Source organism: Anolis sagrei, chromosome 2 (assembly GCF_037176765.1).
Source record: "Anolis sagrei isolate rAnoSag1 chromosome 2, rAnoSag1.mat, whole genome shotgun sequence".
NCBI classification, from domain to species: Eukaryota; Metazoa; Chordata; class Lepidosauria; order Squamata; family Dactyloidae; genus Anolis; species Anolis sagrei.
This window is the reverse complement of record NC_090022.1, coordinates 127,451,964-127,565,242: the sequence shown is the minus strand read 5'-3', so window position 1 is coordinate 127,565,242 and position 113,279 is coordinate 127,451,964. Positions and strand designations below refer to the sequence as shown.

At 43.5% G+C, this 113,279-nt stretch overlaps 1 protein-coding gene across 2 annotated transcripts; it reads right to left on the bottom strand.

Annotated features, from left to right (window-relative positions):
- Nucleotides 1–19,653: 19,653 nt before the first annotated feature.
- NOTCH3 (notch receptor 3) lies at nucleotides 19,654–100,051 on the bottom strand. 2 transcript variants are annotated; one of them, XM_060764418.2, is made up of 34 exons: nucleotides 99,748–100,051; nucleotides 82,385–82,466; nucleotides 57,433–57,575; nucleotides 56,894–57,229; nucleotides 55,832–55,954; nucleotides 55,219–55,452; nucleotides 54,246–54,401; nucleotides 53,579–53,764; nucleotides 48,955–49,068; nucleotides 47,461–47,574; nucleotides 46,457–46,690; nucleotides 46,039–46,149; nucleotides 45,611–45,803; nucleotides 45,356–45,501; nucleotides 44,880–44,993; nucleotides 43,974–44,093; nucleotides 43,561–43,713; nucleotides 42,311–42,539; nucleotides 40,285–40,486; nucleotides 39,580–39,733; nucleotides 36,345–36,529; nucleotides 33,232–33,364; nucleotides 32,523–32,774; nucleotides 29,820–29,932; nucleotides 28,688–29,229; nucleotides 27,230–27,550; nucleotides 26,284–26,432; nucleotides 25,961–26,177; nucleotides 24,759–24,843; nucleotides 24,366–24,555; nucleotides 23,755–24,059; nucleotides 23,310–23,457; nucleotides 22,500–22,597; nucleotides 19,654–22,232 (listed from the first exon to the last, which is right to left on the bottom strand). In XM_060764418.2, the coding sequence occupies exons 1-34, from the start codon at nucleotides 99,815–99,817 to the stop codon at nucleotides 20,988–20,990; spliced, it is 7,197 nt and encodes a 2,398-aa protein (XP_060620401.2). In that variant the 5' UTR covers nucleotides 99,818–100,051; the 3' UTR covers nucleotides 19,654–20,987. The 2 variants fall into 2 exon arrangements, with proteins under 2 accessions (XP_060620401.2, XP_060620402.2); XM_060764419.2 differs by having other exon boundaries at nucleotides 24,366–24,528; nucleotides 99,748–100,050.
- Between the last annotated feature and the right edge of the window lie 13,228 nt (nucleotides 100,052–113,279).

The following is a 113,279-nucleotide window of genomic DNA, read 5'->3' as shown; positions in this document are numbered from 1 at the left end:
TCAGTAATTTCCGACTCTTCGTGACTTCACGGACCAGCCCACACCAGAGCTCCCTGTCGGCCATCACCACCCCCAGCTCCTTCAAGGTCAATCCAGTCACTTCAGTCTGTTCTACATTCTAAAAAAAAGCACAATCTAAAAAAAGCTTTTGTAATGGGGGAGGACATGTTAATGTAGACACACCAGTAGCAGGCACTCGAAAGCAAAACAAGAGCACATTGAAAAGAATGTTTAAAATGGTCCGTTTTACTCACAAACATCTAAATTCATCCTAGGTCCAAAATGTTCCACAAGCCACAACCTCACAGTCCAAGCTTTCCACAAAACTGAACTGCAATTATGGTTTCCCAAAGTTTCACTAGAGCTCTCCACCCCCATCCCTATAGTTTCTCTATGATTCAACACATCTGCCAGCTATAATACAACTCAGAATGCATTGCGCTCCTTCCAAGGAAAACGTAACTGTGTTTGTTACAACCATATGCATAGCTAATCTGACTAGAGCCCTCAGCTTATATGTCTGTAGCTGCCTGTTTGCATTGAATGGTATTGGAATGGCAAACAGATGTGATTATTGCAGTGGCTTAAATGAGAGGGTAGGAAGGAGAAGTCTTTTGTTGTACTGTTTGCAAGTACGTAATGTGGAAACCATAGCTGCATTTCTGTTCTACTTGTGGTCTGGACTTGGATATACGGAACTATAAAAGTGTATCCATTTTGCACATCAAGAAGATGGAGCAGAACAGCACCAAATGGACCAAGGAGAAAAGGGGTGGTGTAACCATCTTGCATTATTTACTTCTTTATTCCCCTGATTTATCTCCCCAAAGGGGCTTAAAGCATGGGAGTCTTTACGAAATCCATCCACGAAGCATTTATGACATGCCTTTTATGCAATCCTTTATGTTTCTCAGACATGTTTCCCTCTCCCTCTGTTGTTGACTGTTGGTGTAATAATTTATTTTTTTATCACTGATAAAACAAACAACAACTATAAAACTTGCACCAGACATACGGAAATAATAATGAAACAATTTCGAAACAATTTCGAAACAATTACGAAATAAATTTTAAAAATTCGTTTCGATTTTTAGTTGCTCCTGAAGGGTTCAATATCGGATCGTAAGCCACTTTAAATACGAATTATTAACGAATTACGAAATTAACGAACGAAACCGCCCAGCCCTAGTTTCCATGTTTTGTGGCTAGAGAGCCAGGGCCCCTCTGCAAGACCCTTCCCTAAACTACAAACCCCAGATTTCTACAGGAAGCAGCCAGGGAATTGAAAGCAGGCACAAACTCTTTACTGACTCTTCGCTGGACTGACTGGTTGTCCGAATATGCAATCACCACTTCCCAAAGCAGTTATTTTACTCGCAGCTCAAGAATGTAAACAAAACATTGATGGACAGCCAAAGAGATGTAAAGATGTACTTGAAATGTGGAGTAAACACCAAGAACAGAGAGGCCCCGTACCTCGAGCATTTAACGTGAGGTCAGCTGTTACCAACAGTGCTGTGGATTTTGCAGAGGTACAAATAGAGGATGAAAGAAAGAAAGCAGTGTCTCAAGTAAACCCTTGTTGTGACCACCTTCCATCAGGGAATCTATGTCTACATCGCAAAATGCCATTAGGATCCAGAATAGATTTCTACAGTCACTTACAGACCCACTGTCCAGACTCTATCATTGGAAGACAATCATGCTCAGCTGTAAAGGATTGCCTATGTTGTGAAAACCTAAGTCTGAAAAGAATCAGAATCTGTTCTAGGTAATCATACTGTAGCTGGGTGTGACTGTCTACAACAACATCCCTTACTGAGCATGCATGAACAGCAAAACAGAGAAAGGGAGGATAGAGAAAATAAGCCTGAGGCACTAAATCTATCAAGCATGTAGAAAAAGCACAGAACTATACGTTTAAGAACAACAACAAAAACAGAAATCATAAGAAAAGTGGAGGTTGGTGAAGAAAAAAATCATCCTGGATAAATTTTGGTAGAAGCCTTCAAGTAGTCTCTAAAAGGTTCAGAGTAATTTTGATCCCATCTACCGTGACAATGCAATGCAGTTTCAAACCGGTATTGAAGAAAGTGGTTTTGCCATGCAGATGATTACATAGGAAATCTTGGAACCAGTTTGAAGCCCATATGATGATGACACAAACCACAGAATACTGGTGCACATTAGGGGCTTCCTTTCATGCACTTTTGTGGGTGTTTGTTGTGTGGCCACAGCAATTTGAAGCTAGCTGTAAGTGATCAGTATAGATGGAGCTCCGGTGAACTAATGCATTGCTTGTTTTAGTTGATCTGGTTATTTCATTTCACATGTGCATGTTGTAAATTTTTGAAAATGTGGACATGTTGAATCATTGACATATACAAAAAGAAAAAAGATGGCAGCCATTTGCTGAAAGCATGCCGTAATGTATGGGCCTAAATACCTCAAAGGCACCAGATCTGATCTTGTATGCTAAGCTGTATCAGCCCTGGTTGAATACCAGCTGATGTAGCCTATATTTCAGAAGAAGGAAGTAACCAAACTGCCTTGACTAAGAAAACCTATGGAAATTAATGGAGTTAGCACAGGTAGACACTAGGGACAGGTAGATAAGGACACACAGAGTACAAAGATTTTACTTTATTTCACTTTTCAAATTAAATGTATTAAATGTTACATTATTTTTCCATCTCCTAATTCCAGGAAGACTGTGAAAATACTGGCATGGAGACAGTTTACAATGGATCAGCTGTAGTGTGCACTGCAGTGTTGCTTGGGAGATTCATTAAGCATAATTGATGACCACTCAGTTTCTGTTGCTCTGGGTGATGAGTTATTTATTTATTTACTGTATTTGTATAATGCCCTTCTCAGCCTTTCGGGCGACTCAGGGCAGAGTTCCCTTTGTTTGGATTTATTAAGCATTGCTCACATTACACATCAATCTCAGCATGCCTCTTTCAAACACACTGGTATATATGAATGAAATAATAATTTTTAGGATACATCCTGGCTGCTCTCAGAATTATTTTTGTGTATGGTGCATAGCCATCCCAAACGTCTCCTCCAAATGAGATGAAATTCCATCGTGCTATTTATATGTAATGTGGGAACAAATAGAGAAACACATAATTTTATCTATTTATGGCAACATTTTTAATATATCTGGGCTCAACTTGCCAAAATCTTTGAAATCATGTACCACATTAGTGTGTACAGCTAAAAATAACCAGGGAAATTTCACCATCTCAATCTCCCTACATTTTCACTGGGACAATCTCCCACCACATAAGCCAGTAAGCAAGCTCCTGATCAGCATTTCAGGTTCTTCTTCTGAACTTTGCTGGGGCCCTTAGTTGAGAAGCATTTATTTCTTCATTTGCTTCATATAGTGTCTGTCTGTCTTTCTCTGTATGTATGTATGTATGTATGTATGTGCATGTCTATCTATCTATCTATCTATCTATCTATCTATCTATCTATCTATCTCACAGTGTCAGAAAATACCAGGACATGATTGCTGTAAGTGTTTTGGGCTGTATGGCCATGTTCCAGAAGCATTATCTCCTGACATTTTGCCTGCATCTATGGCAGGCATCCTCAGAGATTGTGAGGATGCCTGCCTTAGATGCAGGTGAAACGTCAGGAGACAATGCTTCTGGAACATAGTCATACAGCCCAAAAAACTTACAGCAACCCAGTGATTCCGGCCATGAAAGCCTTCAACAACACAATACCAGGACAGATGGTCTCCATGTGGCAACACCAAATCAGCCATTGAGAACTGCAGCCCACATCCACACGCATACTGTGGCTCCATTGCCCATTCCTTTTCCTTATTAAGAGCACACAATGGGCACTGTTTGTGAAACAGGAAGCTTTTTTTTGTCATCAATTTGCAGGCTGCTCTTGCCAACTATTCAAATTCAGCACTGAACAGTTACTTGTCTTCTCATTCTGGCTTGTTTTGTTTTGATTACAAGTCATGGTAAGCTTCGTCCATCCAAACATAATTGAACAAAGGCTGACCAGGCCTAGAAAGATGTTTTCATATGAATCCAGGCCTTTAGTTAAGGTGGTGGGGACGTCTATGGGCTTTTGACTTGCTCAGAGATACAGGCATACCTCAATTAACAAAAAAGCTCCTTTTCACTAAGCCTTATTGCGCTTCCCAACCCTCTCAGACATTAGTTGTTTTCAGACAAGTGCTTCCTTGTGCCATCAGTTAAAAAACTTCTTTACACAGCCACTCCACCTTTCCTTTTTAAAATCCATTTTCTTTGTTAAGAAAAATTAAGTATGGAAGAAGTAGTGGGAAAGAAATGAATGTTTAGTGGCAGAAGTTTATATTCTTGGGTTCTCTCTGCAAAATTCTGATTTTCAGATAAGGACAACACCAAAAAGATCTATTATCCTTTGGTACCAGTTGTTGTCATTTTAGGTAGGAAAAAAACAAACAATCTAAACTTCTCAGGACTACAGTTGCTTTCCTCCATGTTTGTAAAGTGGGGTGGTTATATCCTGAATGAGGGGTTCTATGACTGGGTGGAGGGCAGGGAAGAGAAGGTCACCTCTGCACTACAGGAGCAACGCTGACATCCTTCGCCTGCCATGTCCTCCCTCGCCTGCCATGCCCTCCCCTCCCCTGCTCACTCCCTCCTCTGACTACAGCCCTATCAAAGGTTGATCCTTTGAGGCAGCCACAGAGGGTAGAGGAAGTACAAATCAAAGGAGATTTTGCTGAGCCTCTCACATCCGGATTGTAGAGGAGGAGCTACAGTCTGGATCAAATCCTCTCATATTATCAGCTGCCTATGTAAATAATAATCAGAAGAGACCCTAAGGGCCAGCCACTCCAACCTCATTCTCCCATGGAAGAACACACAATCAAAGCACCCCCAACAGATGGCCATTCAGCATCCGCTTTTTAAAACCTCGAAACTCCATGGCACTCTGAGGAAGCATATTCCACTTACCATCAGAAGTTCTTCCTAATGTTTAGGTAGAATCCTTTTTACTGCAATTTGAATCCATTGCTCCTAGTCTCCAGAGCAGTAGAAAACAAGCTTGCCCACTCCTCAATGTGACATTTTTCAAGTATTTAAGCATGGCTATTATGTCTCCTCTCAGTCTTCTTGTCACGAAGCAAAATATACCTAGCTCCCTCAGCTGTTTCTATAGGGACTGGCTTCCAAACCTTTGATAATTTTAGTCACCCTTCTCTGGAGACCACTCACATTCTCCATTTCCCAGGGTCCTAAGCCAACATGTAAACCATACATCAAGATGGGTGGGACTCCCGGTGACACAATGGGTTAAACCCTTGTGCCAGCAAGACTGCTGACTGACAGGTTGGCGGTTCAAATTCAGGGAGAGTGGTGTACTCCTGTCTCAGCTTCCCATGCAGGAACATGAGAGAAGCTTAACACAGGATGGTAATACATCAAATATCTGGGCATCCCCTGGGCAATGTCCTTGCAAACAGCCAGTTCTCTCAAATCAGTAGCAACTTGCAGGTTTTCAAGTCGCTCCTGACACGGAAAAAAATCAAGATGGCTCTGACCACAAATAGTGGAATTTTAAAATATGGTTTAAAACCCACAGTCAGGTGAGAAAATATTTTAAGCCCATCATAGGAAAAGGACCTCTTTTACATTTGGTTAATACGTATAGTGGGAACTCTTTCACCACAATGAATAGTTGTTTTGGGTCTTTCTTGCAGGGATGGTTTGAGTATCCCTTTTCTGAAATGTTTTGGATTTCAGATTTTGGAGAATTTTGGAATACTGTATTTGCATATACCAGTATGTACATAAAGAGATAAAGATTCCAAAACTGTGGTGTTGGAGGAAAATTTTGAGAGTGCCTTCCACCACAAGAAGATCCAACCAGTCCATCCTCCAGGAAATAAAGCCTGACTGCTCACTGGAGGGAAGATAGAGGCAAATATGAAGAAGACAGGAAAGCTTGGATAAGGTAACAATGCTTGAGAAAATGTAAGGAAAAAGGAAGAGGGGCCGACCAAGGGCAAGTTGGATGGATGTTATCCTTGAAGTGACTGGCTTGAGCTTGAAGGAGCTGGGAGTGGCCACAGCTGACAGCGTGGGCTTGACCATGAGGTCACGGAGAGTCAGAAACAACTGAACAAATAAATAACAAAAACACATTATTAGGTACCTTGAAAAAGGGACCCAATTCTAAAGAAAATAATAAATCATGTATAAATATGTGAGAGAAAGCCACAGGGAGGAGGGAGCAAGCTTGTTTTCTGCTTCCCTGGAGACTAGGATGCGGAACAATGGCTTCAAACTGCAAGAGAGGAGATTCCATCTGAACATGAAGAAGAACTTCCTGACTGTGAGAGCCGTTCAGCAGTGGAACTCTCTGCCCCGGAGTGTGGTGGAGGCTCCTTCTTTGGAAGCTTTTAAACAGAGGCTGGATGGCCATCTGTCAGGGGTGATTTGAATGCAATATTCCTGCTTCTTGGCAGGGGTTGGACTGGATGGCCCATGAGGTCTCTTCCAACTCTTTGATTCTATGATTCTTATATATCTAATACACATAGTCTGCAGGAAATTTTATAAAATTGTTTTACTCATTTTGTGCATGAAATAAAGGCACTGAACCATCAGAAAGCAAAGGTGTCCCTATCTCGGCCACCTGGGTGGACAATTTTGAAGTTTAGAATATTTGGGATTTTGGAATGCCAGATAAGTGAGGGTCAACCTGTAGCCACAAGAAAATAATTTCTCTCATGCATGGCCATGTGGTTATCATTTTTCTGGAGCTGGGAAAGGCTGCCATTGCAGTATTTATTTTGTGTCTCTGCTGTTCTTGTTGCTGAAGGAGATTTCAGAAGAAGTGTTTCTCTTGAAAGAAAGACACCTGGCAGCACTACAGTGAGTTCAGGGATGTTTGTTACCAAATGACACACTTGCCAGCATGTGCTGCAGCCGGTGTTCCCACCCTGGTGCACATATCCAGACACATCCCCTCCTCGGGCTCTAGGGCTACACAGGCCCTAGCAGGTCCCAGCTGCCAGCATTTCTTCCACTTCTGAAACACATTGGCACACCCTTGGCGGTCTCCTTCATGGAGAATGACCTGTTTTTCTTCCCAGCAGACTCCATTGCCCTATCCATTGTCTTCAGATGATGCCACAGGAAAGAAGATTTATTTTGTGTCTGCTCAGCCCCAAACAGGAGCAATAGCAGCAATGTTGTAGAATTGCATAAATGTCATAGGTCTCAATCTGTTCCAGGTATTTATGCATCCATGGGCCAGTTTGGGGGGGAGGGGCAGTGAGGACTTTGAATATCCCCGTCCTTTGTATTTGCGTGGAGTCACTCTAGGCATGCAAACTGGCTCCTTCAAACTGCTGGGGCCAGTGAAGGTTAATCCCCTGGCATGGGGTTCACATTCCCCAGAGGCTCTGTACCAACCATGTGATGTACACACCCCAGTCTAGAAAGTAAGAGGATTAAATGCCCAATTAAAGCACTACAAACAGGCAAAACAAAGGGGGGGGGGTGTCCTCCGGTAGTACTGTATTGTTTCTCTGCCCTTCCATGCTCTTTCTCTCTCTCTCCTTCCAAAGAGAGAAGGGAGAGGCACCAAAGTGGAGACCCTGCATAGTGCAGTGCTTTGACCATCCGAGTATGATTGTTGTCAAATATGATCTCTCCCCCCCCCCTAAAAAAAAAGATAGCTTATAATCAGAGAATTAATAATTTTCCCAAGAACATCAGACTGGAATGATATGATAAGAACTAAGCGTAGGCCAATCTGCAGAAGGACTAATAACCACAACATGTTAGATGGTGTGTACATTTAATCAAGATTTATGCCTTATATTTCATACATTTATAATAAAAGGTAACTGCTATATTTATTGGAAACCCTGTCACAAAAGGCCAATCTTTCCCAACCCTGCATGCTCCCCTTTTCCTTTATGAACTCTGCATATGCCTCACATCCCCAATTATTATATGTATGTTTGTATAAAATATCAAGTACAGTGACCTCTTCATGAACTATGACCAGCATCTCAGGACTCAGGTATTGCAGAACTTCCTGGGTCTTCATCCTTAAACAATGGACTTTGCAAAAACTCTTAAGCATGGACAATAGACAAATGGCCCCTTTCCTTGGGCTTCGGAGGGTCTTTTGACTAGGCCACCTGAGTATTGGAGACACATGGACATGGTAATCATTTGACACAAAGGACATTTCCCCCAACTGCGAGGGGAAGGGGTTGTCGCCATTTCTTTCAACAAAGTCATTCCGCTTCCCAGACGAATAAATCCAAAGATCCTATCAAGGAAACCAGTATCACCGGACTTTTGACAATGTGCTGGCTCTACAGGGTCAGACAAAAATGTTATTTCAGACCTCTGTATCAATAGTCAGGTTGGGGCTTGAGGGCTTACAGCAATCGTCTTTGATCGCTTGGCATTTTGGGTCCGGAAAGGGCCATTCATAATCCTATCATTAAGCCACTTTTTCATTGATTTCTCTGCTGCCCGCCTCCTTCCACCTCATTGGCAGAGCGGCCGAAGCAGGGCTCGATCTCTCATTGGATGAGCCGCATCAGCCTCTGGCTGCTCCTCCCGGCTCGCTGACATCACAGCCAATCACAAAGAAACCAGCTCGGGGTGGGGGGTGGGCATGGCGAATTTGAATCTGAAAACTATTTATTCCATAATTCCCTGCTCAGGAGTATGTCGGCTCCTTTGCAGATTATTGCAATCGTCATCCTTTCCAGCTATAATAGAAAATAAACCTAAGTGGCCTTGCTTCATCCTGGTGAGATTTATTGGGAAATAGGGAAACTTTTATTTGTGCTTATTGTCTCGCCAGGCATAGCGAACTCTCCTTTGGCATCTTTGCCATCCTCTGCTCAGGCAGGGCCCCTAACATCGTGCTCTGCTTCATGATTATTGAGAATCCACATTCAGCTATAGAAATCCACTCAACCATGGAAATCTTGGGCAAGTCACACTCTCTCAGCCACAAAAGGAAGACAGGCCCTTCTAAACAAAACTTGCCCCCCAAAAAAGCTCCTTAGCATCACCATAATTTGGAGATGACTTGGAGACACACAACAACATGCCACAAAAAGAATACCAGTCACGTAATCTCTCCTACATTCTCCACTTCCTTTTTAAAGCAATACAGTACTAAATCAGTTAAATCAGTCATTCTTGCCACAAAATTGGAAAGTGTATCTCTCTCTCTCTCTCTCTCATCTCTCCCCCCCCCCCAACTAGCACATTTGGGGTGGGGATGGGAAGGGGGGAACAGACATTTGTCCTAGAGCAGTAAACTGATTTTTTTCCACCTCTTGTATAAGGACAAAAGGTATCTGAAGAGTTAAGCTATTGTCCCTGTTCTTGTGTTGCTTTGTTATCCTTCCAGGAGAGTCTGGCAAGGTATCTGAAAGGAGATACATTTACAGTCAGCAGGCTTTCACATGATATCATTTGCACAGTGGCTTGAGATCTGGATCTAATTCCATGCAATGTAGTGGCTTACCACTGGATGTCTCAATCAGCTTTTGAAGATCCACTAGGATAAGAAGCACAACATACTACAGCTGAGGTGTTGCTGGTACATAGATTTAAGAGGAAGAAGAGAAGAAAGAGAACTGGATTTAAGAGGAAAGATATCAACAATGGCCTGCTAAGTATTACCTGTGATTCATATGCAATAGCTTCAATGGTGAATTGTCTATATTTAGCACCCTAGACATTTTAAAAAGGAAATCTGCAGTGCAGCAATGTGAAGAAACTATCTGGTGATCAAAATATTTGGAAATAACTCGCTACAAAGAGAAAATTCAGATTTGGAAATATAAGCACCTTCTTCCCTAGAGGCCTTAATGTGTTTTGCAGCTGCATCATTATAATCCTTTACAACTCAAAAGTGAGTCCCCATTAAGATCAATACAACTTACCCCAAAGTACATAAGATAGGATTGCATTGTCCCAAGACTTTGTTTTGACCAGTCGGTATCATCCAGACTGACATGCTCTGATATGCTCTCTGCTTGGGATCTTGATCTACATTTTATTTTTTTATTTTCAAGAAAATAACCTGATGTTAAGCTGTACCATGCATTGTTGTGCATCATTTTCTCAATGCAGCTCTCCCTTCCCTTGCCAGAGAGATCATCACAGTTCCCAGCAGGGGCAGTTGAAGCATTAGGCGAATTATGCTTTTGCGTAGAGCGCCAATCCCCTAGGGGTGCTGTTGAGGCCAGCTGGGCATCAGAGTCACCATGGCCCCTGAGGAAAGAAGCAGGGGAAGACAGGCAGGTTCTCTTCTTCCTCTCCCTCTCCCTCTCTCTCTCTCTCTTGAAAATTACCTAGGGCTGGCCCTGGTTCCCAGTGCTTAGATCAGTGGTTCCCAATCTTTTTTTTTTTTTAACCAGGGCCCACTTGGCCAGAGACCACTCTCCAACATTAGTACCAAAAGGGTTACAAAACAGTTCTTGGTCAACTTTATTTATTTATTACATATACTTCTATCTCGCCCTTCTCCCCACAAGGGGACTCGAGGTGGCCTTACATAAGCATCCAATGATGCAGTCCGCATACACCAATAAAATACAATTAAAACAATAAAATCCATTTAAAACATTATCCAAATTCAACAATAAATTCATTAACATTAAATTAACTTGCCAATATACCAAGCCAAGCCGAGAAAGTCCAATATCAAGATGTCCATAAATTTTACTTTCATATTGCCATTCCCCTCTAGTCAAATGCCTGGTTCCAGAGCTAGGTCTTCAGTTGTCTTCTAAAGGACAGGAGGGAGGTGGCTGACCTGATGTCCTTAGGGAGGGAGCTCCACAGATGGGGGGCCACTGCCGAGAAGGCCCTGTCTCTCGTCTCCACCAACCGCATTTGCGAAAATGATGGGATCGAGAGCAGGGCTTCTCCTGATGATCTAAACTGCCTGATGGTTCATAGCAGGAGATACGTTCAGACAGGTAAACTGGGTCAGAACCGTTCAGGATTTGGTTTGTTTATTTGGGGTGCAGATTCAGAAAATTGCATTGAATAGACCACATCAGCTCTAGTGTCTGATATAGAACATATGCCATCCAGTAGTTGCCATCTGCTCGCCCACAGAAAACCATATTTAATAAGCCTTGGCACTATAAGAGGGTTTTTCCTAAACCAGTCACTCTTTGTTGCAATGATGTAGTAACGATGAGGCCACGGACCATATTTTAGTTCTTGCGGACCACTGGTAGTCCACAAAACACAGGTTGGGAACTACCGGGCTAGATTATTTTCTGGCCCAATAATTTCCTATCCTGCCTCTCATATAAGCAATTATGTGTCCAGTTCTTGCAGAAGTGGTACAAATCATCCAAATCATCCAAAACAGCTTCAAAGGAAAACATATGCAGGTTGAATGTCCCTTATCCAAAATGCTTGGGAACAGAAGTGTTCTGTATTTTGGATTTTTTCCCAAGTTTTGGAATACTTGCTTATACATGATGAGGTATCTTAAAGATAAACACAAGATTTATGTTTCATGTACACCTTATATAAATAGCCTAGAGGTAGTTTTATAAACAATATTTTTAATAATGTTATATATTTGATATTGGTGGCATACACTGAACTATCAGAAAACAAAAGGCATCACTCTCTCAGTCACTCATGTAGACAATTTTGAATTCTGGACGATTTTGAATTTTGGAATTCCAAATAAAATATGTTCAACCTGTATTAGCTGCAACACAGGATAATATAAAGAAACTGAGGAAGACTGGGCATCTCCACCAAGGTCATGGACTTTTTAAGCCAACTAATACAAAAACCACTAAGCAGACATATTCACCACAAGAGACAATCTCATTCAGTTATATGCTGCCAAGCGGCATGATAGCCACCACATTCTGACAAAGAAGTGATGTGAAGATTTCAATTGCAAGTCTATATTTTATTTATTTATTTATTTTGGAAATGTATATCCCATCCTATCTCGACTTCCGCAGAGGGACTCAGGGCGGCTGACAACAAAAGCATAAATATACATCTTAGATAAAAACAGTATAAAACATTATAAAAACATCATAAAACCAGTAAAACATTAGAACAATTGTCAGAATTAAATCGTCATCCTACACATAGTCCATTCAAGTCCATTAGAGTCCCTTAAACCATAGCTCTACCATCATGTTGGTCTAGTCCACAAAGGCCTGATCCCACAGCCAGGATTTCACCTATAATTTTTTCATATAACTACTCCACTCCCACATCTCAATAAACTGCCTGGAGAAGAAAGGAATGGCGCATGCACTGTACTCTTTCTTGGCTCACTGCAGCTTGACATGACCTGTGTGGTCAATTGGTTGGGACGAAGGTGAATTAATCAAGATTTGTGGGAGTGGCAAAGGGTTCATGTCCTCAAAGGTCCACATCCTCATTTAATTTGGTTAACATGCTTAACTTCAAAAGGTCTCAAGGCCTTTGAAGCAGAAGCATATCTATTGCTCCCTGGGGAACTGAGGCGGGTTGATAAAAGCCTTAATGGGGGAATTGCTTGTGGCTTGAAGTAATGTGTATAGACTCATTGTGCTGATGTACCAAAGGAAGCAGGTGGCACATTAAGGAACGGTTAAACTGAACTGGAAAGGATACAAGTCACATTACAGTATAACATAAGCAATGGATGGATGGATGAGATGGGAAAATTTGTCTAAAGGACAGCTAGTCGGATGATTTACAGAGGAAAATGGCACAACCCTGGGCTTGGCTGGACTGTTTGTTCCGGGTACCCTTGGGCAACATTTCCTTAGTCAGTCTATTTTTCCCCAAGGCCTCTTTGCTACCATCTGTGTTGTCCATTTGCAATCCCTATGTCTTTGGGTACAACTTCTCAAAGCTTGGAAAGGCAGCGCAAAAGGGTGGCAGCTCCTAATGTCACACCTCCTACTATCTGTTTGTTCAAAGAAGACTTGTTGGAAATTGCAACCTTCTTCAAGCCTTCTCTAGTAATGTTTATCTATGATCCTGTTACTTACTGTTTCCTGTAGGTATATTCTGGTATGCAGCTTATTTTAGTCTATGGTTCCTGAGACTACAAACTACTTCAGACTGATCTCAGAGGAGACCCCCCCCCCCCCCCCGCACTCTTATGGACTTTCTATGAACTTTTGGAAACCTTTAATACACTTTTCATGAACTTTGAAACTTTTAGGGGCCCTATACCAAATCCTTATGAACTTTTATGATATTTCACTGATCTATATGAACCTTTGGTGGACTGTGGAGGGAGGGAGGGCTGACAGGGCTCCCTTGACCTTGCATGATTTATCCCTTATGATTTCCTTCTATGTTCCCTTTTCCCATTATATGTATGTATGTCTATATTTATGAAATATGAAGGAAAAGCCACTGTTTTCAAAATCCAGCAACTCACCTGGCTCAGGAAGTCCCCTCATGTTTCCTGAGCTACTAATCCCCTAACAAAAGGTTTTACCAAGCTCATTTGCATGGACAATAAAACAAATGGTTCTTATCAGCCAGATCTCGGAGGGCACAAGGCTAGTCCATCTGGAGATAAGACCTCTGGGCATCTTGATCCACCAAGACAAAAGGTGTTTTCCTGTCTGCAAGGAATTAGGACTTCACTACAGCTTCTTCCATTATGTCAGCCCTGCTGGCCAAAACCAGTTCCAAAGTTCATCAACGCACCCCATATCTCCGGATGATAAAACAAAGGACCTGGCCATTTGGGCCAAACTATAGATGATGATTCCAAGGAACTTAAACAATAAACCCTGGCCAGCTCGAGGGCTTAAGCAATTGCTCAGCAATTTTGCAAACATTAGTAATTTAAACCAGTTAATTGGACATTTCTTAATTGTTTTCCTCTTGCCCACTTCCCTTCCACCCCATTGGCTGAGAGGCCAAAGCAGTGCTCATGCAGCCACTGGCTCTCCTGCTGGCTTGCCGATGTCACAGCCAATCACAACAAAGCTGGCTCAGGGGGTGGGCATGGAAACTTTTGAATCTGAAATCTATATATTCTGTATTTACCTGCCTAGCAGACATGTCAATTTGTTGGCAGATTACTACAATCGTCATCCTTTCCAGCTGGAATGAAATAAAAATCTCGGTGGCTTTAACTTCAACTTGGTGAGATTTATTCTGCAATATTGGCTTCCCTTTCTCACCAGGCAACCCACAATGGCTTGGGCCTATCCACAGCCATTCTAAAATGCTTGACAACAAGACCTCAGATCACACACTTGTTTGCTGTTTTTGTTATAAGAGATGTCCTGGCCTGATGGCACAGAGAATAATCTCAAATATATCTGAAAGTGGACTGATAAGTTTTGTACCTGCGTATGCTGAACACATGAAGGTTGTAATTAAACCAAATACATTTTTTTAAAACTCAGTCTACTTAATTTTTGTCTCTTGAGTGCATGATTTAAAACAAGTTGTTTTATGGGAGTGTGTGTGTGTGTGTGTGTGTGTATACACACACACACACATATATATAGGCACTGAAAAACACTTCTGTAGCACTGCTGTTTTTTAACGTACTAGCAAAATCTCTGTTTTCCTAACAGATCAGAGATAACAGGTCATTCAGTCTAACAACTGAAACCATTGCCTTGCATAATTATATCTGGTTGTATACCAGAAGAGAAGACTATACTCTAAAGTGTTTTTGGCTCTTCTCTGAAAATTAAAAAGTTATGATCTCCAAAAGATATTTTCCAAAAGGTTATAAATGTCATTTTCCAAAAAGGTTGGCCAGAGTTGGCCCTGCCATTAAGCAGAATTAATTTTCAGTGTCATTAAGGGCAGCCAAGTTGCTGTGGTTGGTGTTTACATTGGTATGTTTAATGTTGGGGGAAAGTACATGCAGAATTTTTAAAATTATGTTTTGTATATGAGCCAAAGTAATGTGTGTAACTTTGAAGTATTATACACCATAGTGTGTGTGAGTGGGGAAATTTGCTGCTGTCTCAGTAAACATGTTTTAAGTTAGCCGTAGCGCAAATTAACATTGTTGACAGCAGTAAAGTAGTAATGGCAGGACCAGTGGGCCTTATATATTGGCAATGAGACTCCTGCTGAGACATTGGCCTCAGGTGGCCCCCATTGATGCCAGCTCCTAATAGCAACTCATCAAGTGGAGGGAATGATTTCACTTTATCAACGTAGGACTATAAACACACAAACTCACAATGGCACAGTGAACATTGTTTAGTATTGGGCTGTATATCAAAATCTACTTGAAATTGGTTAAAGGAGCCTTTGGATACAAATGGTCTCCATAGCTCAAATTGCGACTGTCTTTTGTCCCCTTCTAATCTGGAGGCCTTGGTTCCTCCAGGAACTTCACTTTGAATAGTCTATTTAACATTTGATTCTACATGTTACAAATCTTTGCTTTTGGAGAGATGAAGTTCTGGTTGTGTGAGGCAGCTGCAACATTGGGGGCGGGGGGGGGGGGGGACAACAAAAAAATGTGGTACCTTAAAAACTAACACCTTTATTGGCACATAGATTGAACAGATGAATGAAGATTGATATACAAACCATAAAAGCCTCAGTTTTGAAACAGTTTCATATTTGATGAAATGTATTGTTGAAGGCCAGAATCACTGGGTTTCTGCAATGTTCCAGAAGCATTCTCTCCTGATGTTTCACCCACGTCTATGGCAGGCATCCCCAGAAGTTGAGAGACCTCTCAACCTCTGAGGATGCCTGGCACAGATGTGGGCAAAACGTCAGGAGAGAATGCTTCTGGAACATGGCTGTACAGCCCAGAAAACTCACAGCAACCTTTGATGAAATGGTTCTAAACTCTGAAAAACGTCTACCATAATAAATGTAACAGTCTCTTAAAGTGACAAGAAATGATACATTATTAAAATGTTCTAGTTTTTCCCCTTCATCAGACAGGTGAAATTGCCCGTCAGTCCTCTGTTTTCCTTTTACAGTATATATAATAGATCTGAGTTGGAGACTTTACTATCTCTACTGCCACACAGTGGTAAATAACTGCTGTATCAGGACTAGAAAACTAACAACAAAGGAGGAACTTAATAAAGTATGAATGAGGAAGCTGGATTAATAGGGGGCCAAAGGAGAAGGCAGAGTATTGTCAGCCCCATGGAGTATATTTCCAGATCTAGTGAGGACATTGGCTATTCCTGGGCATCTGTAGCATCAACAATACAGTCTCCTCTAAAAAACAGTCATTTGCATTTCCAGATCTCAAGTTTTCTCCCGTTCTCAGGTTGAGTCTTTCCCTTAAAAAATGTTTGCGTGTTCAGGCTTCCTGTTTATTGTTCCAATAGCTCTGCGAAGGTACCTAAAACATCTCCAGGGCTTCCTCTTGTAACAGGATACCAGGGCTCATCCTTTGATCCCAAGTTTTGGGCTTTGGATACTCTTGACCTGATAGCCCTTCGAGATCTATGTTGGAAGGCCCCAAATAAGACATGGAAATGACACTTTGAAATTTCCTTAACAAGTATGAAGATTATTTGCTCAACATTTAAAGGAACCATTTGTACAACATCTACAAAACAGTATGTGTGATTCAGTCCCAAGAAAGCTACCATGCCCATTTATTCCTGGAATCAGTCTTGTTCCTTTTCTGGTGAGATGGCTTCTTCAGAAGTGTCCAGTAAAGGTGGATGGAGAGTGTGGTGAGGCTTTATGATACCTTTGAACAGGCTAGCATTAGGGCTCTAGTAGCACAGTTAATGATATCTTCCTCAGCTTGGTCTTCCTGTCAGAAATAACACACTTTGGCCTAAATCTTATTGGCCGTAAGTCTATTGAATTAATGAGATTTATACAAACTGTGACTCAAAATTAGTTTAGTGTCTATCCTAGATAAGGCTACCAACATAATTTAGGTTTTTATGTGCTCTTCAAATGTTTTCCAAATTGCCAAGAAGGTCATGTAGGTGGAAAGGAGGGACTGGAGACACAAATGTAGAAGACTACTTTGAATTTGCTCGTTACTTTATGGGATCTTGCGTTATCCAGTTTTTTGACCATGCACTAGGCTTTATATCCCAACTTTATTCTGCAAAAAGTAATAGAGGTGTTCCTCCAAATTTACCTATGGTCTACAGACCTCCTTCCAATACTATACCTGTCAGTGAAGGGAAGGTTGAAGATCACTTCTGAAGAACGAACAGCTAGTTTATACAGAATAACAGAGTTTTTATAAAATTAGGTTTATAACACATAATCTACACACCTGTTTTTTCTGCAAAATCCAATGCCATCATGGAAATTGGAAATTGGGGTCTTTTTGTGCACAAACATATAAGCCCATACTTTTTTCATGTCAGGGGTGACTTGAGAAACTGCAAGTTGCTTCTGGTGTGAGAGAATTGGCCATTTGCAAGGACGTTGCCCAGGGGACGCCTGGATGTTTTGATGTTTTACCATCCTTGTGGGAGGATGCCCATACTACAGCTCTGGTAATGAGCTATATTTTAAAGGAATAGTAGGATCTCCTACATTTTCCTGGACAGCTATTTCTTAAATCTATTATTTAATATTTATGGCAGCAGAAGCTTCATCATCTCAACTAGAGAAAGCAAACTGTGGGGACAAAGTGGTGAGAGGCTTCTGCTGTGCGCTTTCTTACTGACTCAGAATTCAAAGAGCCATGACACATGAACAGGCAGGTGCACCTTGATTCTCGCTTGCTTCTCATTTTCTACTCTTGTTGCTTTTACTTTGCAGGTCTGCAGTGTGAATGATGAAGAAAGGTTAGGCGAGGGATACCAAAGCGCTGCAAAATGCTTACTACTAGCATTACTTCTTATGTTCCCAATCTCAGATAGTTGTTGTTTTTGTTCAATGCATGATTCCATTGCCCTTCTGGGTGATGCATGTTTGCCTAGCATTTTTTGTTAATTATATTTAAAAAGACCTCTCATCCTGAGATATCATCATAATTCTGGTAGCTATGGACTAGGGTTTAATTGTGCAATTAACCCACCTGAATCACATAACCACCACTTTTAAATAGGTAGTCACGCCTTCTATTCCCACTGCTGCTGCTTTTTTCTTTCCAGAAAAATCAGGTAAGTCAGAAAAGGCAGAGTTGCACAATGTCTTTTGATTGGAAAAGCTATGAATCCTTTCTCTGGAAGCTCCTTGTTGTTGTTTTTTTGTTTTGGTATCTTAACTGCCAATTGGCACAGGAAAGCAAATGGAAAATGGGCAAAAGTATGGGCAGGTTTTTCGGATGTGTGGGTTATCTTGTGAAGGATAAAACCAAGCAAGCAGATGTGGACACACAGCAAAATTGCCCCCAGCAACCCCCAATAAGAGGCATAATTCAAGCAAATCTAAAGTTAAAGCTTTCATATACTGAATCTGTTGAAGGAAGTCTATTTGATGAAAGAGATCCAGTCTACAAAAGTTTATGTCTTTATCTCTAAGGTGCTTTCCCTTTGCAGACATTCATTAACAGAAATCCAGCATAATCTGTGTTAAGTGGCAAGGGCAAACAGACTCCAATGTTGGGCTGAATTTTTCAGATAGAAAAGAAAAAACAAGATCATTTACTGTGCAATTTGGGAGTTGTGTTTAAAATGCCGTGGTTGGATGGGTCCAATGTTTTGTTAAAAGAGAACTCCAAGTGAAGGTGTCTCACACATATATAGAAAAACAAAGCAAAGGCTTTGCTAAAACAGGAGTTGTTGAGGGAACTATGAGTTTCTCTTCACCATGAAATCAAAGTAACTTTTATTGTGCCTAATCTTGTCATTTTCTTTAAACTGAGAATGATTAGGAGCATTATGAGGGATTCCTCAGTGCAGGGATCCACTGAACACAGATGTCCTCAGTCTAACACAGTGGTTCTTAACCTGTGGGCCACAGACCACCAGTGAGGTGCAAGGATGAAAATCTGGTCCGCGGGCCTCCTTCCTCTTCATTTTTAATTTATTTCTGCTCCTTTCATGCCACATGCCACTCTTTCCCTGTCGCTGACCATGGCATATGTTCTGTTTCAGAAACTAGAGTTGATTTGGTCCATCCAATGCAATTTTCTGAATCAGCACCCCAAACTGAATCCCTTCTGGTATTAATGTTGGAGATTGGTCCCTGGTCAAAAGAAAAGATTGGGAACCACTGATCTAACAGAAGCAATAATGAAGTTGCACATGGTTTTGTCACACAGAAAACAGCCTTAGTCTGACCATGATTTTGCAGGCAGAAGGGTCATTGGCAAAAAGATCCTCTTAAGGGTGAAAATCCAAAAGTTACTAAGGCTCTTGGGTATAATTTTTAACACATAAATCAATTATATTAGCCCATCTTTCAAAGTGTATTGATCTTAACACCCCTGTGTTGGAAACTCTTACAATCCAGGAGTCATCTTTCAAACGTTTCTCTCAAGGCTTTGTTGGTGGCATAGCAAAAGCCTTAAAGGTCATAAGGGAATAATGCTTTGTTAAGATTCAGCACTGATTGGGATGAGCGAATGAAAAATAAGGCATTGTCTATTGTATTATAATTATTGCTAGTGGGATCCTTTCAATGTTTTGTTTCACAACTTAAACCCCGAAGTATGAATAAACAATCAACAGAGAAAGGAAGAAATGACACACAAAGGAAGCGGAGGCGGTTTCCTTATTAGCTATATGTTTATTATGCCGCGGCTCAAGCCGCTCTGTACACAAAGCACCCAGCTGCTTTAAAGCTACTTAGTTTACACTGGATTTTTTTTTTAAAAAAAGGTTTTTTAAAAATGAGCTAGAAATGGCCCTTCTATGGCAGAGGGGAGACTGGCAGGGCCGTTCCCCCACTATGCTACATAGCACGGGAAGGGAGGGGAGAGCAGCAGCCACAATTGGACGGGGTCCTGTGTGGCCACTGCTCCCACTGGCAGTATTTACAGCCAGGAACAGCTGGAATGTACAGGGTGCAAAGAGACAGGGAGCAAAGAGGAAAGTAGGTAGTTGACTGCTGGACCAAAAGTCTTCAGGAGAAACGAGACAAGTATTTTAATACTATCTCAGTACCTTGTACGCACCCAAAAGGAAACCTATGGTGCCTGTGGCTGCCCCAAGGTCCCACAGTACCATATTCTGCCATCCGGAAAATGTGGGCTGAAGGCAGCTTCAGACAAGGCAGTAGAGGGGATGTCAGTAAGGGCCAGGCATAAAAACACAGAGTGGCTCAGAATACTCTGGAGATTGGGAACCCCCCAAGATCACGGCTAGAGTCAGCCAAAACAATGCAGGGATGTGGGGCAGGAGTAGGGAAGGAAATATGCTTCAGAATTTCAGATGAATAAATTAGCCTGGAATGTGATGAAGTGCCAAGTTTAAGGGTGGGGTGGTGGTGGGGCTTAATTACCTGTACAACACAGGCAGGAGCGGAATGCAACCCTCTGTGTGGCAATGCCAATCTGGGCTAATGCTGCGTACGCAGTACACAAATACAGTGAGCAAAATCCCACCCCAACACGGTGGGGAGGGAGATGGGTGCTCAACCCGACAAACAGTGCCACACAGAGGGGGAGAGAGGGCGCCAGGTTTCCTCTCCATCCCTCACATCTGAAGGCCCACAGGAAGAAGAAGAGCAACACAACAGGAACTGACAATGAATACACAGTAAAAAATAAAAGCATTTAGAGTAAAATGCTGGGTTTATACAAAAAGGGATCAATGTTGGGGTTTTTTTTAAAACCCTCCCCAGAAGTCAGGTTGACACAGCAACAAGGGAGGGCATAGGCCAGCCTGGGCTCTGTGGCAGTGAAGGAAAGAGGAGGCCATGCCTCAACTCTCCCAGACCAGGAAAGTTTTTAAAAAAACTTTTTTTACACTTGAGTTTTTTCTTATAAAAACACAATTAGGGGAAACAACCGGATCCCAGCGGCAAGCATAGGCCCCAATGGGGGCCACAGTGGGACACAGGCCTTTGGGATTTATTTATTTTTTTACACAGTTTAGCTCCTCATGCAAACACCTGCATTTTAGTAGATGGCTCTGCTGAGGGAAGCTGGGTGTGGCTTGGGCCCAGAACAGTGGGGCTGGGTGTGGATTCAGACCAGTCGGACAAGGAGTGTGGAGAGGGGCTGCTCCACTGCTCCGGGGACTCTGGGGAGGGGGTCAGGTAAGGGTGCTCACTTGGGGGATGGAGGAAGTGCTTGGGTGTCGCATCCTGACTCTGGGTGTAACTGTGTTGGGAGGGAGGTGTTGGGTAATCCTCCACTCCTGGCGGCTTTAAGTACTGCGGGGGCCCTGCACGCGGCACCCCTTGGCCCTGGCCCTCCTGGGGTGAGACCGGCTGATTGACGCGCATGGTGGTTGCTGGCGGGGGCATGGGTTGGGCCGCCTCCTTGGTCTGCGCCGGAGCTGGGTTGGGCAGCCCCTGTGAACTGTGACCCATGGCCATGTGGTTAGGCAGAAGCAGCCCAGGTGGGAAAGCTTGGCCAGGCTGGTGTAGGTTAGGATGGGAGGCAGCTGGGTGCACAACTCCTATGATTGGCTGGCACTGGGAAGTAGGGACACGGGCATGCCAATCAAAAGGCATGGCCACAGGGCTCACCATGCCCAGACTGAGCCCCATGCGGCCAGGTGGCACTGAGAGGCGGTTCATGGAGAGAAGGGTACCATCCCCTAGGTCACTGAGGCGTGCTAAGCTAACAGCAAAAGGGGCTTCCATCATGCCATGGACCATGGGAGTGGAGGGGACTGACAGTGAGGCACTAGCTGCATGAAAAACCCCTGGCGAAGCAGGGTTGGGCACATAGGGGGAGTCCAGCGAGTCAACAGGAGACAGGGTGACAGAACTTTCCAGGAGAGTACCCTGGCACTCCAGGTTGAGCTTCTTGGCACGCGCTTTGGCCTCTTTGCTCTCCCGGGCCAGGCTGGCACTGCTGCCTGCTGCCACGTTCTTGGCACTAGGCCGTCGGCTCTTCTTGCCCTGTGGAGTGGGCTTGAGGCTGGGTAAGTAGCTGTTAGGAGGGCACATGAGTGGGGAAAGGGAATGACCAGCAGGTAGCCCCCCTTGTGGGCTGCGCACTGTGTTGTAGTCATCCAAAAGCCGGACAATGTCATGGTGCAGACGCTCCTGAGCCACATCACGCGGCAGCCGATCCATGTGGTCTGTGATCTCACGGTTGGCAAAGTGGTCCAGCAGGATTTTGGCTGCCTCAAAACTGCCCTCCCGGGCTGCCAAAAACAGGGGCGTCTCCTCCTACCACAGAGAAGACACATTGATGGGCATATAGTACAATTTTTCTAGCACGGGAGCAGCCAGTAGCTGTGTAGAGCATCTATTTCCCCGAAAGCCTCCCCAACAAACACAAATGCACATAAAAGCAGAGAAGTCACCAGACCTACCTGGGCAACATCTAAAGGAGTGAAAAGAACTCCCTCTGTTAGGAGCTGCCCACTCTAACAATTATGCTTCCCCACATTTTGGTGAAGTTACCATGTGTTTAGGGAAAAACAAAGAACTTACCTTGCTATCCTGCATGTCCTTGTTAGCACCATTCTTCAGCAATGCAATTGTAGCCTCTACATTGTTGACAGCTGCTGCCCAATGCAGGGCAGATTTACCTGGTAGAAAATATAAAATGCAGATTAATATAATTTGCACACATGACAATGATGTTTCACGACTACCAGAAGCCTTCTTCTATACCAATGTTCTCCAGTCTTAAGACATTATCTTCTTCTCCATTATAGTTGCAGTCAGTACCTTCCTGCTCTAACACCAGACCTTCTACAGACGTAAGAACTTGGAAATGATCCCAGAGTAAACTGCTTGGTTATAGAAATGAATGCCCAGATCAGTTTAAGCCATGAAGATAAATGCCCTTTTTGCCAGGTCCATGCTGCACTCTTTGAAAATGCAAGGTCTGTTACTAGAGCTTTTCCCTCATAGATACTTTATTCTCAACACCACCCCAATCTCTTCAAGGGATCTGCAAAAAATCCATGCTACATAAAGCTCTAACCTTGGCAATATGCAGCAAGTGAGTTTTATGGAAGGGAAAGGAACAAAAGGTAGGAAAGCTGCCAAGTGAATTTCTGCTGGCTGAGGCATATTCAAAGTACCTGGATTGTGACTTGGATTGGTGAGGGTGGAGAATGTGTAAAATCAATATGGCACACAATTACAAAATACAAACTAGAATCTGCAAATATAGACATGACATGGCCTGCTGAAAACCGACAGATGCTCATGGTATCTAGATAGGTAATGGAGCCAGATTCCAGAGCCTTCCAGAGTGTAGGATAAGCCAGTTTTGCTCTGAGAGCTACCTACCCAACTCATCCACAGCGTTGACATCAGCATGACAGGCAATCAATTCCTCCACCATGCCCTCCACAGCCAGTCTGGCTGCCAGGATCAGTGCAGTCGAACCATCCCCCATTCGGGCATCCAAATCTGTAGATCGATTTCGGATCAGGATCTGTCAACAATAATGGGATGTTAGATGGGAGTGGAGCAAAGCACACCATAGAAAGTAGTATTGTGCAGTTCTCATGTTCTTAGTTCTGTCAATGAGAACTATATAAAGGCTATCTTGCATTGATAACACAGAAAAGATTACTGGTTGTAACAAGCACAGTGGCTCTTCACTGGAAATGCAGAACAGGTGTGCTGTTAATGTGGGCAAGGCTGAAGGTCACATTATCTCTCACAGGATTTTAAAAGTCTTCACAGGTGGACTGAGAGAAAAATATCACACGGTGAGGATAAGACTCACCTGAAAGACTCCCTGGGCATCAGCAGTCACAGCAGCATGAAGTGGTGTGCGCCCTGTGTTGTCTTGTGCATTGGTGTCTGCACCGGCATCCAGCAAACGCTTGGCAGCATCTGCCCTGGCATATCTGGCAGCCAAGTGCAATGCAGTCTCCCCCGTGCGGTCTGTCTGGGCACTTAGGTTAGCCCCCTGGCATATTAGGTCTGAGATGATGTTGGCTGAAGAATCATCTGCCTCCTCTTCCTCAGCCATGTCTGTCTCCATGCCTCCACCGCAGAAGGAGGCCAGCATAAGTGGCGTGAAACCATCTGAAAGGAGACACCAGCAAAGGTTTTAGAAAGAATGTCCTGTTTCTTCTCTCTCAATATACTATATCTCTCTACTTGAAAAAAGCTTGCTGGGTCACGACATATAATAATAATAATAATAATAATAATAATAATAATAATAATAGTCAACTTTATTTATACCTCGCCACCATCTCCCCGATGGGGACTCAGAGTGGCTTACATGAGCACATTACATATGAAAAGCAGTGGCAGACAATTCTGTTCTGCAGGTGCAGAGAAAGACTGCAGATGGGTTTAGATCCAATACTCCTTTTTCTCAATTACCTGGTCCACGGACGTTGACATCCATGCAGTCAGTGTCAAATTCACCCTGGGGTGGCGTAAGGGCCATAGAAGGAGGCATGCGGATGTCTGCTGCTACCAAATGGTGTTGTGTCCATTGGCGGCAATCCACAGGGTCTTCACAGTCGATAGCTGGCTCCTCCACCTGGCAGGAAAGAGCACAGGTCTGTAACTTAGGGGACATTTCCCCTATTCATCTGCTGAAACCAACAACATAATTGCTGATTGCAGTGTATTTTGCAAGGAAAAAAATCCAAAGAGACACACAACAGTCTTATGGATAAAAAGTCAGGAAGGGAGGCAGAGTGGAGAAAGAAGGAAAGATGGCCCCAAAGAAAGGAAAAGGAGGCAAGCCCCAAAAGGGATAGCCAATACCTTTAGTCTTTTGGCCTCCGGGCATTCTGCTTCCAACCAGTCTTCTGAGCTGTCTGGTATGAGGCTTTCCCCTTTGCCAATATTCCTGCACAGGGAACAAAACGTACAATGAAGCCAAATGGCAGTATAGGACAGGAATTCCAGGTGAACTGGTTTTCACTATATTGCTTACTTCTGTCCATACCCACATAAAAACACAATTAAAGGAAAAGTTCTCCATCAGCTACTGGAAGTATTGCTGGCAATGCTGCACAATCATGGCAAGTCAAATGTTGACTGTTCTCTGTAACAGCTGAAAATTTGGGGCAAAGGTCATGTACCTGAGAACTTCCCTGGCAGTCACAGAGACAATAAATTTTATGCAGGTGAGTAAACAGGCTAGAAGAGAAGAAACTAATTCCTTCCCCATAAGTCTGCCTGGCTGCAGAGGAAACCAGTATCTTCATCCACTGTCAGCATAGAAACAGAGCAGGAGATGTGAGCCATCTCTCTACCTGTAATATCCTTGGGAACGACTGTATTTCATCACATAATAGTCGCCATTGCATAATATTCACACCCCATTTTTGGAGACACGGTTTCATATTTGTTTCTCTAGCATAACAGTCACACACCCTTGACCACACACATGCCCCTTGAAGCAGCCCTCATAGCTCCAAAGGGCAGGCATACAGGTGAGTGAAAGGCTGAGAGCTGGGAGGCTTCCCTTGGCTGCTGGCAGATGAGGGAGACCTCCTCCTAGCTCAGTCCGGGATGCATGCAACAGGGTGAGCCAGCAGAAGGCGAAAGAGCCCCCATAGACCTTGTTTGTCTGTGTGTGGTTGCCAAAAGGCCTATGCGGTCCCCCTCAGCTGCCAGCCAGGGGAGGTCCCATAGGCCTCCCAGTTTTCACCACATAAAAGTTGAATCCCTCTTTTGTAAGGGGGAAAAATGGAAGACAAGTGTGACTATTATGTGGTAAAATACAGTATCTTTTCTTTCCTTCCACTAGCCTTGGTTTCCACACTGGATGCAGAGATATTGTTTCCTTTCTTCTGCAGCCAGCATGGAAAAAGTGGCTACTAACTTCATTGAGGACTAATATACTTTTCAGTAATTTCCTTTGGCTGGCAAGGACTTCTTGGAGGTTACTTGCAAGGTTCTCAATGACAGTGATGGTGTATTGATTCTAGACAGCAGCCAAGTGAGTGAGAGGCTCTTACTTCATGCCAAGGGCATCCTGGCCCACAGGCTCACGCCGGTTCTTATTGCTATTCTCCTTCTTCAAGCTGAAGCCTTCAGGAAACCAGAGGGTGCTGTGCTCTCTTTTGCGACGTGCTACCAGCACTCCCAACACCAGAATCACTAGGAGGATCAGCGCTGCTACCACAAGTAATGGCAGCAGCTTGAGTGGGACAGATGCACCTTCCACCTTTACACCTAGAGAAGCAATACAATTAATAAAATTGTCAGTCACATGCTATAACTTACAAACAGGCAAAAAAAGAAAAGAAAAACCAAATGCAGAAAAATTTGACTTCCTCACCTTTTACAGCCTTGAGGGGGTATGGGAACTCGAGGCGCTCTACAGCTGACAGAGCGGCAAGGTAGTCAGCAGCACTTTGGGCATCTGGGAAGCACTTGTCTGATGCTTGATAGCAGAGGCGGTTATCAATCTCCAGAGTAACCTCAGACCTGGAGGAAGGGGCGAGTATTACAAGGATTGAGTGCAAAACCACCATCTGCACCAGAAGCACTTCGCTTATTGTGTAAGAAGACTAGCTTCTCACATTTTGATTTAGGCAAGACATTTCTGAGTGTAAATTATGAAACCACTCTTGCCTCCAGATGTATGAACATCAGGAATGCCAACACAACTGTCATCATTCTGCCTTCATTAGTAAATATTATCCTATTTGTTTGCAATGGTGCATTAAGTGCACTTGCTTGACATTCATGCAGTGAGCCAGCAGCATCTTAGCAGTGTATTCTTTTTAAAAATAATAATATTTGAACTAACAGTCACTGTTTTTGTGTGTCTTCACAAATCATGAGATTTTCCGAGACTAAGAGTATGTGACTTGACCAAGGTTCTGGAAGATACTAATTTCCAGTATTATGGTAATGGGAGATGGAGGTAATACACATATTCCTTGGATCATGTACTGGAATTTCTTGAGAAGGCTTGCATTAATCTCCATCCAGTAATGGCATTTTATCCCTATGTGACCTATTATTTGACTCTAATCTCTTTTCTGTGATCACTGGGATTTATCAGACAGATAGTTTGGTGATGTACTTTTCAGGTATCTTCTTTGGTGAAGGTGTAGCTGGAAACAGTTTTCCTGAACTGCTCTCCTTCCATGTAACTGCTCTTCCTTCTCCCCCAATAGCCTCCACACCCAAATCCTCCCAACAGCCAAGGGCCATAGAAGCTCTATTCATCAGATCCCAAACCCCACTCTTTCCTTGGTTTCATCTGTATATCTTACCCAATGATCTCCTGACCCAGTTCCCTGCGATGTCGCCCACCAGAACCATAATATGGCTTGATCATGTAATTGCCATCTTCATCAAGGCGGAAACGTAGCGAAGTTCGCAAGATGGCACTCAGCTTCTGAAGGAAGACAGTGCTTGTGCGGATCAATTCGTCAGGATGGAGCAACACTGTGATGACCAGGACGCCATTGGCCAAGTGCTCCGGCACCTCTCGGGCACAATCAAGGCCATCCCAGCCACATTCTTCATTGTTACAACCCTGGTCACAGCGCCCATCAGCAAAATGGTCAGAGCAATATTTTTCATAAACAGGACTGTGGAGGAAAAGGAGCCAGAATTGGATCAAATCTATCAAGAGAAACCCTATGCTCATCCAGAACACTTCTGCATGGCTAGTCATCCTGCAGGGAAGAGCTCATAGCAATATGGATCTGTGGGAAAGATTCATTCTTCAGTACTTCAGTATAAGTATTGAGACTTGCACACATGAACGGAGGGAAAAAGGAAATGCTCATGCCTCTGTAGCTAATATGTAACGAGATTTGAGGGCTTGCGCACAGTACCCCCTTACCTCAAGTAGAATCATAGACTCATCGTTAGAAGAGATCTTGTGGGCCATCCAGTCCAACCCCCTTGCCCAAAAGCAGGAAAATTGCATTCAAAGCACCCTCAACATATGGCCATCTAGCCTCTGTTTAAAAGCCTCCAAAGAAGGGGCCTCCACCACACTCTGGGGCAGAGAGTTCCACTGCTGAACAGCTCTCACAGTCAGAAAGTTCTTCCTAATGTTCAGGTGGAATATCCTTTCCTGTAGTTTGAAGCTACTATTTCTCATCCTAGTCTCCAGGGCAGCAGAAAACAAGCTTTCTCCCTCCTCCTCATGACTTCCCCTCACATATTTATACATAGCCCTCGTGTCTCCTCTCAACTTTCTCTTCTGCAGGCTAAACATGCCCAGCTCTTTAAGCCACTCCTCATAGGGCTTGTTCTACAGACCTCTGATCATTTCAGTCACCCTCCTCTGGACATATTCCAGCTTGTCAACATCTCCCTTCAATTGTGTTGCCCAGAACTAGACACAGTATTCCAGGTGTGGTCTGACCAAGACAGAATAGAGGGGTAGCATGATTTCCCTGGATCTAGATACTGTATTTCTAATTATGAAGCCAAAATCTCATTGGCTTTTTTATCCACCGCATGACATTGTTGCCTCATGTTTAACTTGTTGTCCACGAGGACTCCAAGCCTTTTTTCACACGTACTAGTGTTGAGCCAGACATCGTCTCCCATTCTGTATCTTTGCATTTCATTTTTTTCTCCTAAGCTCTGCATTCCTATTTGTTAATCTGGGAGAAAATTTAACTCTTCATATTTTGGAAATCTGGAATATTGTATCCCACTTTGACCCCCCCCCCCCCACACACACACACACATGCAGCAGCAAGACTCACTTGCAGGTGCGCTCTCGACTTCTGCAGTCAAAGTTATCATAAAGGCACTCAACAGTGTTGCATAACTCATCACACTGGCTGTTGTTGAAGTACTCCCAACACTGTCGGTTTTCACACTGCTTCCAGGGGTCATCCACCAACAGGGAACAGTCACCCCCATCCCAGTGACAGATTGGGTTGTTGCACATCTTGTCACAATAGGAGTCTCCAGCCTTCTCAGCACACTCCTCCAGTGGACAACGGACTTCAGGGGCCTGAGGGGGACGCATGAGGCGTGGTGTCTGGCAACGTAGGCCTGAGAAGTCCCCAAGACAAAGGCACTGGAAATAAGGGGGAGTAGAAATCTCATGGCAGGCACCCCCATTGTGACAGGGCAGGTTTGCACAGCTACTATTGGCACGCAAGCGGCAGTCTGGTCCAGCCCACCCAGGAGGGCAGTAGCAGCGAGCACCCAGGACTGAGGTCCGGCAGGTGCCACCATTCAAGCAGAGGAGTTCCCGGCAGGACAGGAAGCTGCGCTCACAGTTAAAGCCCGCGTAGCCCTGGAAAGGGACAACAAAGTCACTTATTACAGGAAAGCTCATCAAACCTAGGATTCTCTCCAATAGCTAGGCTAAGAGCAGCAATAACCCTTCTTCAGCAGAGTCTCTCTCCCCCTCCCATGCTCACTGTGTTAAGAAAATCCTTCCCGCAAGAAACCCACTAAACTTAATACCCATATCCTGCTTTCAACTACCTTCTCATACTCCTCACTCTCTAGCACAGGCTCACAAACACAGTATTCCCTCCTGAAAACTCTCTTACTGGACTACTGTACCAATCCACTCTGGCTGGTACAGTACTCAAACTGTGCAATTCTGCTATAATGCAAGGCCTTGCAGGAACAAATCCTCAAATGGAAGCAGAGCTCCTTCCAACAGAAGGTTTTCATTGGTGAAGATGACATTCAGCCTAAAAGTTCTCTTTCTTAGTGGGTACTGATATTTATCATGTTGCAGCTTTAACATATTCACTTCACAATTCTTCCACTTAACCTATTGTCATCCTCTGCTTAAATCTAGTCCTTTCTATTATTTCTGTAGAGGAGCTGCATTCACCACTTCTTGGCATGGTGCTACAGGAGGGCACTTACCCGGGGGCAGTGGCAGGTATATCCTAGAGGCAGGTTTACTGCCAGCTTACACTGTCCACCATTTTGGCAAGGCTGAGACTCACAAGCATTCACAATATTCTTGCAATGACGGCCTGAGGAGAGAAACAGAGTGTTATTGGTGGAAACTTCTCCATAATACTGCACACACTTCAAGATAATAGCCCATCACTTTTTCGCCCATGTTCCAGCATTATTCTCAATTTTAATTCTACATTTGGCCTTCCCTTAGTTTTTAATTGTGTGTTGGTCTTATTGATATGTTTCGTTATTTTATTGTCCATGTTTTATTTTAATTGCTTGTATTGTTGTTATTATTGCTTGTATTGTTGTATTTGGGCTCGGCCTTATGTAAGCCGCACCGAGTCCCTTGGGTGATGGTAGCAGGGTACAAATAAAGTTTTATTATTATTATTATAAGAACAATATTACCCGACTATTCTGGGTCTGGGTCTCAGTGCTAATTCCTGCAGCTCCTTGCATATACATGTCAATCCTCTACCCATACACAGACCTATCCAATGATATTTGGTATCCCTCTTGAGGAAACCCTGAGCAGAGACCAGAAGATGAGCTGTGTTATGGGGGTCATCTTTAATTTATTGGCTATCCTTTTTAAGGCTTGTGAGCAAGAGCTTTCATTTGTTTCTGCAGACTCACAAAGATGGACTTCTGGCAAGTTATGGATTGCACCTCACAGCAATGGGCAGGGGTATTTTTGCTAAGGGTCCCAAAAACCCGATCAAGAGGGCTGTAAACTGGGTTATGTGGGAGAGGTAGACAGTATTCCTTAGGGCAGGCATTTATCCAGTGCTGGAGATAATAGCCTCATCATCATCATCATCATCATCACCATCATCTTTATTTATATCCTGCCACCATCTCCCAAAAGGGATTTGGGCTAGCTTACAAGACACTGCAGTGCAGTCTATAACATAAACGATACAGGAGTATAAAACAATATTACATAGAAATTATAAAACAACCACTTATCATCACATAAAATAAAATAACACAATTTAAAATGCAAAATGATCAGTAGTTAAAACTAGCTGCCATCAATTCCAACTAAAGTGCCAGAGTGTCAACCCCATATGGGCCCATTTCAGCATATTCGAGGCCAAAAACCTGCTTTAAAAACCATGCTTTTAGGCTGGATCGGAAAGATTCAAAGGTGGGGGCTAACCTAATCTCTTTTGGAAGAGTATTCCAGAGCTAGGTAGCCACTACAGAGAAGGCACACTCTCTCATCCCCATCAACTGAGACAGTGGTGGAAATGAGAGAAGGACTTCCCCTGCTGATCTCAAAGCCAACATCAGTTCATAGAAAGAGATGCAGTCTTGAAGATAGGTTGGACCTGAAGCGTATAGGGCTTTGTAGATAATAAACTTCACCTTGAATTGAGCCTGGAAAGTCGTCGTAAGCTAGTGGAGCTGTTTGAGTAGGGGCATAGCATGTTACCTATAGTTAGCTCCAGTTAGAAACTGCTGGCTGCAGTTTCCAAACAGTCTTCAAAGGCAGTCCCACATAGCGTGCATTACAGTAGCCCATTCTGGATGTAACTAAGATGTGGACCACCTTGGCCAAGTCAGTCTTTTCGAGATACGGTAGCAGCTGATGCACAAGTTTTAACTGTGCAAAGTCCCTCCCTGCCACCGCTGACATCCGAGCTTCAAGAGTCAACCAGAAGAGCACCCAGATTGTGGACCTATGTCTTCAGGGGGAGTGTACACTCGTCGAACACAGGTTGCCATCTGATACCCTGACTGACCCCACAACAGAACAGGAGGACTTCTGTCTCATCTGGATTAAGTCTCAGTATGCTGGCGCTCATCCAGCCCATCACTGCTGCCAATTACAGAAAGAATTGCAGAACAGCCTGTCTCAGAATGTGGTGGAGTTGCCTTAGATGGAAGATTCTAAAAAGAGGCTGAATGGCTATCTATTGGGAGTGTTTGACTGTGTATTCCTGCATGGCTGGAGATTGGACTGAATGGCCCTTGGGGTCTCATTCTACTTCACAATTCTATGATTCTTATATCTCCTTTTAGGCTTCAAAATGAACTCTAAGCTTCACATTCACCTTTTGTTTGCACCTGAGCCATGAACACCAGCACCACCCACCACCTACCATTTCCTCTAAACCGGGCTGCTAATGACTATGGAAAGTAATTGTATGCATTGTATATCCTTATTAGGAAATTACACTAGCCTCAATATGTAACAAGTGGATGTGTAAATATTTGTAACATCAGAAATAAAGTTAATATAACATAGTGCTGTGCAATTAGAAGATACATCAACTTAGATTCTAGATGGGAAGTGCTTCTGAATATGTACATAACCAACATGTATTGTGTCTCCCTCAATGGAAAGCTTGTTTGCGCATTTTGTGATTTTTTTGAAGTTGGATAGGCAATTTGGGGAGATCCAAGAGATCCCCAGGTTTAGACTCTGAAATGATAGTGCTGGTTGCTTAACCAGGCCTGTTTCTTTAAGAAGTAGTCTAAAATAAGTTATAATAGTTTTCAACTTCATCATATAGTTCCTCATTGATTAACCACATGTTGCCTACATCTTCCTACATACCATTTTTTTTCTGAAGCCTGGCTCCTCTACCCACCACCAGAAGTCTTTCCTGCTTTCGCAGGCACTGAATCAACCTAGCATGCATTTCTACTCACCAGTGTAGCCAGGCTTGCAAATACAGTGGTAGTCACTGGCTTCCTGAACGCAGTCCAGCGTGTTGCGCGGGTGGCAGTGGTTGGACTGGCACTCATTTATGTCCCCCTCACAACGCTCTCCCGTAAAGCCCGGTGGGCAGCTGCACCGGTAGCCACCCACTCTGTCCACACAGGTCCCATTATTGAGGCACTTGGGGATGCGACTGCCAGGATTCATGGCACAATCGTCCTCATTGATTTCACACAAGACACCTGGAGAAACAACACGAAGGCATCAGACCAAACATCTCACCACACTGAAGCCTAAACTTCTTCCCCACACCTTTCAAACTCTCAATAGGGAGGCAAGAACTAATTTTCTGCTCTCTGTGGTGCTTTTCCCAGTGCTTTTGGGCAGAGGACAACTAGGTGTTATTTTATTTACAACTATCATCTCTCTCTATCAAGGCTAATGAAGTATGAAGTACAACAACATCTGGAGGATCCGAGGTGGCTTATCTCTGCTTCAGAAGGTCAATTTCTGTGGCTATCCTGCTTCAAAACCATTCTGGGAGAATTCAGAGTTTATATCCTCCATCACGTGCCCCAAGGTGGAGGGGATCAAGCAGAAACTCAAACCTGAAGTTGCACAAACCTAAAGCCCTTTCCCTTCTATATTATTTTTCCCTGCTACTGCAAAAATCCCCCTACTACAATACTCAGCACTTACCCAGAGTTCCTGGTGGACAGGAACAAATGTAGTGACCCACAAGGTCAATGCAAGTCCCTCCATTCTGACAGGGGTGTGACTGACACTCATCAATGTTGTATTCACAGTTCTTCCCTTCAAAGCCTAGTGGACACTAGAGCAAGAGAAAGACAAATAAGCAGAGTGATAAGCAAGGAAGAACTGGGAGAGCTGAAACTTAGAACCTTGGAAATGTTTCTTGTTCTTGAAACTGTTGAAAAACGATTGTTCTCCTTATCCAAAAGTACCCTATATACTAAAAAAAAAAGCCAAGTTTTCAGCCCTTTGGTGGGGGGAGGGGGTTGAAAAATCCTCCCTTGGATTATAATGGGGTCAAGCCAGACAGCAGAGCCTGGAGGCAATTGCTTGCAATATATGCTATATTTCTCTCTCATCTTCCCCTCCCTTAACAGTATGTTTTATTTTCAAAAGCCTCCCTCGCTCTCTCTGCTTCTCCTTCCAGGCTGGAATGTTTCAAAAAGGGAAAGGAGAGGGGGAGAAGCCCTTGAAAGTCAGGAATAATCTATTAATTAAAAGCATTTCCCCTGAAATATTTGTTAATCTTTCCTACAGATATATCGGCATTTCCCCTGTAAGCCTTTGCAATCTCTATGTACCTATGGTATATATCTGTATCTATCTATCTATCTACATTAATTTCATATATGAATTTTCCCTTCACATGTTTGCAAGTTTCTGTAAATACAATATACATATAAATATCTAGAGATTTCTATGTACCTGTATATCTGTATCTATATGTATGAATTTTCCCCTCACATGTTTGAAAGTTTCTGCAAATTCGATATAGATATAATTATCTATATAGGGAGAGGTGTCTAGATAGATAGATATGAATATAGATATATAGGGCTTGCAAATATTACAGGGTGAAATGCACACACAAATATATAGACATGTCTAGATAGATATGAATATAGATATATAGGGCTTGTAAATATTGAAGGGAATTGCACACACACACACACACACACACAGATGTCTAGATAGATATAAATATAGATATATAGGGTTTGCAAATATTGCAGGAGGGAAATCCACATATATAGAGAGCGGATTTGCAAACATTTCAGGGGGAAATGCATATGTGCAATTAGTATATATAATTATAGATCTATATCTAGCTCTGCATTGCTTATATAGGCATTGAATGTTTGCTTGTTACTATGTTGAAAGCCAGCCTGAAGCCCCATGGGAAAATAGCATAGGATACAAATGAAGTTTATTATTATTATTATTATTATTATTATTATTATTATATTGTTGATACCATATTGTTTTTGTTGACCCTATTTTTCCACTTACAGAGCTAGTTTACTGTTTTTCTTTGAAATACAGTAAATATTCAAAAACATTTAACCTGCTGATGCCTCAATTAATGTAATTTTATTGGTATCTATTTTTATTTCGAAATTTACCAGCAGCTGCTGCATTGCCCACCCTCAGCTTATACTCGAGTCAATAAGTTTTCCCAGTTTCTTGTGGTAAAATTTGGTGCCTTGGCTTATATTCGGGTCGGCTTATACTCGAGTATATGTGGTAGGTAGAAATAATACAATGTCGTAAGTAAGGCAAATATTCTCTAAGGACTATTAATTTCTGTTCTTCTGTACTTTTACAATCCCTTTTTTGCTATATTAAAATTATTACATTTTAATATAGCAACAAAAGGGATTATAAAACTAAATTAAATTACAATGCAGAGAAATGTTAGAAAAAATAATAAAAACATTTGACAGCTATCAAAAAATATATGCCAAAACAAATTGGAAACAGAAGTCGATGCCTCAACTCAAGGAATAACTTCTTTAAATTATGCACAGATACAGGGAACTCTGGGAGTACTACAGTTTCCATCATTGTGAATGCTGTTCATTCTGGATAGGGGTAATGGAAACTGAAGAATATAAACACCATCCAACATTTAAACTCATATTAATTTGGATGATTTGGGGTTTCTGAAAAGGCAAGGTTGATTTTTTAAAATACTCAGGCTGAAATTTTATGTTGATTTGAATTTAATTGATACAATGCAAAACTATATTAGTTGCTTCATTAAGTGTGTAAACATCACTTCTGTTTTATTGGTTTGGTTTAGTCTACCAATGCAACAGAATCCGATCTAGGGAATCTATCGGTGCCAATGAAATAAAAATGGCCCACTAGCTCAGGCAGAGGGGAAAGGAGGAGGTGTGGCTGGTGCTATGGGCTGAGTGACACACAGCAACGAATCTTATGGGAAATGGGAGCTGTGCGGAGGTGGCCGACTAGCAGTCAACTGGGACATCAGCCAGCCCCATTGCACCACCTAATCTTTCTGCGACAGCCGGAAACCACTTGCTCAAGGCAGTCTGGGATGCTTCTTTGTGGGACTGAAGAAAATGTAGAGCCACTCGTGCAACTGGGAGTGGTGCAAACTTTGTGTCCCAATAGGATTCTGAGCAAGGTATTTTAATGATGTGGGGCAGACATAAACAACACATATACATTTTGTAATACGTTTTGAAAGTGCAAGCGATTCATCAATCACACAGCCATCACTGTTACTACAGCAAACTCAGGGGAAACAGCAGCAGTGGGAAAACAAATATTAGTTCATATTAATATAAGGATGCTATTCAGCTGAATAAAACTTTAGTGCAAAAGTATTTTCTGTTTACATTATTGAGATATTAATATGTAGATCATCACAATTCTTTATCTTTAAAAACTATGATAGTCTATTGGACTGGAAAATAAATCTCCTTCACCTTCTTCTGAACCATCACCCCCCTTTCTAGGAGCCCCGGTAGCGCAATGGGTTAAACCCTTTTGCCAGCAAGATTGAAGATTGACAGGTTGGAGGTTCGAATCCGGGGAGAGCATGGATGAGCTCCCTCTGTTAGCTTCAGCGGGGACATGAGAGAAGCCTCCCACAAAAATGGTAAAACATCAAAAAATCTGGGCATCCCCTAGGCCTTGCAGATGGCCAATTCTCTCATACCAGAAGCGACTTGCAGTTTCTCAAGTCGCTCTTGACACACACACACACAAACCCTTTCTGATGTTCTGAAGACACAGGAACACTTCCTCACCTCACAGATGTAACCTCCCACAAAACTGCGACAAGTGCCCCCATTTCGGCACAGGCTGTGCTGGCAGAGGTTGACTTCACTTTCACAGTAACTGCCTGTGTAGCTTTTCTTGCAAATGCAGTAGTGGGTATTTCCAGCATCCACACAACGGCCACCATAATGACACACTTGTTCCTTGGTTACACCTATCCCAACAGAAAGAAAATTGTACAATGTCAGTCATCTAGATATCCTCTACACTCCCTTCCCAAAGGAAAGGTAGCCATAGTCATCAAACATACAGAAGGTCAAAAATGGAAGAGTGCTGTACAAAGAGTAAAAGCCAAGAACAGAACCCAAGAGGTGCTATAACTTTTTGTTTTAAAGCACTAGCATTTATCCCTAACATACTCTGCACAACTCAAATTGATTTCACTAGAAAATAATAAACTAAGCCCAATGTTTTCAAGGTCAGATTCTACTTTTCATTTCACTATGAAAACCTGCTCATAATTTTGATGAGCTCCAAAAGAGAAATGGAAGGCACATGTCAATATGCTGGAAGTGAACCTTAATTAGATAAAAGTTGTTCGGCTTTTACTCACATACTTTCTTTTTGCCAGTAAATTGTTTTGAAGTTCCCTGTTCCCTGTTCAGAGCAGTTGAAATTGGCATATATATAGGGTAGACAATATGCAAATTATTACAGTGATTTTATATATTATGTGTCAAACACATTGCCCTTTCTAATTTTTTACACAGTCCTCTGAAAAAAACTTTATAAGTCTCCACAGGCTGAAATGTAGATCTTAGCCAATAAATTCCTTCAAGCATGTCTCTCCCCTTTCTCTTGTAGATTTCATTACATGCTCTCCCATTAGATACTATTTTAATTCTCTACTGTTATCATTTAAATATTGTTATAGGTGTGAATTTTATTTTGGGATCTGGGGGACTGTTTATTTCTTTTTGCTAGTGTATTCTGGCATTGAATGTTTGCCCTTTTTTTGAAAAACTGCAAGTCGCTACTAGTGTGAGAGAATTGGCCATCTGCAAGGACGTTGCCCAGGGAATGTCTGGATGTTTTGATGTTTTACCATCCTTGTGGGGGGCTTCTCTTATGTCCCTGCATGAGGAGCTGGAGCTGACAGAGAGAGCTCATTAGTGCTCTTCCTGGATTCAAACCTCCAACTTGTTGGTCTTCAGTCCTGCTGGTACAAGGGTTTAACCAATTGTGCCACTGGGGGCTCTGCCATTTTTTTGTTGAAAAATGCCCTGAGTCCCTTTGGGGAGACAGGGCAGTATATAAATACATAACAAGATTAGTATACAGCAAACAAGATCACAATGCTGGTTTTTGAATTTGTTCACACGTTGGACACTTCCCAAATGTCTAGGTCTATGTGATGTATCGGCGGATAATGCTTGCAGATCTGAGTAGTGTGGCCTTTTGAAGCTGACTGATGATAATTTTGTCAGTGCCGATTGTTTTTAAGTGCAGGCCAAGGTCTTTAGGCACTGTACCCAGTGTGCCAATCACCATAATAAGTTGTTTATTGTTGTTGTTGTTGTTGTTAGATTGAAAGTACACACTGATATGAAAAAGTCAATAAAATGTTAGCAGAAAGTTAAAAAAAATGAAAGAAGAGTGTGCTACTTCAGTTTGAAATGCCACAGTAGAATTTGGGAATTGTATTGTCTCAATCTATTGTCTGTCAAGCTCTCTTTCTGCTTCAATTCTCCTTAGTAGCATAAATTTTGAAATTAAACAGTGAGTCAAGAAATGTGTGTTGTTTCTGCTAACACTAAACCTAGCAGAGGATCATGTCATACTTCCAGTTTTTATTCTGCTCTAAGGAAGCATGGACTTTGTTGCAAATATTTAGTTTATGGATGTCTCTGGACACAGCTGTTGGAAGTATAAACTGCAGCATCAATGAATCTTAGAACATCATTCCAGCATCACTGAAAAGAAGTGACACATAGACTGAAATCCTATATTGTGTGAGAAAAGCAGTAAACAGTCTCACATCTGACGTTTCGCCTGCATCTATGGCAAGCATCCTCAGAGGTAGTGAGGTCTGTTGGAATTAGGACAATTGGTTTATATATCTGTGGAATGGCTGGGGTGGGGCAAAGAGCTCTTCTCTGCTGGGGCTAGGTATGAATGTTTCCACTGACCACCTTCATTAGCATTTGAAGGCCTGGCTGAGCCTGGGAAAATCTTTTGTTGAGAGGTGTTAAGATGTGCCTGGTTGTTTCCTCTCTGCTGTTTTGCTGTTGTAATTTTAGAGTTTTTTAATACTGGTAGCCAAATTTTGGTCATTTTCATGGTCTCTTCCTTTCTGTTTCTGTTTCAGTATTAAAAAACTCTAAAATTACAACAACAAAACAGCAGAGAGGAAACAACCAGGTACATCTTAACACCTCTCAACAAAAGATTTTCCCAGGCTCAGCCAGGCCTTCAAATGCTAATGAAGGTGGTCAGTGGAAACATTCACACCTAGCTCCAGCAGAGAAGAGCTCTTTGCCCCACCCCAGCCATTCCACAGATATATAAACCCATTGTCCTAATTCCAACAGACCTCACTACCTCTGAGGATGTTTGCCATAGATGCCGGCGAAACGTCAGGAGAAATGCCTCTAGAACATGGCCCTATAGCCCGAAAAAACCCACAAGAACCTAGTGATTCCAGCCATGAAAGCCTTCGACAATACAGTCTCACATCTCTTTCTCCATTGGAAGGCATCTTCCATAGGCATGATGACAATGCTAGTATTTCCTTGGCAGGGGTGTGGGTGGGTTGGCAGGAGGCGCCCAAGTTACACCACACTTCTGCCTCTGGGAGAAGAAAACTAACATCCTCCTGGATCTTCAGAAAGTGGAGCAAGCAGCTGGCTATCCTGGATGCTAATGGAATTTTTTTCTTTTCTTCAGGACACAAAATAGCAGCTGGCTATTGCGTATGTGACTTCTGCCATTCTTCCCCAGGCAGTAACTGGCAATGGCAACATGTCGTTGCATATGGAAGCTCTGAAGATGTGCAAGGATGTATTGAATATTTTCTTTACACGGTCCCCCCAAAAATATGCATAGACACATTCCAGCCTGACCGTGCCAACTGACTGTGAAATTGGATGTAAAAGAGCAAACCACCGAACTTCCTACTCGGACACTTTCAGTACAAATTTAAAAAAAGCACGGACTCCCACTTAAACTCTTAATTTCACTGGTCCTGGAGCAGGACATTCTTACCTCTGTTCCTGGCCACCACTTCACAAGAAACATTGGGGATGTCACAATAACGACCAGTCCAGCCTCCAGGACAATCACAAGATACAGTAGTCCCTGTCTGCACACAGCGGCCACCGTTCTGACATGGAGAGCGACTGCACAAATCCAGCAGGGTCTGGAAGGAGTGTAAGAAGACGAGGGTGCGATTATTCATGCCTCTCGGTGATGAAGCCCTTACCCACATTCCCAGTCAATACTGGGTTTAAATGTTTAGATATTTTATTTATTTATTTGCAATATTTGTATACTGCCCTTCTCAACGCCGAAAAGGACTTGGGCGGTTCACAGTATTGGCAACAATTCAATGCCATCAATAAAAACAGTATAAACATCAAAATTGACCCTCCCCTGATAAAACATTAAACATTATTAAATACATCACATAAAATAACATGACATATCATACAAAGGCACAGTCGTTGTCCGGAAACAGCCCATAATTTTGGTATGCTCACATCTAGAAAAACCACTTTAGAGTATTCCTTGCCAAAAAAAATTATATGCAAATTCATGGGATCGTCATGGGATCGCCATAAATCGATGAGCAACTTCAGGACACATATATACATACAATCTAACCACAAGGATTCAGCTTTGCTTGCAAAATTTGATGCTGGAGTTTTGAAAATTCTTTATCCTTTCCCACTAAACCATAGAGCAAATTACCTGGCACTGAGCCCCTGTGTAACCCTGTGGGCAGGTACAGCGATAGGACTGAACACCATCCTGACACACACCGCCATTGAGGCAGGGCTGTGACTGGCACTCATTAATCTCATGCTGGCAGTGGGAGCCCGTGAAGCCAGCCCGACAGTGGCACGTATAGGAATTCACTCCATCCAGGCAGGTTCCACCATTGAAGCAGGAGCTGTGAGAACACAAGCAGGAATGTTAAGGAGGGAACCTAAGGGTGCTTCCAGACAGGCTGTTATTCCAGTAGCATCTGTGTTTAAAAAACATGGATGTTCCCAGGGGCCCATGTACACATACCCCAGAAAGCACACAGATGTTCTCCTGGAACCTCCTGGATGTTATCCTAGAACCTCCTGGATGTCCTCCGCAAAAGCCCCAAAAAGCCATTTAAAAAACAAAAGTACTTACCCGGGATCCATTAGAAAGTGGCCAGAGGTCTCCTAGCGTGTAGAAATGACTCACCAGGAGAAAGTGGGGGAGGGGGGGTGGCAGGAGCAATTTTCCTCCCCCTCCTCTTTCTCCTGGCATGTCATTTCTACGTGCCAGGAGAGCTCCAGCAGCCCTCTAATGGAGGCCAGGTAAGTACTTTTGTTTTTTAAAGAGCTTTTGGGGAGAGGGTTGGTGGGCTTGCGGTTTTCCGGGCTAATTTAGCTCAGAAAACTACAGGATTATTGTCTGGACTGCCCCCTCAAAAGTCCAGGACTTTTGAGGGAGCATTCTAGACACCGGAAGTAGTGGGTTTATCCTGCGCCTCCCAAGAAGGTGCGGAATAAACCCACTATCAAATTAATTCACCACAAACCAGGGTTTTCCTAGTTTGTGGCAAATTAATTCAGATTTGTCCAAGATGTCATCTGGACAGCTCCCTTTTTATTGCGGTAAGTCCCACATTAAAGGAGCTGTCTAGATGTGCCCTGAGAAACTTTAGTGAGAATAGATCTGTCCCTCTAAGCCAAGCTATTGACCTACCAATCTGTTCACAAATAACATAACAGAGGTGTTTCCACCCTAGGTGAAGAGATACAACTGCAAAAAGATCTCTCTTTTACTAAATTTTATGAAGTTACAACCAAGAAAACAAAAAGAGAGAGAGAGAGAGAAGCATATAGCCAACAGAATAAGTCTGAATGACATGTAGCACAACATTTGTAAGTCCTTTCAGAATTTGGTTTAATACATCCTGTTTTTCTAGAGACTGGCCTGAAAGATTGGGGCACAAAAGTGATCCTGATAATTGCCAGTATATGAAATAAATGGATGCTATAATGAACAAAAGTTGTTGCTGTGTCTGTCTTCAGAAGTGAGGTTATGAGAAGAAATTTCCACTACTCCCACTCAGAAACTGTAGATCTGCCCTGTGATTAATCCTTCTTCTCACTGAACCTTTGGGGTATTATTTCTACTTTGATTGTGTTTGGTTGGAAATTGTAACGAGTGGAACTTTAGACCTAGCCCTTCGTATTCTTTAGCATTAAATGCTCCAGAATTCAACGAGAGCAGCAAACTTATTTATTTTCAATGATACAGGATTTAAAAGCAAAGAGCAGGAGAAGGATCATATCTACTCTTGAACCACTTCTCTATCTGTACTTTATCGATATACTCAGAATACTACAGCATCTCTTGCGTATAATAAAAACTTTCTGCCTTGTAAAAACAAACAAACAAACACCCTCTTAAGTAAGTATCTTCGTATGACTTCACTAAACAAAATACTCCATTCAATACTCTGGTGTGCAAAAGTAAATGCACTGTATAAAAGTAAAGGCTACCACTGTGCCACTTATAATCTTATGGACAGCAAAGGTATCATTATATCCAATCTACACTCTCTGCTTGCTAAAGTAAGCAATCTGAACTACTAATGGTTATTGTAAATTCACTTTAGGGCTTCTGAAAAATAAAAAGCTGTGTGAAATGTTTTGAATAGTGAAACAGATTCTGCCACAAACATCTGGCAATGTTCTGGGCAAGTCAGACAACTTCTTGGCCAGCTCACCTATCTGTGCATTCCTGCACATTATGCTCACAGTGAAGACCAGTCCATCCTGGTGCACAAGAGCAAGTGTAACTGTTGACGTAGTCTGTGCAGGTGGCCCCGTTGCGGCATGGATTGCTAAAGCATTCATTGGTCTCAGTTGCACAGCGAACACCTGTGAAGCCAGCCAGGCAGGTACATGTAAAAGAACTGATACCATCCTGACAGGAGCCACCATTCAGGCAAGGATCTGTTGATGTAAGAAGTAATAATTGAGTTTACAGCTACCACAGACATACAACGCAACACCACACAGTTCATGCTTAAGCAAAAAACATATTTATAGAAAATGATACTGCTCTACATTATTCAATTTGCCCCAGAATATTTATTTATTAGGCATAATGTAGATACAATAGATTAATACCCAACCTTTTGTATGCACAATTTATTTATTTCCATCAAATAAATTGTATGCACAATTTATTTATTTCCCTCAAATAAATTGTATGCACAATTTATTTATTTCCACCAAAAATAAATTTATTTATTTCCACCAAAAATAAATTTATTTATTTCCATCAATTTATTTATTTCCATAAGCATAAAAACAATAACATAAAATTATAGCAGCAACCACAATGAATGCACATAACATCATATAATAATAAAATTGTTAAAATTTATAAAACGCAGAAGTACCTGCAGATACAACTGGCTGTCATCAATTAACTAACTAAAGCGCAGGAGTGAATAACCAGTCCTCACATACACCCATTTCAGTCTACTCAAAGGCAAAGGACCATTTAAAAAGCCATGTTTTAGGAAAGATCAAAAGATTTGGAAAGTGGGGGCTAACCTAATCTTTCGGGGGGGGGGGCATTCCATAGCAGGGGAACCACCACTGAGAAGGCCCTCTCTCTCGTCCCCGCCAACCACACTTGAGATGGTAGTGTGACCAAGAGAAGGGCCTCCCCGACAGATCACAAAGCCCACACCAGTTCATAGAAGGAAATGCGGTCCCTGAAGCGTATAGCACTTTACCAAAAGGCAGGGTACAACCACCTGTACTGACGAGACTTGAAAAGCAAGTCACGTAGTCTCCACTTCTTGCCTAGCGTTCCCATTATCCATTGTGGCACAATGCTCTTCCTGGAAGTTCCACCCAGGTCCTTTTACCATACTACCCCAAATAAATCAGCCAACGGGCACTAAAACTGCTTGTTGCTCTATGCACCTCCCCTGTTGTTCTATTAGCTCAAGGAACTCACTGGGCGTGCAGTCATCAATATCCATTTCACAGTTGGTGCCGGTGTAGCCAGGGCGGCAGGCACATCGGTAGCTCCCAAGCATGTTGGTGCAGGTGCCCCTATTTCGACATGGGTTCTGATCACACTCATTAATGTCAATGTGGCATTGCTGTCCTATGAGGAACGGAAAAACAATGGTCATAGTTGGATTGTTTCCATTACACTTCTATTTTTTTTAAAATCACGGTTCTCTCTAAAGCATTCAAGACCATGAGCAATAGAAACTCAAATTACATACAGTCAAAATGACTCAATTGGAAAATAAATCCACTACCAAAATGATACAAAACAATAACATTATAAAACCAGTCTATATAGTCTTATATAATACTTAGAAGTAGATGGGAGAAAAAGGGATGCCTTGGTTTAAGTACCTTGCCAGCCCGGTGCACAGCCACAGGTAAACCCTTCATAGTCCGGTGTGTGGTCACAGACACCATTGTTCTCACATGGATTGGAAGAGCAGGGGGCCAACACAGTCTCACAGTTGCGGCCTATGAGGAAAAACTCATAGTACTTGCATTTCCTCTAGAGACCAATAGTCCAAATGTTCTGAGTTATACATGTATTTCAAAGTGAATACAAAGGAAGCTACAACAACAAACGTCAAGCCACAGAGTGATGTCAATGGGAGATCTGCTTCAAATATAAGGGGAATGTAATCAAGTTAATTCAAAAATTTCCTCTGCCAGTAAGTTCACAGAACGCTGAATGCTAGGTTGTCAATCAACTACGGCTAAAATCCAGATGTCTTCCTTTAAGGAAGCATTTCTGTTTATATTACATCTTCAAGCATCGATGTCACAATTGCAGGAAATTATTTTCTCCTTTCACAGACAGCAGATGTTGTTATAACTGAACTGAAATCTAGAATGCAGTTCCACAAATGTCACATTGGGGAAGAAGAAACTGAGTTCAACAGTTTGTGAAGATGCCATCTGAATATGGTCAAAGATGGGGTAAACAAGACACTTAAAGTAAGGGTTGCCTATTTTACTCATTCAGTCTATACAACTATCATATGGATATTGAAATGAAAAATATGAATATGAGTCATAACCCTCCAGCTTGTAACGTATGTAACTTGAACAAAATACTGTTCGTTAGTTCCTCCATTCCCATTTCCAATCACTTGATAGTTCTCCTTCACAACCGCAGAAACTTTGCTATGTTGGACAAGCTGGAAATGAATTTTCCAAACAAGAATTATACTTTCCGGTAGATTATAACCTTGACACCCACACAACAATACGCATACCCACAAGTAACTCTTTGCTCACCAGTGTAAGGCAAGTCGCAGAGGCAGTCATAGCTAGCAATCCCATCAATGCAGGTACCCTTATTGAGGCAGGGGCTGGAGGCACAGTCATTTACGTTGGTCTGGCAGTAGGTTCCTGCCAGGGCGAAAAGAACAAAAAGTCTCAAGATTATCCATGAGCAGAAGGAGCCCAAGGAGAAAGATCGAATGCCACCACTCATTACTAGCCACCATGTAAAATTAAACTGGAGTAAAAACTGCCATTCAGCAGATAGAATGTCTTACACAATTTCTAAATAATGGCCAGCTCTTCGTATAGCCTATAGGCCAAACAGACCAAATATCAAGGGGTTATGCAGAGGCCCTAAATACAGACAGAAATCAAACCCAAGGAAAGGGAAATAAGACCTTCTGCAACACAGAAAGTCTAAACTGAGATCAAGTTTAACATAAAACCTAGGGCAAAATACAAGTGAAGAAAGCAATTGGAAAGCATACCCTGGAAGCCTTCTTTGCACTTGCAGCGGTAGCCATTGACATAGTCCGTGCAGGTGCCCCCATGTTGACATGGATTGGATTCGCATTCATTGCGGTTCACATCACAGTTGGTGCCAGCCCAGCCTGGCTCACATTCACAGCGGTAACTGCAGGGGGAGAAGAATGAATGAATGATGTCAAGATTTCTTACCAAATCAGTCAGTAGAGATCAACGTAATCTACTCCTTTTTTCATAACCTGATGACCAGTTCTTACCCATTAATATCATCACGGCACGTGCCATGCACACAGGGACTGCTGCTGCACTCGTCCACCTCCGAATAGCAATGCGGATCATGGAAACCCTCAGGGCAAAGGCAAGAGAAACCATCTTCGCCATCCAGACATGTTCCACCATTCTTGCAGGGGTTGGATGCACATTCATTGATCTCTACATTGCACAGAGGACCTAAATGAGAAAAGGAGACTCAGCATTGGGATGGCAGCTTTTAAGCCTTCTGGATCAGCCCTGCCTTGTCTGTTGTACTAGGTGAGCAAAATATCCTCTTTTCAAGTAGAGTTCACAAAGCAAGAAAACAAAAGGCCATTTCCATATGACCTCAGTCATGGCACTATCTCTTTAAGTATTGCAACCCTTAATGCAACCCCTCCCTTCTTGTCCCCTTAGCACCTTCAAGCCATACCAGTAAAGCCAGGTTTGCAGATGCAGTCATAACGATTGATGCCATCTCGGCAGATGCCATAATCACAGGGGTTGCTGGCACAGTCATCAAAGTTTATCTCACAGTTGGCACCTGGGAGAGGGAAGGAAGGACATGATCACATGCTTGGGATATCACCCCCTACCTCAAAACCCCCCACGTAAATCGGGAAACTCCTTCTTGTCTTGTCTGAGTTATGTTTGCAAAGAGGACATAAATAGGAGGAGTATAATGAGCTATAATGGAGGCAAAGTTGTCACAGCTCTCTAGGCTGTTGGCTGACAGACTTGCAAAATGGTAACATGCCTTCTGCCTCAAAATGCTGCCAGTTGACAGAAACATAGTATGTGAAGTAATGGTGAAATAAAATTTCTCTGTGCAGGAAGGAGGGGTGACCTACCTGAGGTCCCTGGTTGGCAGTGGCACAGGTACTTGTTGACCAGGTCAATGCACTTGCCACCATGCTGGCAGGGATTGCTGTGGCACTCATTGATCTGGTTCTCACAACGGTACCCAGTATAGCCAGCGACACAAGTGCAAGTGAAGCTAGCAATACCATCCACACAACTACCATGATGGCATGGATCTGGATAGCAGTCATCAATGTTCTTCTCACACAGAGTCCCCTCAAAACCTGCGAGGGAGAAACGAAGACAGCATCAGCATGGCTCACAGGCATTCCCATGCACTCAGTGCATAGGCAAAAGCTACCTCCGCTGCCCCTCTAAACAACCAACTCTGGCGGACCAAACATTTATTTTTATTTGTTAACTTTCCCAATGGTTTCTTTTTCTTTACAACTTTTGTTTAAAGCTTTTCAGTCCTTGATTCTCACAGATATTTATCATTATCCATATCACAAAATCTATTGAATAGAGTAACACATAAGGAGTGCAACTTCATGCTTAGCAAACAAAACAATTTGGTTCTTCCCTCAGTCCTAAAAGCAGTTCTTTATAAGAGTTCCTTGTCATCTCTTGAAATGCCCAGATGCATTATTTGTTTATTGATGGGGAAGTCAGTAAAGATTGTGATAAAATGTTGACTTTCACTATATGTCACTTATGCTTTACATCGGGGATGGGAGCCCTTCAGATACTGCTAGTCTACAATGCCCCTCAGTGTCAATTCTTGCCCTCACCACTGGAGCCACAGTGGCTTTGACTAATAGGTACTGAGTTCAACAGTATCGGTATTTTAAATCCAGTAAATCTCCCTGGCACTGGAGATGTTGCAATCTAAACGTTTAGGGTTTTTTTGTCATCTTCAAATCACATTAATGTCTCTGATTCTAATAAACCTTATGTTAACATCATCAACAGTTTTCTCCTGGCTGGGAGAAAGCCTTTCAGGAGCACAGGAGCAGAGTAAACAAAAAAAGTAAATCACTGTGGGAAGCAACACCTTCTGTACAGCGGCACTCATAGGCATTGGGGCGGTCCACACACTTGGCACCATTCTGGCAGGGGGTGCTGGCACACTCATCAATGTCAATCTGACACATGGAGCCTGAGAAGCCTAGATCCAGAAAGAGAATGGGGTCACACATGTCCGAAGAAATATGTGCATACACTTCCCGTATTAAGCAGTACATGGAAGAGCATCCGATTGAACACACACATGCACACAGACATGCATGTTGTTATACACCCTAATGCATAGAGATTGAACATAACAGAAGTATTTATTTCTATGAAAAACCTAGCAAATGAGGAAAGACCTTAGGCTGCATTAGGAAGAATGGAAGTACTGCTTCTGATTCTCCAGAAGGAGGAATCCAAAAGAGGAATGAGGGAGCAAAGGCCTGTTTTACTAAGTAGCATGCTACTGTTAAGCTGGAATATAAAGCTTTACAAAATGGATAGTCTGGGAAAAGCACTAAACAAGCTGACAAAATGGACAGTCAAATATCAGATGGTCCAAAATTGACAAAATCTGGAAAAAAGCACTAAATAAGCTGACAAAAAGCATGTGAGATTGGTGTGACACTCGATCAAGGCAGTATAAATTGACAGTCTGGATGGACAATCTTGACAGAAGAGAGAAATCAGTTTGCATGGAGGGAAACTGACATGGGACCTACAACCATGCTCCAGCCTGCTCGTCCAGCACAGTCCTAGCACCAGAGGCCTATAGGAAAGACTCCCAATGTCTTTCCCCCTCCTCTCCGCAGGAGGCTTCGCAGTGTCTGCCCCACATGTAAATTGGGTTCAGGGGCCTGTGCAACAGACTGGGGGAACAAAGATGCCATTGTCCCAGCTCCCACACAGCAAGCTATAGGCCTGTCTGTCAATCAACCTGGGAAGCAACTGAATGGAGCCCAGGGCCCCCCACCCGCTTGGTAGTAGAAAAGCTGGGCCAGTCCTGGGGAATGAGCTGAACACGTCTTCCCTAGGGCTGCGGTTGCATCCCAGACGCTGAGAAGAGATTCCCCAAAGCAGGCGCCCAACTCAGCAAGGGCACCTATAGAAGTTCAGTACAGTGCAAGGGATGAGAGGAAGCACCAGGGGCAGTGTGAGCTCATGAAAAATTGCAGCACACAACGCTTCTTTGAGACTCACATTAAGTTCACACAGTTGAGTTCACACAAGTGAACGATATATCCTAACACTGGGAAAAGAAAAGCTGAAATCTAGGTCCCTGGCATGAAGGTCAGATCTTCCCCAGCTTCCTGAGACTGGGGACACCTCTGGTATATCCTCACAAAGTGAGCACTTCAAATGGCCAGGAAAAAAAATCATTCACAGGATGGGAACTACATTTCTAGTGCTTAGGAGCAAAGGGGCCAAGGTGGGGCTGAGGGGGAAGAATGACATAAGGAACGAAATCCATCTTCATTCCTCTACTGGTAGAAAGGTAAGAGAGAGAACACCTCATTGGCAAAAAGACTGGGCTTACCTGAGGGACAGGTACAGCTGAATCCATTGACAATATCCTTGCAGACACCACCATTGACACAGGGATTACTCTCACACTCATTGATGTTGATCTCACAGTAAGTACCACTGAAACCTACAACCAAGGGAAAGCACTTAAATTACAGAGCTTGGCCTCATCCTATTATTCATGCACATCCAAATTGCACACGGCAACAAAAAATACAAGGGATCCATCCCACCTCGCAGGTTCACGCCTGGGAACATAGACTTACTGCATCAACAAACGTGCAACATAAATTGCAGAAATTCATCTCCAATCACAGAATACTTATAAAATGCATTTTAAAGTGGCCTGATGTATCTCGTAGTTATAAATGCAACATTTAACAGGTCAAAACTGTTAGGTTAAAATTTAAGAGTTAGAAGCTTGTGAAAGGTATACCAAATAGGCTAAAAGAGGAGGTTTATCAGCAAAATCCAACCCCATTTTTTCTCATCACCATTTACATTCCAGTTCAATTGCCTTCCCTCTGCTACTTGCTCCCATTTTATACCAAAGCTTAATCCTACATTTTATCCCATAGTTTTACATATGTTTCTACTACTTCCATTGATGAAGATGGAACATGTATCTCGCGTATCACATCTGATCATGAGTTAGATTAACTAATCCAAAGCACCATTTGCATCTACTTAGTAACATGTCCAATCTTTGCTTAGTTTGGATTCTTATGTTTAGGATTTTAGGATTTTAGTTATCACAGTGTGCATGTGGGTGCTTTTGATAATTCCCCTTTAATGAAGTAGGCACCATTGACCAGCGATAGCAACTGCTTGCATGGAGAAGATTCCAGGTTTGACATCTCCAATTAAAAGCAAGCAGGTGATGTAAATGCTAATCAGAGCACTGGACTATTTGGAAAAATAGACTGACCTACTTCAAGGTAGTCTAATGAGAAAGCAACAGGAACACAATCAACAAACAGAGGAAAAAACAACTAAATAATATTAGTAATATTTCTTACCCGCCTCTCCTTGTGGGTTGAGGCAGGTCAAAGGGTAAAGGTAAAAATTTCCCCTTGACATTAAATCTAGTCATGTCCAACTCTGGGAGGTGGAGCTCATCTCCATTTCTAAACTGAAGAGCCAGCATTGTCCGTAGATGCCTCCAAGGTCATAGGGCCAGCATGACTGCATGGAATGCTGTTAACTTCTCGCCAGAGCGGTACCTATTGATATACTCATATTGGCATGTTTTCAAACTGTTCGGTTGGCAGAAGCTGTGGCTAACAGTGGGAGCTCACCCCGCTCCCCAGTTTTGAACCGCCGAGCTTTCAAGTCAAAAAATTCAGCAGATCAGCAGTTTAATTCACTGTGCCACTGGGGCGGCACTGGGGGGGGGGGGTTTACAACACTAGAAATAATTACTTAGGCAAGTACTGATGTAAGCACACACATATATGCATGTATTATGCAGGCATAAAGAAAGGCACACCAGGCAGTGATCTACTAGACCAATACTGTCTATACTTAGCAGTAGCCTTCCACACGCTTTAAGTCTGGCCCTGTTAAACCAGTTCTGATTTAAGCTAAATGTCGACACAGCACAGACTCTACTACTATTGGCTAATAGTGGAGAAGGCACCTGTTATCCAGACAGTGGAAGAAACTGGCCATGAGCTATGTTAGCAAGTTATAATGGAAGGGAGTTAAGACTATAACAGGCCAGCCATACTGAATGTCCAGAGCTTTAAGGCTTCAAGCCAGTTTAATTGCCAATTTGTCTGGCGACTTCTGTAAACACATTCAAGGGCCACTCCAGAGTGACAGGAAAGAAGACAGGAAATCCAGCTGTTATGAAGGGACAGCACTGCATGACTAAAGCTCTCAAATTTGTTCATCTCAGTCCTCCACTGAAATTAAAAAAATGAAGTCTGCTTCTCCTATGAATAGTCTGCTGGCAAGTAGCACTGAGGAAATCATTTTGAGGCCCACTCACCCCCACTCACTTGGCTACTCATCAAGGATCAGAGTTGCTACAGCCTTATACTATGCCTCGACTTTTGGCCGAGGAACCTCCTCCTGCTCCATGCAAATATCTTTCCTTGTACATGACTGCCAAAATAGAGAGATGGGGTGGGACAAGATTTCCTCGCTTCTAAGATGGAACTTACAAAGTTTTTGTGCAAACCACTGAAATGGGCAGGGCTTGCCCAATGTCAAAAGGAAAGCCACAAAAACTCTGTCTCCTACTGCTGTACCCTTAGACTAAGCTTCAAGCCAACTCCCATGTTTTTCCCTTTTGGAAGCAATCTTTATACAAATGAGGGAATGCATTGTGTTTATAATCCATCATTACCATGTTTCTCAAATGCTTAGACTTTTAAAAAAAGAATTGGTAATGATCCAATACCATACAACCCCCTTCACCTGACTATCTCTAATGCTGACATTTTTTCCAAAATGATTTCCTAATGTGAACAATCCTATTCAAATAATTGCTTCAAACTTTGCATAAATATATGCCCACCCACCACGTTTACTTTTTCAGTAGTACTAAGAAAAGGAAGTACTAAGAAAAAGGAAAGAAAGAAAAGAAACTTGGCACTGATGGTGAAATGGAGAACAGATTGGGGGGAGGGTCAAAAATCCTCAGATTGCAATTGCATCTGGACAGTGTAGTAACACAGCAAGATGGCAGGATATTAGTAAACCAGGTGTGTACCTTGCCCATTCTGGCAAGAAACACAGAAATAGATTTACACAAGTGAAAAAAAGAAGCAAGTAGAAGGCATGTGACAAAATCTGGGACACCTGCTTCTGGTACCACAGTTTGTCCAAGTGAGTAGCCCTGTGATTTGAGGCTCCCAGTAAGGAAAGAAACTGGAATTGCAAAGACTACAAGGGCAACACCAGTAGGGAACCCAAACAAGAGTGATAGTTAGAAGATGAAGCATCAATGCACCCATGAACTGGACTTTTAAGAATCACAGGTGCATGGAAAGAGACAGCTTTTTAGACTTATTTCTTAACCCCCTTAAGGGCTGCAAAAGGAAACCTAACTACCCGTGACATGGTGGAAATGTTTTTAAGCTTTTGTGTTTCTGCTGTGGGAAGAGGATTATGTAGGAAAGGAATGCAATTGCATTCTGGCTCCTAATTTCAAGAGTTCCTTGCCAAGGACCTAAGCTAGTTACATCAAACCGCTCACTGCATCTTGATCCCAAGAGGAGTAACTCCAGAATGCAGAGATATTGCCTCGGAACAGAACTGTAGTATGAAATCTATCCCTAGTCCAAAGACATTCCCAGCTAATAGGGCCCACCCCTCCCCCAAGTTTTTACAAAAAGCCGGCATTGACCAATGAGTGAGCAAGCAAGGAGAATGTTCCTCCCTATATGGGGTAAAGGAAGCACAAAGCACAGCCAATTCACATCACCCGCCAGGCCGGCCCCACCATTAATATTCCAAGCACAATGCTGCACTCCCACTGTCTGTATGAACATTGTACTGATTTCCCCAGCACCCCAGTCCTATAGCACTGCCACAATGGGAGGAGGGACAGCTGTATAGTTGTCCCTCAATTTCCAAGGATTCCTCCATATGTATACACTTGCCTCAGCCCCAGAGAAGCATCTCTAAGTATCTCAGCAGTGGTGTTTTGTGGATGAGTGGCTAAGTGGGAGGGGTTTTGCCACAAACTTACGCCACTGCAATGGAGTGGACATGGCTATACAGACATTCAGGGACCTCACTGAAGGCTCCTGCATTCTTAGTACTGGTTTGTGCCGCAAACAGCCCTTCTCAGTCTTTCTCCTAAGTTTGTATTGGCCAGCTATGCTGAAAGTACTACTCAGTTATGCTCCTGCTGTAAGAACACAGACTATACAGCCTGAAACTATACAAACCATCATGCAAGAGAGTGCAGGAAAGGCTCACACTTGACACCCATGCACCCGTACCAATCAAATCCTCCAATTCATTTCTCTCTGCATCCCTTACTTTGGAGAATAGGACCTACCCATGCTGAAACATCCAGACCTAGAAAGAACAGCCAATATGAATAAAATACTCTTAAAAGGAAAAAAAAAGCTGTGCAAGTGAAATACAGAAATATAAAAATGGAAGTGATACCTTCAAATTTCAGGTTGGAAACATGTTAGAATTACAAAAAAAAATTCATTCCTTCAAATAATCAGAAATACATTGTTATTGTTTCAGTGTAGATCAAAGGGATGTTTACATTGGACATAGGAATGCCTGAACAGGAAGTGGTCAGCCAGCCCAAGAGCAAGGACGTGTCTTCTCCTATTTACACACCACCTTAGCATGTGTTACAAAGAGCAGTTTTCTCAATATGGCAAAATGCAGGTGCATGGAATAAAAATTCCCATCATCTCTAAACAGTATAGCTATTGCTCAAACAAGTGAGGAAGGTCTGGCAGAATTTCACAAGTATTTCAGATAACTGAAGTCTTAACTGTATTGAACCAAGCTAAACAACTCCGTGAGAATTTGGTTCCAGATCCCTACCTATTCTCTCACCATCATCACTGCCACCAATACTCTGCATTTTGTGGAACTATAGCTTGGCTTTTCTGTCTCTCCAGTGTGGCATCACCAGGTGAACTCACAGAACTCACCCGACATGCAGATGCAGGTAAACTCGCCGATGCGGTCAAGGCAGGTAGCATCATTCTGGCAAGGCATGGATAAGCATTCATTGATGTCTGTCTCACAGCGTGGACCTGTGTAGCCACGCCCACACTGACACTGGAAAGAGCCTTGCGTATTGACACATTTCCCGAAGTGTTCACATGGATTGGCTCCTGGAGATGGTAAAGGAACACAAAATTGCCCATGAGCTGCTGGTTCAATATTACACCCTCTCAATCTACATCTCGGGAAAATGCCCAGTCAAGCAACAAAAAGGCATAATAATAATAATGATAATGATAATGATAACAACAACAACAACAACAACAACAACCATCATCATCATCATCATCATCATCATCATCATCATCATCATCATCTATATTTTGCCCTATCTCCCCAAAGGGACTCAGGGCGTATTCCAATCACAAAAAGGCAAATATTCAATACATACATAATAGCAAAAATAATAACCCATGTCAGCTTAGGCCAGGCACTCTCAAAAGTGGCTTACACGCCAAGATTCAAATTCAAAGAGCTAGTCAAACCCATTTCAGACATTTACCCTGAATGCTCCCCTCCCACTCATTGGAGAGGCAAGTTATTGTTCCTTCCCCTATTGACTCTATAGGGTAAGAAGGATGCAGCTCTTACCAATGGAACATTCATCCACATCCTGATCACAGGCCCCTCCAGTAAAGCCAGGAGGGCAGGTACAGATGGCACGGCCATTCATGGGATTGGTATCACAAATGGCATCCTCATGGCAAGGGTTACTGACACAGGCATCATCCAAGTGACAGAGGAGTCCTAGGAGAGAGAGAAGCCACAAAAGGCAAATGCATAAAAGCAGCAACAGAAAATTTATTTATTTATTTATTTATTTTATTAATGCGCTTGTATACCGCTAATATCTCAGCCTAAATCGGCGACTCATTGCGGTTTACAACACTTAAAAAACAACAATATTCAGTTTAAAAGCATAAAACACATATACAATACAAATTATTGGGCCACCAATAACCATCCAATGCATCTCGTAACTGGAGTCGCAATCCAAATTCATCGTCCATGATTACCAGTCCTTTAGTCATCATAATTCGTTGCAACGGATTAACCGAATGCTTGTTTAAACATCCATGTCTTCAATCTTTTCCGAAACACCATCAGCGAGGGGGCTGATCTTACCTCTATGGGGAGGGTGTTCCAAAGCCGAGGGGCCACCACAGAAAAGGCCCTGTCTCTCGTTCCCGCCAGCCGCACTTGTGAAGCCGGCGGGATAGAGAGCAGGGACTCCCCAGAAGATCTCAGGGTCCTGGTGGGCTGATAGGTTGAGATACGTTTGGATAGATAAGTTGGGCCAGAACCGTTTAGGGCTTTAAAGGCCAACGCCTTTAAGTGTAAATCAAAAAATGAGATAGAATTCCCAGGACAAGGACAACGGGCTTCCATGTCTTGTCCATGCTAAGCAATATCTTCCCATTTCAGAGAGAAAACATTAACATGTTATCCAATGCTCTACAAAGCCACTCCAGTTATTATTCTGTAATGACCAAGTCCTCCAATAATTCAGCCCCAACAAAAATATGCTGCACAGGGAAGCCATGTGAAGCAAGTAACCAATTACCTGTCTTTCCCATAGGGCATGCGCAGTAGAAGGAAGCCACACGGTCATGGCAGGTAGCACCATGGAAACAGACGGCAGTCTGGCAGTCATCGATGTTCTCACTGCAGCTCTCTCCAGTCCAGCCATTGACACAGACACATGTATGCCCCCCATTTGTGTTGAAGCAAGTGCCCCCATTGTGGCAGGCATTGGGTTGCAGCTGGCATTCATCCACATCCTCAGTGCAGAACTGACCTAGAATATAAAAAGGGAATGGGGGGAACATTTCGCTCACTATTGTCCAAAATAGTGCTGTCCCAAAAGATGAAGCACTAACCTCTCTCCTCAGTCACTATCCACTCAAGCCTAGTTTCCAGTCATGAGTTGCTCTCATCTTTCTTTGCCTTCCATTTACTGAGCCAGATTAAAACCAATGAGTAAAGATTCCTTCTTTCATCATCTACAAGACTTCCTGTTTTCCTGACTTGGACTCATTATTTAGCCAACCCCAATACATAAAAAAATACAAAAATGCCTCATATCTGCTTGACAGCATCCTACATTTTCCATTAAGCTCACTATATTTTCAGGCTGTTCGAATCAAATGTTCGTTCTAGGATTGATGCCCCCATACCTGTCCACTCAGGAGGGCACTGGCAATTGTAGGTGTTGACGCCATCTACACAAGTGCCTCCATTCATGCACATGTGCTCTGGACAGTCATCTATATTAATCTCACAGTTGTGTCCCTCGAAGCCTGAGGAAGGAGAAAATAAAGTTTAGTCTGGGTGGTAACTATGGAAAAAGTGATTCTTGGAAAGGAACATATAAACAACGCACACCACACCCCACTCCAGTGCAGTTCTATACAGACTTTCTTGGGAACAAATACCAGGGTGTTTTTTTTTTTTTCATGTCAGAAGCAACTTGAGAAATTACAAGTTGCTTCTGGAGTAAGAGAATGGGCCGTCTCCAGAGACGTTGCCCAGGGGATGTCCAAATATGTTACCATCCTGTGGGAGGTTTCTCTCATGTCCCCACATGGGAAGCTGGAGCTGACAGGTAGGAGCTCACTCCAACTCGCATCTTTGAATCACCGATCTTCAGGTCAGCAGTTCAGCTGGCACAAAGATTTAACCCATTGCACCACCAGGCTCCTATAAATACCAGTGAGCACACTATGACTTACTTTAAAGGATACATGCTCAGGATTGCCCTATAGATGACTTACCAATCTCAATTTTGAGCTGGGACTGCAGCAAAAATAAATACCAAAACCAAAGACAGATCCCTTCAGCGACACATCAGAACACCCCTGCTCTGGTCTAAACTCTAAGCCCCACGCTCATGCCATATCTCAGCCTCATATAAGAAGGAAGAATGAGCAAAACCTTCCTCTATATATGTTCCGGCTCCCACAGCCAGAGTCCCAACTACTGTCTGCCAACTCGGCCTGCCTCCCCCTTGATTGCTTCCTTCCTGTTCCACCAAGGCGTTCAACAGCTTCCCATGAGCTTCCTGGCAGCTGAATGGTGAAAAAAAGTACATTCCAGCTGAAGGAAAAGGGCTAGGCTTGAATTCTATATGGTATCCTACACCACTAAAGTGCCCCAGAGAATATTTTCAACTTGAATTTTCCTGTCTTCACTGTCATACAGCAGAGCCAGCAACTATTTTTTGCAAGCTGTTCACTCACCAGGTAGGCAAGCACACTCATAGCTGAGTTCTCCTGTCTGGCGACAAGTGCCTCCATTGAGGCACTGAGAGGGGGCACAGGGTGTGGAAATGCTCTCACAGTGCTGTCCTGTGTAGCCAGCTTGGCACTGGCAGCGGAAAGAACCAGGTGTATTGAGGCAGGTACCCCCATGCTGGCAAAGACCAAGCACCCGGCATTCATCCACATCGCCCCGGCAGTTGCGGCCTTGATAGCCTGATGGGCATGTACAGTTGTAGCGGCCATTCCAGTTGGTGCAACGGCCACCATTAAGACAAGGGCTGCTGGCACAAGCATCAAATAGGGAGCAGTCTTGACCTACAAGAAAGATGGAATACCAAGAAAATTAAGGAAATTAACGCTTTCTCCAGAAGGCCCATTTTCTCACCTATGATCTAGACCTATTCCCCAAATGAATTCTTTCCTGTGTTCCCATTCCCATGGGGCACCTTTCCCATCAGGATAACAGTACTATTCTAGAAGCTCTACACAAAATAATCCCTTCCCAGATATTTCCTCACCTCTGAAGCCCTTAAGACAGGTGCACTGATAGTGGACAGTGCCATCACGCAAGGTGCTCTCACATGAGCCTCCATTGGCACAAGGGGATTGGTGGCAAGGGTCTTGAAACTGGCAGTGTTCTCCAATCAGCCCAGGCTGGCATCTGGCAGAGAAAGAAAAATATTAGTTGACATCTGGCCCTCATCTCAGCTAATATTGTAATTGCCAAAGTTCAGAATTCTACAACCACTGGAGAGTGCAGGAGATGTCAGAGAACAGCAACAATGCGAGAAACACTCTTGGGGGAATCGGAAAATAAAGAGTACTTCAAACCCCGAGTCTCAGAGAAATAACACAACAGGAAACAGTCTGGTATTACCAGATTACCTATCCAAACGCATCTCCTGTTATGAACCATCACAAAGCTTAAGATCATCAGGAGAGGCCCTGCTCTCAATCCCAAACGGGGTTGGTGGGGATGAGAGACAGGGTCTTCTCGGCAGTGCCCCCCCCCCCCCCCGCTGTCTGTGGAACTCTCTCCCTAAGGACATCAGGTTGGCCACCTCTCTCCTGTCCTTTGGAAGACAATTGAAGACTTATCTTTGGGACCAGCCGTTCTATTAGTGGACAGCAGGAATTGGAAAGAAACTTAGGATATCTGCGACATTGGATTTACCCTGATTTGGATTTGGTTTTAATTGGCATGTTTAATTTATTGCTTAATGAATTGTATAATGTGTTTTTAATGATTTTTAATGTTTTAAATGTCATTTTTGATTGTTTAAATGCTGTTAGCATCATATGATGCTTGTGTGAGGCAACCCTGAGTCCCCCTTAGGGATGAGAAGGGCAGGGTAGAAATGCATAAAATAAAAATAAATAAAATCTGCATATTCCCCCTACTGTAAATTACCAACATTTCATTTCATTTCTCCAGGAGGCAGTTAGCAAATCTATGAATAAATCTATACCTAGAAAATAAGACAGGAGACGAAGGGCAAAAGAATGGCTACACTGTGGCTTCCTCCTTTCTGTACCTACAGCCATCAGTGCATCAATAATTCTAATGACATTGTTTTCTTTGTGTTTTTTCTGTTAAATTTTTGTAAATTAAAATATTGGAAAAAATTCTAAAGACAATGACTGCAAGAAGCCCTAAGTGCTCAATTATACCACAGCAGAAGGGCATCCCTCTGTTTTGTGAACTAGAGCTTCTTGATACAAGGGACAGTGCAGATGACCTACTTCAATGTTAGGCTCATTTTTCATCAGGCCATAGACTTCCTTTTACACTACCTTGAGCATTGAGTGAGCTCAGTGTTGTGCACACAGCACTGTACTAAGGTCTCCACGTGAATTTCATGTTTCAATATGATTCTGAACCAGGATTGCACAAATCCCAAACAACATCTAACTATTAGCAACGCTGGCTTCTGATCTGTTGTTCTACCTGTTGCTTATGGCATCAGGAGCCCCACTCAAACAACACAGGTGCCAGCACAGGGGCTTAGACCTGACTTTTGTCTCCATTAAGCAACAAACAATTCACTAAAGAGATCTTCTATTAGCTTGCACTAACCCAGTTGCTCCACCAGTGTGTGTCATCTGCAAATTCTGCTTAAACTCACTCTTTGCTGAGCTGAAAATAGATATGTTAAATATTGGCCTTCTGTCAGGTTCCAGCCAACCATTTCCTCTTACCAAAAAATTCCAGGCAGATCTAAGAAAAGAATTTTTTTTCCCACCCAGGATAAGATTTTGTCAGCAGAACCCTGCAAAACATGGAGGGGAGTCAAGAACTGAATGTGGCTTAAGGATGGGCCAGATGTTTATACAGATGGCAAACTAGCTGTGTGCCACTGAACAGCATTAATATGTTGAGAATAACGTATATAGTTTTAAGACAGGACTGAGGCCTTGTTCAGAGAGAAATGATCACTGTGCCTGAAATCTCCCACTACTTTAGGCACTTTTTGTAGTGTCAAGAGACAGGCTGCAAGGTATGATCACGGAACAAAGGAATCTACACAGCTCTTATCAAACTAGATGAGGCTTTGCAGTTTAGCTAAAATACTAAATCCATCAGCTTTTGCAGAATTTGGGTACCCCAGTGTTTGTGATACAAATATCACAGTTTTACAAAAAAAAAAGTCTTCCAAATCACAAAACAGTATCAGTCATTAAGAAGTGATTTTAAATTCACAGGAGTATTTGGTAATTCCTTATACCTCTCGCTGCTACTCCAGCTGACTCCCTACACACAACTCTCCCAAGGTCTCTTAAACCCCAGCTTGCTTTCCCAGTGTCAGACAAAAATATTTTGAGTGGGCTCAGGAGCTCGGGCAGATAACGAAGAATTAACAAGGCTCAAGAAAAGAAAAGAAAACATAAACATCCTGCTGGGTTTAGATGCAAGTCCTGTGGGTGCCTAAAGCTGCCATTAGGTCGGGCTTGTCCTGTGCCAACTTCTTTAGATCACAATGTTCTCAGCATCTTGACAGGAAGGTGGGGAAGGCTTTGCCCTGGCCTACACACAAAGGGAACATGTGAAGCACCTACTGAGCCCAGGGAGAAAGAAGAGTAGCCCAAGATGCAATAGCTGGCCTTGATAGATGGAATTTTGGAAGCAATACTAGAGGATCCAGCTTCACTCTTCCTTCATTACAAATTCAAGTTCTCACTTGCGAGATTTCTGCAAATAGGCTCAACCTGTCTCTCAAAGGCTTTCTTCCAACTTGGTTGCAAGAAGCCAGGAAGTGATGGGTGCTGTTGCAGATTATACAGCTCCCCTCTTTAATCCCTGACCATCTTGGAGACTTTCAAAAGGGCTTCCCAATCTTGAGAATTCAGCCCCCACCCTCTGCTCTCTGCCCATTGCCGACAATTGTCATGGTAACGCAGAAAGCCTGTTTGTTCTCCTGCCCAAGCCCGAGCAAGCCGATCCTGGGCCCTGGCTGAGACAACACTCACTTGCTTGGGCCTCGCAGTCTCCTTGCGGAAAAGCTGGCCCAGGAAAGGCTGGGAATGTCAGAACAAACTGTATGGCCCCACCTTGCTGTCAGAGGAAGAAGAAAGGCAGCCCGGTCAGGGGACTAAAATTTTAAAAAGTTACACTCAGCTATATTTGTGGGATTTGTCAATTGATCAAAGTTTCCTTGCAAGCCAAATCAAAAGTAAGCGGAATGAGTCTTGTGTGGCCAAATAAAAGTTAACCCAGGATGGAAAGTGGACCTCCAATTAGTTTCAGTTGCCATGAGACCTGGAGAACTCAAAAGGGAGAAAATGGTAGCTGAAAATGGTAAAATGCAGAGAGATGTCCTCTGAAACCATTGGAGATTTTGCCTGAAAGCTAAGTCTGAAAATCAAAGAAGAGGCTCAGCTTGAATGGAGGGAAAACTAATCCAAGATTCAACAGATCTACTGGCAAAATATTTTATCTTCACTAGGAAACATACTCTCCAGCAAAGGTACGGTGCTAGAGCTTGGGCACCTCAATGACACCACAAGCAAAACCGTGAAGGGACACCCAAGACAGGAAGGTCAAGGCAGAGAAGTCAGACGAAATACAATCCTTGGGGAAAGTAATGGCAACCCACCCCAATATTATTTCCATGAAAACTAAATGGATCAGTACAACCAAAGATACATCGGTATGCCATTGGAAAATGGGATTCCCAGGTTGGAAGTTGGTCAAATTTTATTATATTTATTTATTTCGGTTGCTTCTACCCCGCCCTTCTAACCCCGGGGGGGGGGGGGGACTCAAAATGCTACTGGAGAAGAGCAGAAGACCTTGGGGAGTGCCTTGGACCGTAAGAAGATCCAACCAGTCCATACCCCAGGAAATAAAGCCTGACTGCTCACTGGAGGAAAAGGATATTAGAGGCAAAGAAGAAGTGCTTTGGCCACCTAATGAGAAGACAGGAAATCTTGGAAAAGACAATGATGCTGAGGAAAATGGAAGGAAAATGGAAGAGGGGCTGACCAAGGGCAAGATGGATGGATGTTATTCTTGAAGTGACTGGCTTGACTTTGAAGGAGCTGGGAATGACCATGGCCAACAGGGAGCTCTGGCGTGGGCTGGTCCATGAGGTCATGAAGAGTCGGAAGCAACTAAACAAATAAGCAACAACAAAGCAAACATACTACATTACTGATCAGAAGACAAAATATGTTCCTGCCCAGGTATGCAAGGGCAGGTGAAAATGTCCAGGAATACAAGCCTTCTGGCACTCAAGCCATCACTGAGAGGACAGTCCTGTGCCCAGCAGTCTCCGGGTGGCTTTCTGCATCCAACACAACACAACATAACACAACACAACAACTGGATACCTCCTTGCACACTGCCTAAGAAGGCATTTAGCCTGGATGACTAGGAATTATTCCAGCTTAAGTTACCAACAAGATTTTGGTCCAACATCCTGAGTTTAGAAGAAAGCAGATAAAGAAAAGAGCCCTGTAAATACACAGCAGTTGGTTACACAAGGAGGCATCCCCATGTAACTTGAAAGGACTGTTGCCTTTCCTAGTGATTCTGAAAGGCTGGCAGATGAGGAGTAGACTGTGAGTAAGACTTGAGGCCCTTTACTAGCTGTGTGTGAGCTCAAGCATCCACACACAGAGGCAGATGCATGTAAACTGTAATGGAATTGGGAAATACTGAGATTGTGGTCTCTTCTGTATGGCTGGTAGGTTTTATGCATTTATGAAGTAAACCAGTGAGCTAATGAGTAGTAATGCTGACTTAGTCATGGCTGTGAAATGCAAATTATTCTTGAGCAACAAAGTACCATAGGAAAGACTGCTCACCAAGGTCCTTACTTCTTACTCCAAAAATAAACCAAAACCATTTTTCCAGTAAATATCAACGAGTGAACAGGAACATCCCAAGGAAATATTGCAAATAAAATACTATGTTCCTCATGTACAACAAAAAATCTTGTCTACTATCCAGCTGTGACATTTAGCCTTAGTGAACTACAGTGGTAGTTACTTCCAAGACAAATCTCAACTCTCATGTCAGTGTAGAATGAGGGTGGACAACTCTAGTAGGTCTGGGTCCAATTTTCTGCCCTTCTAGCCTTCTTGAGGTTATATAAATTACCCAAAAGAGCAAAATGGGAAAACAGAAATAGTCAGTAGCACAATTCTGGTTTTGAAAAACAGATATTTTTATTTTAGGCTCTAGAGGAGGCAAATATTTAAGTGTTTCTGATCTTACAGGCTTCCATGAGAAACAACTGGCATTTTTGCCAGGGAAAAAAAGGCAGCTAGTGGAACTGTGGGCTGAACATGGCCAAAATCCCTCACTTGTCCCACCTCTGATGTAGTGCCTGATCCCTATGTCACATCCACCCTCTTTCTTCCATAACTACTTCTCCCTAAACAAGGCCCCCTCCAAGTAGGTCAAGTCCAAAGGGCACAAAAACATCAAGTCTAAATAAGCTAAAAACATGGCCTTATCCTTCAAGCAACCTCTCTCCTTCCTTCCCTGCCTCCAACAACACTGACCACATCTGTACTTTCTACGCCTATTTGTGGTTGCATCCCCAAGTTTCTGAATGCATATTTTGACAATTTTAGCAACAAAGTCACAAGTGTGTGCCAAGGTACAGCTGTGTCAAAGAAATCCACCGTTGTTCTGTCAAGGGGTAAACTGACTTAACCCAGAAGCACTCATATGCACAGGAGCCAACTGACTGGTTCTTCCACCAAGTGGGAAAAGTTTGTAGCATTCAATGGAAAGAAGAATGTTTCTAGATTGATTTTTAAGTGCCAACAGAGGTCAGACTAAAGATAATTAGCACAACTCCTTGTGGCACTTGTACAGAAGGAGTCACACAGATCTAGTCTATTTATTTTGCTAGCTGGCCTGAGAATATCAATTGGCTGGGCATAAGTAAGGACAGTGCGTGTATGTGCATGTGTGCGTATATATTCAGAAATTTATATCCCGCCTTTCTCTGAGCACAGACCCAAGGTGGCTACAACAGAACAAAAAAAAAAACAACATACAGTACAAAAGTTAAAACAACCCATAAAATAATAAATATTTCAAACAGGAAGCACAGTTAAAATCATATAAACATTTAAACCAATATAAAAATCCAAAGCTTCCCTACAACTTCTTTGACTTAGTTAAACAAAAGCTTTTTTCGAAAAGGAATGTCTTCACCCCTTTCCAGAATGCCATGAAAGAAAGGGCCAATTTTAACTCCTCAGCAGTGTGTTCCACAACATAGGGGTCACCCCCAAAAATGAGCCCTCCCTGGTCCTTTTAATATCCACGACAGAAAGTTCCTTGGTAGAAACCAAGGTCTCCCCGTTGTACCTTAATTGTCTTCAAGGTTTGTACAAGAGGATACATTGTCTCAAGTATACACATTTCTGTTGTTTTTACAGATAAAATAAATGGGCCCTAGAATACATAAAGTCTGAGTTCTTCCTTGAAGCTAAGCTCACTAAACCGAGGCTATCATATATTGGCCATATCATAAGAAGACATCATACTGGGTAAGAGAGAAGACAGTAGGAAAAGAGAAAGTCTACATTACAGGTGTATAGACTTCATCAACCAAGTCATAGCTCAGAATCTGCAAGATGTTGGCAGGGTTGTTGAGGACAGGGTGACATGGAGGTCTTTCATTCAAGGCAGTATATAACAACAAACTAGTCTGGTCTTTAGCAGTAGGCAACAGCAGCTAATATATCCTCTCAAGTTCTTCTACCATGGACGCAGAAAAAGAACACAGGCTCATAGCAAAGCACAGTCCTGCACCAACATGTTAATCCACTGAGAACTCCTTCTTACCCTCAGGGCAGTACGACGGCAATCTCACTTGCCAAACTGGGGTGACTGGGTGCCCCAAAGAAGAAAGCCTCTTTCTTCTGTATTGGGAAGCAAGCCCTGGCACTGTGGCCCTGCCTGTTCACATCCAGTGAGGAAAGCTGGGTTTCTGTACCTCTCCCCTGGGGATGTGAATCATCAACTGTGTCTGTGCATGTCGCTCAACTCTCTGTGACTCATCCCCTTTACCCCAGGGCTGTGCAGGCATTGCCAGTAGGACTGGGGCCTGAACCAAAAGTGAATGACCGAGGTACTACAGGCAGAGCACATGTAACACAGCTTCTCCCACCATAGTTCCCTAAAGAGAACTTGGGCAAGTTCAGCAGCACAAAGGAAACATGGGGTGGAGCATAAAGATAAAGCTAACCAAGCTCCTACACCTGTACACCGTCTCTAGTGTCCTGTTTTCCAAGGACTGGCACTCAAGAATTCTCCTCCCAAGCCAGAGACTGGAAACAGTTAATCACACTGTGCAAACAGGCCGAGACCAGTAACTAAAATGTAGCTCTGACCCTTTCTTACTAGTCACCTGGAACCCAGCATACAAGTACACCCACAAACAATCATTATGAGAAGTGTCACAATGGCAAACAGCCAAAATGGATTGCAAATATTTAAATAAAACCAATTAGCAAATAGCACCAACTATATATCAATAGGAATAAAATGTTTTGTTCCTGTACCAATGTGAAAATAGATGGAAGTGGCCGAGTGCGGCATTGTTTCTATATCCTTGTCTTCTGTTCCCCTATCCCACATTCCAAAGCTACAAGACTTTCCTGTAGCGAGAGAGTTATAGACATCACTTAGAATTCTATCTTCTTCTCCAAAACTCATTTTGCCCTAATTCAGTTGAGAAGAAATGTTAATTTCAGTCAGCTCCCCATATTTGATGCATTAACTTTTATAGATTTTATGAATATGTTCTTCCTAGAAACATCTAGGCCTTTCAGTGCAATTCTATGGTCAACATCTAGTGGACATTGACCATATGGTCATCTTAAAGGACCTAAAGGTTCCTTGAGAGAACTTTTCTCCAGTTAAAAAAGTGGATTGATTTAATTTTGGATTTTTCAGTCATCTTAAGGATTTTGCTCCCAACCCGTGACAACTGGTTTTTAGTTTGAGACAGGGGTCCTCAAACCTTTTAAACAGAGGGCCAGGTCACAGTCCCTCAAACTGTTGGAGGGTCAGATTATAATTTGAAAAAAACATGAATGAATTCCTATGCACACTGCACATACCTTATTTGTAGTGCAAAAAACATTTAAACACAATACAATAATTAAAATAAAGAACCATTTTAACAAATATAAACTTAGTATTTCAGTGGGAATTTTGGGCCTGCTTTTGGCTGAGATAGGATTGTTGTTGTTGTTGTGTGCTTTCAAGTCATTTCAGACTTAGGTTGACCCTGAGTGAGGGCCGGGTAAATGACCTTGGAAGGCTGTATCTGGTCCTCGGACCTTAGTTTGAGGACCCCTGGTTTGAGAGATGGGGAAGAATAGATAGAGAACTACAACCCCCAAATTAGCATTTCTAGGAGTTAAAAGATTTCATTGCTACCCATAAGTTTCATGGTGCTTCTTGGAATCACATACCCAGTTTCCCAATTAAGGGGAGAAACAGGTAAGGCAGGGGCAGCTTCCTTCTATTTCACTGTAAATGCTAAAGACCTACTAATGATCAGCATTCAAAACCTCAAAAAGAAAACAAAGCAAAACAAACTTGTTGCAACCCACAAAAGGGGGTTGCATTTTCCTCCCGGGCTTTCCATGTTCATGTTCAGAGTGTGAGATGTGTTATCTTCCTTTCAGGGAGATGAACAAACTCCACATGTGAGTAGCATGAGTTCCACATATATGAGGAACTTGGGTATCTCTCTTTAAAGCAATGCAGGGCTTGCCCTTTTTTATTTTACTTGACAGAGGAGCAATTTTCATCTTACCTTGTTACACAGGAAGCATAAACAAGAGGATGTGCAGGTGACTCATTTGGTGTCCTCCTAGTGCTTCCAGTTAATGTGCAAAATACTCTCAGCCTCAAGTCATCATAAGTCCTGTTGAGGCTGTGATACCAGGATCAAGAGGCGCACTTTGCCTTACTGTTTTTTCTGAGCTCTTCAACTGCTCTGGAATCAGCCATCTCAGGCATGGGCAAACTTTGGCCCTCAAAGTGTCTTTGACTTCAACTCCCACAATTCCTAACAACTGGTAGACTGTTAGGAATTGTGGGAGTTGGAAGTCCAAAACACCTAGAGGGCCAAATTTTGCCCATGTCTGGCCATCTTATGCCACCAACAAGTCGCACAGGATCAAAAAACCAACAAAAATGCCAATACAAGAACAAGGGTTCTGAGAACAAAGCCATATCAGTAACTGACCTGGCACTTAACACTAAAGGCAAATCTAGACACAACAGAAGCAACAGGCACCTCTTTATTTTCATATGGATACCTTATTTACATATAAAGTGAAAAAAGAAAGGCCTTTGAAATTACCCAGACTTCACTTTATCCATAAGATGAGCACAGAGTCACAGTTCCCCTTTCTCATCTGGCTTTTCACCATAGGAATCAAGGTTAGAAAAGAAGTGGCTAAAAGTTTAAAAAAAAACAAAAAAAACTGAAACTGGGCTTGCAAAACTGGAAAGGTGGGGTCTAAATACCCTAAATCAGGGGTGTCCAAACTTTTAAAGCCAAGGGTCAGTTCCTCAGCCTATAGATTGAAAAAAATATGAATGCATTCCTATGCACACTACATATGTCTTATTTGTAGTGCAAAAAACTCCATGAAAGAACAAATCAATATATACAGCATACAATCTTAACCAACGTAAACATCTCAGTCTTCAATGGGAAGTGTGGGCCTGCTTTTGGTTGACAAGAGAGTCAAGTTAATTAGGATTGTTGTTGCTGTGTGCCTTCATTTTGCTTCAGGCAGTGGCATATGCTGCCTCCGAGTCTGGTGGAGTCTCCTTCTCTGGGGGTTTTTCAGCAGAGACAGGATGGGCATCTGTCAGGAGGGCTTTGATTGTGGCAGAGGGCGTTTATAGTTGCTGTCTGGCTTTTCCCTTTTCTTTCCAAGAGAGGAGCTGCAGTTAAGGGCAGTTTTTTTGGAAAATGTGGGGCAGAGAAGGAAGAGATAGAGGGAAGCCGGGCAGGCATTTGGCCTCCAGGGCCAGTCCTTCCCAGCCATATAGTAGTCGTAGTCATAGTGAGCACCTGGGGCAAGAAGGTCCCTTTGCAGAAAAATAAAGAAAAGTTGTAAAAGAAAAAAGAAAGGGAAAAGGGGCCCCTGGGAAGGGATGCCTGAGGCTGGAGCCACCCGAGGAGAAGGAGATGCTTAATCGGGGCAAAGGGACACAAGAAGCTGCCATCTTTCTTTCTCTTCTCCCGAGGAAACTGACTTTTCCAGGGCCCTGATCCCCAGGAAGGGAGGGAGGGAGAGAGTCAAGAAAGGGAGGGAAGGAGGAAGTCAAGGAAGAAGGGAGAAAGGAAAGAAGCAAGAGAGGGAGAGAGGGAGGCTTGGAGAGAGAGGGCCAGTGAAATTTGAACTGGGGCCACAATTGGCCCCTGGGCCAGACTTTGGACATGCCTGCCCTAAAGGAGCCAGACTCTGTCTGATCTTGGAAGCTAAGCAGAGTCAGCCTTGTTTAGCACTTGGGTGGGAGACCACTAAAAATATCAGATACGGCACGCTGTATTACCAAGGACGGAACTGGCAAAATCACCTCTGAGTATTCCTTGCTAGGAAAACCCTTTACTATTCACGGAGTCACCATAAATCAGTATACAATGTGAAGGCACACAGAAAAGGCCAAGCGGAAAAGGTGGATATAAACAAGGGAGCAGACAAGGGTTTGTGTTTCTCCTTATACGTTACATTTCCCAGTAAAATAAGTGTCCTTTTCATGGCCCTGTCACAAAGTCCTAAGAAATTACTCATACAAACAGGGACTTTTGTGAAACCAAAACACAGCCATCAAACAATGGCAATATAGACAGCCCAAGGGAGAGCTGGTCTGGACAGATACACTGGTAGCCAACCCAATGAATTGACAGTTCAAACAGTGACACTGAGTTTTGTAACATGCATGCACGCATATATATATATATATATATATGCAGCCACATGCATTTTTCTAATTTTAAAAGGAAATGAACACCCTTTAATTTGGCTCTGAAGGTGTAGGAATTGTATCTGCAATCAGTTCTTGTCCTTTGTGGCTGACAGACAAAACGTGAAGTTCAAGAGACACAAAGAATACTGACAGTTAAAATGTTGAACCTGCTGTTGACAAAAGAGATATATTCTCTTGACAGTTCCCAACTGAGAGCACTGTAAGTTGCTGCAAGTCGCTTCTGCTGTAAGAGAATTGGCCGTCTGCAAGGACGTTGCCCAGGGAACATCTGGATGTTTTGATGTTTTACCATCCTTGTGGGAGGCTTCTCTCATGCCCTCACATGGGGAGCTGGAGCTGACAGTGGGAGCTCATCTGCAATCTCCCGGATTCGAACCCCAGACCTGTCAGTCTTCAGTCCCGCCAGCACAAGGGTTTAACCCACTGCGCCACTGGCAACAACTTACAGTTTCTCAAGTCGAGCCTGACACGAAAAAAAACTGAGAGCACATTAAACAAAGGTGTTTTTCCAAACAGCGATGATTACTTATTGAAAATTAAAAGAAATTGCCTGCTCCATAAGACGCTAGGGATGGCATGCATTCACGTGTGCTATCTGATATAGTATCATGAAATAAACTAATTCAGAGCAAGAATGTCTATGTATGTACTTTCAAGTCACCAACTGACTTATGCAACTTCATGAAATTCATAAGGTTTTCATTCACAAAGACTAAGCAGAAATGGGTCGGCCAGCAACTTCCTCTGAAATATAACCTACAGCATCAGGTATTTGTTAGTAGTCTCCCAGAGCTTAACCACTTCATTTCCAAAATTATATGCCATTTGGTACTTTTTGGGTATTTACGCCACTACAGAATAAGGAGACAGAAATTTAAACCTTAGTTATGGGATGATGAGATTTTACTGTGTCTATTCCTATATTTGGGAGTCTAAACTATATGGAATTTACTATAAATAAGGTAGGTATAGGGTTGTAGCTTAAGAGAGCCAAGCATTCTCATGCTAATTTGCCTAACTAGTAGAGCAATAAATACTCAGTGAATCCCATCTCTAAAGATAACAGAATCAAAGGGCCAAAACTCCAAGAAGCCTCAATTCTGGAATTAAAATAAATATGCCCATTTGTAAGAATTGTCCATGCAAGTATACAGGCTGCAAGCAGAAATGTTATATTTTAATTCTTTCTCTTGTTATATTTAAATTGTCTCTCTGTGTCTGAACAAGTGACAAATGTACCAAAACCCCCAAAGCTGCAAAAACCCCATCAAACTTATGCACTTTTAGTCCTGTATGCTTCTTCCTGCAAAAAATATTATTTTTTAAATTAAAATCAAGACAGGTAAGACTAAACTTAGTACTTAAAATTGCAACCTGGATTGTATAGCTATGTGACATCTCCCATCTAGTGACCTAACTTCTTATACCAGGCCACAAATTCAGCCCACTCCCCATCCCAGGCCAGTTTTCAGGGTCAGCCTCCCTACTGCTGATTCCAGAACTACTGTATGTCTTCAATTCTAAGATGCCCTTTTCCCCCTATATCAACATCTCTTAAAATGGGTACATCTTATGTATTTTTGGTGATGGTGGTAATATATTTCAATAAAGGTGTGTCTTAAATTCAATGACGTTTTACAATTGAGGAAATATGGTATTTACTTTCTCCTCTACTCTGTACGCCCTTCTAAGTAGATGCAACCAAGGAATTATTTCCCAAGAACATAGATTCATAGAACAGAGACAGTTTTTATCCAAGCCCTAGCTTTCTTTTGCAGACCCAAGCCAGCCTATTTGGGGGGTGGAACCATACTAATTAAAAACCACCCGCTGTCCAGCCCTCTTGATTTGGCATGGCCTGGCCTAAAAGGTGTCAGCCCCTTTAAGAGGCCTCTTTGCAGGTGTTTAGAGGAGGAGGGAAGGGGGAGAGGAGGAGGAGGACAGCATTTTCCCTTTAGCGCTGGGCACTCCCAGGCTCCCCATCCAACCTGTCTGACAGGTTTCAGACCACGCTGCCAAGAGCTCTTTTTCTTTTCTTTTTTTCTTCCTCTTTCCCCGAACCCCCACCAGAAGGTATCCAGAGCACCCCCAGAAATGCCTACTGCTTTTGAAAATCCCTGAACACTTGGCAAAGGGCCCATTCCAATGCCAGACGGACAGCAGCAATCTGTCCTGGGACTCCAGATCAGGGCTTCCGGCTGGCTGCTAGTACTCTCTTGTCCTGTCTGATCCCATCCAGGGATCCAGGCCAGGCCTTGCACCTCCCAGTGATTCACCTGTTCTGGGCGTGGCGGCTGCAGGCAGATCCACCTGTCCTGGATTCCAACACAGGCAGCACCAAGCCAAGTGCACCATTCACTGCATTCATTTATCCACCTGCCACTTGGCCAAAGAGCTGAATTCAGCAGCAGAAGTTTCAGGGCAAACCACATCAAGGCCAATCGCTCCAAACCATTGAATGTAAAACAGCCAGAAAAGCAAGGTGTGTTTGCTCATAAGAGATAGACTTACAGACCACCCAGTGTCATGTGACCTGGCTTGATCATCAGGCTATGACAAAGAAATCATGAACAGCAATGCATTCCGACATCAAACTCATTATAATTGAGCCATCCAGCAAATCAGAAAGTCTGTCCTTCCCTCCTTTTTTTGACTCGTCAATACAGCATTATGATCCAGGCTACTGAAATGCAATGAATATCATAAAAGTAATCCAAAATCAATCCTCAACACTACTGGCAGGACCAGTAATACACTTTCAATGAAGAGCTCTCCCGTCTTTCTAACATTCCAACAAAGACCATCCATAGGAAAGGAACCAAACAGAAAAGACAAAGATCCATAGTCACCAAGGTCCATGTAGGACTTCAATCCTGGTAACCAGGTTGAGAGCATCTGGATAAGCATTAAGGAAGCAGGAACTGAAAAATATGTACTTGTGGGGGTCTACCACAGACCACCAAGCTAGACTGAAGACCTGGAGGAAATCTTTCTTGAACAGATGACCAAACATGCAGAAAGGAGACATATAGCGATAATGGAAGATTTCAACTATTCCGATGTTGGAAAACAAACAGCCAAGAGTGCAAAATCCAACAAATTCCTCAATTGCCTTGCAGAAAATTTTATTCTTCAAAAGGTGGAAGACACAACAAGGAATGCAGGGAATGCTGTGGATATAGCAAATCTTGATTTTAGTAAGGCGCTTGACAAGGTCCCCCAAGACGTTTTTGCAAACAAACTAGAAAAATGTGAGCCAGACAATACTACTGTTAGGTGGATTTGTAATTGATTAAGCAACCGAACACAAAGGGTTCCTCTTCAGCAATCTGTCCTACAAGAGAGGAGATTCCATCTGAACATTAGGAAGAACTTCCTGACTGTGAGAGCCGTTCAGCAGTGGAACTCTCTGCCCCGGAGTGTGGTGGAGGCTCCTTCTTTGGAAGCTTTTAAGCAGAGGCTGGATGGCCATCTGTCAGGGGTGATTTGAATGCAATATTCCTGCTTCTTGGCAGGGGGTTGGACTGGATGGCCCATGAGGTCTCTTCCAACTCTTTGATTCTATGATTCTATGATTCATCCTGAAAAGAAGCAACTAATGGATTGCTGTATGGTTCTGGGCCCAGAACAGTTCAACATCTTTATTAATGACTTGGATGACGGTTTAGATGACTTGGATGCAGTTGATATCAGAAAACAGGATCAAAATTCAAAACGACCTTAACAGAGTAGAGAGCTGGGCCAAAACTAACAAAATGAATTTTAACAAGGAGAAATGTAGGATGTTTCACTTGAGCAGAAAAAATGAAATGCATAGATGAGTGACTCCTGGCTCGTCAACAGTACTTGTGAAAAAGATCTTGGAGTCTTTATGGACAACAAGTTGAACATGAGCCAACAGTGTGGTGGATGCAGCAGCTAAAAAGGCCAATGATATTTTGGAGTGTAGTGTCTAGATCAGTAGTTTTCATTACTACTTTGTAACTGTAATTTTACTACTGTTATGAATCGTAACATAAATATCTGATATGCAGACTATATTTTTATTGTCACAAATTGAACCTAATTAAAGCATAGTGATTAATCACAAAAATAATATGTTTGGGGGAGTATGGACAATGGATGATGGGATTTGCAGTACCTTCAACCGATTCAGCTCTAACTTCCACAGACCACTGAGACCCCCACAAATTACAGAACTGGACCAAACTTGGCACAGAGAACCCACGTGACCAACAGAAAATACTGGAGGGGTTTGGGAGGAATTGGCAGTGATTTAGGGGAGATGCAGTTCACCTACATCCAGAGAGAACTGAGAACCCAAACATGAATCTGGACCAAACTTGGCACAAATACTCAATATGCCTAAATTTGGACACTGGTGGAGTTTAGGGAAAATGGACCCTGACATTTGGGAGCTGCAGTTACTTGGAGTTACCGTTCACCTGCCATCGAAGAGCATTCTGAACACCAACAACAATGGAATTGAACCAAATTTGGGATATAGAACTCCTACGACCAACAGAAAATACTGGAGAGATTTGGAAGAAATTGGCAGTGATTTAGGAGAGATGTAATTCACAAACAATCTGGAGAGTGCTGTGAAATACCTGATAGGTAGGTTGTGGTGGATTTTTCGAAGGGTGGAGGGAAAAGCGTGGGGCAGCAGTAGCCCGGTCTACCTTCCTTCCGCCTCCTCCCTGTTTGGAGGCACCAGTGGAAGAGACTCTAGAGGAGGAGGAAGAAGTGCACAGAGGAAAAGGACAAGGGCAGGCCACACTGCTACTGCTGCCCTGTGCTCCTCCTGTCACTCTTCGAGGCTTCGGAGGCCTCAAAGAGTGGTGAGAAAAGCACGACGTGAGGCACAGCAGCAAGGCCTGCCCTCCTTCTCCTCCAGGGTCTCCCTCCTCCTCCTCTCCATTTGGAAGTGCCCAAGCGGAGAGGGGGAGGAGGAAGATCCCAGAGAAGGACGAGGGCAGGCTTTGCTGCTGTTGCTGCTACCCCGAGCTCCTCTCACCACTCTTTGGGGCTTCCAGGTGAAGAAAAGGCATCAAGGGGCAGAGAGGAGAGCATAGAGTGGGGCAGCAGCAGCAAGGCCTGCCCCCCTTCTCCTCCAGGGTCTTCCTCCTCCTCCTCTCCGTTTGGAGATCCCAAAAGGAGAGGAGGAGGAAGAAGAGCCCAGAGCAGAAGGGCGAGGGCAAGCCTTACTGCTGCCGCTGCCCCACGCTCCTCTCACCACTTTTCAAGGCTTCCAACAGGCGAGAGGAGCATGGGGCAGCAGCAGCAGTGAAGCCAGCTATATTCTCCTCTCCATTTGGAGGTCCCCTCCTCTCCATTCAGAGGGGGCGGGGCCAAAGGAGGCAACATCACGACCCCTCTGAAATGGTCAGGTGATCCCTCTGGGGGTCGCGACCTCCAGGTTGAGAACCACTGGTCTAGATCAAGGGAAGTCATACTGTCTCTCTATTCTTCTTTGGTTAGACCTCACCTGAAATACTATGTGGCAATCATTGGGTATGAATCCCTTGTCAAATTTATCTCTTCGAAACTATATGACGGGCAAAGAACTTTGAAGCAACCTACCGCCAAACCAAAAAACTGGTTTGATAAAGAGTGCATAATGATAAATAAACAGATTCGCTCACTTTACAATGGCTATCGCACCACTTCAAACACCCTCCTTCTTATAACAATTAGAGAGTCTAAGCAACAGCTCCAGCTCCTTATGGGCCAAAAACATAAGGCACGCATCATAGCTGACTGGAAGCAGCTGCTGGAGGCATTATTATTATTATTATTATTATTATTATTACTTGCACTTATTGACCGCCACTCTCAGCCCTAGGGCGATTCGTGGCGGTGAACAACAACATAGAAAAGACATTATACAATAAATCACGACAATACATACAAACTACCACTACATAACATATACTTATGCTAAAAATCCGCTTCGTCAGGTCCTGGGGTCATAGTCAATTTCATAGTCATAGTACATTCCAGTATCGTTCCAATGATCACACTCAATTGAAGGCCTGCTCGAAGAGCCAAGTCTTCAGGCTCCTACGAAAGGCCATCAAGGAGGGCGCCTGTCTAACTTCAACAGGGAGGGTGTTCCACAGCCGGGGGGCCACCACCGAGAAGGCCCGCTCTCTCGTCCCCGCCAGACGTGCCTGTGAGGCGGGCGGGACCGAGAGAAGGGCCTCCCCGGATGATCTCAAGGTCCTCGTGGGCTCGTAGGCCGAGATGCGGTCTGCAAGGTATTTTGGGCCAGAACCGTTTAGGGCTTTGTAGGATAACACCAGCACCTTAAATTGGGCCCAGTAGCAAATCGGCAGCCAGTGGAGCTGGGACAGCAGGGGCGTTGTATGCTCTCTGCGCCCTGCTCCTGTTAACAACATGGCTGCCGCGCGTTGGACTAGCTGAAGCTTCCGGGCCGTCTTCAAGGGCAGCCCCACGTAGAGAGCGTTGCAGTAGTCGAGGCGGGATGTGACCAAAGCGTGTACCACCGTGGCCAAGTCAGACTTCCCAAGATACGGGCGCAGCTGGCGCACGAGCCTAAGCTGTGCAAATGCTCCCCTGGTCACCGCTGAAACCTGGGGCTCCAGGCTCAGCGATGAGTCCAGGGTCACACCCAAGCTGCGAACCTGCGCCTTCAAGGGGAGTGCGACCCCGTCCAGCACAGGCTGTAACCCTATACCCTGCTCGGCCTTGCGACTGACCAGGAGTACCTCTGTCTTGTCTGGATTTAATTTCAGTTTGTTCGCCCTCATCCAGACCATTACAGCGGCCAGGCACCGGTTCAGGACTTCGACGGCCTCCTTAGTAGCAGGTGGGAAGGAGTGACAGAGTTGGACGTCATCTGCGTACAGGTGACACCGCACCCCGAAACTCCGGATGATCTCACCCAGCGGCTTCATGTAGATGTTGAACAGCATGGGGGACAAGATGGAACCCTGAGGAACGCCACAGGTCAACGGCTGTGGTGTTGAACAGGAGTCCCCCAATAACACCTTCTGGGTACGACCCTCCAGAAATGACCGGAGCCACTGCAAAGCAGTGCCCCCGAGACCCATTTCCGCAAGGCGCCCCAGAAGGATACCGTGGTCGACGGTATCGAAGGCCGCTGAGAGGTCCAGGAGCACCAACAGGGACACACTCCCCCTGTCTAGCTCCCGGCGCAGATCATCCACCAAGGCGACCAAGACCGTCTCGGTACCATGTCCCGGTCTGAAACCAGACTGTGCCGGATCCAGATAATCCGTGTCTCTCAAGAATACCTGGAGTTGTGAGGCCACCACGCTTTCCATGACTTTGCCCAAGAAGGGAAGATTGGAAACAGGCCGAAAGTTGTCAAATTTAGTGGGGTCAAGTGATGGTTTCTTCAACAGCGGCTTTATAACAGCCTGTTTTAGGCTCGCTGGAATCTTGCCTTCCCGAAGGGAGGCGTTAACCACCACCGTTACCCACTCGGCCAATCCCCCTCTGGCCTCCTTCAGAAGCCAGGATGGGCAGGGGTCTAGGATGGACGTGGTGGGTCTCATTCCTCCAAGTATCTTGTCCACATCCTCGGGTTTCACAAACTGAAAAGAATCCAACAAAATCGGACAAGCAGGTGCTTGTGTCACATCCACGGAGACTGCATTTAAAGTGGCGTCCAGCCCAGAGCGGATCAAAGCGACTTTGTCTGCAAAGAACCGAGCAAATGCTTCACAGCGCGTTGCCGAATTGTCAGGGCTCCCTCCTGAGATAGGGGGAGTTAAAAGACCTCTGACAATCCGAAACAACTCCGCCGGACGGTTTTTTGCAGACGCAATAGTGGTCGCAAAGAAAGTTTTCTTTGCGGCTTTTATTGCCGCGGCATATGCCCTTAGAAAGGACACAAACCGTGTTCGATTTGGCTCGCTTGGGTCTGAGCGCCACACGCTCTCTAGAACCCTCTTCCTTCGCTTCATCGCTGCCAGCTCCTCGGTGAACCAAGGAGCTGGTTTAGCTCGGTTACTTGAGAGGGGACGTTCCGGAGCGATCCTGTCGATTGCCCTGGTCATCTCCCCATTCCAGAGAGCGACCAAGGCTTCGACATGGTCACCTACCGAGGTGGCGGGAAACTCCCCAAGAGCCGTCAGGAATCCATTCGGATCCATTAGTCTCCTGGGGCGGACCATCTTAATGGTCACAATCAAACGACACCAAGAAATTCTGGTCAATAGTAAACAAAACAAACTACCCCCAGGAACCACCCAGAGCAGATATCTCCCTAGAGAGATGGGCCGAGCACTTCTCGAAAGTGTTCGCTGGAATAAACCCTCCCCAAGAAAACGAGGACAGTGGAGAGCTAGTGGGTCCAAGCTGGGAGCCGGTTACATCTCAGGAAATCATCGACTTGATACACAACCTAAAGACAAATAAGGCCCCAGGTAGCGATGCCATTATCCCTGAAATATTGAAGGCAAACCCACTGTGGTGGGCAAATCTACTAGCAATCCTCTTCACAAGGATCAACGAAACGGGGTACATGCCAAACGCATGGACCTCCTCTATAATGGTCCCAATATTCAAAAAAGGAGACCAAAACGATCCAACGAACTATCGGCCCATTAGCCTGCTCTCCATAATAGGGAAGATGTATGCCAAGCTCCTGAAAACTAAGCTAGAATCATGGGTCAACCAAAACAACATAATTGGCCCAGAACAAGCAGGATTCGCTAAGGGGAAATCAACATTAGACCAGACTCACATCTTGGCCCACCTAGCCAACAAATACTCAAAAAATTGCCCTAATAAGCTAAACGTGGCCTTCTTGGACCTGAAGGGGGCATTTGACTCTGTGAACAGAGAAAAGTTGTGGGAAAAACTAGCAGCCCTCAACATAGACCCAAGACTCCTCTTCTTGATTAAGAAATTGCACAACCAAAACCTCTGCCAGGTGAAAGACCACAGTGGATGCCTGTCAAACCCGATCCTGGTCCAAAAGGGAGTCAAACAAGGGTGTGTACTAGCCCCACTCCTCTTCAACATCTTTTTGCACGATCTCCCTACTGCCCTGGCTCAAGTTGACGGGCATAGCCCCAAGATTGGCCCAAAGCATGTCCCCCTCTTGCTATTTGCGGATGACGCAGCCCTATTATCCCTCTCTCATGTGGGCTTAAAAAGACTCCTGCATAAATTTGTTGACTTTTGCGAGGCGAACGAACTGCAGGTGAACTACGACAAAACCAAAATCTTGGCGTTTGGGAAAAGCAACAAAAGACAAGTCTGGAAGATAAAGGGCCACTATATTGAGCAAGTAAAACATTTCAAATACCTAGGTCTCTGGTTTAGCAACAACTTGTCATGGTCCACCCACTTAAAATATACACTGGCCCGGGCCAAATCGAGTGGCTGTGCGACCAGGAGGTTCTTCCACTCCAGGGGTAATCAATATATCCCCCTAGCTCTGCAAGTCTTCAAAGCAAAGGCGATGTCACAACTTCTCTATGGAGCACCCATCTGGTTAACCCCCAATAACAACGCCATCAGATCTTTTCATTCGAAATTCCTCCACAAACTATATGGTGCCCCCAACTGTGTCCCGTATGCAGTTCTTTGTCTTGAATCTGGGCAATATTCTATTGAGGCTACTATCTGGCTAATCGTCATTAAATTTTGGCTATCTATACACTATCAAAGTCCCAGAGACTCTCTGACTCAACTCACCTTGAGCGAACTCCACCACTCCAAATGGTGCTCAACTGTCCTAGCAAAGATCGGGGAATTGGGCTACGACAGCGATTTCCTGACCCTACTATCTTTTCCCGAGATTTTTACCATCATCAAAAGGAGGCTGCTAGATAGGGACCACAACCAATTGTTGAGCTTGGCAAACAAATCCTGCTCACCTATTAACTTGGCAATTCCATACACACAGGGAAATCCAGCCTTTTACATCACAGAGCTCACCAACCCCTCTTACAGAAGAGCCTACATGCTGGCTAGATTTAACATCATGCCATCGCCGCTCCATAGAGGAAGACTCAATGGCCTCCCGAGTGACAAGAGGGTCTGCCTCTGCAGCACAGGTCAGCTAGACTCCATACCGCATATTCTCCTGCACTGTCCACTCTACCAGGAGCTAAGATCCAGTCTGCTAACACAAGTTTTAGACTCACTGAAGAACCGCAGCGATTCTGACAAAGTGATTTTGCTTTTAAATTGCCAGGACTTTAGCTGCTGCCTTTCAGTGGCAAGATTCCTGAATGAAGTCTGCAAACTGAATGTGTAGCAAACGAGAAGCCCTTTTTATTATGTGTACTATTTTTTATACTCTCTGCCATGTTATGCCAATAAAGGCTTATTGTATTGTTGTATGTCCAATTCTGGGCACCACAATTTAAAAGAGATATTGACAAGCTGGAAGGTGTCCAGAGGAGGGCGACTAAAATTATCAAAGGTCTGGAGACCATGCCCTTTGAGGAGCATCTTAAAGAGCTGGGTATGTTTAGTTTGCAGAAAAGAAGGTTGAGACAAGATATAATCGCCATGTATAAATACAGTAGAGTCTCACTTATCCAACTTTCACTCATCCAACATTCTGTATTATCCAACAAAGTCTGCCACCCGGATCCACAGCTGTTTCAATACACTGAGATGTTTTGGTGCTAAATTGGTAAATACAGTAATTACTATATAACCTTACCATGTATTGAACTGCTTTTTCTGTTGATTTGTTGTAAAACATGTTTTAGTTCTTAATTTGTAAAATCATAATGTAATTTGACGTTTAATAGGCTTTTCCTTAATCCGTCCTTATTATCCAACTTTTTATTTATCCAATGTTCTGCTGGCCTGTTTATGTTGAATAAGCGAGACTCTACTGTATGTGAAAGAATGTCATAAGGAAGATGGAGCAGTCTTGTTTTCTGCTGCCCTGGAGACTAGACTCAGAGCAATTGGTCCAAATTACAGAAAAAGAGATTCCACCTAAACATTAGGAACAGCTTCCTGACTATAAGGGCTGTTCAGCAGTGGAACTCTCTGCCTCAGAGTATGGTGGAAGCTCCTTCCTTTGAGGCTTTTAAACAGAGGCTGGATGTCCATCTGTCAAGGGTACTTTGTGCTTTTCCTACATGGCAGAATGGGGTTGGACTGGATGGCCCATATGGTCTCTGATTTTATGATTCCAATTTCCATGTGATCTCATTTTTACTTAAATGCAGCTACAGATAGCTCTGAATTTAATTGGGATGAAGCCTTTTCCTGTTCCAAAAGTCATTATACCTGTACAACTGCTATAACCTGTATGTTTTCTACTGAGAGACTAATTAGTAATTTGGGGAGTGACTAAGATTGGGAAAGAAGGGAAGGATTAAACACTATGTCCATGCACACACCACAGATGCTGATCTCCATTTTAACTCTCAGTGTGCCTGTAAGAGCCAAGATGAATCAAACCAGAGACCTATCAACACTAACATTCTGTTTCTATTGTAGTCAATGCATCTGGGAAGTCCATGCAAGCAGGCCATGAATGCAATAAAATCTTCTCATTTATCTTTCCAGAAAGTAGTGTTCAGAGCCATACGGGATAACATATATCCCTCAACAATAGCAGTTATAGATAGTCTTATCCATTTTCAATTAATCTAATCCCTATTTAAAAACATTGAAATTTCCTTTTGTCTTTCCTGAATATCCCAGTAGATGCCCACAGATTCTAGTTATTACAAGGGGGGGGGGGGGGACGGGACTCAAACACACACAAAACAAAGATCAGATCAGGGTAAAATTGCAGTTATTAATCCTAGGAAGATCACTTTATTCTAACTTAAGTGGAATCATATTTTAACATCTTTCCCTCCAATTTGGAGAGCATCGTTTATGAAGTTCTTCCCAGCTGATTTTTATTTCAATCATCCTAAAGAATTTGGTATCGTTAGCATAGTTACCCAAGTCATTACTTGCCTCAAACTCTAAGCCATCTACATATTAATGAAAAAGTATCAGTCTCTACCGGATTTCCCAATCAAAAGATCTGCATCCCTCCATTGAAATAATCACTTATTTTTACTTTTTAGCTTCTGTATATTTAACCAGGACCACTCTTCTTATTAAAGAACAAGCATGGTATAGTGGTTTGAATGGGCCTCGCCTCATATGAAAGCAATGGCAACCACTTCAGAGCAAAACTTGCCAAGAAAACTGGAACGGCAGGGATGCCGTAGAGCAGTGGTTCCCAACTTGTGGGTCTCCAGATGTTTTGGCCTCCAGTTCCCAGAAATCCTAACAGCTGGTAAACTGGCTGGGATTTCTGGGAGTTGTAGGCCAAAACACCTGAGGACCCACAAGTTGAGAACCACTGCTTTAGGGTCTCCACAAGTCAGAAATGACTTGAAAGCACACTACAAGGTCTTCTTTTTCTAAGACTGCTACATTTGCTCAGGAGAGCTTTGCCACTCTTGCCAAAGGGCTTGGGAAATCTGAGCAAACAATGGCTAGCAGATCATCTTTCACTATGTGTTTACTGACATTTTAAAGAACTCGACCACGAAGCAAATTTGCTTTCAGAAAGATGTTTATAATGCTTTACCACCAATTTGCCCAAAACAAATACTGGGATCTAATTTCCATGATCCTAGAGACCAGTTACATATTTTGTTAAGAAGGCAGCAATTTCACATATGATTAAAAAAAGAAAAGAAAGTAACCATCCAGGTAATTTGATTATTTAATTCTATTTGTTTAAAAGCATCAATAAAATATAGAATTTATCTCTTGTTACTATGTTTTGGCTTACATCTGTTTTCAGGTATGACTTTGTGACCTTCTGCACTGAAGACATATGAACAATGGTTGAGCTTCCCTAGTATCTCTTGATCCTCTTTCAATATTCCTTTGCTGTGACCCAACAGTCGGCCTAAGTAATCAAGTTTCCTGTTTCTAATTAATTTAAAGTTTTCTTGATAAAAAATGAAATGAAATAACCCATGCTACCGTAAATAGTTATGTATAAGTCAACCTCATGTATAAATTGAGGAGGAGCCAAGATGAGGGTCATTCCATAGGGAAAGGAAATTGCCACCGCTGTCATTTTCCCATAAAAAAGAGACTAGAGCTGTGACGCAGTGGAGACAGCAGGGCAGGGTGTCAGTGCTTATTTTAGGTTTTCCTGGAAGAGACTAAACACTTGCTTTTTATTACTCTGCTCAGAGAAGAGGATGGTTCCTTTTTTGATATGTTATAGTACATCGACCCACGCATTAGTCAATCCAGAGATTTTGGTTCAATTTTTTGACTCAAATTTCTAGACTCCTACCTGAGTACATAAGGTAATATTCTTTTCACCCTTATAAGATGTTTCTTTCATGTTTATTCCATCCTTCCTCACATGAACTCACTGTGGCTTTGATCCTGACAATAGCCTATTTTATCTTCCTAACAACCATGTGAGGCAATTAAAGCAGAAAATCCAACTAATCTTTCCCTTCTTCCTTGTCATTACTTCATGGCTGAGCAGGAATTCAGGTTTCTGTAATGTATATCCAACATTATATCACATTGGCTTTCATTTGATGTTGAGATTAAATTGTTCAAATGTCCCACAACAGACTAGATGAAGAGCAGTCTATACTTTATAGCAGAAGCTAATGCATAGCTGTCAGCAGGAGTACCTCCTAGTTCCCACACACCTCACATGGAGCAGCTGAGCAAGGTGCTCTGGTCTTATTCACATTAGTCCCTGACACAGCATGCCGCCTATTACAAGACTAGGGCAACATGCCACCCTTTCACAGAGTTCTCTTAAATTGCACCCCACACTGTGGGTTACCATAATTCCCCAACTATATATCAAATCCCTTGATGTGCAACCACAGCTCTCACAATTACAAATCTACAGCTCCCATACTGTGTCACTAGTCTGTCCATTGCAAACAATCCCATAAACTGGTTCAATGCACAAGCTGTTTATGAGCCCCTAAAGTGGGTTGTGGAGTGATCTCACTTACATGCAGGCAGCAATCCCGTTGGAGTAGACAACACAACTCCCACCGTTTTCGCAGGGTTTCTCACCATCCAAGCACTGTACACCTGTTGGAAAAGAGAAGGAGTTCAGCTAGAGCATGCACTGCATTACAGCCAAGGAAACAAAATACTTGGGTTATGAAGGACAGGAAAGCAGATATCGAGCAAAACAGATGTGTATCTTTCGGCTCTCCCTGTCCAGTCCAAACTCTGCCCTCCTTACTGAGGATGGCCATCACTGCCATTCTATTACTTCCAGAGACATGCTGGCCATAAAATAGTAGTTCAAATCAGCCTTGCCTTACCTTCATCCCTAAAAAGATCACAATTCCCCCAAAACCCAACCATTGACCATGTTGGTTAGAGGTGATGGGGGCTGTAGTACATTATCTGAGAAGGGGAGCTAATGAAGGGCCAGGAGATGAAATGATCTCACAGAGCACTCCTCGGGTTTTATATTCCTGCAATCTCTTGTCTTCTGCCTTTTCATTCTCCCAAAGTTGCTTTATACCAATATCAGATAATCCCTCTTCCTAAGTATTATTGCCACATGAACTGGCAGCAGCTCTCCAGGCTCTTGGATGGGATTAATCCCAGGGAGAGATGACAGGGACTGGACCTGATGCATTTCACATACAAAGGTGGTATCCATTGACCCAAGGCCCAGGCGCCTTCAGTCCTTTTTCCCTTCATCACAAATCTTTATTGCACTTAAGCAAGATAACAACAATCACTGAGGGCAAACTCTGCAATCATATGCTTTGTCCTCAACCTCACACTTTCCTTGCTAAAATGATGGTACTTGAAAATAGTTAAGAGATGCTATTGGTAGTGTTAAGAATACATTTCCAAGAAACTGAAGGGATGTGAAGAATCTCCTCTCACTCTATCTCATCTCAAAACTTCTGGAAATTTTACATCTCCAAAAGAAAAGAAAATGGACGCTGTTCTGCTGTATCTTCACAGAGCCACACGGGACAACATATAATAGAAGAAGCTGATGGAGGGTAGACAAACTTCTCACTAGCTACAAATAAGCTCAGTTTGCTGGGTTTCTGCAACCTCGACCCCTACACAGTTATTAAAAAGAGCTTTATTACTATACAGAATTCCAGCAAAAGACATGAGGGAAAGAGAACAATCTGCAAATTCTTACATTAGAAGAAACAGTATTTTCCCCACACTCATTTCCTCTGATGCTTTGTGGGATAACTGTAACCGATCCAACTGAACTGTCACTTTAAAAATAATTTACAGCAGCAATGGAACAATTGCCACCTTATAGGCCACATCTGGCTTCTTCTAGTCTCCAAATTTTGAAGAGCAATACAAATTTCCCATGGACTATTTCCTTCCCTCTGAGCATTAGCTCATTTTGTTGTTGCATCATTTCTGACTGATGGTGACCCTAAGGTGAACTTATGATGTGTTTTTCTTGGCAAGATTTGTTATTAGGGGCAGAGAGTTTGTGACTTGCCCAATGTCACCAGTGGATTTCCATAGCTGAGAAGAGATTTGAAGCCTGGCCTCCAGAGTTATATCAAAACAAGCAAACTCCTTCACCACACTGGCTGTCATAAGTCCACTATTCCTCACCAAAATGAGAAGTTGGCCTGAATCTCTGGACATTCTCTTTAGGCCTCACAGAGTGAAAATGAAAGAACGAATCAAGATAGCAGCATGGTGACAGTGGAAGGATTCCTCCCATGTTTCATCTTAGGAGTGTGATCCTTCTCACATGTGTTCCTCAGGAACATGAGAAAGCCAATACTGGGAGTCCACCCCCACATACACACTTCCAAGCCGACTTGGGTGGGAAGCAGTCTGAATAAATTGACCATTCAACCACCACTTACTTTAGAAATGGATGACTGTGACCCTCCAGATGTTTTGGCCAACTCCTCAAAGCCCCAGCAACAGCAGAGCAAACAGCAGGTAACTCTGTTCCCCCAGAGCAGAAGCAGTGCGACCAATTCAAATTGTAAGCCATGCCAAACCAACATCATCTGCAACCAGGAGGAGAAAGACAGCAATTCTAGGAAGCTGGGGTCACACCAGAAGAAACAGAGTTGCACCAACCCACCAGGATCTGTGTATACTCCCATTACATCATGTTAAGGATCCAGGGCAATGGAATTCATTTGAGTTGTGAGACCGCTGGAAAGGATTATGGTTGTTCCCTAATAATAAATTGTTCTTCCAGAAGGCCAGTAGAAGCAGTCTTAACCCTGACAAATCAGGATGGGTAGCCTTTTTGGTGCTGAGACTATATTTTCAAACAGCCTGCAAATGGAGAGCCCCCTTACCCCCAGATTACTTCCCTCCTCCTCTCTCTTTAAGAAGAAGGGTAAGAAAACCTATCCATGCAATGTGTCAATCTGAGTGGGGCAGGAGGAGGAGCCAATTAGCAAATTACCCAAGCCAAGCAAAGCACATTTTCTGGGGGGGCCAGGCTGGGGGAAGGGAATTACAGGCAAACCCCTTCACCAGCCTGCCCTTGAAGTGGGGAGCTTGAGGGCCCCACAGAAGATCTGCAATTAGAGAGCCATTCCCTCTCTCCCCCACACCAATAACCGCTAGGCTCAAAAGGAGATACTAGTGCTCTGGATCTATGAAATGAGACAAATGCAGCTGCAGAGCAGGAGGACAGAGGCTGGGAAACCCCTCCCCTCGCAGAGTCGAGAGAAGATGGAAGGAGCTGGGGCCCAGCTGCTTCACTCACTCTCAGCCATTTTCTAGAGACCCACTTGTAGCAGAGTGCGTGCCCAGCACACAGATCAAGTGCAGACAATGGCTCCCCCACCCCACTCCCCTGCCGCCCCTCACTCTGTTGGCAGGCAGAGCCAGAAACAGCGCTGCAACAAACTGCTCTCAGCAACCCCAGATATACAGGCTGCCTTAGAAGATTTCCCTCCCCAAAAGGAACATGAAGTGCTGCAGTTTTCAGCACTCCCTTTAACTTTAATTAAGACTTACAGAAAAGGTTGCACGCAGGCAGGTTACCTGATCATTCCTGAGTGAAAGTAAGTTTCTTAAAACTACAAAGATACAAAGAAGCACCATCGCCAACTCTCTCAGACATTGATTGTACTGCATGCTAAGTATCCTACGGAAAGGATTCCCAGTGCATTCACACGTGTATGCATGCACACAAACCTTTCCAGGATCTGACCACAGCAGAGATCCCTATACGTTTTTTGAAAGTTTCAAATGTTAAAAACACGGCCATCACATGAATGCTTTCAAAGAGACGAGCATAGCACTCATTATAGGAACGAGCATGCCATCTCACAGCATTCAACACATACAGCCAATAAGGACTTCAGCAGACTGCATTCCTGAGACAACACAATCCCACAATTTCTGACTGTACCCCCCTCCCTCCTCCAAGGGTGCAAAGCCACACTTGAGCCCATGGAATGTGCTTCCACAACCCTGGACTCTCACAAAGTATTCAGCTTGCACCTCTGCATGCAATCTCTATGGGCAACCTTCCAGCAGCCTCCTGGTTGTCAGGCCAGCTGCAAAAGAGCCTCATGTCTGCAGCACTGGTGCTCAGCCTCTGCTTGGGACCTTATCTTTAAAGGCCAGAGGAAACCGAGATATAAGCAGGCCGCTCAAGGATTTCAGGACAAGTGCAACAAACCACAAGATATCATACCTCCTCTTCATATATATGTGGGGTAACGCATTGGGCAGAAAATGAGCTCCTGAAGTCTCTGGTTTTCCAACAGCCCATCCTGAAACAAGCTGGAAAGCAAATAGGTCTCATGCTCTTTAAAGAACCACTGGGAATAAGAAGTGGCAGAGGTCAACCCATCAAGGCTGTGAAAAGCCACAGACTACAATTGAGGAGTCCTGGCTCCCACTGCTTTGACCACTTAATCCCCCTGCTCTTTGCTATATGTTAGGAATCCAGGCTTCTCGCCCCTCCATCCACCCTCCCCTTCACAATGACAAGCAACCCTGATCTACCCATGCAAGCAACATTTAACCCCTCTCCCCAAAGTGTGAAAGAATTCCTAAACACAATCTGACCTTCTAAACAGGGATATGTGGGACCTTTATAATGATGTGGTCATCCAGAAAGAAAAAGCATCCCTATGATATAAATGGGTGCAGACATTTCCCCATCTTTATGGTGTTTTTTTACTAATACATCAGCATAAATACAAAGAATTCAACTTTCTTTTTGGAATTCATATCCTTGGAATTATTTTAAGCAGATTTCTTCTTAATGTGAAGGAAAGTCATAGGAAGATCTGAAATGAACTCTCAGAAGCCAAGAGTTGGGATAAAATGGACTTCTTTCTAGTAAGCAGGCAAGTTTTCTGTCCTCTGCATTTGTAACTTTCTGTACTTCGCTTTTTTTTACTTTCTGTATCATAACTAGAACAAAAGTTGTGCAAAGGAAGCAAATATTTATATATTTGCTTGATTTTCATACGATTCTGTAAAGACGATGACTGTCTTGGCACAAGTTTAAAGAGGAGAGGAGAACACAAACATCATTATATATCTTGGGAAGGACAGTGTGTTTGAGCAAATGTATCAGATCCTGTTTTTGATGGCCTGTTTCACTAGATCATTTGTTATATTTTGATCTATAGTGCAGTGCAGTTGATTAGAAAGGGTTTTAATCAGACACGTCTTGCTGTGAGAAAAGAAACCAAAGAGAAATTATATTACAAAAAACTTCATTGTAGTTTAAATTCCTGTAAATGTTTCCTTGAGACCTTGGAATATAAAACACTACTCTCTCTTGATCATTATTTTATCTCCAAATCTGAAGAACTCTTCGTTTGCTGTCACAGTTTGTCGTCATATATAACTATTTTTAAACTTTGCCAAAGTATCTTTTAGGGGCCTAGTTATTTATTCAACCAGAAACAATACGGTTTCTTGTTTAGTTTGTTTTCATCCATGGCTGACACTTTTCCTCTTTAGTTAGCACAATGGTAGACAAAATGAAGCTCTTCAGATGTTGTTGAATTGTAAGTCTCAACAGGCATAGCCAGCATAGCCAATGGTAAGGAGTGCTGGGAACTGTAGTCCAACAACATCTGGAGGGGCGCATGATTCTCATCCAGGCAACCATAGTCCCAAGACAAACAACAAGCAGGAGCTGATGCTTTCAGGAGGATTAGGTTAGCTCTCAAGCAGAGGACAAATGTGTCATTTCCAATATTAACTACACAGTGATCACATTGACTAAAGTCTATGGGCTAAAGCCAACTGTTATTCTCACTTTCAGTAGACCCATCGATCCACTGAGAACTTTCTATGTTTGCACTTAGGAAAACACCATAGATATATTTGGGACTAACAATTAGATTTAACTTTAAAACCCCCACTTGGGGCCAAGTTCATTGACAAAAGGCCAGTATGACAGCTATGTGAGAATGGAGAAAAATTCTCAGTTGCCAGACCTTTTTTTTCAGTCTGGAAAGAAAAGGCAGAATTTATTTAGTAAGGAAAGTTGACTTATGATAACTGCCATTCCAAAAAGATAATCAGACAGAGAAAAGCAAGTCTACTTCCTTCCTTTACTATTTGTAATCTTCAAATCTTTCCCAGGTAAGAGATTTCCCTTTCCAGCTGTCACCATTGAAAGTTAAAACTAGAATACAAAATTATCCCAAGCTTTTCTCACTTGGTTATCAATACATATCCAATTTTACTTAGGATTTGAGCTATTCAAGAGGTTGAGTGCCAAAGGCACACCAGAAAGGCAGAGTAAGGGAAGCAAAGATTCTTTCATCCACATTAATATCCTGCATGTATTTTAATCTTGTTAATTCCTGACACTCCTCTTTTCAATATGTGAACTCATACAAACTTAAGTCATAAATTAACTCGTCTCAATGTATGAATCAACAGAAGTTTCACTGTATGTGCACTTTTTAACTATAGCTATTTAATTCAATGGCACATCTGCTTACATCAGGTTGTATCAAGATTTAGTCATGCTTAAATTAGATCCACTGAAATCAATGGGTCTTGGGGTCATTGCTGTTGTGTGCCTCCAAGTAGCTTCTAATTTATGGTGACCTAAGATGAACTGATCATGGGTAATTTTTGCAAGATTTGTTCAAAGGGAATTTGTCTTTGCCTGGTTTTTTTTTTTTTTTTTTTGACTGAACAGGGCTTTGCAGCCTTGTCTCTACTTATAGTCCAATGCTGAAACCACTGCACCACACTGGCTCTTGAGATATCAGTTAAAAACATACAAGAACAACTGATCACTGCATGATCCTCCTCCATGAAAATAACTTTTCTTTTCTAAGACTTATATGACTCCAAACCTCATTGGGAGGATGGTAGCGGAAGCATGCAAACCTACAATCTCTTGAGCATGCAGTTTGTGCAACAAAGTAACATTGGCATGAACAGTATCTCCAAGCCATTTCACAAGGACCCATGCCTTACAAATGAACCACTGACCTACAATTTACAGAACACTTTGCCTCAGAGGCAAGCAACTGTACATTTGGAATATCACACACTCTTTGTGACACACACATTTTTTTGATTTGCACTGTGGTGCACACAACAACTACCACAACACCTGTATGATTTTAAAGACACACACAGAAAGACCGCTGACAGCAAAGCCTCAGATTAGGTCAACAGAGTCCGGCATGTGCCATAAGCAGGAATCACTGTGTTCTTTTAGTATCATATATCATACAAAAAGCAACAAACATCTACAAAACTCCTGCAGCACAAAACGAGATACTAACCCAACAGGGCTGGGAAGCTGTTACCTGTGTATGTGAAGACTTCTTACCTTATAAGGTTATCACAAAAATTGTCTGTTCAAAAGGGAAGCAGATAAAGTAACAGAAGTAAACCTCCAGTAGCTCCAAATAGGCTTAGACACCAGGACTGTGCCATGATAAAATAGGTACAACTGGTTTTTAATAGCACTGCAGTTAACTTGACAGAGAACTTCCTTTGCAAATTGCCTGGCCCACGTGGCACCTCATAGGCCAGGCATCCTCAAACTGCAGCCCTCCAGCTGTTTGGGCCTCCAACTCCCAGAAGCCCCAACAAGCTTGTTCAATTCAGGAATTCTGGGAGTTGAAGACCCAAACAGCTGGAGGGCCACAGTTTGAGGATGCCTGTCATAGACTGTAAAACTTTGGCCTTGACCTCAAATTTCACATATGTTTGGGTAAAGCAAATCTCTTCCATCACAGAAAAGGATATGCATCAACTGGTCCAGAAATAAGTCTTTCCAGATAACACCACATACTTTCAATCATGAATCTACATTCAAAACAGGGAAAATATTCTATGTTTCTCTTCCCATGAGAATTTCCTTTTGTAATACCAACATTTTAAAGAAGAAGTGCTATTTAGGCCTATTATCAAGAAACCGTTTTTATGCCATCCAGATACCAGTCAATCTGACTCTTTAACAATGAACAAACTCTAAAGTTTGAGTAATAATAATAATAATAATAAATAAACTTTATTTATACCCCACCACCGTCTCCCCAACGGGGACTCGGGGCGGCTTACATGAGGCCAAGCCCGGACAATATATTACAGCAAGATAAAATCAAAACATAAGCAACAAGCAACAGCATCAAAACAGCATTAAAAACATATGCGTAGAGACAAAACACAGGTATGGAGTGCATCCCTTTAAATAATATCACAGGGGAAGGAAGGAGAGGATCCCAAAGAACAAATGTTATGTCTGAAAAAAAGCAAACTGGTGCAATGCCTTTTCCTCTCTGAGGATTGTACATGAAATTCCTTTACTTCTTTATCTTACAACTGAGACAATGAGCATGATTTGTAAGTATCCCTTAGATAAGATTTGGTAGCTTTTGAGATATCAGCTAAAGCTCCACTAAGGGCTCAGTATAATCCCCATTTGGCGATCCTTGTGGGAGAGAAAAAATCACTCTGGAATCCAGGCATCATGAACTCTGTTCCTGAATCAAGAGAAAATGACTCTGTGACATATTCAAATGTTTTGCACACATAGAGGTTAATAATCATAGATGACTGCTTCATCTAAAACAGGACCAACACAGCCCAGACAAACCTTCATCTCATAAGTCTATCTGTAAATGAACACAACCTGTGGTATTTTGGACTTTGGCTCCCTGAATTTGTAACCACTGGACAAGCCTGCTAGGGCTTTTGGGAGCTGGAGTCCCAAAAAGCTGGAGGTCAACAGGTTGTGCAGGTGCAGAGTATCCTCAACACTTCCTTGAACTTTCAGAAGGAAAATATTTCCCTATCTCTATAAAAGACAGTGAACTGAAGCAACCATTCTTCCCAGCAACCTCCAAATGTTGGACTTAAGTGGTCAATGACCATGTTGGCTGGGAGTGAAGTCTAGCACTGCTTCAACCCAGAATAAGGAAAGGTGCACTACAGGAAACACTGGAAACAAATGGTATTAAAATAGTACCCTCTGAAAACACCATTGTATATTTGAAACTCATGCGTACAATATTAAGAACTTTTATTAGGAGTTTCCCTTCTGAGAGACCTTGGTAATCTGCTACTAGCATAGATAGACCTGGAGATGCTATATACCAGTGGTTCTCAACCTGTGGTCCCCAAATGTTTTGGCCTTCAACTCCCAGAAATCCTAGCAGCTGTTTAACTGGCTGGGATTTCTGGAAGTTGTAGGCCAAAACACCTGGAGACCCAAAGGTTGAGAGCCACTGCTCTATATCTTCTTCTCCTGTATGAATCATATCAAAGGGCTTTCTGCAATGGACTCACCCTCGAAGTCTCCACTCACTTTACAAGCACAGACTTCCAAATGAACTGGACCCTTCCTTGTGTTCCAATTTCTCTTCTAGGAGAAGCCGTCATTGATATAAAGCGAATGACCAGAGATAAACTAGAGATTATCATCCTGGGCCCATTCAGTTGCTGGCCTTCTTATCCCATTTTATGAAACTCTTGGCATTTCTCATTCAACAGATACAAAATGACAGATTAGTTTCCCTTAAAACTGGGATGGTCAACATGTGGCCATCCAGATGTTTTTTGTCTAGCAACATGTACTGTCCTTCACATTGCCTGTGTTCTCTAGAACTGATGGAAGTTGCAGTGCAACAACATTTGGAGGACCATCAGCCTCCCCATCCTGCCTATAAAAGTTACTAATCTAACTAGAAAATTATTTTAGCAAGGGATGATGCACAATTAAAGCAGGAAAAACCACTGTCTTGCTGCAGTAAGCACCATGGCAAAGATATCCTTTCCAAAGATACTAAACCTTCCACAAGAACATCTCTCAAAACATCCCAGAATGAAAGAAAGAGCTCCATGGAAAGACTTTATACAGTGCCACTCAAACAGCCCAGGACAAGAGTACCACCAACATGTCTTGCTTACCATGTAGGGTGTGGTTGAGTGATTTCAGACCCTTTTTGGCAGGAGCTTATAAACAGGACTGTGTACACTCATTACTTTTGAAAAACACCAAAATTTTCTGCCAAGGTATACTATAGTCTGAGCCAAGAAATTCTGAAAAACTATGACTTGGACGTATTATGCAAAGTGAGTCAATTTGCATGTATTAACTACCATGATTTCTTCTTAGTCAGGGGGTGGGAGAAACTGTTAAAGACCTGAATCCAACTGCTAGGCCCACAGAATTTGGTAATACACTCCACTGATTCATGGATCTGTGCTAGTAGGGACTACCAACTAGATTTAAACCCAAAGTCCAATCTCCTGACCACTGGAAGCCTTGCTCAGCCCACGTTTTTCCTCCCAGTGTTCATAAGGGATAGAAGCCAGATTTAAAGATGAGATAGTAAGATTTACAGCCATCACAATTCCACACCTATGTTAAATTTTGTGCCTGAATAAAATAGAACAGCCTGATTGGAAGGTACTCCAGGAAAAACACGTTCAACTCCTAGTACAGGAGAATAAAAATAGATTTTTACGTTATTTTTAAGCAGGGTGAGGTAATATGGTTGCATGCAGCCTCCAGACCAGGCATGGGACAACTTCGGCCCTCAAGGAGTTTTGGACTTCAACTCCTACAATTCCTAACAGCCAGCAGACTACTAGGAATGGTGGGAGTTCAACTCCAACACACCTGGAGGCCAAAGTCTGCCCACGTCTGCTCCAAACCCTACATCATGCTACTCATTGCAAGCCTCTCGATATTTTACTTGAAAACAATACAAAAAGACCCTCCCCCGAAAAGAGGGGCCTTGATACAAAAAAAACATCCTGAGCTACCTTGCCATGCTTTGGGGGAGACTGTAAGGGGGGAGATAAACTGCCCTCCTGCTCATCTGTATTTTAAATCCTCTCTATCCGACTCTTCAACTGGAGAAATTGCCGAAGTGGTTATAGAGCAATATAAATAAATAAGACAGCCTCTGCCAGAGACTTCACAGTTTTAAAAGACATGGCATAAAAGGAAAAGCAGATAAAGAGGGAAAAATGAAATGTTACACTATTAAGAACTTCTGCCTGAATTGTAATGTTCTTTCAATACCCAACTACTGTAGTTAAATAGCTGTGGCGCAACTGGATGCTGTTGCTCTTCTTCTCACAACCACCTGGAACAGAACACAGTTTACCTTAGTGAAGAAGTACTTCTGTACACCCTGAGTAAGGAAAGAAAACCTGGAATTGAAAGAGGCCCTAAATGTGACTGCTCCAATGGCAAGGCAACATGATGTTGGCTCCTAGCAGTTTAATCGCTATTTCTCAAAGGGTCATCTGTCCTTCAGAGCCCCAAGGCTCTACAAGGCAATGAATGGACAGGAGTCAGCCACTGCTTTTAGCCCAAGTCACATGGCTTCTATTCTCAACCCACTCTGATTCAACTGGCCCAAATTGAACATGCAGTTGTTTATCTGTCACTTCCAAGGTGAGCACCAGTCCTGGTTTCCCCATACAGTAGAGTCTTGCTTATCCAACATAAATGGACTGGCAGAACATTGGATAAGCGAAAATGTTGGATAATAAGAAGGAATTAAGGAAAGGCCTATTAAACGTCAAAATATGTTATTATTTTACAAATTAAGCACCAAAACCTCATGTTTTACAACAAATAGACACAAAAGCAGTTCAATACATGGTGACATTATGTAGTAATTACTGTATTTACAAATTTAGCACCAAAACATTGTAATATATTGAAACAGCTGTGGATCTGGGCGAGAGGTGGACTATGTTGGATAATACAGAACATTGGATGAGCAAAGGTTGGATAAGTGATACTCTACTGTAGTACTGTTTACACTTACAAGACATTGTTTTCGGCAGAGAGCTTGGATGTTACTTTTTCTGGACTTCAGCTCCCAGAACCCACCTGTTGTCTGGGGAGTTCTGGGAACTGCACTTCAAAAAGATAACATCAATGAGCTGTGGCTGACATGCCATGGGAAACCAAGATTCATACACATAATTGAACTCAGACACTGCTTTCAAGAGATGCATATGGAATCTTAAGCTGGAATCCTTTTACCCCTTTAATGTACTTGATCTAAGGCTTTTTAAAAATGTGGATACATATTGGAAAAATCAGCCTCCAATGTGAGTGCAATTGCATTGGGGTTGTAGAAGGCCTTTCCAAGTTTTCTCTGGCTTTCCTTGCAGTGTCTCTCTACATCCCCCTCTCTCTCCAGCTGCCTCTGCAATGCCTTTGTTAGCTGGCTAGCAATGTGGGCAGAATAAAGGGGCAGGGAGTTGAATGGCCAGCCGGCTGTCCCACTGTTGCCTCTGGAGGGGCTGCAGCAGGAAGGCAGCTGCTGGATCTCAACAGCGCTCTGCTCTGAACACAGATAGCTCTCTTTCGCAGGGGAAAGTGTGTGGGGGCAGGAGCTTCTTCCTGACTAGCAGGATAAGAGACATCCCCCTGCTGCTTAGATGACCAAGGGCCAGGGGTCCCCCTTCCCCAGAAACACCCAAGGGAAGAAGAAAGCCTGCCAGCAAAAACATACAACCAACCACAGGCCTCAAGCAAGGAAGATCTTGGGATATTGGCATCCATTTTAGAAGGACTATAACACCAAGCTTTACAGCACAAATGTAGTTATAGTGGGAATGAAGGCATGGCATTTCCCTTCAGTCCCCACATTTCCTGCACTACAGAGAGTGAGATGTTGAAAATCCCTCACTCGGGCCTTCCCCAGTCACTTTGCCTCCCCTTTTCTCTGAATACCCAACTATATTGCTAAATTGGTTACAGATGTTTTGCCCACCTCTATGGCAGGCATCCTTAGAGGTAGCGAGGTCTGAATACTCAAAATATATTGCTAAATGGGTTGCTGTGAGTTTTCCAGGCTGTATGGCCATGTTCCTGAAGCATTATCTCCTGATGTTTTGTCCACATCTATGGCAAGCATCCTCACAACCTCTGAGAATGCCTTCCATAGACGCAGGTGAAACATCAGGAGAGAATGCTTCTGGAACATGGCCATACAGCCCAGAAAACTCACAGCAACCCAATGATTCCAGCCATGAAAGCCTTCGACAACACATTGTATTGCTAAATGCTTAAAATGTAAGTTACTGCTACAATGAAATTATGAGGATTGGGGGGAAATTTTATTGGGGAATGGAATTCTTATTTGGAGAGACGATGATCTCATTCAGGCTCCTCCCTCAAATATACTCGTACTTTACACTCTTGGGCTGCGCAACTACTACTGCAAGAATTTAAAAACAAACAAAGAAGGCCCAATATTCTGGGCCATCCCTGCTTTTAAGCAAAATGAAGCTGGTTGTCATAAAAGGGCAGCAAGTTCTTACTAGACTGCCTGCTTTTATTATTGTTATATTTGTACTACTAGGGAGCGGGAGAGATGCTTGAAGGCCCTTCTGCACCTTGACTTGGTCATGTTGGAGAGTGTCTTTTTCGCTGCTATGGCAAAAAAAAAAGTCTTGGGTAGGCAAGAAGATTTTGACACAGAGAGTAATCCAAAAGTAAAAGCTCTATAGACTAGCATGGAAGATTTTCTTCCCAATTCCAGAAACAAGGGAAATCAGACTCTACCATGAGAATAGACTATTGGTTCTCAACCTGTGGCAGGAGCTTCTTCCTGACCAGCAGGATAAGAGACATCCCCCTGCTGTTTAGATGTTTTGGCCTTCAACTCCCAGAAATCCTAACAGCTGGTAAACTGACTGGGATTTCTGAGAGTTGTAGGCCAAAACACCTAGGGACCCACAAGTTGAGAACTACTGAGATAGACAAACTGATTTTAAATTATTTCATTTATCTCTTACTTGCAATCAAGTTTGGGGGGGGGGGTTAATGCCAGGGACTTATTTAACTACAAGATTTATGTTCAAATCCCAGAGTTCTCACAGAAGTGTATTACATTTTTTATACAGACTAGCCGTCCCCTGCCATGCGTTGCTGTGGCCCACATGGGGGTTCTGTGTGGGAGGTTTGGCCCAATTCTATCATCGGTGGGGTTCAGAATGCTCTGTGATTGTAGGTGAACTATAAATCCCAGTAACTATAACTCCCAAGTGTCAGGGTCTATTTCCCCCAAACTCCATCTGTGTTCATATTTGGGCATATGGAATATTTGTGCCAACTTTGGTCCAGATCCATCATTGTTTGAGTCCACAGTGCTCTCTGGATGTAGGTGAACTATAACTCCCAAACTCAAGGTCAATGCCCACCAAACCCTTCCAGTATTTTCTATTGGTCATGGGAGTTCTGTGTGCCAAGTTTGGTTCAATTCCATCGTTGGTGGGGATCCAAATGCTCTTTAATTGTAGGCGAACTATAAATCCCAGCAACTACAAAATCATTTTTTGAGTGAAGGACACACACTGGGTGTATGTTAGGTGTCTTGTGTCCAAATTTGATGCCTATTCATCCAGTGGTTTTTGAGTTCTGTTAATCCCACAAACGAACATTACATTTTTATTTATATAGATTGATGATTTTTACTAACAATGGGTTTGTCAATTTTGTGATGAGAATACTGTGCTAACAACACACTGTCTGTTGGAAAACCTTCTGCACTGAAGCAATTCAGACAAAATATTTACACAATGATGAGGCATGGGAGGTTTTGGTGTCCTGGCATGCAACATACAATGTTGGGAAGCTAAGGGGGCAGGGTGGGGAGGGGGGTCCTTCTGAGCCTACAGATGAGGGCTCTATCAAGTGAAGCACTTCACTGCAAATCACCACATTGTTATCAGTGAAGCCAGGCAGAAAAGAACCAACAGCCTTGAAAGAGACAAAAAGTCTGGTTTACAGTTAAGGGGATGGATAAGGGCTAAGTGTCTGGCCACAAATTTCATCGGTGCACTACAGTTTAAAAACAGGCAAATCTAGTCTATTTTCTCTCCCACGTAGAGGCCTTAACGCTAGACAGATTTCCAACCCTTAAATGACCTTCACTGAGTGCAACTCAATCCACCAAATGGGAGGGAGAAGAGGAAAGAAAAAAAATCAAATTTGCCAATTCAAACCCAGAAAACTTGGGTGGATTTGAGCTCACATATAGAATCATGTAGTCCTTGAGCCTCCTTCCATGCGCTTTTGTGTGGAAGGGAGTTAAGGATACGGTCCCCAACACTTCCCTGGGATTTCAAGTTCTCCAAAGCCATTAGAAACGTTCAAGTGTGGTTCAAAGTAGGCAGCGTCAAACTCTGGTCTGGCACAAGACCGCCAGGGCTTCGGCGGCACTGCGGTGGAATTGCTCAACCAAGAACAATGCCCTGTCTATGTCCAACCAAGCAGCAAGCTGGCGGGGAGGAGGGGATTCCTATTCCCAGGCATCGACAATCCAGCCGCTTTCCTGGCCTCCTGTGCAAGGACCAGGCACACATTCCCACACGCAGGGCCCAACCAGCTGGCGAGGAAGCGCTGCAACAGCAGCAAGGCCCAGCTTCCCCAAACCAGTCAGGTGGCTTCATGGGAGAGTGAAACCCCATGCGGAATAATAGCCGACGTTCTATTTACCTTTCGCAGCAATTATCTCATCCCTGGCATACTGCTGCACGTTTCATAGGGCAAAGCAAGTCGCTGCATGACACCCAATTAAGTCATCTTATCTCCCGTTTGCATCACAAGTTTATTCCCAGCGCACAAATTGGGAAAAGAGACGGCTGTGCATTGGGTGGCAGAGCAGGGCGGGAGGGAAGGAGGAGCGGGTCTCAGAGCAGACAGAGCCGCCCCGACTCCCCAGAAGCATGGGAACAGAGGCGCTGAGTTGGGCACTGCCTGGACCGCCTCTGAGGTGCTTTTCTGGCTCCACCACCAGGGCTCCCAGTACATTTTGGGGTTTGAAGCAGCCATGTCAAGGCCCCAATACTGTACTCAGTGCAGGCACTTGGACAGTTTGCTTACTGAAAGCTGCTTAGAGCAACAGTACAATGTTTCACATCCAGCAAAGAGTGAAGGAGGGAGGGAGAGGGACAACAGCTGCACCTACATCTGCCCAAATTGTCCATAGCCGTTCTGCTGGTTGGCTATCCCCTTCTCATAATGCACCATAACAAGCATGCAACCCAAGCCAATGTTGACTCAAGAGGAAGGCAACTGTGGGACAAGCCACATAGAAAAACACAGAACCCTTGAACATCGGGCCCAATCTAGCCCAGGTATGGGCAAACTTGGGCCCTCCCTCCAGGTGTTTTGGACTCCAACTCCCACCATTCCTAACAGCCTCATGCTTAAGCGGCTGAGGGGGGAAAGGAAATGATGTTAGGAATGATGGGAGTTGGAAGTCCAAAACACCTGGAGGGAGGGCCCAAGTTTGTCCATCCCTGATCTAACCTATAGAACGAATGCAGTTTGATACCTCTTTAACTGCCATATCTGAACACAAGTGAATCTTGGGAGTTATACCACTGTGTTCACAGAATCATAAGAGTTGGAAGAGACCTCATGGGCCATTCAGTCCAACCCCCTGCCAAGAAGCAGGAAAATTGCATTCAAAGCAAAGTCTTGAAGGCTTTCATGGCTAGAATCACTTGGGTTGCTGTGCTTTTTCTGGGCTGTATGCCCATGTTCCAGAAGCATTCTCTCCTGACATTTCACACAGATCTATGCCTGCCATAGATGTGGGGGTGAAACGTCAGGAGAGAATGCTTCTGGAACATGGCCATACAGCCCAAAAAATGAACATCAAACCAGATATACCACTTTTGCAAGGGCTTTAGCCTTCTCTGTCAAAAAGTTCTGGTGCTTCCCCAAACTATGGCTTTGAGCCGTAGAAGTTAAAGTCGGTCCAAACTGCATGCATGCATTCTGCAGTGTATAAATGAACCCCCATAAGGGCTCAAGCAAAAACAAGCAGCCGCTCAATAACAGTGCGCAAACATAAAGAACAGTGCTGTATCCTTCCAGGGCCCAGTCCTGTGGGTCAAGCTACATAGAAAAACTCAGACCCCCTGAGCATCAGGCCCAATCCAAGGGTGCATCTAATCCAGGTATGGTCAAACTTGGGCCCTCCAGGTGTTTTGGATTTCAACTCCTAACAGCCTCAGGCTCCTTCAGTCACAGTGAGAGTAAGCCAACATGCAACAGCTTTCCGTCTTTGAGAAGGGAGCCAGGGCAAGCCGGGGCTGAGGAGTGGGGCATTCACTCTCTCTTTCGCCAAAGGCTCCCTCGGCCCTGGTTTGCCTTCCAGAAATTGGCTGGCTCCCTCCCTCTCCTTCCCCACCGGGCCAGGCCACTCCAGGGCCCAAGCACACACACACATCACTCCCCACACTCGGCCTGCAGTAGCGAAGGCACGCAGCGAGGCTGGCTGGAGGGAGCGCCGCCAGAGGAAGAACCAGGAGCCAGATCCAAGTCCAGGCTCCGGGATTTCCACCCGCCCCGCGCCGGGGAGCTGGAACTGGCTGGCCGAGAAAGTTTGCTCCAAGTCAATAATGAAAAAAAAAAACACACTTTCGAGATTTGTTTCCCTTGCAGCTCAAATCAGTGCCGATGAATTAGGTCTCTCCCTTTCCCCCTCCCTCCCTCCTCGCCCCCCCCCCCTTCCACACAAAACTAAGCCCTCCTCCATCTTTTCCTTTGTGGTCTTGCCGGGTCTCCCTTGTCCTCCCCCTCCTTCTTAACTTTCCTGGGAGGGGGGAAAGGGAGAGAGAGAAAGATTGGGAAGTAGAGCAAGCAAGGATTAGGAAGCCGAGTCCCGGCTGGCACTGTTTGTTGTTTCGGAGCCTCGCCGAAAGGACGGGAAAGTTTCCTTTCTTTCACAAAGTTTTACAAAGTTTCGAAAAGAGGAAACGCCGAGGCCGTGGCTGGCCCAGGAAGGAGGAAGAGAGAGAGAGGCAGAAGGGAGGGCTCCTGAGGCCCTTCCACACACCCCCCCCCCCCCCCATGAGTCCCCGACGAAGAGGACAAGTGTCCCTTGCTTACCTGCGGCGAGGGCCACCCGTGCGCAGACGCCCAGCAGCGCCAGGCCCAGCCAAGGGGTCGCCCGGCCCATGCCGGCAACGAGCGAGCGAGCGAGCCAGCCCCGGCCCGGGTGGCTCTTCCCTGCCCTCCTTCGCCTGCTGAGGCTCCGCTTGCCAGCCCGCTCGTCCGCCCTATCGCTCCATGGAGGGCCCGAGGCAGCGCGGCGCTAGAGAGCCAGGCTTGGCCAAGGCGGCTTTGGCGCCTCCTCCTCCTCCTCCTCCTCCTGGTCCCGGACCCTGGGAAACTTCGCGGAGGGAGAGCGGGGCGGGGCGGGGCCTGGCTCCTTCTTCTGGCCGGGGGCGGGGCCCGCGCCCATCCCATCCCGGCCCCGCTCCGCTCCCACGCTCCCGCCCCCCTCCACGAGTGGGGGCACCAAGGGAGGGGGAAGGAGGGAGGGAAGGAGAGGCCCGCTTGGAGGGCTTGCTCGCTCTCCCTCCCTCCCTCTTCCCCCCACATCCACGCACAGCTGACTCCCCAGAGGGGAAATCGTGGGCGGCCTGAAGGTTGACTCTCAGGATGGATCTACCCCTGTAGTTCGGATCTCCAGATGTTAGTGTAGTACAGGCCTGGGCCAACTTGGGCCCTCCCTCCCGGTGTTTTGGACTCCAACTCCCACCATCCCTGACAGCCTCAGTAGCCAAGGGGGAGTCTCGGGGGGCTTCAGCCCCCCCCCCCCCCCGAAATTCTTATGGTGGTTCGCGAAAAGGCCTGACTGGTGCATTATTTAAACTGTTATGTTTATTCATATCATGATCTGATCACCATACTCACTTTATCCCTTATGCATGGGGGTATTGGGGTAATGATACAAAAGGTTTGCTAGGGTAGACCCTCTTTCACTCAGACTCAGCCCCTCCCCCCGAAACCCAGCCCCCCCCCGAACCCCCCCTGAAAAAAAATCAGCCCCCCCCCCCCGAAACGAAATCCTGGCTACGGGCCTGCTCAGGCCCTTCCGTTTTCTGGGTTGTAGGTTTTTTCGGGCTATGTGGCCATGTTCTAGAGGCATTCTCTCCTGACGTTTCGCCTGCATCTATGGCAAGCATCCTCAGAGGTAGTGAGGTCTGCTGGAACTAGGAAAAAGGGTTTATATATCTGTGGAATGACAGGGTAGACCTTTCCTTTTCCATTTCTTTTCCCGCATAAGCAGCTGAGGGGGAAAAGGAAAGGGCCTGAGGCTGTCAGGGATGGTGGGAGGTGCAGTCCAAAACATCTGGAGGGAGGGCCCAAGTTGGCCCAGGCCTAGTGTAGCACGAATGCAATTTCCTAATTGGTTCTATCATAAAAACATGAGGAAAAAATTAACTGCAAAAAAGGGAATTCCAGACAAGAAACAATCAGGGCCAGCCAGGCATGTAGCGGGGGTGGGGGTGGGGCTTAAGGGGCTTCAGCCCCCCCCCCCCCCCAATTCTCATGATGGACCGCAAGAAGGCCTGACTGGTGCATTATTTAAACTGTTATGTTTATTCATATCATGATCTGACCACCATTCTCAATATATCCCATATGCATGGGGGTATTGGGGTAATGATACAAAAGGTTTGCTAGGCTAGACCCTCTTTCACTCAGACTCAGCTCCCTGCCACCTGAATCAAAATCCTGGCTACAGGCCTGGGGCCAGCTAATCACTTCCCAACAAAGGATTCCCCCAGGCAGCAAGAAGAGGGACCTTGCAACTGCTAGGCCGTTAAATGCTAATCAAGGTGGCCAATTGAAACATTCACACCTCCTCCAACAGACAAGAGTTCTTTCTCCCAACCTGGCAATTCCACCGATATATAAACCCCACTTGCCTAGTTTCCAAGAGACCTCACAACCTCTGAGGATGCCTGCCATAGATGTGGGTGAAACGTCAGGAGATAATGCTTCTGGAACACGGCCATACAGCCTGAAAAACTCACAACAACCCAAATCCCTTTTGTTTTTGCAGGACATCCTACACATTTGCTCTACTTTTTCCATGAATATCTCAACCAAAGGGCCATGGTGGCACAGTGGGTCAAACCACTAAGCTGCAGAACTTGCTGTCCAGCAGGTCAGCATTTCTAATCTGTAGGACGGAGTGAGCTCCAGCTGTTAGCCCCAGCTTCTGCCAACCTAGCAGTTCAAAAACATGCAAATGTGAGTAGATCAATAGGTACCTCCGTGGTGGGGGCCCCGGTGGCGCAGTGGGTTAAACCCCTGTGCCGGCAGGACTGAAGACCGACAGGTCACAGGTTCGAATCCAGGCAGAGGTGGATGAGCTCCCTTTATCAGCTCCAGCTCCTCATGCGAGGACATGAGAGAAGCCTCCCACAAGGATGATTAAAAAAAACATCAAATCATCCAGGTGTCCCTTGGACAATGTCCTTGCAGATGGCCAATTCTCTCACACCAGAAGCGACTTGCAGTTTCTCAACTCGCTCCTGACATGACCAAAAAAAAACAAAAAACCTCCTTGGTGGGAAGGTAACGGCACTCCATGCAGTCATGCTGGCCTCATGACCTAGGAGGTGCTTATGAACAACGCCGGCTGTTTGGCTTAAAAAGGGAGATGAGCAGCACTCCCCAGAGTTGGACCTGACTAGATTTAATGTCAAGGGGAAACTTTTACTTTTACCTTTATCTCAACCAATTCAACACAGTTCGTGACAGTCACCAAAACAAAGTTTAAGTAACTACTACTTTCAAATTAAGTGCCACACAATTAAACAGTCAAATAATACTTTCAAACCAGGAACAGGACAGTTTTCAATTTTTGTTACGTAGTGTAATCAGAACTGATGAGTATTGTCATTCAGTAACATCTGGGACCTAAACTGGGTAAAAACTAAAGAGCAGTGACCACAATGTTAAAAAATTATAGTTGGCCCTCTGTATCCGCAGATTCTCTGTCCATGATTCAACAGTTCTTTGAAGGGAACCATAAGGCTAGTGTGGCCCTCAATGAAAATGAGTTAGGCAGCACTGCCCGAGTGCCAGAAATTGCCTCTGGTGGGGCAGCAGGCTGAACCACTGAGCTGCTGAATTTGCTGACTGAAAGGTCGGCAGTCTGAATCCAGGGAGTGGAGTGAGCTCCTGCTGTTCGCCCCAGCTTCTGCCAACCTAACAGTTCAAAAACATGCAAATGTTCGTAGAGCAATAGGTACTGCCTTGGCGGGAAGGTAACAGTTTTCCATGCAGTCATACCGGCCACATGACCTTGGAGGTGTCTATGGACAATGCTGGCTCTTTGGCTTAGAAATGGAGATGGGCACCAACCCTCAGAGTTGGACACAACTAGACCTAATGACAAGGGGAAACCTTTACCTTTATAAAACAGGCAGTCAAGTCTATGCTGACCATATCCTGCACTTCCAAACTGCATTATATCCCAGTGTAACGCCAGCCTCAGCTATGGACAAGGCCGATGAATGTCATTAGGGATTATTCTTAGGGTTTAGGAGGCCCAATTAAGGACTGGAACGGAGATTAGCATCCCGCCTGTAATGACTATTTTTAATGCAGTTTCCAACTGGGATAGAAGAAAGTGATTTCACTGTTCAGACAATTACGGTCCCATCTACACTCACCATTTAATGCCGTTTGAAGCCAGCTTCAAACTGCGGCAGCCAGACAACAAACTCCCAACAAGCTTTGCAAAAGAAAGCCCTTAATGTATATCATTGCTCTGTGGTATATGGCCCCATCTACACTACCATATGATGCAGTTTGGAAATGACATGATATGGCCAGTGTAATACTGTATCTCAATGCAATTAAACTACATTATATGAGTCTATGCTGACCATGTAATGCCATTCCAAACTGTATTATATTGCAGTGTAGATGGGCCCTGGCCTTACCATCCGGGCGGCAAACTGTTTCCAGGATTTCCTATGGAATCAGCTGCACAGCAAAACCACTTACTTCAATACCACTTTGAAACTGCAATCAGTGGTCAGTGTAGAACACCCTAGAACCAGTTTGCCACCCAGATGGTGATTACACAAACTACAGAGCACTGATGCACGGGCTTTCTTTGCATGCTTTTGTGAGAGTTTGTTGTGTAGCCACTGCAGAATTGATCTATTTATATGGTCAATATAAATGGGTCCTAGAGGTCCACCTACACTGTAGGATTAACACAGTTCAACACCACTTGAACTACCGTAGCTCTGGAATCATGGTAGGACCCTAGGATGCTTTGGCGGAGAAGCCAAACAGTATTGGAAAACTTCAATGCTCAGAAACCAGAATTCCGCATCATTGAACCAAGGCTGTTCAAGTGGTATGAAATTGCATTAATTCTACCATGTAGATGCACCCTTGGCTGCTTGCAGGGAAGTGGGGAAGGACCCAAGCTGGATGCCTTGGCTTGGTTACTAACTCATTACTTCCAGGACACTTTTGCATTTTCCCACACACTTTCCAGCAAACTTCCCAAACATGACCCAAAAGTTGCTCGTTGTTGCCTTTAATGAGCATCCCAATTCCCCAAGGAGAGAGGAAAGTTTCCATGCTCTTCCAGGCAGGAGAAGGAGCAGCTTGGTGTGAAGGCCTGCCTTGTTTCCAATGGCACAAGCCCAGGAGCCCGGGCACGGATGAGAGCAAGAGGAGGGGGCCCCAAGGAAACTCGAAACCCCTTCCAGAAAGTTCGTTTTTCTGAGTCTCCAAAAATGTCTACATAGCTCAATATGTGCTGTGCCGCTCAGTTAAATCCATGGGACAAAGCCAGGGCTGAGAAACAGAGGAGGGGGAGGCAGGAGGAAGACAGAAAACTGTTAACATCCTGTTGGGTTCAGGATTTATTGTAAGATTCCAAACGAAAGCATTCCTAACATGAGCCCCCCCCCCCCCCCCCCCCACAGTATCACTGGCAACTTCCTGAAGACATCAGTAAAATGGTGGTGGTGGTGGTGTTTATGTGTGTTTATGTATGGGTAGTTGAGAAATGTATATAAAGACAGCAGGCCCTTGCTATCCCAAGGGTTTGATTCCAGGACGCCCATTGAAACAAAAATCCATGGATGTTCAAGTGTCACTGTATACAAATGACCGGGTAAAACAGGCAAAATCAAACTTAGACTTTTGGATTTTTTCAATATTTTCAAGCCACAGATAGTTGAATCTATGGATGCACAATCAGAGGGCTGAGCAGAGTGCATAGCTGGGTTTGCAATGGTTAGTGCAAAACATCTTGGTGTACAATGGGTTGTTAAAGCAGCAGCTTCCAAAAAAATAATGCAATAGCTTGCATCAAAACCATAACAGAAGAAAGTGTTGTAGAAGTAGCCCTTGGAACTCATTGCCACAAGATATGAGATGACAAGAGCAATAGAGCACTCTAAAGTGATAGTGGCACAGCCCCTTAGAATATAGGGCTGGAGAACGGGTGATCGGAAACCAAGGCTGCATCTACACTGCAGTGTTAATGCAGATGGAAACCACTTTCACTGCAATGGCTCCATGCTATGGAATGCTGGAAGTTGTAATTTGTTGAGTCTCCTGCACTATTTAACAAGAAAGACTTTGTAAAACGATAGCTCCCAGAATTCAATAGCATGCAGCCATGGCAGTGAAAATGTTGTCAAACTGTAGTAATTGTGCCATATTCAGTGGTTCCCATCCTTGGGCCTCCAGATGTTTTGGCCTTTGGCTCCCACAGTTCCTAAACAGCTGGTAAGCTGGCTGGAATTTCTGGGGATTGAAGTCCAAAACACCTGGAGGCCCAGAGGCCAGGAATCACTGATTGCTCCCCCAAGTCCCCACTGTGTCCTGAAATGCATTGAGTGGCCTTGTGTCAACCATGATCTCTCAGCCTGACCTACTTTGATAGGTTTGTTGTGAGGAAAAAGGCATGGAGCAGAGAGAGGCTTCTTTGAGCTCACTGGGGGAAATCTAAAAATGCAACTAATACATGAATAAATAATAAAGGGCTGGATAAACCAACAGCTTGAATAAATGTTTCACCAATGTGCCTCTTTCAGCACTCTCTTCGCCTGCCCAAGATGGCAGTGAACACAATCTTGTTGTTTCACTTGGCAGGGGCAGCACTACCATTTGTACAGTGAAGTGCATGCCTCGGGGGCCAAGGAGTGGCAGAGAGTGGCTCAGGGATCATCGTGCTCTTATGCACTCCCACCCAATAGCTTTTTCTATATGCCCTTAAGTAGAGTCAGGCAGAGCTAAAGAAAGATTCAACTACAAGTCTAGCTGGCTTCTATAAGTAGAAGCATGAATGTGGTACCTCTTTCAACTCAGGCAGCAAAATGTCTTGGGCCAGCCCTGGGAGTTAGACACACCTTTCATCCCATCCAGACTGCTTAGCTCAAATGTGATAAATGATTCAGTTAGGTTGTTTAAAAAAAATAGACTTCTTGCTTCACCACCCACTCACCCTGTGACCTCTCCTGAATTACTCAGCTTCTTTGGCCTGCCTTTCCCACATTTTGGCCAAGGGAACAATATCCCTTTTGCCTAGCTTCACGGTAGCATGAGGGGCACACATCTATACTGAGACACTGCAGCCAGGATGACATGGAAATGATGCAGTCAGGCGCATGCACATACACACAATCCTCATGGTCACTGCTCTAGGAATTCATGAACATGTATTGCCAATCTGGTGCAGTGACAGGGAATTATTGACTATCTTCCCTGAGACTGATAGGACTTGCAGTTGAAGAACAACTGCACGGCCACACATTCCTCTCCTCTGATTTAGTGACTTTCTGTCTTTAAATGATTTGGTATATTTTCATCACTGATGTTTGGACATGCTACCCCATTGTATTTCATTATGCTCTTATTCTTCTACATGAATAGATCTACACAAGTTTGCATTCTACATCAAGTAGATGAGCATGAGTTTTGTGAAACACTGGCTCATTAGGGAATGGTGACAATGTGCAATTGAAACAATGTGTACCCATGCACAATTGTATATCCAGTGCACACGCATGTACATGGACTGCAAATGCACTTCTGAACTGAAAACAGCCCTTCTGAAAACATCGAACATAAATGCCTATAGGCAAAACATACACATGTACAAGTCACTCACTGGATTTTGGCCATAAATACAGTGTGGAGGGAGGTGGGATACAAAACAGGGACAAAGCATTTCTACGACCATTACTGGTATCAATCAAATGTCACAATATGTGGAGTAAGCTTTTGCATTTGAAAGAACTCTTCCCCTTTGTTTAACATCCTACCAGAAGTTTTTTTTCAATGTTAGTTTCATGTTTTTATAATAACGTATACTAACAATGTATCAAGAAATATGTAATTATGATTTTAAGAAACAGATTGGCAAGTAACATTGGACATCAAGACATGTTATTATGTTTTTTGTTCTTTTCCCTTCCTCAAATCTTTGTTACAGATCGAGTTTAGCTGTAGTTTCTCACACTTCACTCAATGTTGTGTATAGTTCCGTGTGTATCAACATAGATTTCTCCAGAACATCACCTGGGTTTTTTTGTTTTTGATAGACACCACAGAAATTGATTGTCATAAGCAAATGCAATAGATCATGTTCTCTTCAGCCAATCCTTATACACAGGTTATCTGCCACTCTCCAGTTCTTCGTGCCAATCATCCCAGTGGCTGCCAACAACATAAAAAGCTGTTCTCATGTTGAAACTTTGAATTCAGATTTTGTAATATGTCTTATGTCTGATATAACAGGCTGCATTTTAATTTAATTTTTGTTATTAAGTCATAATTTGTGTTTAAAAGTTGTGTTGCTAATTTTTTTTTTACTATGGGTGTATTGTTGTTGTATTGAATGAATGCATTGGATGTTTGCCTTTTATGTTTGGAATCCACCCTGAGTCCCTCCGGGGAGATAAGGCAGAATATAAATAAAGTTTTTAAATAATAATAATAATAATAATAATAATAATATAAAGTTGAACTGCCATTGGAGAAATAAAGCTGTATTTCTAAAAGGTTTCAACTATAGTCACAGCCTCACAAGCACAGTGGAAGAATTCAATTATTAACCTGAGGGAAAAAAATCTGAAAACTTTTACATACTGCTTAAATTATTTATTTATATCATTTATATAACATTTTCTCCCATATGAGATCCAAAGTGGCTCTCCCTTGACAATACCAGCATAAGCTCCAACAACCTGACTAGGGTTGCCAGGTCAAATAAAGGACAGAGTTCCTGTCCTTTTGATGCTGGAGTAGAAGGGAGAAGTTCAGTAGGTGTTTTGTGTCATGCAAGCATCACCTGCTAAACTTGCCACTTCTGCACAACCCTTTAAAGGACAGCAGCCCTGCCTCTCATTTCACCTGGTAACTCTAACCTGAACTTGGAGTAATCTGTTGAAATGATTAGTTGTGTCCAGATATCAAGCATGTAATGAAGTAACATTTAAAAATAATAATTAGAAATTCTGCAACATGTTTTAAGGTGGCAGTGGGTAATATCCTCTAGTTATTTTTAAAGGGCACGTTAATGAATTTCAGCCAACTTGATTATATTATGCCATTCTATGCATCTTAAAATTTCCTCTACTCTTGCCAAAAAAAGAGGAAGGCAAATGACATAACAAGATACCCAACAATGACATAACAAGGCACCTTTTAGACACCCTAACAAGTAACATCAATCGTATTTTAAAATCCTAACAACAGCACTAAGCAAGGCCAATTCCTCTCAAGAAATAACTTCCCAAACTCCCCATTAACATATTCTTTTTGCTGTCAGAGATTGAAAGCTTCCACCTTTCCCCACTTTCCCTGGCACGCTCATCTTGCCTGCAGAAGGAGATTACCTCTGCTAGTGGGCCAAGAGCGATGGGAATGAGCAAGGGCTTGGCCCGCCTGTCTGAGGAGTGGTAGAACTAGTCTGGGCCAAGCCCATCCTATAGGCAAGAAACTCACACACATACACATCTGGCTGCCTGGCTACCTTCCACAGAGAAAGAGAGATCAAGCGCCAGGGACCTTCAGGAATGTCCAGGCTGCCACTCTGCACACAGGGTTCCCTCTCAACCTTGCCAAGGCTCCCAGGGAGGGGAGGAGACACACATCCCCAGAGCTGGGACTGTTCCTTGACCCTCAAGGCCTCACTGCAAGACCTTAGCCTTTCCCAAGCCCTCATTACAACCCAGGCCACTGCTCTCCCCTTCTGTCACATCCCTACCAGAGATGCAGTACCTCTGCGCCTTACCAAATTGGCTTCAAAGACGAGACACAATCTAAGAGTCCATCTACACCAGTGGTTCTCTATCTGTGAGTCCCCAGATGTTTTAGACTTGGACTCCTTGAAATCCTAACAGCTGGCAAACAGTTTGGGATTTCTGGGAGTGGTAGATCAAAACACCTGGAGGATCCACAGATTGAGAGCCACTGCTCTACATGGTCAAATTATTGTAATTTACTTTAACTGCTGTGGATAAATGTTATAGAATCACGCAGTCTTGCAAGGTCTTTGGCCAAAATTACTACATCACCAAACTACAAATCCCAGGATTCCATAGCATTGAGCCATGATTGTTAAAGTGGCACAGTGCTATGTAACTGTTCCTACTCCAGTCGAGATTAGCAACTGTATTTACATGCCCTCCAACATTTCACAGACAAAAATGGGGGCACCTGTGACCAAACACCAGGACAGTGTGATCAAAATGGCAAAAGCTATTAATGAGGAAGAAAATAGGAGAGGGTGGAGCAGTTTATTTTTGCCTGAGCCTACTGGGAAAGGGAAAATTCTGCCTCGCCTCTCTGCTGAGTTAACTGAGTGCAAATTACTTTTGTACTTAAACTCAGCTTGAAGAAAAAAATGGATGGCAAAGGAATAATCAGTAATGTCCAGTTCAATATAGTTCAGAACAGCTGGGTGTAGGGATGTATGGATTTAGACTTAAGAATGCTAGCATTGGGTGGTGTACCAACTGCAAACCTTACCCAACCTTGTCTCAATCATTCAGTCTCTAGCTATGTCCAGCTGAAACTGTTATAAGCATCCCTTTAAGGCAGTGGTTCTCAACCTGTGGGTCCCCAGATGTTTTGGCCTTCAACTTCCAGAAATCCTAACAGCTTGAAAACTGGCTGGGATTTCTGGGAGTTGTAGGCCAAAACACCTGAGGACCCACAGGTTTGAAATCATTGCTTTAAGGCATATTTGGAGCTCAGGGCAGTAGAGAATGCGGTGGCCTATAGGCTTGTAAGGGTTAAACATTTGGAGCACTTTCTGATAGTTCTGTATCAGATAATGGTTCACCAAATTATCTCTGTGCTCAGCTTTACAGGTGTGTATTTGCCTAAAGGCACCAGATCCCATCTGATCTTGGAAACTAAGCAAGATAATCCTTGGTTAGTGCTTAGATGGAAAATTGCCAATGAATACCATGTGCTGTAGGGCTATCTTTCAGAAGACAAAACTGGTAAAACCACCCCTGCATGTACATTCCCTAAGAAGAACCTATAAAATTCATGGGGTCACCATAAATCGACAGATTACTTGAAGGTAGATGCATATACGAATTGAACTTTAAACTTGTAAATAATTTGGGACTTTATTGCCTGAAGAAGACCATTGGTTCATATGAACTGGTCTGAGCCTTAAGATTAATCACAGAAGTCCTGTTCATAGGACCATCATTTAAGATCAGGGCAATTAGAAGGTACAGTAGATAGGACTCCTGTTTCACACTTGGCTGTGTTGTTTTTAAATAGATAATATTGCCCTAAACACAAAAAGGATAGTACATTTGGGGGAAATATAATTTGCATCTTTAGGATTTTCATAAAGCTGTGGGTTCTGTTTATTGTTGCTATAATTAGTTTTTGGATTTGGAGTATGTAAACCTGTGTCAATCAAAAGTGACATGAAAGGTGTGAGGCTTTTGAAATCCCAAGTGTTCACCATGAGTTTCCAAAAAAAAAAAAAAAGAGGGAAGGAAAGGGGAAAGAGGCAAGATACCCATTCAACAATAGGAAAATTCATCCCGAGAAGTCAGCCATAGCCGAATGAACAAACCTGGACATAGCATATTATTTGAGAACACAGAAATGCTGGACCACTCCAACAACCACCATGTCAGACTACACAAAGAAGTCCATGAGCATGTGGACAGTTCCAACAGAAAGGGGAAAAAACATGAAAATGAACACAATCTGGCCACTAATATTTTAAAAAAGTCTAAAAATCATAACAGTAAATAAAGAACAACGCTAAAAAATAGGGGAATTCCAGACAAGAAACAATCAGGTTTCCAGACAAGAAACAACCAGCTAATCACCTCCCAACAAAGGATTCCCCCAGGCAGTAAGAAAACCAGACCTTGAAACTGCTGGGCCATTAAATGCTAATCAAGGTGGCCAATTGAAACATTCACACCTACCTCGAACAGACAAGTTCTTTCTCCCACCCTGAACTGTCCACAGATATATAAACCCAATTTTCCTAGTTTCCAACAGACCTCACAACCTCTGAGGTGCCTGCCATAGATGCAAGTGAAACATCAGGAGAGAATGCTTCTGGAACATGGCCATACAGCCCGAAAAACTCACAACAACCCAGTGATTCCAGCCATGAAAGCCTTCAACAAGACATTAAAATTCATCCTTCCCAAATTCCTACCAAGGAGCCATATGAAATGTGTGTTTTCTAAGCAAAGGAGTGCATTCTTTAAAAATCTTGTAGCCTAGCTTGTGTTTGTGAGCAAAGAAGTAAGATGTTAGCACTCCTGGTTCTGTTTTAACATTTCACAGATGAAAATTATGACACATGTGACCAAGCAACATTACAGAATGACCAAGTGGAAACAGCTGCTAATGGCGAAAGAGACTCGAACTGAGAAGCTCCAGCAGTTTGATTTTGCCTGAACCTCCTGGACATACAAGACTCTACCTCCACTCCTGTCCCTTGCCTCTCTCTTGAGTTAGCTGGTATTGTTGAAAGAAGAAATTGACTAGCAGCATCTACAATCCTTAATAATTATTTCATGCCATGATTAATACACAATAGACCAAAACCAGCAATTTTAAAAAACCAAAGAGAGAAAAGTGTGTCGATTTGTTTGAAATGTCTATGCAAATCAAAATACGTTCACAAATAAGTATCTGAGAGCAAAAAACAGTTCAAAGCTCCCAAGTATTTGTTTAGGAAGTTCTGGAAGAAGTTGAAGGATCAGGTCCCAAACCATATTAGTGTCTTATGTTTTATTCGATTTGATAAAATACCAAATGCTCGCTCTGTGATTAAGTATGTAAATTAGCATAGCATGGAAGAGGCAGACAACTCAAATTACAGTTCAGCTGTGACTCTCGGCAAGTTAATTTCCCACCCCGCCCATTACCTCCCGATAGGACACCTGTATTTGTCTGCTGGCGACTCATAAGAGTTTGCGCTGAATCAACTATTACTTACTGAAAACTTTGAAAACAAGGAATACAGCTCAACTATGCTTCATTGGAAATTTGCAATAAAATCACCTAGAGTCCACAAATACAACTGGGCTTATTAGAAACAAAGGGTTTTATATGTATGTAAAAAGTTAGGGGGAACTTGATTGAAAAATAACAGAATTTTCGTTTGCTTTGTGGCTTTGTTTTGATCGTGCTTATTTGTTCAACAGGCAGTGTGTCACCAGATCATTTGTAAAGCTAACAGTGACACCGAGAAGAGGACAAAAACTAGGGCGAAGCAATCTTTGGAATGCCTTGTGCCCATTGTGCGGCACAGTTTTAATTGAACACCCAACAGCAATGGAGTCAGGAATGTCTTGGTGGAATTTGCAGAGGCCACAAGGAGGAGAATTTGAAATGATATAGAGAAAGAATCCAAAGGAAGACTGGAAAACTTTACAAAATGAACTAAATGGACTTAACAGACCTGGAGAATAGAAATGGGATGATGTTAGAATACAGCCGAACGGACATAAGGCTTAATTTTATTCCCATCTTGTCTTTTATTATCTCTGTCCTTATAAAGAGCATAATTCCCAACATTTTTTTTTATTCTTCTTACATTCCTGTTCTGGAACCACACCACCATCAATAAACACTGAGTTTTATAAGGATCGTCCTAGATGCTAGGAAGAGGGAGGGCAGTGATGTGATAGCAACTTTTCAGAGGCAGCCATTTTCAATTGTCTTCATAACTACGCCGCAGAGGAGAGTCTAAAATCACAGGTAGGGTGTTTGCTTACTTGTTTTAATGTTTGCTTATTTTATACCTTTCTCTCAAGATGAGGACCATCATGGTTTACAATGCAAGACACTGCTAAGTTTAAAACAGTTAAATGAACTTGTCAAAGGCTTTCATGGCACGAATCTCTGGGTTGTTGTAGGTTTTTCGGGCTGTATGGCCATGTCCTAGAATTATCTCCTGACATTTCACCTTTATCTATGGCAGGCATCCTCTGAGGTGAAAAGTCAGGAGAGAATGCTTCTAGAACATGGTCATACAGCCCGAAAAACCTACAACAACCCAGTTAAATGAACTACAAGAGTGGAACCAAACTAGGGCTTAATTCCAAAATCCCTATGGATTCCAAAACATTCAAGTC

Bases quoted from the DNA above. Each gene is read 5' to 3' on its own strand.
- NOTCH3 (XM_060764418.2), bottom strand. From the start codon at position 99,817: ATGGGCCGGGCGACCCCTTGGCTGGGCCTGGCGCTGCTGGGCGTCTGC. The intron at 57,230-57,432 runs GTGAGGAAATAT...TCTTTCTTGTAG, and splicing joins CTGTCTTAAGGGCTTCAGAG to GTCAAGACTGCTCCCTATTT. The intron at 26,433-27,229 runs GTAAGATATACA...CCCTTCCTCCAG, and splicing joins CTGGGTCAGGAGATCATTGG to GTCTGAGGTTACTCTGGAGA.